The 132,893-nt window shown below is 37.2% G+C and overlaps 4 protein-coding genes and 1 long non-coding RNA gene across 5 annotated transcripts; all 5 read left to right on the top strand.

The window, feature by feature from the left end:
• Positions 1-12,826: 12,826 nt before the first annotated feature.
• LOC140154691 (low-density lipoprotein receptor-related protein 12-like) lies at positions 12,827-28,565 on the top strand. The gene is made up of 3 exons (XM_072177258.1): positions 12,827-13,232; positions 27,371-27,730; positions 28,426-28,565. The coding sequence occupies exons 1-3, from the start codon at positions 12,905-12,907 to the stop codon at positions 28,563-28,565; spliced, it is 828 nt and encodes a 275-aa protein (XP_072033359.1). The 5' UTR covers positions 12,827-12,904.
• Positions 28,566-29,304: 739 nt separating this feature from the next.
• On the top strand, positions 29,305-50,362 carry LOC140155777 (uncharacterized). The gene is made up of 24 exons (XM_072178738.1): positions 29,305-29,506; positions 29,971-30,084; positions 30,571-30,681; positions 31,364-31,720; positions 32,706-32,822; positions 33,073-33,183; positions 33,885-34,259; positions 34,730-34,843; positions 36,160-36,519; positions 37,785-37,895; positions 38,087-38,197; positions 38,663-38,834; positions 39,097-39,296; positions 40,244-40,366; positions 41,047-41,421; positions 42,120-42,230; positions 42,357-42,488; positions 43,445-43,565; positions 44,433-44,504; positions 44,701-44,772; positions 44,969-45,040; positions 45,653-45,724; positions 46,039-46,125; positions 47,128-50,362. The coding sequence occupies exons 1-24, from the start codon at positions 29,425-29,427 to the stop codon at positions 48,305-48,307; spliced, it is 4,752 nt and encodes a 1,583-aa protein (XP_072034839.1). The 5' UTR covers positions 29,305-29,424; the 3' UTR covers positions 48,308-50,362.
• A 10,003-nt stretch (positions 50,363-60,365) lies between these two features.
• Positions 60,366-62,300, top strand: LOC140154690 (craniofacial development protein 2-like). The gene has a single exon (XM_072177257.1). The coding sequence runs from the start codon at positions 60,366-60,368 to the stop codon at positions 62,298-62,300; it is 1,935 nt and encodes a 644-aa protein (XP_072033358.1).
• Positions 62,301-66,804: 4,504 nt separating this feature from the next.
• Positions 66,805-100,864, top strand: LOC140154689 (uncharacterized). The gene is made up of 13 exons (XM_072177256.1): positions 66,805-67,087; positions 75,452-75,604; positions 92,303-92,473; positions 93,504-93,656; positions 93,985-94,119; positions 95,146-95,298; positions 95,629-95,799; positions 96,773-96,961; positions 97,294-97,464; positions 98,475-98,627; positions 98,959-99,075; positions 100,104-100,256; positions 100,588-100,864. The coding sequence occupies exons 1-13, from the start codon at positions 66,933-66,935 to the stop codon at positions 100,760-100,762; spliced, it is 2,049 nt and encodes a 682-aa protein (XP_072033357.1). The 5' UTR covers positions 66,805-66,932; the 3' UTR covers positions 100,763-100,864.
• Positions 100,865-101,737: 873 nt separating this feature from the next.
• Positions 101,738-103,451, top strand: LOC140155776 (uncharacterized). The gene is made up of 3 exons (XR_011859426.1): positions 101,738-101,922; positions 102,253-102,423; positions 103,317-103,451. It is a non-coding gene; the product is annotated as an uncharacterized lncRNA (long non-coding RNA).
• Positions 103,452-132,893: the final 29,442 nt, after the last annotated feature.

Below are 132,893 nucleotides of genomic sequence, written 5' to 3'. Positions count from 1 at the left end.
AATAATTCATTAAAGAAAAGTTTAAAACTAATCAACCACACGTTTTTGTCAAAATAATTTCAGAGTAATAGGTCTGTCACACTACGACGGACTGGATTAACGTACATCACCGAATACAAAAATATTTTATTCGGTGGAAAAATCACCAGTCCGGCAGAAGATTCGGTGGGATTTTGGGTCCGATTCCCGTTCGTCTCTCTATGTGTTGTGGCCGCTAATAACCCTGCAGGCGTCTTATATCCGATCGTTCAACGTCCGACAAATGACCGGATTTGGGGGTCCGATTCCCGTTCGTTTCTCTATGCGTTGTGGCCGCTAATAATCCTGCAGGCGTCTTATATTCGATCGTTCAACGTCCGACAAATGACCGGATTTGGGGGTCAACGTCCGACAAATGTACGGATTTTGGGATCCGATTCCCGTTCGTCTCTCTATGCGTTGTGGCCGCTAATAATCCTGCAGGCGTTTTATATTCAATCGTTCAACGTCCGACAAATAACCGGCGAATCCAGTTTCAGTTTCAGTTTCAGTTTATTTCACCTTTAAATAATTATTACAGAGTAAAGCAAAATCATATGGTAGGAAACCAAACAGAGCAGAGCTCGACAATTTTTGGCCACCCTTTACAATATTAAGTTAAACATTCAGGACGAAACACAATCAAAGACGTATGAGGACATAATTATGTGTAGACAAAGACCGGACAGGACACGTGAGACAGACAATGTTGGCTATGGTTTAAGATTACCTATTATACATAATAGTAATAATAATTTTAAAATTACATGATGAAACATTACACAAACTAACAAGATTATTTATAACGAGATAATAACTCAGATTTGTACTTATTTTTGAAGCTTGTCAGAGTAAGTGAATTTTTGGTATTTAAACTAATATTGTTCCATAGTATAGGCCCTTGTCGTCTAACAGTGTTACAGGCTAAATCATTTTTAAAATGATGAGCTCTATACATTTCCGATGACCTAGTATTATATGCATGAATCGTACTAGCTTTAATAAAATAATTTGAAAAAATATCTGGTAAAAGATCATTATAAAATTTATACATGAAAATTGCTTTCTGCAGTTTGTGGATATCATAGACTGTGAGACTATTGAATGAAGCAAAAAGGGGCGGAGTGTGGGCAAGAAAGTGAGAATTTGAACACAATCGAATTATTCGCTTTTGCTTAATGTGAATTTTGTTTAAGTTACAGTTATTTTGATCAGCCCAAATAATATTACAATAATTAATGTGTGGCAAAACCAAACTTATATATAATGTAAACAATGTTTTTAAAGGTAGGACATGTCTGAGCCGAAATAAAATACCAGAATATTTGGACACAATATTAGCTATATATGTTGTGTGGTGGTTCCAAGTAAGGGACTCATCCAGTGTGATTCCAAGGAATTTAATAGAAGAAACCTTTGAAATTGATACATTGTCAACATATATGGCTGAGTTGTGATATCTTCGATTGCTAAATCTGTTTTTAAAAATAAGGTATTTTGTTTTATTTATGTTGAGTGATAATTTATTTGCCTTAAGCCAGTTGGAAATGTTACATAATTCTTGATTTATTGTGTTGATAAGATAGGTAAAGTCTTTATGGGAAGCCAAGAGATTAGTGTCATCTGCGAAAATTATAAATTTGAAAAACTTTGAGGCGTAAACAATATCGTTCAAATATAGGATAAAAAGTAAAGGACCTAAAATTGAGCCTTGAGGAACGCCGCAAGTTGAATGAATTAATGATGATTTAACGTTATTAAATGAAACATATTGTGGCCTATTCATGAGGTAGTTCCTGAACCACTCGAAGGCAACGCCGCGTACACCGTAATGAGTTAGTTTGGATAGAAGAATGTCATGGTTTAGCGTGTCAAATGCCTTCGAGAGGTCCAGGAAGATACCAACACTGTGCTGGTTGTTATCTAAGTCAGTGACAATTTTGTTGTATGCATCCATAATAGCCATAAAAGAAGAATGTTTTGGGCGAAAACCAAATTGGGATTGATGCAAAATATTTAAACTTGAAATAAAACCATATAATCTATTGTGCACAACTCGCTCAAGAATTTTCGAAAAAACAGGGAGGACGGATATTGGCCTATAATTGCAAAATTTGTGCCGGTCATCGTTCTTGAAAATAGGAATGACTTTGGCCATTTTTAACTGATTTGGGACAATGCCGGTGGTTAATGACAAATTAATTATATGAGAAAGAGGAGAAGCTATGATTGTGCGTACGTATTTAACAATATCGGGTTGTATTTCATCAAAGCCACTACTTTTACCCGATTTGAATGAACGGCAGATATCTATTATTTCCTCAGGGTCAGTTGGAGTAAAAAACAGAGAATTATTTGGGGAATTAATATTGTGCAGAAAAGTATGAAAATTTGCACCAGGAGTCTGGATTTTGCGAGCTAGGTTAGGACCAACATTAGCAAAATAAGAATTGAATTTATTTGCTATTATGTTTTGATCTATTATTTGCTCCTGGTGAGCATTATCATCATAGAAAAATGACGGTAGGGGGTGTTTATTATTGCGACCGAGAATATCATTTAGGGTATTCCAAATAAGTTTAGTGTTATGTTTGCAATTTTCGAGTTTGTTCGCATAATGATTCTTTTTGCGGTTCGTATAAGGGTAGTAAGTTTGTTGCGGTAAGAAATATAAGCATCCGTGGCATGTGGCACCAACAGGGACGTCCACACTATCAGAAAAGTGGGGGAGGAGAAGGTGTTTGAGAGGGTTTTTGACCCCTTAGAGGCAGTGACGTAGCAAGCACTTTTTCAGAGGGTGAACAAAGTGGGGAAAGACAACTTTTAAGGGGAAAACTTTGACGAAAATGGTCAAATATTGGCTAATAAGTACAAAAGGGCTACAAATCTGATATATCAGGGCAACCAGAGTCCGGGGGCAATAGAGGTGAGAAACCTTTGGACAATGAAGGCCCAATTGAAGCCATTTGTCATTTTTAGATCAATTTTAGCACTATTATTGGGTACTATTTTAGTTTGAAACAGCCGCAAATTGGTGAAACGAAAGCCTAATTAAAGCCATTGAAAAGTTTTCACAATTATTGTATAATATAAACAATTGTTTTAAAAATAACACGTGGATGTCCATAGCAGAAGCAAAAAGGAAGACTTGTCCATTTTTCAAAATGAAGGTCCAATTGAAGCCATTTGCATGGGGACTGTAGGGCCTATTAGGCCTGGGCCTATTGTGTAAAAATTTAGTTTTAAAAATGGAAAATTTGGACACTTGTTTTTGGTGCATCATTTTTACACTATTATTGCCTTAAACAAAAAACAAAGAAGGCCCGAACTGAATTTGCAAAATTTAAAATGTTACACTGATCCACTGACACTTTAAGATATAAGACTTCAGACTCGTAATTTCAGGTAAAGCATGCATGGATTGATATGTTAAAGTCAGTAATAGACCTAAGTCCGTCTTAAATACTGATTTTGGTGACAAAATGGGAGTACAAAATGTCACGGGCCCTACATATCGACGGGCCGGCAGTAATTTTCACAGGCTTTTGGGCCAAGGAACGACATTTAAAGCACTGCCTATAATAATCACAGGCCTATACTTAGGCTTACTATATACTATCCTGGGCCTACTCAATAACATACAATTTAACATTTTCCATGTTTTCTCTTCTTTTTCTTTCTTGTCAATCACTAAAACTGGTAGGAATTTGATATTGCGTCCTCTACCCTTCAGAAAGTGCCCCTCCCTCAACATGCTCAATACTACTTACATGCATAGGCCTACTAAATTACGTGCAATTTAACTTTTTCTCTTCTCTTGTCTCTTCAATTTTTCTCACTTTCTTTTCTTTTTTCTCTCCTTTCCCCTTTTTTCTACTTGTCAGTCACTAAAGTACTGGGGAAATATGATATTGCGTCACACACCCTTCAGAACCCCCCCCATGATTGATGCACATGTTCGCCATAGGCCTACATCCGGCACAAGCGCCTGCGAAACCTTGCAAACACCTGCGGTATATAAACGAAAGAATAACGAACAAACCCAGGGTATTATACAGAACTGTACGAACACACATCGGACAACTTCCGAACATGTGTATTCGAGCACACTCCGTTTCAAGTTTTGTGCATGCACAAAACTTGAAACGTATTGTCGACGGACTAAACAATCATCACCTAACACGAAACGCATTTGGCGGATAATAGCAGGACATATGAAGAACATAAAACGAACATTGACGAACACTAACGGATTTGCTAAAATACCATCCGTTTCTTATACGGAAGACCGATCCGGTGTAGTGTGACACTAACACGGTCTGGGTCAACGTACATCACCGAATGCATAAATATGCTATCCGGTGGTGAAGGCCTCACAGCAGAGGATGATTTAAGCACTTCCCAGCAAGTCTTGCGGTTAGCACAGCTGTGTGAGTGAACATGACACCACTGCCCGCCCACTGCATACACACGTGCATGGTTAAATTTGAATTTGGACAGATATATTTACAATAAAACACCTTCAAAAAGTTGGTCGATTTCACATTTTATGTTATCTACAGAAGGTGTGAATTATCCTTCATGCATACATCACTTTAGATCTGAAATCGACCAAGTAATAATGACACACGGGCAATTCTAAAACAACATCTTTTGCACAGAGTTCAATGGGATTTGAAAAGTAAAGTGGCAGTTGAAACTCTAGTGATAACACTTTTACAGTGCATGATGGGGCTTCCTTAAATCATCCTCTGGCCTCACAGGAACGTATTTGCAACGAACACGGGCCGAGTGCAACGAACAAAGAACGAACATGAACGAAAGGAGAGCGAACAAACTCCGGCAATATTCAGCACCATACGAACACACATCGGATAAATACCGAACATGTGTATTCGGTACACTCCGTTTCAAGTTTTGTGCATGCCGATGGACTTAACGAACATCACCTAACACGAAACGCATTTGGCGGATGATAGCAGGACATAAAAAGAACATAAAACGATCATTGACGAACAACAACGGATTTACTAAAATACCATCCGTTTCTTGTACGGAAGACCTATTCGGTGTAGTGTGACAGAAGCATAATACTCCGACATCAGCGGTGTGATACTAGTGAATGACTGATGCATGACCTTTACTTCCTGTTGACAATGTCCTTTCTTGACCTTTTGTCAGGTGTTTCTAGAAGCAAAGTGTCATAGATTTTGGAAAGTTCTCGACCCGTCCCTATTGAGGGTAGGGATTAACACCCTAATCTTTCCGAAACGAGCTACATGTATGTCTCTCTGTACACGGGACTGACGGTTTAAAGTCCCCTCCGAAGGACGGAGTATACGCTCATCTTTTATGGCCATTCAATTCTTTATGTACCATGGGGAGAATTGAAGTTGCCAGATGTTGCCATTAAATTTGTAATAAAGTTTGTTTCAAAGTTGCCACCATCGTGAATTGAACCCGGGACATTATCGCCAAAGGCGAGTACCCTAACCATTAGGCCATCATGATATCCTGACAATAAAGATACTGTCACTCTTTGTAAATTTTCCATTTTAAGTTTCATTCGTTTCAAAATAATATTGTGTACATAAAGGCGTTTATCGACCACAAGTTCAGCATCACAATAGCGTTGCTATCAAATCAAAGTATATTCATTAGTTTAGTTCGACACCATACGTTCGTTCTTTTAAATTATGATAATTTATAATAAATGGAGCTAAAAGCTTTTTCTTCAGAGTTTAATTACATCGTACAAAAAGCACTGATGGTCAATTACTCAGTTAAAACTTCTTGGTTTCTCTGCCGTTAATTTTTTGTTTTATAAGTCCTAATAGTAACTAGCCTGCAGCGTGTATCTGGACAGGTAAAATCATTGATTTTTTAATGTGCGTTTATAAGTGGTTTCGTAAAATGATGCGTAAATTTACTAATTATCTATTTGCTAACTCATCACGCATTCTTTAACGATACATCTTGATGTAGAACACAAAATATCGTTGCTGTTGTTTAAAATAATTGTAAAACAGCCAAGTATAACTGTTTATTTCTGTAGAATATACCGACATTCAAGGAGGTTTTTAAGCCGATAACCCCATAGATCTGCAATCATTATTATGGCCGAGGTAAAGGTACAAAGGAAAAATAACACAGAACTTAGAAGCAAATAATTATGATTGCAACGAGGAACAAGTATTGGAGGGGGAGAATAAACATGAGAGGGAGGGTATAGAGAGTGAGAAATGGGGACGAGAGAAAATGGAGAGGGCCGGTACGTACGCAGGTGGTAGTGGGGGTGTGTGGGGGGGGGGGGGGCAAAAAGCAAGTCCCTCTGGAAAATAATAAGGGTAAAAACAGGGTAAAATTTCGAATTAGACGGGAAAATTAACAAAGGGACCACTTTAAAAAGTATAAAGGAATATATCGTCAAAGTAAATAAAAAGTAAATATTTTTAGTAAATAATCGTAAACAAGGGACGGTCTAGATTGTTATAGTGGGAATTCCAATTGAATGAACGCAGCTTTCAATAGCGTGACGAAATTTTGCGTACACTGCGCGATGTACGCCAGCGTGTGCGACTGTGCGTGAGTAACGCGGAAGTGAATCCAACCATGCCAACGCACTCGTGATTGGTTAGCATTGTATCCAAGGTCGTGCGTTCGCGTTGTAGTTTGAAATACGCAATATACGATCGCGATGGGATTGAGTGCAGCTGTTGAAAGCTGTGTTCATTCAATTGGAATTCTTACTATAGGTAAGGATACATAAGAGTGTACACCCCTACATCATTCGTTTCTATTGTTCTAAAGGACTTTACATACTCCTGATATTATTTCTCAAACGAGAAAGTAACAAATGCGAGTGCATTTACCTTTTGTGTATTATTATTACCAAAATGTCCAGATAAGTTGGAAGTTAATAAAATGATTGTGATCAATAAATTTGACATCAGTCATGGCCAGGACTGGTATGATGAGCGCAATTTTAGAAGTGATGGTAACTGCAACTCTATTACCGATAATTCACCAAGCGTGCTTTTTTAATCATACGGCTAAAATAATATAACCTCGCACGAGAGTACATTTTTAAACTTATCAAGTATATACTGGTGTGGTCTTGCAGTGCATTATCTGATTATTGTCGTGAATACCTCGAAAACTGCCTGTCCTTATTTATAACGTGTAAATTTAGAGTTAATTTTAATTTTAGTTTCTTGTGAAGGATGCACATAGCAGGGTGTTTCCATTGTTGATCTTTCTTTGTGATTTTATTGCCATATATGTTTCTTAAATTGTATACTCAATAGGTGAGAAATTGTACCTTTCCAGCGTATTGTCGTATGTTATGCATAATGTCGAATAACAGATTACTATTCGCCGTAGAGGTGACGTAATACTAATCACTTGTGCATGTCTGCAAACATAGATTGAATACAATACCGCTCTTTTCAAAGATACTAATCTTAACAGGTGCGAGTAATCAGCCTTTCTTTGACATCTATGGTTCAATTTATAGGTACCGTGTGAACGATGTAGTACAAGGCGATCTATTTAAAATTGTATTCATCTATTGCTATGGTAGTTAATCCTCTTATTTACGTCACTTCTACGGCGAATACACTATACCCCTATCTGACACGTGAAGTGATTTACGCGATTCGTCGAACGCGAGTGTAACTACAAAGGCATTTTCACCAATTAAATTTAATAGTTTGAATTCTCGATATTAATAAGGAAAAGCTATAGTGTTTTAACTATCTGATGGCTCATGTTTTGGTCATGACCTTGAAAATCGTGCACATTGATAAATATTAATAAGGCTATAAATGATATATTGATTTGTAGTGTCGTTGTCTAAAGTGAATGTCCATGTTGAAGGTCACTATGTACTATTCAATATTCCGATCGAATATTTAATCAAAATTGTTACTGCAGTTCGGAACAAATCGTTTTCGACTGAATATTTACTCAAATTATTTGAATTTTTTAACATTTTGATCAATCAAAAGGATTGATTCTCAATCTTCACCCGATTGAAGTCTCATTGCAACTATGTGCAACGAGCGTGCCATTTAAGAGTAACACTTTTGATGGTAAATCATTGTATGTGCTATATAAATTTAGAACAATGAAACATCATAACTTGGCTATTATATTAAGTGTGTGCATTATACTTCTTATACTTATAGGCTTGTTCCGCGCAACGAGGTTTTTGATTTTATTGTGCATAATCAACGTTCATGTCGATCGTCAGAAATGTGTCAATTTTGTAGAAATACTGAAAATGGGCGGGGTTTCTTTTATTTTTTATTTTAGCCAAGAAATTTTTTTTTAAACAGGTTTGTTTGAGCTTTTTTGCTTGTGTTGTGATTATTGTTGTTGTTGCTCTATTGTTGTGTTTGCTGATGTTGCTGCTGTTGTTAATGTTTCGATAATGCTAATATTGTCGTTGTTTTAGATAACATTGTCGCTATGTGAACTTCCAGACCGTTGTTAGTAGAGAGATTGCGATGTTACATACATGGTGCGTGGCACGTACGTTGGCCCGTGCGTTTATACACTCATAGAAATGACTTGTTCGCCTTGTTGGCACAATTTTAGTTATCCGAACTTAAAAAATGCTGAAAAAGCTCAAAAGTTCCGTCAACTAATCAACTTTGTTGGCATTGCTTAAAAAGTTGATGTAAGTCGTTGCGTCAACTTTTTAAGTAATGCCAACTTCTGAATTCAAGTTCAGCGGAACTGAGAAAAATAAACAAGGTTCAAAGAGCCGATTAGTTGAGTTATTGTAACTCAACATGTAAGTTGATGTAACTCGTTCATATTAAGTTACTGGTACTTATTGTTTTGAGTTATTCCAATTTGGTACTTTGTTACTTAATTCACGTAATTGGATCATTTTCTGCACAATTAGCAGTATTCAAATATTTATTTTTGTAATCAGTGCAAAATTGTGTATACTATAGCACACCTCTAGAAACTTATGCTAACCTAGGCTAGTTTCATTTTCTGAGTTGTAACAACTCAATAAAGTAAGTGCAAATGAGTGCGACCAACATAATGATATCGAGTCAGCGTTACTCAAAATTGTACGCGTTGGCATTACTCGGAAAGTTGACGCAACGACTTACATCAACTTACTGAGTAATGCCAACGAACAATTTCTATGTATGAGTGTAGGGGGGGGGGCCTACGACGTTGAAAACGGTGTTAAATATTGCTAGTCTTGGTTCCAAACAGGAACAAGGCGGCTGGAACAAAGACTAATTTACTGAGCTTATCTGGTCGATAGAGGGCAATGTGATTGAAAATTTAATGGTTACCGAGTCTCTGCCTAATTCAATAGAGCATGCTTTTGATTCTGACTAAAATCCAAGGTTAACATGCTGTTAAACTTAATTGTATTTTTGTGCCCCAAAACATATATTTTGGTAGATTAAGGACCACTACATCCATATATCATGACTTACAAAATGAGACTTTTTCGTGCTGAAAATTAGGCGCGTTGTATGAACTTCGACATGTCGTAAAATCATCATATTTCCACGTAACACGTTTTTATAGGACGTATGTGTCCAAAATGTGATATCGCAATGTCATTATTTATACGGAAACTATCACACACATTTCAATGGACAATTTCTGCGTGTGAACATCGCGTATAAATGAAGTCAATTTTTAACACATCGCTGTAGCTTTATTATAATGATTTACTAGAAACAAAAAGGATCATAATAATGACTTTTTTTATGTTCATTATCCTTGGCTGTCTTTAATATATGTGATGCGATCAAGCACAATCAGTCGGAACTCGGAAATATTGATTTTGAGATATAGCCAAGCAAAGGAAATATTTCCTTTTGTTTCTTATTGTTTTGGAAACTCTTTAATAGCTCATATCTTTGGAACTGGTTGTTCAATATTAATGGGGTTTTCTGCAAAATGCAGCTTTGCAAATGCTCTTTACTGTTCTATAAGAAACTGAAAATTCATATTTCCGAGTTCCGACTGATTTTGCTTTATCGCATCACATATTTGGAAATAGACAAATTCTTTGCATTTTCAACGATGTATCTACGTGCAAATTCTTCAAAACTGGCTAAATACGCGACCTCACTTCGATACAGGCGAGTGGTTTTGAATAGATCGACGTGCGTCCGATCACTGCGTTTGGAAATCGCAATCTCTCTGGTATCTTGTACTTCCGTGATTTTTAATATAATGAAATATAATGAGTTGCCATGCTATGCTTTCATTTCCCATTAGTCCTAACTGCTTGTGACACCATATCTTCTTCGTTATCACAAAATGTGCTTGATTACCAGCAAAAGTGACATAGCATACCGCCTGAAATATAAATGTCATTTTTGAAAGAAATGAGGTTAAACGAGAAAGCACTAACAAAACACATTTTGATGTAATCTAATTTGAGCTTTCCTTAAGTGTCCATCAAAATGTTCATTTGCGCCAAATAATTGATTTCTTAATGCGAAGCAATTAAAGATACATTACGCCATGGCAAATTACTGATTAAATTAACTTCTTGATAGCATGGGATCAATGCTTCCATTATAATTTCATTGTACTTGGTCTTGATATGACATCATTTATATTACGTTGTCGTTTTTACAGTCTTTTATATGCAGTGAACATTTGCGTTGTTTTTGTGGTGCATTTTTGCGTTTACAATTATAATCATTGAATGATATTGTTGAAAGCAGCATTATTCAGCAGCGGCAATACAAGAATGACCAGAGCTCCGACACCAGGTACAAAACTAAACACTAAATGTGACCGTACAGCACGAATGAGCCGTAAATGTCCTCAATTGTATTCTGAGTTACAGTGTAAAATGGGCATGAAGGTCATATTCATAGGTATTTCAATTTGGTGCTATGTGTAACTCATTAAATGAGGTACACGTAGCACCAAATTGAGGTACCTATGAATACGACCTTCATGCCCATTTTACACTGTAACTCAGAATACAATTGAGGACATTTACGGCTCATTCGTGCTGTACGGTCACAAATTATAAACAAAAACAAAGGCAAACACTGTGAAATTGCAATAGTCTTTTACTGCTATGATTGATTTCTGTTTCATCATAGAATGTAGCTCTTTGCTACTATGTATTGATTCTGTTTCAATAATCGGATGCATCACATCTAACCAAAGAGAAAATAAGGTTTAAAGAAAATGTCCTTTATCGTAAAGTTGCGTTGGGTTTAAGGGTATCAATACATGATTTACAGACAAGTGACTCATTTCGGAATGCAATCATGCATTATGAAAAGGAACATTTTTCCGCAGCTTCAATCGGATTCAAACCAGTGATCTGTTACTTCGATGTTTACATGGTTTATGAATGTGTAATATATAAAACATAAATCGCATAATGCGGTGTCTAGCCTTTTTGTAAAACCGGAATGATCGTTTTACGTATTTAGAACAAACGTTTGGAGACGCTCTCAAACACATAGTAACCACCCAAGTAACCATCCAAGATAATAAGCAATAATAGCACATCTATTAAAGTCATGTGTGATTTGCTCCACAGCAACGCCCTCAATTTGTGTGAATTTCTACTTTTTGCACCATTGTAATGGCCATTGGTGTACATAAATACCCTGTGAAAGACTAAGCCTGAAGTGCTTTAATTACAGTAAAATTTAACATTTATAATAAAACCGGGTACATTACCTCCGATGCCTGGTTGAAGAGTTACGGACACAAAGATGTCATAGGTCAATAATCTCAGTAGGATCAAGTGGCAACTTAGGATGTTTTAAACGTATCTCCTATGTGTTAGTAACTTACTTCACACCTTATTTACTGATTCACACATGGTTTGTGTTGAAATTTATTCAAATACAGGCAAAGGTGCAGTTTAAACTTTAATGCAGAGGTTGTTATGGGTTATTATTTATTCTATCAGTTAATCTGTCAAACCCAGTTGAAGCCGTATTAATCTCTGTTCGTCTTCCTGTCCACAGGCTTATCAAAAATACAATTTATTTGTTGAATTCGAATGTGTATGAACATGGAGTGCCAGTTATTTTTACAACTTTGGATCTTGATCGATCCGAGAACAAAAGCTATACAATAAGGTACAGCGTAGCGGTCAAGGCGCCTAATTGAGCCTAGTTCAGTGTATAACATAAGATCTGACTGGAACATAAGATCGGCGTGGACTGGAAGGTCGATTGTTGATTCGCCACGCCTTTGTGCGTTCACCGCATATATTAGGCATAAGCAACACTAACTGAGATCGAGATGAGTTCAAATAAGGTTTTCTTGCGAGGTCAAACAGATGTGAGGGGCATAGTCCGGTGGCAGACCAAGGTAGGTTGGGTTTTCCAGTAAAATTGTTTTTGTTTTTGTATGGGGATTATTGTTCTACAGTGGATACAAAATCAGGGGGGTGGGGTGTAAAATTGTCACCCTTGGGCAATTCGAGATATCCAAAATTTATACAGGAGTCAAAATTAAAAGCTTGTCCCATTTTGTCCAAACAAACATAGGGAATGAATTTACAGATATCTAAGCTTTAAATGGTACAACATGTATTTGCAATACGTGTATTAGAAATGTTTGACTTTCTGCGCCACATGCCAATGGATGTACATCCTCAAGGTCTATGTAATTGATAATAATGGTTCTAGTGTGAGTAGCCTATACCAGTCACGATAACACACTTACTCTATTTATGTCAGACCGACCAATCAATTTCCTTGATGCATGCCATCATATAATCAGCGTTGATAAGGTTGCTGTTTCCCTGGCGTGTCATATTATAGCAATGCATTGCGTCAATGTAAGTTCGTTTCTCTTGAACGAAACCAACGGATATTTTGTGATTGCCAAAATATAAACTTCATAAAACATGATCCAATTCACGTCAGTTTTGTTTCTGTCACTGGAACTAATATCGGTTATTTCGGGGACTACGACGGAGGAGCCATATATTACAACATGGGGAGATTACGGGGACGAAATGACTACTAATACTGGTCCAATAGATAAGATGTCAACCGCTTCCACGTCCACCCCAGTAACAGATGTACCAATGACGACAAGTACAAGCAAAGAAGTAACTCCAGAATCAGTAACTGAAATTGTATTTGAGGAGAACACCTTTACAGGCATATCATTTGCGACGGATACTGTGCTTGAAAATTTTACTGAAACTGTTACGGAAGCTCAAAAACAAGGTATGATGCAACGTTATTTAAAGGCACAATCATTGATCCCAGCTAAAAAGTAAAAAAATATAATAGGAATTACTAAAAAGTGACTTATAAGTCAATAAGGTATATTTTAACATAGAACACCCGGTTGTTTGCATGTTGGCAGATACAAAGTGTCCATACGGAAGAACTCCCCAACATTGACCAAACAGTGATATTTCACCCTTTGTAGGTTGTTTTCAGTTTTACCGCTTGCATCATTATTAGCCCACCCATAAATGCACAAATCTATCTAATTTTTGATTGATTTTTAGATTTAGCGCTTCTTGAGCAATATTTGTGGTATAAAGTGTACTTAATAATGAACATCATTTAAAGGGCATTTCGTGATCCACAGCCTCATCCCCCACTTTTCTCAAAAAAAGTTGAGATTTTTATACCACTGGAAACCTCTGGCTACATAATGTTTATGTACAAAATATTTCTTGCAGATTAATTAGTTTAGCAAAGATATCGTGAAATTTGAATTTCGTTCTGGTGCACCAGAACGAAATATACAACTCGCAAACGCAATATGAAATTTTGGTAATATGCTTTTTTCGTTGATATGTACTGAAAAATGTCATAAAAAGAGGATGCTAGGATCACGAAATACTCCTTTAATCCAATCACCAAACAGATTAATCGTAAGATTTCTTGAGACACTCAGTGATTTATTTATTCAGCAATGTGAAATATTGATTTGAACTGGTTGATTCGACCATTACCTCTTGCTCTCCTTAAATGACTAAGAGACTAACCACAACCACATTTTAAGGCAATTTTGCAATTTGATTCATTATCCATGTCTAGGCCTCGTATATGAGAATTGAGTTTCGCCATAATCATACTTGTTGTTTTATATAAACTCCTTGTTTTTGTCCAGATCTCATAAATATTTCAGAAATTTAAAAAGAGTGGGGGTGGGAGAGATGCGGTAAAAACAGCAGATATTATTTTAGTGATTCCTTTATGCACACCTTTTTAAAACAACGGAAGAAGAACAATAAGACTTTAAACAAATTTATTTTAATATCTTCAGTCAAGAGTTACGGTAATAATGCCTCAAATATTTATTTATCACGTAATACGGTAATAATGCCTCAAATATTTATTGTCAAATCAGTGCAGAGTTGGTTTGATATGAATATAATATAAGTTTTGATATAATTATATATTGAGTTTTATAAGATTTATAAATTTCATATTGATCATGCTGCATGTAAACAAAATGAATGAAAACACAAACCAAAAAATGGTTTAATTATAAATTTCTTTTTTTGCTTGAAACTATACTTTTTCTGGAGTTGTCAAGAAAATCAAACTCCAAAATGCGGTCAAATTGTTCCCAATGGAAAAGAACATACATATAGGTCGTAAAGAGCAACTGATGTGGTTTGATATACGTGATAAATTGTTGTATCGTTCATGTCATAAGTAACATTCCGAGATTTACAAGTGTAGTGCAGTACCGTTGTTTCACGTGTGCTATTAAATCAAGTAGAGTACTTTAAAACGGTTCCTTGACAATGTTTCTCATTGTCACATTTTGTAAGTAACTTGTAACTCATAAAATGTAGTATGGTACGACACACTACGAAAATGATAAATGTCAAATTCCTCCACTGGCGTTTTAAAAGAGCTTATAAATTAACACAAAAGATGTAACAAAAACCTAATAAATAGTTGTATTTCATTCATTTACTTATTTCGAGTCCAGAACTACTTGCCACGTGACTGATTGGTAACACTGATGCGATCTTGCTCATTTCGATGGCTTTCTAGAACCACTTCCCTCTTGTCCTGCATCACAGTTCCCAGGCAGATGTACATCTATTATTTAAGGGTATCAGGGTTTCTTGCTCCATACTTGGGTGTCCAATTGATCCGTTTTGAGACAGTTTGCTCTTAGTCCTGAAGCAATTTCTACTTGTGTATGAAAAGAATTCACTCTGTCGTTAACTCCTGTATCTTGTGACTGATTTCTGCAATCGGTGAAATGCAATTATCATTCAAACAAAAAACGTACACTTGGTCGTTTCGAGTCTTTTATTCACAAATTGCAACTCGCAGTACCGGGGAACCGTCTTAAAAGCGACTTCACGTTAGATTTCTAGGATTGTGTTTTCAGGTGAGGTTTATGATTTCATTTCTTACGTTTAGCTGAAGAGATATCTAATACTGCAAGACAATATTGCAAAGATACGATCTTAACAGTTTACCTATGTCAACGTCAAAGACGTTACAGCTGTACGGGTTTTTTTTGTGTGCAAAAATAAGGTCCCGAGGTCCCGATCATTTGCCTTAAAAGGGTTTTGAGTTCAACTATTCATGAGCAACAGAACAAAAATGTTCGGTTTGAAATACTTATTATGTAAGTTTACAAAGCTGGAAATGTGTCAAAAAATGGTCATATAAAAACAAAAAGAATTTGCAAATAATAAATAAAATTGTTGTTCAAATGTTTGACTTTGTTTGATTTCGTTTTAGATATGTCTTTGTAATTCCATTCTCTGGATGTTAAAAATGCTTTTGCATTGCATAACAATAATTGTTTCAGTTCACTGTCTGTTTTTCGATTTGCAATTGTAACTTACAGTATTAGTTTAACAGTCCCCATTGATTAGCCCGAGAAAGTGTAAACATGGTAAAACACTGTTTTGGTGCTATTATAACATACCCAACCCTGTTGCAGGAATTCCTTTTGACCCTGGGGTGGAATTCACAAAGACTTACGACGCATTGTAATTCTAACTCATCGTAACGCTAACACCCCTGTATGGAGGAGTTACGATAGAGTTTGGGAATTACGATGGGTTCTGGATTTGCGATACATCATATCTCTTTTGTGAGTTGACTTGGTGTTACTATAATTGCATTGTTTTTGATAAAAGATTTACAACGGATTACCAATCAGAATGTAAATGTAAAGTGTTTTCTTTGTCTATGAATAAACCAGACATTTGAGCCGAGGCAATCTACAATTTATTGCAAGTATTAATTTGAGGGTTTTTTTACTTCTTTTTAGAATACAAATCGAAACCAGGCGGATGGAAAAATTAATTTTCATTGTAGAAAATGATGTAGTTACGAATTTGGTTATGTTGATTTCAACACAATATTGTTATGAACATGTTGAGAAGTATAGCACCTAATTAAATCGATGGTAGAGAGCCAGAGTCGGTATTTGGTAGAAGACGTCATTGATTTTTACAACGCGCCTTTCTTCCATCACAGAAGCTTAAAATGCTTTGCAAGTTAACATTATTTAGACAAAGATGCCAAGCTTTAAAAGCATGTTTGGTCACTTTGAGCTTTTAAATCAACGAAATCTACAAATATTTTTTGTAACAACATTGTATGTTTACAATGTTTGCATAACGTTATGTAAGTATAGAACCTCATAATAGTTAAGTAAAATTTACCTCAAAACTATGTACTGGTGCTATTCCAAATTTGTAAAATTGTAATAAATCTTACCCAAATTAAGTTACAATTTTTAGTAAATATTACGTAGTTCTGAGGTAAATTTTACTTAATTGTAAGGATCTATACATACATAACGTTATGTAAATATTTCTCTGTGTGTATCAATACACAGCTAGATGTTTTATGAATGTCATTAAATAATTACTATAACGTACAGTACAGACATATTATGTGCTGACCTTTTAATCATGTTAATTGGTAATTTTAAGGTGAAGCTCGAGTAATATGAATATTCTTTTGAAAGAAGAATGTCGTTTAATATTAAAGCGTGACCTGTTTATAATGGCACCCATTCAAATATTAATGTTTTCATAGAAACACGTAGTAATGAATTATGCCTTGCTGTCAAATGTTAGACTGACAGTGATCATTAATTTGTATGTCAAAAATCCAGTTCCTGGGTAAATTATTTGTTGTCCTTATCGTGTACCAATTTTCCCGTAGATTATTGTGTGATTTCCATTTGAAAAAAATCAAAGAAAATATCGTTACACTTTTATATCATATTCAAACACAAGTAGGTCTCCTATGTACTATATGCCACTGTTCAATGTTAACATGCGTAGACTGAAGTTTGACAAATTTGGCGTATCTTGTCAACATACTGCGCCATTATCACAATTTGGTTTCCATTAATATTATATATTAACTATAACTCGTATAATATAGCCTATATTATACGAGTTATAGTTAGGTACATAGGTACATGTATATACATACATCATTATATTAATATTTCATTATTATATTTTCCGGCTTTATGAAATAGAAAAGTAATAACCATCCAATCTATTGTGTGACCCGTAAATACCTTCGTGTGTTTGTCCTGAGCCTTGTATTCAAATACATATGATAGATCGGTATATCGGAGGATGATTATTAGTATTGCATCAAGTATACTATAGATTTGGTTCAATGAAATCTTGCAGAATTAGGAAGTTTCTGTATTATAAGTTTGTCGAGTACTAAATTTCTCCTTTTTGTATTACTATTAAGCTGAATTTATACTTGATCGCTGAGCAATTACGATGCACCGCTTTTGGAAAGCGGTAGACAATCGCTGAATTTTACTAATACGGCGATCGCGATTGCATACGACAATTAAAATCAAATTCCAAGCATACAAATTATTACAATTATTACAATTATTATAAAATAGCCTTTAAGTGAAAATGATGAGGATGCCGCTGAAACGCAGAGTGTGTTAACGCAGAGTGTGTTATTGTGGCACCCGGTCTGTCATACAGCCAATGGAAATAATGACCCATGGAACCTTGAGCAGTCCAGCTTTCCAGAGAGTGACCTTCGCCTCAGGCAATTGGTCTAGGTTATAGTATGGATGAATGAGTTTTTGCAACTAAAATGTTGGTAAAATAAGAGCAATTTTTTAAGGAGTCTATAGGGATATCCCTTTTGATCACCCTTTTCGCCAGCGCATAGGGCGCTGGTACCTAATTCTGAGATGGGGTTTGTGTACACTAAAGATTAGCTAAGATTATAGCCTTCTTCTATTGGTATGAAATATTTTTTTTACTTCTCGTGGTGGAAATGTTTTTGATGTCTGCTAATTCGATTTGCAAGGAAAAGAAAGTATGTTTTGCCGTTTCAACGAACGAAAACGATTGAGTATTGCCAAAGTTATGTTTGAATTAATTATGACTTAAAAAGTTATCATAGGTTAGGCCTACACATATAAACATAAACTTGTTCAGCAATCAGCATATCAAAAAAATGACATGGTCAAAGCATGGTCAAAGCGGGGGAATGATCACGAGGTCATATCAGTGGACTACTGCATGAGCATAGCATGATGTTTGGTTGCCTGTGAGTCAGGGCTGTCACTCTCACGCATTGGCCGTGAGTCTCACGCATTGGGTCACTTTCTCACGGTCACACGCCAAGGTAGTATAATCTCACGCCAAGGTAGTAAAGCTCACGCAAAAAACTGGAAAATGAGTAAAATCTCACGCATCGTCATGAATAATTTGTTGCTCCTACCCCCCCCCCCCGCCGTGGCTCAAATAATCATGGTACAAAATGAACATTGGAGTCGGCAAATCCCGGTACGTCTCTGTCTCACGCCAAGCAATTCCAAAAAGTTGACAGCCCTGTGTGAGTGCATAATTGATATGTTGATAACAGATCTAATAATGTTGTGGAATCAAAATCTTCATTATATGGAGCACATTGAAGTCAAAGTAATTATCTATCCTATCCTGTATCGTTTTATGGATAAAATGGACTCAAAATGTTATTGATGATATTATTGCTATCTTTAACATCAGTTTTGTCTTTTCAACGGGAAAAATCCGATTGAAAATAAAGTTTTTAGGGGCTAGCTATAATATTGAACAATATATCCCATATTTTGACATGCACTAATAGAAAATAAATAAATTATTGTCTTACTTTATAAATGATAAATACTGTAAAATGACACATAACTAAAGTGAGGCCAATTTCTATCTTTTTTATTTGATTCATAAAATTACATTCAACAAAATGATTGAAGACTGAGAAAACACACAATGCAGACTACAGAATGGAGTAGGTAAGATTCCATGTCCATAGCTTTGCAGGAGTTTCGGACTAACAATCAACACATTCAAAAAATACAGTTTAAAAGTGAAGATTGTAGTGAATGATCAGTCCTTTATCATGTGCTTGCCACTATCTACTTTATAGTAAACTATACATTGCGAAATAATATAAAATTATTTTAAAATAAAATGTGCATGTAAGTTGAGTTAACATAGCGAATTAACTAACAACTGCAGTGTATTTCTTGATTTTTATAATAAGCATGGGTAAAAAGCAGTAAAGACAAAAATACAGAACAATTTGGAGTAATGAATTACAGAGTTGACAGGAGTTATTGGAGTTAATGTGTTTTGCTGTTTCAGTGTGCATGTTTTCACCATTGATGGTTTGGTGAACTGTCATGTAACATGGATGTAAGCGTGATCCTAAAAATGCCTTTCACGGTGACCCAAACTATTTACAAGACCTCTTCTGCATTGACGCTGGCCTTCCCTTTTAAAGGGAATTTTTATTGTGCTTACATACCGACGCGACGTACCAGGCATGACCTTATGCGGCATTAAAATGATTGGTATCCATCTAGTTGGATGCTCCCAACTTTTTCCAATTAAGAATATATGTTTACGTAAAAATTGTGATCATGTGAGATGTGAAAGACGAGAATATCTTGAGTAAGTTGGCACATTAGTGTGGTTAACCTATTAATAAAGTAGTTTGCACTCAAAATGTTTACTTAAGGCTTGAGCGTTGATATCTTAACAGTGTAAAAACGATTATTTTCCTAGGACTGTATAAAACTGGGTCGCAACTGTGAACCAGGCCTGCTGTGAACCTGCACTCAACAGCAAACATACTGTTTACTAGTACAAAGATTCTTTTTGCTATGGTTACTTAACTATTATGACCGGGATATAAATGAATCAAATGGGGAATCAGATGTAAAGTTGTAGTAGTAATATTTAGTATCTATGTAACCATAATAAATTTACGATGTTAACTCGACAGATCTCCAATCATTACTCTTTACTGCCGATCTCCAATCTTAACTAACTACTGGTTGATACAACATAATTAATATACAATTAGAAAGTGTGTGGGAGTAGGAGATGAACTAACTCTGATTGGCCCAAAGTTATGGTATGTGAGCAGGAACATAATAGCTTCCTGTCTATAAGACAAAGGACACCAAACATGGGCTAAGAATGTGTGATGTCACTGATGCAACGTTATGCATTGTCTTGATGTTTCAGGGAAATCACTTATGTCTTGGAATCAAACAATAATGCAATTGTAACAATATTCAATTAACCTAATCTTAATAAGGATGTGGAGGACAACATTAATAAAAGCTTGAACAATATTATAATAAATCATTGCCGTCATCAGAGTAAGTCATACACCTACTAAATTAGTATAATGACCCTAGTTATATCTGCTCCTCCTCCAAAGAAGAATACTCCGTATTCTGTGAACCGAAGTATAAACAGTTCATATTAAGAAATATAAATAGCGATGTAAAACATGCTATTTTCATATGAAATTTATCAAAAGTATCAATTCAAAGTTTATTGCAGGTCATGCGAATTCCATCAGTTCATCATGTTCATCAGTTCACCATAGTGCATCTCAAGTTCCTTGAGATGCACTATGGTCGTACTGAAGGAAGACATCAAAAACACATAATAATGATAATAGATACAATTAGTCAGGACAATACTGTCAAAGAAAATTGACAGTACTATAAGTTTAGTATGCTTTGCTTTGCTTTCTTTCTAAATCTACTTTACAATATTCTACTTAATATGTTTGGTTAAGATTTGAGTGACCTTATGTTAACTGGAAATTCTGACGCAAAATGATCAATTCCTTAAAAGTACATAACAGGTATAACAATATAATACAAGGTAAAATGCTCAATGGAGCGGACAGACTTATCCTTTAGTCATGTCAATAATAATCTTCTTAACAATCATGAATTTTAAGCTATAGCATTTATCCGAATGTTTACACATTTCTTACTCATAAAATAATTGGGTGTATCCTATAGATAACATCATAATTCACATTCTTCTTCATAATACATAATATTTCATTGTAAAAAAAACAATGTCACATTATTTTTCTCAAATTTGCATCATAGCAAAATAATTGTACATCACTGAAAAATACACTATTGGCAGCCGAAAGAGAAAGTTATACAGAATGGTACATGATGCAAATTAAGAACCTTATATCCAAGGAATGTGTACGCGCGCTTCACTATTCCAACATACTAGATACAGCAACTAGTTAAAATCAGCATAAACAGTATGGGAAAAAATCTTGGAACTTGCATCATGCACGTAAATCTAAATAAACAAAACAAAAAATGGCATCAACTATAACAAGTATTTGCTTTTCAAGTCTTCATCTTTCTGCCCTTTCTTATGAATTTATCAGGAACATTCTCTTTTGGTTCCCATGTACATTTCTTGTAATTTCTCCACTTAATTTTGAAATGCAGCTTTTTGTTAATTACAGATGATTTCATAATCTTTTCCACAATGGACCAATCGCCTTTGCTGGGTTCAGTGGGTTGTTGGATGGAATCATCTATTTCATTTTTCTTTGTTTTATCTTTTTGTCCCAAATCTGATTTGTCCTGTTTGGATTCGTCTACCTTTATCTTTCCTGGGGTTAACTGGGGAGGGGATAAAGGCAAGCTCGGTTTACCTATTACAATCGGGGGAACTACATCACTGACTTTAGTTTTGGGTACATCTGATTTTTTGTGTACAACACTATCTTTTGTGAGTGGTTCACCTGTCTTGGCATGACCCTGAGTACCACTTGCATTACCAGAAGGTTTTGATTCTGGTATTTCCTCAGAGTTTAGATCAGATTCGGATTCAAATTCTGTAGGTTCATGTATTGGTCGGTCAAAGTAAATTTTGAGCCTATTTGCATGAACCACAGATTTTACAAGTTTGTTTGTTACACAGTGCCTCAATTGATATGTAGATGTAAAATTGTCATATGCCTCACAAATATAGTATGGTCCTAACCATTTCTTGCATAATTTAGGTGATAAGCCGACAGGGGGTTTGCTTACAATATAACCATACTCGTCCACCAACTTTAAAAGTGGGCAATTTTGAACGTTTGTCAAATTGTTGTTTGTATTTTGACTTGGCATTTGCTATGTTCTCTCGAACAATTGACTTGGTTAGTTCAAATTTGTCCATGATGTTAGCTAACGATTGTTGCTCTTGTTTTCCTAGAATTTACTTATCAGGCAAGATGGCTGTATCTATCGGTAGTGTACATTCTTTGCCAAACAAAATAAAGTAAGGACTGAAGCCTGTAGATTGTGTTGCTGGTGTTGTGCGATATGCCAACATGATACTTGGTAATAATGCAGGCCAATTTGACTGATCAGCTTTGCAATAAGATCGTAATCCTTGCAAAATGACACTGTTCATTCGTTCACATGATGCATTTGTTTCAGGGTGATAGCTGCTCGTTGAAATCTTTGTAATTTGGAATATCTTACAAAGTTCCTTGAGTAATTTGGAAAGAAAGTTTGTACCTCTGTCTGTTAGAATGGATTTTGGTGCTCCATATCTACAAATTATCTCGTTATACAAAATTCTTGCAATTTCTGAGGCTTCCATTGTTTTCAAAGGAAAAGCTTCACACCATTTCGAAAATGCATCAACAACAAGCAGAACATATTGGTTGCCATCAGGCGCCTTTTTCAACGGACCAAGTATGTCTAAATGTAATCTACTGAACGTGTCTCCTGTTGGAAGTGTTATAGTTGTGGGAATCAGGGTCATTTAAGCAAGATGTGTCGTTCTGCTAATCAAAATTGACAATTAGGCCCCAAATCTGGAAAGTCCGCACGGAAAATTCGAAAACGCCAAAAGTATCCAAGCATTTATGATATTAAAACTACACGATTGCACGGTCGTCCCCATTCACGACGTTGTTCTTGTCGTCTAGTAGTAAACTTGGCCTGCTGCCGAAACCTTGGTTGATCATAGAAAGAAGCTCGCTGAGGTCCTTGGGCCGTCGCAATGGATGAGACTTGATGTGATAATTCAGTCATGCTCTGCACCAACTTATCAATTCGGTCATCTTTCGTGTCTGTGAGTTGGAATAGGGACTGTGCAACACGAGCTGCGTTAATGCCTTCATGTAGAGTGCCGGGCCGGGCCTTGATCAGTACAGCTTTTATTGTAGGCCGAAGTCCACGAATGAAAGCTTCCAGTGACCCATCCTCATCAAGTTCTAGCTGGGCCGACAGTTTTTCGATGTCCCCTGCGTACTTTTCAACTGTTTCTGTTGGGGACTGGCGTCTCTCAGACAGCTGGGATCTTAGGGCCCAGATCAGGCCATCGTGTTGTCGGTATTTCTCATTGAAAGCGGCAGTTAACTGTTGTAGATTTCGTCGTGTTGCTTGTGGCAGTTGACGATACCACAAGTATGGCCCTTCGCCTAAATAAAGTCCGACATTGGTCAGAGATTGGGCTGGTGTCCATCCTTTACTTGTTGCAAAGATTGTATATTTTTCCAGCCAAACAGTGGGTGACACGTCGCTGTATCCCTCAAACTTGGGCATTTTCGTAGAAGCCATTGTAATAATAAGATCACAACCGGATTCTCCACCAAATATGACCGGGATATAAATGAATCAAATGGGGAATCAGATGTAAAGTTGTAGTAGTAATATTTAATATCTATGTAACCATAATACGATGTTAACTCGACAGATCTCCAATCATTACTCTTTACTGCCGATCTCCAATCTTAACTAACTACTGGTTGATACAACATAATTAATATACAATAAGAAAGTGTGTGGGAGTAGGAGATGAACTAACTCTGATTGGCCCAAAGTTATGGTATGTGAGCAGGAACATAATAGCTTCCTGTCTATAAGACAAAGGACACCAAACATGGCCTAAGAATGTGTGATGTCACTGATGCAAGGTTATGCATTGTCTTGATGTTTCAGGGAAATCACTCATGTCTTGGAATCAAACAATAATGCAATTGTAGCAACATTCAATTAACCTAATCTTAATAAGGATGTGGAGGACAACATTAATAAAAGCTTTAACAATATTATAATAAATCATTGCCGTCATCAGACTAAGTCATACACCTACTAAATTAGTATAATGACCCTTGTTATACTATTAAAACCTGGAGATCTTGATTGGCCGACTTTCTGATGAGATTCCTTTGATGGTCTCAGTTCTTGATCCAAGATTCGGCAATGTCCAAGATCCTGTCTACCCAAGGGAGATCCCTCGTCTACCACAGTCTCAGTCCAAGTCATGAAGACCATGTTTTCCAATATCCTAGCTGTTATGCTAGTGTTTTCTAAATGATCTTCTATGTTGACCGTAAGCTCCTCTGTTGGAGATCACTCGAGCAAGCTAGCTGCTCCTCCTGTTTAATTACTCTCCAGGCCTTATATACTACAACACATTATATCATTCATAGTATAACCACCACTAGCCAATCAGAATCAGTAATCTGTATAGATTATTACTTTAATAGCACCACCACTTCATCCCGTAACAATCATGATCATTTTAGTAGTTTCTATTCTTTTTGATTGTTTAGTACAAACCAATAGGGATATATATCATAAAAAGTGAAAACTAATGTCTGATGACAGAATATATAAATATTATGGAATATTTTGGGTGCACATAACACCATGGGTATCGTTTCTGCTGTGTTTCTAAATGGCGTTAACCCCATCTTCATTCCTGAATAATTGAGTTCTTGTCAAAACCCTCATTAGATTTTAGTTTAGATAAAAAAACAGTACATGTGTTACGAGCCGCAATGAATCAAGGCCAAAATCACCTTTTACCCAAATTCACACGAATGCATAACAACAATACACTATTTGATTAACTTAACAAAGTAAAATATGATTGGTACAAACAACAATTGCACATACAATACAATCACACACTCACAGTTTCAATGCTTCAATACAGAGAATGTTCTGGAATAGTGAATTCCCAAATATCTAATGATTAAATTTGTTTTGATCAAATTAATGAATGACAGGGATTTCCCCAAATGTCTCATGGAATATCTCTTAATTTTGTAAACAGAGATAATAATCAACTTAAATTACTCAGGGCACATCACACATGTTACTAACATAATGACAAGTGTGAAGCATTTTTTTTTATTGAAATAAAATAATATTGTGGCTAAAACGGTTAAAAGAGTCAGAGTTATAGAGACAGCGAGAACGAGAGCGAGAGAGAAGAAGAGAGCAATGTTTTATGTTTGTAATCGATCGGTATAGCAAGTAATGTCTCTTCATTTGACGTTATTGATGAGCAGACTTGAATTTGTAATTAAAAGCATTGTTGACGGCATTTGAAATCGGTAAATTAACACGATCCATCATCTGTTATAGCAAAGGCACCGAATTACACGAACAGCCTTTTTTGACAGAGCTCAGATATTCTACTGACATTTGATATGATTGCATACATTTGCGATCAATTTTATAACCATAATAACGTACTATCCACTGAGAATATTTAGACCTCACTGTCCGGCTTTGCAATGCAATTAACAAGGAGGTAATGTTTTGGATGAAATGGGGTTAGTATGTGTATCAGTGAAGATGATATATATTACAGTTCATATGATCATCAATTATTATAAATGGTGTGTAAATCAAATAAGAAACTTGTACGCACATTTTCAACTGGTTAGTGATACACATTCAACACAATAAACGTGGTAGCAATTCATGAAACATTATCTTATAGCCATAGTCATTTAGATCTTGATTGTGACTGTAAATTTAGGTTTGACTAATATTTTTAGTGTTAAAAATAACAACATCCAAAATTTAGGTTGAAAAGACAAAACAACCTAACATTTTTACTTTATTTCTATGTTGATGTCCAAGGTGAATAAGAATGCTACAGGTGGCCAGTGAGCATCCATGATCATTCTGAGATATCCAGGGTGAAAGTTTACACAGTGATCAAAATTCAAAATTATACCCAATTTTACACTTAGCACACACACCGTTAGTCACTCGCTTACTCAGTCATTTAATATTGGGCACTGCACTGGTCGAATTCTGTGTTGAAATTAGCAAAATTGTGAGTTACACCTTTTTACTTTCAAACATTTTTTCTTTCTCGTTTTAGCTTTTCAAAGTAATATAATTGAAAGATTTTCCCTAACTTTCTAAAGTATTGTGTTAAACATCACCTCCTCACGTTATCCACTACAATACCGAACTTACTTGACTTGTTACTGGCATATCTCTGCTACTGACGCATGATTGGTCAAACTCCTCTGGACGTGGAAACGGAACTTAATTATGATTTCCTTACAGGTGTTGAAACGCAATAATATCTCCGAATTGGGATTAATTAAGGAAAGCAAACTTACATACTTGAACTAGTTTTGAAGACAAAATGTGCTGATGTTAAAAAAATGAAGAATGTTTAAGCCTACCAAAACCCATCTCAAATTATACACTTCTGACCACCATTTCGAATAATGCTACACACCATGGATTCCATGGTGTTGCACTGCACACCTATTGCTCAGTAAAGATAACCTTTGAGTTGGAGCCAATTTCTAAAAATAAGTAGTGATTAATGTTACCAAACTTATGTCATGATGAAATAATAATTTTTGAAGATAAAATGTGCTGATCTTAAAAGATTGAACAATGTTTAAGACTATCACTATTCATTTAAAATTATGCACTATTTTTCAGATGTGAGCTGTTTTCGCCATGCAATGATGGCTACCAGTTATTGATCAACCAATTCTCAAAATATGACTAAATGTCTGGTGGAAAAAAGTGTCTGACATAATGTCGATTTTATGTGTTTTGTCAGTCAATTGAGACGTGTCTGTTGTGAACTTTTTTCCAAAATCGACCGTCACTTTGGCTATAAGCTTCATCATTCATTGAACTGCTACCTTACGTATTGTGCTGACTGCATGTAGGTTAGTTGAGTATGGTAAGTTGAAAATTAGTCAAATAAACCATTTGAGCTCTTTAGTTATAAATTTATAATTTTTTATAATTTTATTAGATACCGGTGAATGCCCTGAGCCGATAAGGATATACGTACGACCTGGAGATGTGTTCAACATCACCTCCCCTCGTTATCCGCTACAATACATAAATTACTTGACTTGTTACTGGCATATCTCTGCTACTGACGCAGGAGTGGTCAAACTCACTCCTCTTGACGTGGAAACGGAACTTAATTATGATTTCCTTACTTATGGCAGTGGTTATAACGATACTGATGGAGTTAAAATGTACAGATTAACTGGCACGGAAACACCCGAGTCGATCTTTGGATATCACCTGTGGCTGCTACTAGAGTCAGATAACACTGTTGGGAGAAAAGGATTCCTAATGCAACTAGAGTGGAGCAGTCCTGTTGGTAAGGTTCGCACCGATAGACACACAAGCACAGACTTAAATGCGTTATTTCTATCCACCCTGTATTCAAAATGAAGTACACTCACATTCTACAGCAATTTTCTCAAATGTTCCCAAATTGATTTCTATCTTGTATTGTATGTTATGATTAACGTATGCCTAATTGATGAAAAATCTAAGATAAGTTCTTCTGATTTGAATAGAAATGACAAATCCGTCCTGACGAGGTGTAACGCTATGTAAATCAGAAGTTATTTTAAAATTCACAATGAAGCGAAACTTCCAATATTGAAGATTTCTTTACACCACTGCTATTCCTTTTAATTTAGTCTATATATTTTGTATGTTATAATAATTATGTGTAGATATAAATAAATCAGGAGAAAAAATACCAGTGCCCATTGTTGAGCTACAGACATTCAAAAAGAGCACATTTCAAATGATCTGTGTAGGTGCCTTTGGCAAAATTACAAATTTGCTTAAATTAGACCATCTTTCACATTGTGGAAAATTGGCTCTTCAAAATTCTGTATGTTCGTAAATATAATGAGCTCTGTATGAATATCTAGGGATACCTTCCCTATTTCCGTCTACAAACCAATTTGAACTTTGCCATTTAAATCTTAATCTTTTATAACCATTATTTGATACGGGTCTTATAATCTTGTTAATAAAATATTGATATCTCTATTCTAGATGAATTGTGTGTGGACGGTGATTTTATGTGTTACCACGACAACAACAATAGCCGCTCGTGTTGGCATCCAGGAATAGTGTGTGACAGTCATCATCATTGTCCTGACAAGGCAGATGAAGAAGGGTGCGGGAAGTCATGATAAATAAATAAATAAATAAATAAATAAATAAATAAATAAATAAATAAATAAATAAATAAATAAATAAATAAATAAATAAATAAATAAATAAATAAATAAATATATAAATATATAAATAAATAAATAAATAAAGGCAACCGGTACTCGTTTCACTGCATACCTTCACCTTCGATTATTGGGTACCCGATCATCATCCGTTACCTTGCGTTCGCTTTATAATTGTTCACCCAACTGAAACTATAATACCAGCTCATTGCTCATTGCACAGGTAAAACTGAAACATGTGTAGTGTGGATTTAACCAGAGAAGATCTGATTTAATCAGTTGAGCTGTTTTCAATGAGTGTTATCTTGGTTTAATAGCTTTTAATGGGGTTTAAGTCCTGCAAAGGTCGTGGTGAATTCTACTGTAGACATGACTGCATCATGCACCACAACTTGGAGGACGACCACAACTTATAATTGGACTGTGCTTTATTTGTCCATTTACCGTGGCAGAATACAAGTGTATCTGCAGGCCATTTAGCCTGGCTCCGGTTAACATAGCCGTAGTCTTTAATATACCGTTTTCTTTTTTAGGTTACTGCGGGGAATCACACTTTGACGTTTCCAATGGAGAAATAGCTAATATATCATCACCACATTATCCAAAAATATTTCGATCACGTATTACATGTGAATACACGATAACGGCTAATTATGGCGCAAGAGTGATCGTTGAAATCTTGAGGTTTGCATTCCTTGGATCTGGTGATATCTTTGTAGTTGGTAATGGTCACGATCATAAGAACGACACATCCATACTATTATCACATAAGTATAATGTGGTGCCTCCTCTAGTAACGTCTACTGCGCATCATATGTGGATATCATTTACAACGGATGGTAATCTAGCCAGAAACACGTGGTTCTTTGCTCAAGTGAAGCAGTTGAACGAAACAGGTATGTACAATGCAAAAATATACAAACTAACATGGCTTTTGCTCAAAAAGGTGACAATATTTCAACCAGAGAGAAAGTCATATATCCTATATGGAGATCAAACGACCAGCAATAGGATTTCAATGTGTGTCGTATGTAGGAGTCTTTTTGATTGTTATAGAACGCTACTTTTTGGTAAATATGCAATAGCTTTTTGAAGTCCATTTCTCGCATTATTTTCTACAATCTACACAATAAATAAGGCTATGAATTATACCTTTATCAATGATTGTAAATAAAACAAAATGTTGGCATTTATATAGCGGCTTAGAGATTATCCGTAATTAAAGGGATGGTGGAGAAATCACCAAGTTATGAAACGCAATGTAAAAGAATTTAAATATTTAAAAGTTGCAATTTTAGCTTCTGTCCCTATCTTCCGTGAATACTACATCATAGATATTGTTCTTGATTCCCTGCTGCAGTGGTTTGCAATGCGGATGAATTCGCGTGTGAATCTGGTGCTACATGTATCTCAGCTGATTTAGTTTGTGATGGGGAGCCACATTGTTTGGACTACTCCGATGAGCTTTCTTGTGGTAAGAGATATTTTTCCATAGAGCCCTATAGCGCTAGAGCTATATCTTTCACATACCTACATTGGTACTATATTGTAGCAGCAACATTACCCGCTACTAGCGAGTGAGCAGCAGTGGCGTCGCACGTGCCCCCTCCCAATCGACTGTAAAATTGAGAAAATCCCATAGGAAAATGGCCAAAAAATGGCTTGTACCCCCAATCAGACCCGGTGCCCCCCAATCATGGTCGGTGCCCCCAACCAATCGGATGACACACGCTACACCACTGGTGAGCAGACGTTAAAGTACAGCCCTGTCAAAATGCGAAAGAAAAAACGAGGAAAAGCACGGAACAGGTTCCGGGAACCGATACCAGTCAAAGCCCCGAACGCTGTCAGTAAGGTGGGAACAACATTTGTGTTTTGATACAATCTTAATTACGCAGCTTCATACAGTTCCGCCAACCATTGTAATAATAATAATGATACTTTTTATTTAACATTCCAGATTTATGCACAGAAGACGAGTTCCTTTGCAGTGACAGCACTTGTATAGAAAAGACTGCTATTTGTGACGGATCTAAATCCTGTCCGGATTTTATGGATGAACTGAATTGTGGTAACTCAACTACCCTCATTTGCTCATAAACCATGTAAATTGCACTTTTGCAAACCACTTCGCTTCGTCTGAGTTCTACTCATGATGACGTTGGGAAGCACGGTGGCCTAATGGTTAGGGCCCATCGAAAGGTTGCGAGTTCGAGCCCCACCATGGCCAGTGTGTTGCGTCCTTGGGCAAAACGGCTTAATTCCCAATTGCTTCACCCCACCCAGGTGTAAAATGGGGAAGCTGCTGGGGGTAATCATAATCTAAGTCGGCTGAGAGTACCTGCGCATCAGTTGCGGACTTGTGGAAGCGGAAATGATTCTGATATATCCTAATGACAGTGGAATAATTGTTGAAGTGTGCTGGTACTTAGATGTAGCGCACGTTAAATCACCGCCATTCATTTATTTATTTATTTCACATCGCTTTTATAATGTTTATAACATTAGCTACAAAAATTATTAATTTGTTCTGCAATAAAATTATTCAAGTAATTTAATGAAACATTTAGATACTACTGGTCGTGTGCACCATTGTGCGAGCTACAAATTTAAGTATGTCTGTATGGAATTGCATTCAGTCGTTTAAATTTTGACAATTTTGAACTGTTTATTTGAGGTAATAACTGACAGTAAGCACACATTGATTTCGTCTTTTGTTTGAACATATATTTATTCTATTTGCTTACCTATAGTGCCATGTGGTAGTGCCTACATTGATCTATCGGATGGTTTGGTCCACACATTCTCATCACCTTTATTTCCTGAACACTTTCCAATCGCTATGGCGTGTATTTGGCTATTTACTGCTGATGAAGACCATAGAATACTAGTAAATACATCTCATTTTGAGATGCACCAAGATTACGTTACCATTGGAGAGGAACATGATGCTAGCAACGCATCATCGGTTATTTCTCGGCGACACGGTGGCACCTTGCGCCATACCATCACTACCAAAGGACATCGAATGTGGGTTACCTTCGAAGCCCAACCATCATGGACGGTGTATACAGGCTTTTCTATGGAAATATACCAGTATCAGCAATTGAGTAAGGAGGTTTAAAAAAAAATGTAAAATGAAGATTTTTTTATCTGTTTGCGTGACACCTCATTGTCTTGTGTAGGGTGGTATTGATCGAATGAAGGGGCATTTGTTCCTTTTGATTGTTAATACAGCGCTATAGCGAGTTGTATTGATTCGTAAATTTGGCAAAATTTAGACATAATCAGATCTCTATGGGTTTTATTATGTTGGTATGCTTGAAACCAAAGCTTCTAATACGTATTGCAAAACCGAACAGTGAATGATATTGCTCCAATTGGAAACTATTAAATATAGACTTGGCATGAAAATTTGGGCAATTATTAGTCCGGCTGCCAGTGGGTATTACGTTATTTAGGTGTCCATACTTTTCAACAGCGTTTGAACAATTTGAATTTTGACCTCTGTGTGAACTTTGACCCGCCATATCTCAAAATGTTCAATGCTGACAGAGTTCCAGTAAACTTATTTTTGAAGTTGGTGGTCTTGAGAAGCAATATCAATCAAAAACAAAAACTATGGAACCAAAATAAGCTTCTGTGGAAAAATTGAGTTTGGCAGCCGGACTATATCTAAAGTAACTGAAAAAGGTATAGCAGTTCATGTCACTGGTAAACTCATTGCTTGAACCACTGCAGTCTGGCAACAGGCAGCTACATAGCATTGAGATGGCACTACTCATGGTACATCATGGTATTCTCAACGCCCTGGATTCTAGACAATATAAAGAGTTCAGATGCAAAAAGCAAAGTATATATTTTTCGATTTGAGATATAGGCAAATATAACTCGTCAAATATAAAAACATAATTAGAAAATATGTGGTGTACTGAGCATAGTTTTAAAAATATACCTTGGATTATATGGCAAGATGTTGGAATGGCGTATATTTTTGCTATATAATTTGTTTTGAATACTGAACGTTGAATTTTATTTTTGAGCATTAAACCGTAGTGTTTCCTTATAAATGCAATATACATTTCCGTTTTCCAGGTGAATGCAATGATGGCGATGCATTTTTATGTAGTTATGGATTGCTCTGTATAACTGGAGACCAAGTTTGCGACGGCCAAATCGATTGTCCAGATTTCTCAGATGAAAGTGGATGTGGTGAATGCTTTTCTTGTATATCATTGTTTTCCTTTTGATTGTTAAACGTAATATTTCTCGTTGCAAATCCATGCATGTATAACACTAGATGATGAACTAGCTGAATAGGGCTATCTAATATAATTATATATTGCATCAGGTTCATTTTGTTTTCAAAAGATTCAGAAAGTTAATACTTGATTATGATATTATAATGATTAAATTTGACATGCATATTTCGACAACACTTTTTGATATGTTACTGCTTCAGATTGTGATAATGGAGATGATTTTACGTGCCCTGATAAAACGTGTATTACGCAAGATCAAATCTGCGATGGTTCAGCGCAATGTAATGATTTCACTGATGAAAGACACTGTAGTAAGTTAAAATTGAATATGGAAACAAATATATTGCATATCACTACCAGGATTTGTTAAGAGACATGAAAATACAAGTTCGTCAAGTCCAAAATACATTACGTGGTCTTTTGCCATTTCTGCCACAATGTTTCTCTGTCTCCCTATGTCTTTGCCCCTGTCTCTATCTGTTCTCTCTGTGTCGCTTTCTGTTTTTCTATTATGTGCTTCTTTTGAACTCTTTGTCCCCCTCTGTCTTTTTCTGTTTCTTCGTCTTTCTCTTTCTCTCTTCTACTACTGTCTCTGTCTCCACCTTTACCGTATTATGGTTTTCTCAAGGTCTAAGTCCGTCTCGTGTCTACTTGCAAATTTACTTAGTTTCAAGCAGTCCTGCTGAAGTCGGAGACATACCTGACATGCTGGACTAAAGCTTGACACCTATTTCTATATATACCCGTCAAATCTTGTAATGGATTCCCGACGTGAATCAGGGTAACAAGCCTGACTGTTGGCTACACTTGACTGTCCTGTAAAAATTGGCCCGACCAGCTATCTACGGCGACCCCCTTCGTTCACCAGGTCACTTGTGCCTGGCCGAAGATTCGTCAGCGTTATCGCCTAGATTTCAGCTGTTAATGCCTAGATATGCTCGACATAAAAAAGGAAACCCTGGCGTACTGTGAAAACCTCTTTACTCATTCAATTCATATTCCTTCAATATAGGGGATGTTTGTGGCTGGCATTTTCGTAATCTCACAAATGCAACCGAAGAGATCTTTCTCCAATCAGCAAGATGGCCTTCTTCCTATTTCTGTAATACAGCTTGCTTGTGGCAAATTAGTGGTATAGCAGGGTCTAGAATGCAACTCGAAATCGTGTATTTCATCGTCAATCCAAGAGGCGATGTTGTCACCTTTGGAAATGGTCTTGATCCTTCCGATGAAGACTCCATTATAGCTGCGCTTGTATACAGAGTGACACCAGGGACTGTTTACTTGGCAGATAGCAACGAAATGTGGTTAACTCACACGACACTTTGTACTGGATGGTATTATGGTGGAAGATTCCAAATCATGATTCGCCAAAGGAACAGTACAGGTGAATGGCTCTGTTAACGTGTTAATAATAATTAATATTTGAATTTTCACGAATCCCTTGGGCGAAGTGAAAAGTGCCTTTCACGGTAAGCCAATACTCTAGTGTCCCAGAATTCAATTCTCATTTATGAGGATAGGATAGGATTTATGAGGATTTCTTGCAATTTCATATTTAAGAGAGGGATAAATTTATCTAGTCATTTTAACTTCAAAATTAACTGGTCAAAATTACACGGATATTCTGATCAAAATTACTAAAAATTACATTAGTAACATTAGTAAAACAGTTGAACATGTAAATGTTCTTCCGCTTATGCATAACCACTTTTAAATAGAAGTTCAAATTGACGCATTATGTGCTTTACTTGACGTAACAAGTAAAGGAAATAAAATGTTTAACAGTTTTGAAATTTCTCAAGGTAGATTCAATTCACACATTAGTTCTATATTTCTTTTCTTGTTGGTTTTCAGAGGGCTGCGGCGAAGGATTGACTGAATGTAAATCAGGTGGTATATGTTTGGATGACGCAGCTATTTGTGACGGGTTATCTAACTGTCCTGGGTATTCCGATGAATCCGATTGCGGTTTGTTAACCCCCTCTATTGTTTTAAAATATTTAAATTTCTTGTTATAGGGTTCTATAGAATTATTGCAAGATGATTAATTTCTGTGGCTGCCATGGCAATAATAAGGCAGTAGATTTAATCGGCCTTGAATATAATTATTAACTATTACTGTGGTACAAGATTCAGTTGCCTTCTTTGTCAAGATTATCTTAATGCTTCAGTACAAATTATTTAGAACAAGTACTGTCTTTATAAAAAACAACGCCATGGATAAAAATCATGTTTCATAATTTTCCATTGACAAGTGCTTGGAATGCTAGTAATTTTTTGTGGCACAACCAATCGGCTGGGAAATATCGGTATTTATTGGTAAGTACCACAAATGACATACTAGGAAATACTCAAGAATTTGTATGTTGCAAGCTGAATTAAAAAACGTGTTCTAAACATTTCTACATTTGGAAATCACATTCACCGCAATTCACGGCAATTCAACAATCTATATTCAGACGACCTTAAGAAATAAGAATATTTGCTGCTCAAGGGTTATCATATAAACGCAGAATTGTGATCGACAATCTGACCAATCTCAGTATACTCAATTCACCTCGGATGACCTTATGCCTCTTTGCCTTTTCTGTCTTTAATCTTTTACCAATATTAAAACTGACAAAATGTAGCTCCTCCAATCCCTTAAAAGCATGGCATTTTACTTAAAATATATTTATTCGCATGTTATAGTTTACACATTATAAGCACATTATAATCAAACAGATTGATCACTCAATCCAATCACGTATTTTCTGTATTTTGTTTTACAAAAGTAGATTTTAATGACAAATATTATAGGTCCTAAAAACTTTATTTGTGAACGGATTTTCATCGTTGACAAAACAACAAAAATCCATGTTTAATATGTAATTATTTTCATTGATAGCATTGTTTACATTGTTATAGTCAAAAACAGTACACTAATCACAGTCCGGCCCACAGTCCGGCCCAGTCTGCATGTGGCTCGATCGAAAACATCACGACAGAAACCGATTGCGAAGGAGAATACGTGCACTAGATAACTTTCATATAATAAAATCCGTTTCTGAGTATACCAGGCATGGGTGTATGTGGTATAACTGATACATTTCTGAACTTTGGCTACTAGGATTTTATTGCCATTCGATTGATACATGGGAAAAACAAAAACAAACCTATTTTCGTCAAGATTTAACCGATTTGAATGTGTTAGGTATCAATCTGAGCTGAAAATTAGTCATTCACCATAGTAACTAGACCGTAAATATTGAACGTGAATATTTTTTTATCCTTATACCATTTAGAAATGTGTGGTGATCAACAAATTGACTTATCCACCTACAGTGAAAGCTACAACCTGTCGTACCCTACTCCAACATCACGAAATGGCATAGACTGTGTCTGGTTTTTCACAGCTGCAACATACTACAGGATCTCCATAACGTTTAAACTTTTTGTCTTGTATAAAGAATGGCAGAGTTATGTCTCCATAGGAAATGGTCATGATGTCATAAATTCTACATCAGTTATTTTTACTCGTGTTGGAGGTGTGACACCGACCGTTGTGTCGTCTATCGGAAACAGGATGTGGATCGTCATGCAGAGCAATTCTCAGGTCAATGATGACTCCTTTCGGTTGGAGTTTGAGCAATATCAGGACAAAGGTTAGTCTTTGTCAATGATCCTTACAATCCATGATCGAGGGGTGGGAGCGGCAAAGCCGCAACGAGAGCGCCGATATTGAGCGGCTTGTTGCGAAGACCTTAGCAATCCATGACCAAGGGGAGGGGGGAGTAGCGGTAAAGTCGCAATGAGAGCACAGAAGGTGCTACAAAGGCGAGCAGCGCCAATTTTGTCATGCAGAGCAATTCCCATGTCAATGATGACTCCTTTCGGTTGCAATATCAAGACAAAGATTAGTATTTGTCAATGACCCTCGCGATCCATGATCGAGGGGAGGGGGGGGGGGCGTTGCACGGTCTGTAGCACAGACTAGACAAAGGTGTATTAAATTATAACGCGGTTCACGAGCCACATAGTGTTACTTTTGCGATTACTTTGGTCTATGCAAGTTTAGTGGTCCGTAAACATTTCCTGAAAACTGAAAACGTTGCTTTTATACTTATCGTATCTTCGTGTAGATTATTTATCCAATCAGGAACAAAATAAGATAAAATACTGGAACTTACATGTTTCGTTAACATGACATTGCTCATCATCAGGTGACTGACTCAAGTCTGTTAGTGATTTAGTCACGTGAGAGATGGCGATCATTTCGTTGTAACGCGTACGAGAGGTGAAAGCGTAATCCTCCTTTTCCTACTCAGCCTCCGGACTTCTGGCTCTCTCCCAGACAGCTTCGACGTACATAACCATGCCTTACATCGTTGGCTTTTCCAAAAGAATCATTTTTCAAGGCCACTGACGTATATACCACCGCGGCAACTTAGTTAAGGTCAAAGACAAGCCCCAAATGGTACGCCCGTGGGGGAAATATTAATGTAAAGACTCTTATAAACAAACGATTTCATAAGTCAGGATTAATTTACATCGCAGGACTAGACTAGCTCGAGGTTCTGAAAAAACTTTAGGGTCGATATGTTATAACGAAGCCCAGAACTTAACAGTTTCCATGATCACCCACAGTCAAGTCACGGGACACACTTTTAACACAGAAGACGTCAACATTTTTGACAAGGTGGAACACTAACTTTAAAGAGGTGTGCGCGCAGCCGTCTGAAAGGAATCGATCGACGTCTCTCACTAATCGACATGAATCAATCACCTGACGATGTCTCATGGTATCGGACACAATTTTGTACTTTTTTGTACATAGTGCTGAGAATTTCTTTCAGGTTCCATGAAAATATAAAACAATCATTACTTGTTGTTTCCTGAGTGGTGTACCCTTGCTCACTTTTCTATACAGTTTGCGAGACAGACACATTCTCCTGTCCATCGGGTCTAGAGTGTGTGAATACTACAACTCTATGTGACGGCGTTCCTAACTGTCCGGAATACGGAGATGAAATTGGCTGCGGTAAGTATCAACACTAATAAAGTCTTCTCATTTTTAATTTACGTTTATACTGTCTTGGCGAAATTAACGTCAATTTCAGATAAATCGTGTATTTCATGTTAATGTACCAAATAAAACAAAGGATGATTGAAACTTTGCCTTACATTGATCTTGCCATATTATATTCTCCTGTTCTTTGCTTATGTCACTAGGTGCTTGCAGCCCAACTGAGTTGCAATGCAGTTCAGGAGAATGCATAGATTCGAGTATGATATGTGACGGTAAAGCAGACTGTATCTCGTTTACGGACGAACGTAATTGTGGTAAGAAATCACTCATGCCTTTCCGTAGCGTAAATAAATGCTTTGAAATCTCCTAAACACTGAAAATATTATTTAATCAAGTAATAGGTCTAGTATGACAAATTTGAAACCAATAATGCTAAGAACGTGTGATGTTGAAATAATAATTTGTGACACTTCAAATTGAATTCCATAATTGCAAATGTTTTCACGGCTTGCATTTTTCAAGATTGGTAATGACAAAATAATGAATGACAAACTTTGATTTTAATTTGTCATTTTAAGTGTATGGCAAATTAAATGACGAACTTATTGACTTGTCATTAATTTGTCATTACATTTTTCATTCATTAAGTTGTCATTACAAATCGCAATTTTTACAAGCCTTGAAAATATTTTCCAATTACAAACATTAGTATAACATATTGCATAACTATTTGGCAGAAGTGAATCTCCCATTTATATTGTTCTTGCTTACCTATACAGCCCCATGTGGTGAGACCCGACTATTTCTGCAACAGCTAGGCGGTGTATATATGCTTCAATCCCCTGGTTATCCAGTGCAGTACCCTCATCTTACTACTTGTGTGTGGTTTGTAACAGCACACCCAGATTATCGGATTGTTCTCACTTTCCTTGACTTCCGAACCGAAGAGGGGTAACGTATTCGTATTTAATGAATGTTTTGAACTCTAGAAACTCTACGTCACCCTGTCAACCCTTCTACTTTCCTTTATATTGTGGTCTTTTGAAGAAGAACAAGCTGTTACAAAAATCGGCGTAAAATTTATAGATGCATGTAATATAGATAAACTAACACCAAAGTGGATCTACATGGTGTATCTGAAAGCACTGTACCGTTAAAATTAGTATTTTAATTCCTGAAGATTAAAAAGTTTTTGTTTATCACATTGATAAAGATTCGACTTCTTCTCCATGGGTTATGGACACGATCCTGATAACTCGTCGTACCTATGGTTTGATGACATGTCTGGTACTAACGCTCCAGCTACTGCAGCATCACCAGGCAATGAAATGTGGCTAAGACTGTTCACTGATCCGTATGCTAACGATAAAGGATTTGAAATATTAATCGAAGAACGTCATAAAGACAGTAATTGTAAGTTTTAGAAAGCTATTGTTAATGAAACTATAATTTTGCTTCAAGCGAATTAGGTTTGCTTCAAGTGAAATAGGAGCAGTTAACTCTATGGTCCGTAATGCACATAACAAGTTAGATCAGGTCTAACTAGGAGGTTAGACTTTTCCACCTTTATTCCTAGCAAAGTCTAAAAGCTAAACTGCAGTCATCTAATATTAAGCTACATGTATTTGCCCGTAACAGGATCTACAACTATGTACATGTAGAATAAGGTATGTAAATATCAAAGAGTTCCTTCTCCTTGTAAGACTAATAATCTCTATAGTTAGACCAGGTCTAAAGTTAGACCTTTTCTAATTTTGTGTTGTGCATACGGACCTATAATAGGTTTAACGATGTTTTTCATTATTGCAGGTTAATGTTCAGTATAGGTCCATTGCAATGTGCCGCTTTGAAAATATATATTAAAGTAATGGTCATACTGGTCTCAATTTGAGGCAAAGATCCAGGAATGCCAGAGTGAACCATGAAAGAGAAAGGTGCCCCTGACAAAAAAATGAAAGAGAAAATTGGGAAGGCAAAAGTTCTTTTATGGAACCTCGAAGACTTTACACATAGTCTCTATTATGCCCATCTGACCAAGAAATCTGGCTACGCCCTTCAACTGTTCAAGTATTTAACTCGTTAATACACACAAATCTGTTGAGCATTTGCGTATTGAAAGTACTGCACATGGGTAAAAGTGCCACTGTTACCAATATTATTCGAATTGATCGATCGTATATTATATACATTAAGTCAGAGTTGTATGGTCTGTAAGATTCATCAGTAATGGCAGTTTGCATCCATAGTCGTTGTACGTAGCGCACTAAGAGGAAGAATCCGATTCGGTCGCATTTGCTTCATTCATGTCATTTGCTACAGTAGTTGGGATTTCAAAATTAATTTTTCTTTTTTCTTTTTAGTTACATGTGAGATCCAGGAGTTTACTTGCACTGGGGTGATTGGTCTAATTTGCCTGCATCAAACTATGAAATGCGATGGCGTAAGATTCTGTCCTGATGGTGGGTCGGACGAGGAAGATTGTGGTAGGTGGCTCTAATATATCGTGGTGAAGCTTTCTGTCAGTGATTCATAATATATGTCTGCACAGAAGTTGTCCTCAACAAGGAGTCACCAATCTCTTATTTTGTACTGTATGTTCATACCTCTAATAATAATTGACGGATATTACTGCTGAAATACTTTTCACATGGTTCTACCAGTTTTGCTTCCCCATTTCACTCGTTTTGTTGTTTATTGATGTTGTGATTTTAAAATTAATGTGTATTCAGAAGACTATTTTTGTATCATAGTACAAATATTTATTAAACTTGTCATTGTAAATTAATCTCTGTTATAAACAATTGTAAAAGATTACTGGATTTAACAAACATTTTTTTGTGTGCAAAACATGACGGAATACGAGTAATTAAACAACACACACTACTTTAGACCCTTCGTAACCATGGTAACATGGTATTACATCGTCATGATTTCTGTATAATGACGAATACCAAATGATTACAAACCGTTCTTGATTCGCCGAGCGTGGGAGGCGATAATGGCAAAAACATCTTAGCACCGTAGTAAATGTCGATAATGTTTGCCATCTATAGTCATTATAATACAAAAGGACCGGTATGGTTATTTTGCATTCGTCAGTATAATGGTGATCACGATGTTTTGACCAATTAATGCTATTGAAACACCACTGTTTTTTTGTCAGGTCAATGTGGCGCTAAACAAATCTATCTGTTCGGCAATAATGCACGTAATCTGACCTCCCCCGGGTATCCCGCCAAATACGGAGATGATATAGACTGTGAATGGCAAATTACGGCTCTCGAGTCGCCTTCGCCTAATATCCTCGTTTCTATCCTGGACTTTGATGTCGAACGTGGCTACGATTTTTTCATGATTGGGGACTCCCATGACGTGACCAATGCTAGTACTACAATAGCCTCGTTCACAGGGCTGGTTAAGTTGCGAACTGTGACGTCCAAAGGATCGGAGATGTGGATGAGATTTCAATCCGATAGATCCGGTAGAAGACAAGGATTTTTCTTGCAGCTACGAGAACTTCCACATTTCAACGGAACAGGTTATCACATCATTTTGAAACCTAAAGTATACTGTACTTTTAACTTTTAAATATATACGAGGCTCGTAGCATAGGCTAGAAACATAGGATATTGCACCTGGATTTTCTTAGGTTGTTCCCTCAACATGACCCGCCCTACAGCTTCCATTGCTTATCCTTACAGTGACGAGTATGACGGGGATAGGGTGGAGTTGGGTGGCTGGGGTGTAGTAATTCCTTGTTTTTAATTCTGTATAAATACTCAAGCAATCGGTAAACACCTTGTTTTCTTGAGGTTACTCTAGGTTACTGAAAGAATTATGAAGAAAAACAGTTTGTAATCAAAAAGGTCAGATTTGTTTAATCTCAGCATACATAGGCTATGTGACTACTATCACGAAATGAGCGTAAAGTCGCAAGTTGGAAGTTTTGAAACATCCTGGCTGACTGAGTTGATGTTCTTTATTTGCTGCGCACTATGTCCTTCGCGAATGGCCCATTGTGTCGCCATTCACAAAAGACATACTACTGGCTCGAACAGATGCGTATGAAACAAAGAACACCAACGCAGCAGCCAGGGCGTCTCGAAACTACCAACTACCAATCAAAATATCGATAAGCTGGTTTTATGTTTTGGGTGTCAAAATGAAATATCCCTTAATGTCGTTCAGAATAATTATAATAAGTATCCGTTTGTATCCTCCTTTACCCTCTTGCAGGACTTTGTGAGCATAAAGATATTGATTGTGGCCGAGGATTTTGTGCAAGTGAAGACTCACCTTGCAACGGCTACAATGATTGCCTTAATTTAGCTGATGAATTGGGTTGTGGTAAGTGCATTGATTTGTCTGTTGAGTATTGATGAAGGTATTATTAAAATTCTGTTTTGTCAAGTGTATACTATATATCACAAATATTGTAATTTCTCCCTTTATCTCTACTTTCTACTCTCTAAGTGAACATCAGCTGTCCCGAATCGTACAAGTGTAACTTGGATCTATCCACAGGATTACAGCAGTGCGTACCATTAGATGTTGTATGTGATGGGACCAAGGACTGTCCCCTGGGGGATGATGAACTACGATGCGGTAATCTATACTTCTAAATTTAATAACATTTTGTTTATTTATTCATGGCACACTTATGTAATAGCTTCCAGAAACTGACATTTTAGTAGTCCATTAACATTTTCCCCGTCTGCTCATGTTGACATTACGAGTTTATAATCACATTTGCCAGCTACGAAAGACGCAGCGACAATAACATTGCCGCGGGAAAACGTTGGGGTTTATTTGTCTAATATTGCAGTCGCTAAATAATTAACTTTGACTTATGAGTTAGATCGTTAATGTTGCTTCAACAAGAACATATCATATTTAAATACAAATGAAATATCAATAATTTGTCGTTAGAGCATATAATCATATACAACCATTGAAGCCATGAATCATTTAAGGGATGAAATCAGAACTCGACTGCCGGTTGACCGGCGGTTGAATGCATTCCATTGTTTAGAACAATAGAAACCGGCTCCAACCGGACGGAACCGGCGCGCGGTCGACCGCCGTTCGAGTTTTGATTTATAGAGTGGCACTGACTTCTTCAATCTCTGTGTTATTATAATAATATTATGAAGGGGATGGCGTATGTGGAGAGGGGTGTGTGGGGAGGGGGGTATGGGGTGGGGGTGTGTGTGTGGTGTTATGTGGGGATATTTTGGTCGTGAGTTTGACCATTTATAGGTGCTTTTGCTGTAACAACTTTATATTTGTTTTTGAATATCAAAGCACATCCAGGCATTAAAACCTCAAATCTAATTACATGGAGAAACTTCTGACAAGTAAGCGTCCAATCAGTTTTATCAGAGCTTTGGTTTTCTGCAAATTATAGCTAAAAGACGTGGCTTTCACATTATTTGAATACTAAATGATGGTTGATAATACATTTTAAAATATCACCACATTCGTTGGTACCCATCCTCCCTTTACAGGACACACTCTGAGCAAAGAAAGTTACAATCTTTTTTATACAATTATTTGCATAGATACTAAGCGATGTCCACGTGGCTGTGAATGTTTTTATGAAGATGATCGTCTGTTTACTCGCTGCCTGGATGGTTGGGATGATTTGACCATACAAAATGTTGCAAGAACCACATTTTCATTGTACGTAAATCTTGTGAACTTAAACCCCCTGAGTGAAAAGATTGCACTATCAGAATAATTTAATTTTCTTGGGTTTAATTATCATAAAAACTAGAATACCTACTCCATTTATCAATTAGCCATAGTCTGCACATCGTTCTTTAACCCTAACACCACTGCACATACACCACGAAGCGACTGCAAGCGCCAGCGTCCCACGTGATGCTATTTGCGCAATCATACAGGCACACGTACACACGAAAACGCTTGTGGTGTCAGGTCAACACGCATGGTTTGCTATCACCTGTCTTGAAGGGGGCACCAGAGTAGTCCGTGGTTCGAGACCGGTATGCACGTTTTCTCTTCACCTTCGTTTTTCCTTTCTTTCCGCCAAAAAACAGGGGCAATGTTAGGGTTAGAAGTTCAAAAGAATAAATAAAGTGGTAGGCACAATTCTTAAAGAATTGAACGTTGAACTGCCATCTTAAAGCCATAATGTACGATCTTATAATATGAAATAGGTTATTTATAATGTTTACACACAGGTCTCAACTTACACCTAAATTGAATCTGCCAAATTCGTTGAGTTTGTAGGACAATAGAGTAGTTGTGACATAAAGTCATGAACTCCACGTTAAACGGCCAAAATAGCCAGTACAGCTTCTTTCACGTTACCTTACCATTTCTGTTTCAAATGGGCAGCCCCAGACAGTTATGACTAATATTACTATAGCATTTTAGGTTAAGAATAACAAAATAAAAATTTGACGAAAATCGTACATTGTGGCTTTAAAGTATTTTAGTGTTTTAGTAGCACTTAAAAAACGTTTCAATGAAAAAACAAGATGAATGCAAATTAACTGTCATAATGAAATTTGTTTTCTCTAGGGAACTGTCAGGAAGTAATATTTCAACATTGGACCGTGGTGCTTTCAAAGGACTTGCAGGTCTTATAACTTTGTAAGGAATTTTTGAACAAATCAGATTGTATATCATTGTATGTTTCATAAGATTTAAAAATTTCAAATGTCTGCACTGATGGTTTTTTTTGAGTGGAAATGGTTATTCTTTTTACATATTGTACTACAATACTTTAAAAAATAGCATTTCCTATTTTGATCATGTTGATTCTGATGTCATTGGTATTCCAATACAGATCCCTGAGCAGGAACAACATAACGCGCATTGAACCCAGGACCTTCGATGGCTTGTATAATTTAACATGGCTGTAAGTTTTGATTGGGAACGATAACAAAAAGTACTTAAACATGATAAATAAAAACGAACAGAGAACAGAACAAACTGTAGAAGACCGTGCAGAATCTCCCTTTACGTCACGTTAACAGTACAGCTAAAAATCAATTTGTTGCCCATTTTGATAATACTACGAAGTCAATTATATGTCACTCAATGTTTGTTTTCAGAGATTTGTCATCAACATTAATAACTGTTTTGGAAAGTCAATCTTTTGAAGAACTTGTATTTTTGAAGGGCTTGTGAGTATTAACCATTTAGATTCAAAGAACTTCAAAATAACGCCATACTTCGTGCAGCTTAAACCACACTGAGCAATGATGACTGTAAATGGTGCTAATTCTAAATTTACCATGTAAAATACATAAGAAGAATCACGCATCGCACACTAGTACAATTAAACATGAAATTACAATGGAAACATAACATGCATATGCTGATAAACGAAAGAAAAACCCCTGACATACCTGCATGTGCGGGGAATTTACCCTTAGACCTCTCGCTTACGGGGCAAGCGCTCTAACCACTGAGCTACACAGATTGTCTTTGATAAACAGGACTCAAGTCGCGTACTTATGGATATGAGCAGTCAGGGTACACAGTACAAACAACACATAACACACCAATGTAAGGGATCAATTAATGATGCTTACCCGCCAGCCTAATGTAATCACACAAGCAAGGGAAGAGGCTTGTAACGCATCATACACCTGTAAACACGATTTTGCTTATACTGTAATATCAAAACCACTAGTGTAACTTAACTTAAAACTTGAGATTAGTACGGCTTCAATGTGATGTACAAAACATATTTTAAAAAACTCTGACCTGTTCAAACTGTTAAATACTTGCAGCTTTTTATTCGGAGTTCCTATTGAAGAAATTAAGAAGGGTGCGTTTGATGGTTTGTCAAGACTTCAAACACTGTAAGTAAATAAAGATCTTCAACTTTACTTTTTACACGTTTCGATTTTAATCAGAAACCGCATCAAATTCCAACAACAGAATTACGAGAACATTATTAATGCCTTTTCCCAGATGTGATATGTGATACATTTATTCGAACAGTATTGTTACTGCAAAAGTTGTAAGAGAAAGAAAGCTTTGATTTTTGCTTTATAAGCTATAATATTTTTATATTTTGGACATAAAACTGTTTGTTTTTGAAGTATATGAACTAAATAGTTCATGTTTTCAAATGAAGACTTAAGTTATCATTGTGACCATTTTGAACATTCAGAGTTTTGGTGAAAGGAGAAATGAATGAAGGTCATATTCTTGTTGAGGACGGCGGTTTTCGTGATGTATCCAACGCAATTCAGACGCTGTAAGTAAAGATGTTAAGACATAATAGTCAATAAAGAAAACAACCAACAACGTGTAGGTACAAGTGTTATTCAACAGTTCAAATGATGAAGTAGTGCCTTGTGAAATTAACTTTTTTTTTATGTCGGGCATACCTAGGCATTAACAGCTGAAATCTAAGAGATAACGCTGACGAAACTTCGGCCAGGCACAAGTGACCTGGTGAACGAAAGGGGTCGCCGTAGATAGCTGGTCGGGGTATTTTTACAGGACAGGCAAGTGTAGCCGACAATCGGGCGTTACCCTGATCGGAACCGCCTGTAAACGAGTTCTTTACCATGGATCATCTGCCCTGCCATTACCAGATGAACCACGGGGAGAGCGGAGATTTTGTTTTTGGTCCTGCGGGGAATTTAACCCGGGACCTCTCGCACCAAAGGCAAAGACCTTAACCAGTGTGCCACGCTGCTCCCTGTGTTGTTATTTTGGCATGTAAATAAAATATACATCTATCAGCTATTAGAAAGTAAAAGAAGCAAGAAAACAATAACAATCATCGGGCAATATTTATTGTGAATAGATTTTCCGATTGACATATCCAAAATTAAAATTGATGGTTTGCTTAGAATGACCACTAGGATCCACCGGTCTCGCGGGATTTGACCGTTACTTCCGATACCTTTCGCATAAAAACCAAGCAACCGAGCGATGCAAAACGTGCCAGAAGTTCTGAAGAACCCTTTAGCCAAAATGGCGAATGTCTAAAAAACAGTGAGTAATTTTGGATTTGTCAGTCGGAAAATCTATTTACTTATCTACAATCCTACAAATGCATCTATTTCATTAATATTTATGATGTTTTAGTATTTTGACCAAATGAAATTTTTAAATTATGATTTGGTACACCCTAACATTAATATTACTTTAACAAAATTGGACGTTCCCAACGAGACGAACCCTTAAATAAGGGGGATTTCACAACCTCATAAGCACGTAACCATTGTGATCTTAATATCTGTTCCAGGTATGTAGATGACCATCGACTGTGCTGCTTTTTTGATGGTTTAGACGAATGTATAACATTGGAGCCACAGCCACCTCTATTCATGTGCGGCAGTCTTATGCAGAATACCTTTCTACGTATCTCCATGTGGATCCTCGGTCTTAGCGCATGTCTTGGCAACCTGCTCGTAATCGTACTGCGCCTTAGGGAGAAAAATAAGCATTCCAGTAAAGCCGTGCACTCTTTCTTAGTGTTCAATCTAGCGGTATCTGATTTCTTCATGGGAAGTTACATGCTTATACTCGCAAGCGTAGACGTATACTATGGAGATCGTTATTTTGAATACTCCGATGCGTGGCGTGCTAGTACGGTTTGTAAACTAGCTGGATTTGTATCATTACTCTCAAGTGAAGGCTCTGTATTTTTCATAACTGTAATAACAATAGATCGATTTCTGTGCATTGTTTTTCCGTTCAGTCAAATGCATTTACGCTATACTTCAGTTCGCGTAGTTATCGGAACACTGTGGGTCATAGCCATAACAATCACTATAATACCAACAATATATGCGGACCCCGAATCAGATCTTTATGATCTCTCGGATGTATGTATTGGCTTGCCCTTAATCACCCGTCCAACAGATTTCACAACATTGAAATCTGACGTGGGGGGCCCCGACTCTGGGGGTAAATCTTTTGACTTGCCTGTTGCGACTGGCTCAAAACCAGCTTGGTACTTTTCTATTGCCTTATTTCTGGGCGTAAACGTTTTCTGTTTCATTATTATAGCAGCATGCTATACAATAATATTTATTAAGGTGAAACTATCATTGAAAGATGTTAAACGAAAAATGGGCATGGCAGAAGAAATTAAGATGGCGATGAAGATGGCGATTATAGTGGGAACGGATTTTTTGTGCTGGATGCCCATTGTCATAATGGGGATCTTGTCTCAAACAGGTCTGGCTGTCATTCCATTGGAAATGTATACGTGGTCCGTGGTGTTCATACTTCCAATCAATTCATCACTAAATCCGTACCTCTATACCATATCATCCGCCTATGCGGAGCATAAAAAGAACAAAGTCAGTCTATGCGTATGCAATCAATGGGGAATTCGAGAGCAACACGGTTTGCATCTGAGAATACCATGCACAGTCAAATGGACAGCACCATGCAGCCAGATTAATTCACTTCCATAGAATCTCTAAATAATATCATCAATTGATTTTAATGCAATAATTACAAACCAGTGTTTTTTAAACAGGGTTATTATCTATTTCAGATCCAGTGATACCTCAATAATTTCCCAGAATTTCGGATGTATTGTAATAGGTATTAGCATAATTATTACTTCAAAAAAAAATCAATAATTATAACAAGTGCTATTTTTTTTGGGAATATTGCACTCGTCTGCGACTTGTTCCACATTTTTCTACCCCGTGCAATACACTCTTGTATCTATTCAAAGGCACTCAATATTATATATATGTGCATTGACTTATTGGTAGGCTTTTACGGCGGAAGTTTATACAATAATAGTAAGTTTTTTTAGCGGGTTCGCCGTCGGACAAGTTTTGAACTATCGTCAGGAGTAGCTCTGACTTCTTCAGGACAAGAATGATACGTGTATGCCGCCCCTTGCTTACTAATGGCTGATGGCTCTGAAAAGAGCCGTTCACTGAAGACTGCCCCTTGTCAACAGAGAACAAGCAGACCACACTTATCTGTTACAAGTGCGTTGACTTGTTGGTTGGATTCAGTGAGCTCCATCTTCATCTGTTTCAGAAATCGGATATGTCCATTTCATGTTTGTTGAGATTATACTTTAAATATGTCCCTTTTCTGTAGATATACGGTGGAGTATATAAGTTCCATTCTGTAACATTTATCCCAATCTGTAGTTTGCACATTTACATTGGAAATAACTAATTGTATACGTGGATCCTGGGTGTCTCTACTGAAAGTCAGTCTGTATCAAATTGAAGACTGAATTAAAAAGACTAGTTTGCGTATGTCGTCCTGTTAACCAGACCAAAAATGCCGTACTGCGCAGGCCAGCAACCAATCACGCCGCGCCTTTGCCCTGACGTCAGACGCGAACTAGTCTTTTAATTCGGTCTTCAATTATTAGCGGCGTAAATTCATCTCCAGCTCGAGAGTTAATTCATCTCCTTTGTTATTGCAATACGCATAGTGTATTGTGGGAAGGAATTTCGATCAATAGTATACAAAGCTACAGAAATGAAATTGCGGATACTGGGAGATATTTTTTGGTGAAGTGTAATACAAATTCTGCAAAATAGATTATAATTAACCCGTTTTCCAGGACAACTGGCATTTGTAGCCATTAGCACATTAATTGCATTTCATGAGAAAGAAAAGTTTACAAATCCAACGCGTTACAATTAAACAATAAATAAAAACAAATCATGACCAGCAAACAACTCAACTAAACAAAAAAGCAACTGACTGGGATTCGAACCCACTACCTTCCGATCTTTAGATGGACGATCTTTCCATTAGGCTACCAGCTCCCACTGATAAACTGGATCTAATGTAAGCAGTCGAAGTAAGCAATACACAAAAACAAATGTTGTGCAAGTACACAAATACAGGAGAGCATTGATGCTTAATCGTTTCCCCAGCATAATACAAGTAAAGTTTCACGTCATGCTATTAAGAGCACTTTAAAGAATCCCTTTAGTTAGCTGTTCAATACTATTGGATTCACATAAGAGTCACATGTATAGAAAATTGATCAAATAAGTTTTTTAATAATTTTTATGACCGAGGTTTAATAGTACCACAGTTTACTTATTATAAGGTGGGTCGGAGAGGAGCATAATCTAGCGGTGTTTGCATCCAAATATTGAGATTAATAAAGCTGACACAAAGGACGAATGGTATGGTTCTATAAAGAAAATCCCAATGCTTGTCATTTCCGCCCAATGTGCTCAAAAATCTCTTTTTTATATATATACATTAACAGTAAGAATGGACTAAAGCTGTAAAATGTGGCTTCAACCATCCCACCCGCCTTAATAGTAAATAATAAACATAAATTGTTTTAATACAGTAAATGCAACTATCAATATTTCCAAGTGCAAAATAAAGCAATAATCAATGATAATGTACATAGTTTCTTACGATCTTGTCAAATGTTTAATGATATCAGAATGCCAATAAATACCGGATTTATATTGTCCGCGTGTTTAACCCCACCCACTCCAACCGTGTAACTTATTTCTAATTCCAAATCAGTGTTTCACAAAATTTACCCACCTTTTTCTTTTCTTTTTGTCAATTTGTTAGCCTTCTAAATTTGGGCCCCTGGATCTCGGACCTAGGTGCATCTGGTCCTGTGGTGAATCCGGCCCTGTTTACGGAAATACAGTAAGCCAAAAAATTAAGGTACCAGTTATGTTAATCCCCTGTATATCCGAAACAAAGACAGATATGTCATAACTCATCGGCAGCCAATAGCTGCATCTTTTAGCTCGAATTTAAGACATCATTCGTTGAAATTATTCAAGAAATAAAGACATGACTATCCAAAAACACAAGGAAGATGCTAGATGCTAATTTAAAAGTTGCAGTTTGCTCCATCGCATGCCCTATTGATTTGTACACAATGGCGCCGTGCTTCCATTGATTAGTAGAGCGTCGTGCTTTCATTGATTAGAACACAAAAGTGCAACTTTTTATTCGTGTCTTCATTCGATATTAGATCATTGTTTCTTTAATTCTCAACAAATTTCAACAAGTAAGGTCTTAAATTAGAGCTAAAGAGTATACAGGCATTGGCTGCTTGTTTTAATTTTGACATATTTGTCTTTATTTAGGATATACAGGGGTGAACGTGAACACAACTGGTACCTTAATTGTTTCGCTTACTGTATCCTTGAATCTTGGTTAGGAGTCCACACTTGTTTGAAAGGTGCTAAAAGTAACAAAATGACCCTGTTTGCGGGAGACAACGAAGACATAGTTAAAGAGCATAATATCTACATTTTTGGGACCCCTTGAATGAATATGATCTGTACCCAACTTCACTATACCGCTCTGGAATTCGATCACCTGGATCAGCCCAGAACCCTCAATAAACGATTCAGACTCCTGAAAGAATAGATCCGACTCCTTTAGTCTGACTTATTAGTGTGACCAGGTAAGAATATAGTTAGGGGAAAAAGTTCACTTTGGTGACCACTCTCTGGCTAGTAAGGTTTGACGATTGATTCGTCTTCTATGGACCATTTAGAAAAAAATTAGCCACCATGTCCCTCGCGAAAATCCCGGCATTTTTTTGCTAGAGGCCAAAATCCAAAATGGCCGCCGCCACCATTTTGAAAATTTAAGTTTTGAACCAGAGCACCTATAATCATGCACAAAGACACTTTTTCGGATATGTCGAGAACACGGATTCCGATTCTGACATTAGTTTGACATTACGGCATCATTTTCACCCAGAAATCCAAGATGGTGGCCGGCACCATCTTGAAAAATTTAGTTTTGAACAAGAGGACCTAAAATCGTGTACAAAGACACTTTTTTGGACAAGTCGACCACAAGGATTTCAAATTTGACATTACTTTGACATTACGAACTCATATTTACCCAGAATTCCAAGATGGTGGCAGCCGGCGCCATCTTGAAAAAAATAAGTTTTGAACCAGGTTACCGTAAAATCGTGTACAAAGACACTTTTTCCGGTAAGTCGACCCCAAGAAATCCGAATCTGACATTAATTTGACGTTACAACATAATTTTTGCCCAGAAATCCAAGATGGCCCCCATTTGGTAGAGCGTAAATGTGATTTTTGAATGAGAGCAGAAGCACAAGTGTGTCATTTCCGCCTTATCTGGGGTTCATGTCTCTTATATGGGGTTTTATCTTGGGTTTACATCCCTTATCTAGGGATAAGGCGCCTTATCTGTGGTTTAGAGGGCCTTATCCTGGGTTTACGTTCCTTACCTGTGGATAAAATGCCTTAACCTTAGCATATCGCAGTCTAAACCCAGATAATGCATATAAACCCCAGATAATGCGCCGTAACCCCAGATAAGCGATATAGACCCCAGATAAAGCAGTCTAAACCCCAAATAAGGTGCCTTAACCCTTAATAAGGAACATAACCACGGAAAAGGCATCCAAACCCCACATAAGGTAGATAAGGGTTGTTAACACCAGATAAGGGTCGTAAACCTCAGATAAGGCATCTAAACCTAAGATAAGGCGCCTTAACCCCAGATAAGAGACGTAAACTCAGATATGGCAGTCTAAACCCCAGATAAGGCGCCGTCAAGGGTTTACTTCTCTTATCTTAGGTTTATGTTCCTTATTTAGGGTTAAGGCGCCTTATTTGGGGTTGGGACTGGTTTATCTGAGGTGTACGTCCCTTATCTGGGGTTACGGCGCCTTATCGGGGGTTTAGACTGCCGTATCTGAGTTTACGTCTCTTATCTGGGGTTAAGGCGCCTTATCTTGGGTTTAGATGTCTTATCTGAGGTTTACGACCCTTATCTGGGGTTAACGACCCTTATCTAGAGTTAAGGCACATTATGTGGGGTTTAGATGCCTTATCTTAGGTTTATGTTCCCCATTTAGGGTTAAAGCGCCTCATTTGGGGTTTAGACTGCTTTATCGGCGGTCTACGTCCCTTTTCTGGGGTTACGGCGCATTATCTGGGGTTTAGATGCCTTATCTGGGTTTAGACTGCGATATGCTAAGGTTAAGGCATCTTAGCCACAGGTAAGGAACGTAAACCCAGGATAAGACCGTCTAAACCACAGATAAGGCGCCTTATCCCTAGATAAGGGATGTAAACCCAAGATAAGGGAGTTTAAACCCCATATAAGAGACATGAACCCCAGATAAGGCGGAAATGACACACTTGTGCTTCTGCTCTCATTCAAAAATCACATTTACGCTCTACCAAATGGGGCCATCTTGGATTTCTGGGCAAAATTAAGTTATTACGTCAAATCAATGTCAGATTCGGATTTCTTGGGGTCGACTTACCGGAAAAAGTGTCTTTGTACACGATTTTAGGTAATCTGGTTCAAAACTTATTTTTTTCAAGATAGCGCCGGCGGCCACCATCTTGAATTTCTGGGTAAATATGAGTTCGTAATGTCAAAGTAATGTCAAATTTGAAATCCTTGTGGTCGACTTGTCCAAAAAAGTGTCTTTGTACACGATTTTAGGTCCTCTTGTTCAAAACTAAATTTTTCAAGATGGTGCCGGCCACCATCTTGGATTTCTGGGTGAAAATGATGCCGTAATGTCAAACTAATGTCAGAATCGGAATCCTTGTACTCGACATATCCGAAAAAGTGTCTTTGTGCATGATTATAGGTGCTCTGGTTCAAAACTTAAATTTTCAAAATGGTGGCGGCGGCCATTTTGATTTTGGCCTCTAGCGAAAAATGCCGGGATTTTCGCGAGGGACATGGTGGCTAATTTTTTTCTAAATGGTCCATAGAAGACGAATCAATCGTCAAACCTTACTAGCCAGAGAGTGGCCACCAAAGTGAACTTTTTCCCCTAACTAAATAAGACGGCGCGGATTGGCCGCACGCCAACGCCACATCACCAAGTTGACGCTCACTACCAGATACATTCCGCAACATTAGTGAGCAGCGGTGGGATTGTAAGTCTTAACAGAGCATGGCAGCAAGAAGAACTAACACAATAAATATAACGGGAGAGAAAGATATAGCTTGTCGGATGCGTCATGAATTTCTGCATACCGGAAGTGTAGGTACTATCCTATGGGGCATTGTTATACAAATTATTGTTCTCGTATCAAAACCGATGGAAACATAATTTTTATTATTGTTTTAATGGTAGCCTTAAGGGGTGGGGTATGAACGTTTGGACAGTATTTATTGTGGGACATTAGAGCACATCAGATATATCGAATTGCATTCTGAATACGAAGAATGTCATTCTGATATCAAATAATTTTGATTTTTTTGAAATTCGCAATGTATACACATTTTATGGCAAATCATTAAAAATTGATATTTTTGATATTTAACAGTACTTGAAGTAAACTTTATAAATCTGATGATTTATACTTAAAGTGTATGTAGGTGGGATGAAAAACCGACGATCAATTGAAAATTTTGACCTTTCGTTTTTAAGATATGGATTTTTGTTCCCAAAACACCAAAACAAATTAGGTCTTTTTGGGAAAAAATTCCATATCTTGAATATGAAAGGTCCAAATTTTCAATTGATCGTCGGCTTTTCCTCCCAGCTACATACACTTTAAGAATATGACATTAGATTTATAAAATTTACTTCGAGGACTGTTATATATAAAAAATGTGAAAAATATCATTTTTTTTATAATTTGTCATAAAATTTGTATTATATCGTGAATTTCAAAAAATGAAAATTATTTGATATCAGAAAGACATTCTTCGTATTCAGAATACAATTCGATATGTCTAATGTGCTCTCATGTCCCACAAAAAATACTGTCGAAACGCTCAAAACGCTCATTCCAGATCCCTTAAGATATTTATAAAACAGAACATGAGAAATCGGACCATACCTCTTTAGGGCTGTAAAGAAAATTTTGGTGGTTTGGAATCCAGAGGGAGGGTGTCTGTAAGAGACACAGCTATCAGTTTTGAAGAAAAAAATGGCAGAGCTAGCATTGCAACGCCTTAGACCGCTCGCACAGTGTCATCGACCCTATATCTTCATGGCAGAAATCGCCATGGTAGGTTGAATCCACAGCCACGATTGGCCATTTGGTTTTGAGACGAATAATTAGTCGAGGGACATGACTAAGGCTACTCACAATAGCCGGGTAATTGATCTTGGTTGTGCGTGAATAAGCTTGTATACCCCATTGAGGTCAATGGTCATCGACTTTTATACTGCCTAGTAGTGAGTGCAGCTGAGTTTTGGACCGATTTTGAGTTCAAAGCGCACGGCCAATTTTCAAAGCGCATTCTAGCGACCATCATATCTGTTCAACACGTATTTTCAGGTGTATGAGACCACATCTGGTTTCTTGAGAAAAATTCATTTACGGGAGATATTCATCATTTTCTAACCCGGTATCCGAAGATTTTCGTCTGATATCAAAACCGTGCATAGCAATTCACGTGTATCGATCCCGTGTATTCATTTTAGTGTCTCTGCTGCACCAAATAATTATTAGCCAGGCGGTGTCGGTGTGGCTCGGCCTCGCAACCAGACAGACTTCCTTGGTTGACAGAGATATCATCGTTACGAGTCGTACTGGACTCAAGGCCAAAATCACCTTTTACCCGAACTAACACGAATGCACAACACAAATACGCTGTTTGATTAAGCTAACAAATCTAAGTCTTTAATTGAAAGCAAAATATGATTGGTACGATATATGACAACAAATGCACATACAAAAGTAGTCACACAATCACAACAGAGTTCCTGCAATGTTCTGGACGGCTGATGTAAATATCCTCAATCACTTGTCCTGCGAAAATCAGCTAAGTCCTTTGTACACTTGCACTTATAAATATCCTTGCACATAAAATCCCACACAAAAATGGTGCTGCTTACTCCAAACAATGATCTCCTTGCGCTGCTTTCTCCAAACGCTTATCTCCTTGCGCTGCTTTCTCCAAACATTTATCTCCTTGCGCTGCTTTCTCCAAAATGGTGTTTCTTTCACCAATCACTCTTTCCCCAGGGAACAGGCGTCTTTAACACTGCTCCGCTGTATTTGACGGATGTGTTGTTTTTATAAACTCAGCAAACTCCAGCAATTCGATGAGGAAGAGCAAATTTGTGTACTCGAAATCTCCTTCGTTGCTGTATTAAAAATAGCTCAATTATTGGCTATGTAAACTGGTTAAAAGGTACTTCTTTTTGAAGCACGAAGACCAACACACACATGTAGAGTTTTACAATCTCCCATGACATTCTGTAGAGTTCAAACTTAAGCCTCCAGCTTTTATACCAGTACTCATGCAAAAACCCATCATCTATTAATAAACCATTACTTCATTCACATCTTCACAGATGATGCAAGCTTGGGATTTCCCAAGATTAATTTTACACATTAAGCTTTCTTATTACATCACTTCCTGGTTTTTTTTCCTATGGTGCAATACACTGAACTGGGGATTTCCAACTTCCAAACATAGATCTGACTTTGTTGGAGGGGGGGGGGGTGTCCTAAAATGACTTAAAACACCAACTCTTGCAAGTGCAAGGGGGTTTCCATCTCATGAAATACTTTCAGGCTGTAAACAAAGCTAAATAATTAATTAAATTACTCAGGGCACATCACAACGGTAAGCTTAAAACGTCATTGAAAACGTCAAAATGAAAATGCAGTCACAAAATGTATATATTAGTAAATCATCAAAATGAATGGTAACGTAGGTATGCAGAAAAGATTTGTCTTTGACATGACACTTCACGAGCCTTCCAAAATAGATACACATTCGCACTTGGTGGCCTTGCCATTACCCCGGTGCTGTGATTTGGGGTAGGTAGTGTCTTCCCCTCTCCATGTACCAGCACTTTTAGTTTGTCCCTATCAGAGCCCTTAATTTAAACCCAAAATTAGTCTCAAACGTTTATTTTACATTCTACAATGATTAATATACGCATTAAATCTATTGCTTGCCACTCACTATTATAAATATGATAATCTACATGACATCATCTGTGACATTAGCGTGCAACATTACAATCACCACCACCGCATGTATTCCTCTTTAATTTAAAATTTAAAGAGGAAAACACGCGGTGGTGGTAATTGTATTTTAATTTTAATTTGAATAGATACATTAGAGCATAATACGGGTATTTTGACGATACACCAATTTAGTACTATAGTATCTTAATTTCCATTTTGTGATAAATGTGATAAGGTACTTTTCAAATTTAAAATTACATAGATTACTGTAGGCCAGACCACAGGCAGCCAATCAGAGTAAGTACCATCGACAATAACTCGTTGACATATGCCTGTCAGGTAAGCTCCAACCCAACAAATTAGATCGGAATTGAAACCAAAAGAACTGAGTTTGTGAACTAGGAGCTCATGAGAAACGCTGTCAAAAGTTTTGGAAAAATCCAAATACACCATGCCGACTTGCCCAGAGTTGTCAAGAACAGAGTTAATATCATGAAATACCTCAATAATAAATTGTTGGAGATGATAAATCTGGTCTTTGACAACAGAAAAAATAATATCAAATATGGCACGCTCCATAACCTTACCACAAATACAGGTCTGTAGTTGGCTTGCTGTTTGTCAGATTTTTTAAAAACAGGGACAATGTTAGCATCACTGGCTCAGGAGTTTGAAATATATTAAAGATATAACATAAAGGAGATGCGATTTGATGGCTACATTCTTTAAGCACTCTAGGTGACAATCCATCCGGATCAATAGCCTTGGAAACATCAAGCTTTTAAAGGACTTTAAACACTTCATCTACCTGAATTACTGTAGTACCCAAAAGACCATGGTGATGGATGGAAACTGTAGGAAGACTAGCACGGTTAGTTATTGAAAAGTGTTGCTTTCTCACTGGGAGTTGAAGCTGACGTGCCATTGTGACTCACAAACTGAGGCAAGGATTTAGTTTTCGCTTTGGGTTGTCAGAAAGCGTTGAACTGAACCCGGCAATGTAATCATCATACTTGAGATCAGGTCTTTGAGGCAATTGCATAATTTTCTAAATTTGGCCCAGTGGTTAGCCGAATCACTTTCCTTCGCACGTTTCAACGCAGTGTATTTCTTTTTCTGTAGATGCCGAACCTCTGAATCGATCCAGGTAGGCCTTGTGCTGTCTTTTACTATGACCTTAGGTATATTTCTGTCAATGATGGAAACAAAAATATGAATAAAATATGACCATGCGGAATTGACGTCAATGGCATTATAAACCTCAGAAAATTCAACATAATTCAGCTCAGCTCTTATTTTATCAAAATTTGCCTTCTTGAAATTGTAAACATGCCTGCTAATTGGTTTTAAGTGATCATTTTTGGTTTTTATAGTAAATTCTAAAAGCTTGTGATCAGTTTGAAAAAAATCACAGGTTACAACATCAGACAGTTTATCAGGCGTGTTTGAAAAGATAAGATCCAGAATGTTATCACAGTCAACCCGGTATGGAATAAAATTGACTTCGGTGAGACAATAAGAATTAACAGCATCAAGAAATAATGTGTCTGAAAGAAGTGAACTCTTAAAATTTCTACAACTATCAATTTTGATAGAGGGAGCTGAGTCAAAGTTGTGAGTAAAAATTTCAAGTTTAAAATCCTGTGAACGGTAACTTAAAACTAAGGCAATTTTTTTGCACTTGTTCGGGCATATTTCAATAACCATGTTTCACCTTCCGGTGGTTCTAAGTCTTCTCGACGGAGGGTCATGACAGATTTTTTAATGTTGCATAAAATATCTCCACCACGACACTTTTTGTTATCTGACATTTGCGGATGACAAACTTCAGCATGGAGAATTGCATTGTGCAACCAAGATTCTGAGACAATGACAAAAATCTTTTTACACATAATGACACTAAAGTTTCCTAATTTATCTGCTTTCTTAGTTACTGATTTCACACTTCTGGCATTTAGATATAGAGTTTTGAGTTCATGATTGTTGCCCGGGTTGTTGTCTGATGAAGGTCTCGGTTTCGGTACAACATCTCCGTAGACAGTTAAGTTTACTTGGAATGTTGCACTGCAGTTATTATAATAGACGAGTGGAGCTGACATCTTACGTTTCAATTGATACGCTTGAAATTGTGAATTATCAATACAGACGTCACGGTAGTGTCATCAGTGGCAGAGCATCCATTCACATTCTTGTCCCAAGGAGAAATATGGTGATTAAGATCCATGGCAAAAACATCTTGACAGAAAAAAAGGAAAGGTCTCACCTTATGGATCTGTTGAGATCGTGCTTAGCTCATAAGGATGCTAGCCTTTATGAAGACTGACAGTAGTGACTGCTGGTAAAGCTGCGAAATTTATTTATTTATTTATTTATTTATTTCTTATTTAAAGCCATATTATAACATTTGCTGAGGAGAACGCCCTCAAAAAAATTTTAAATTCAGGTTTTTACACGATTGTAATGTACTTTAGTAAACAAAGATTCTCGGCAAAAATCAAGACTTTAGGTGATGTAGTTTAGTCAAAATCCGAGATTTTGAATAAACCGCCTGAATCAGCGTTTTATTATTACGATAGAAATATTAGTCGAACGCGTATGCGATGTCAACACAGTACTACGTACACGGCGTGCGGGACAAACACACACACGCCAGAGGGTCGTACCAAATTACAACCGCCGGAGTAACATGCATTGGCGCTAGTTGTAAATTCCTATTTTCTTTTTGTTTTACCTCATTTGTTCGGCACCTGTACCATTAGGTACAAAAGCTGGATTTTTCCCTCATAGATTCATCTATGTGGGGTGCTCCCAACCTACTCATCTATACCTTTCACCTTTCACTCTTTCTATAATCTTTTCTTGCTATAATTTTTTTCATTTCGCAATCCAGTTAGCAAGGATAGGTGAGTCAAACTAGTTGGCTTGGTAGGATGTTTAACATCAGGTTTTGTCTAGGACAATGGGTTTTGTCCTTAGTATAGGGTAGAGCGCCGAATCCCAGGGGCGATTACCGACTGTAATATCACTCTGGGGTACAGGATACAGATCCCCAGTTTGATGGTGAAGGCGAGCGCCACATGGGCACCTTCTTATGTGCCATCCCCTGTACACCGTGTTCAGTTATACTGTCTACAGGAGCAGGCAGTGTGGATGCTAACTGGTATTGTGTCTATCTCTTTCATCTTTCTTTCTTTCTTTCTTTCTTTCTTTCTCCCAATCATAAGTATAAGTAGGTTGTTTTTAACATCTTGGGATGCAAATAACATCTTGCCACCACTGAGCCCCGGGCGGTGGTAAACAATCCCGGCCAACTCAGGCAGCTTGAGTGGGGTAGTGGGACCCCTGATGAAGGAAATGTCAGCTAGAGCCAAATGAGCTTTTCTTGGGAATAGCCAACGGCATCCACAACTGGATCTGGGCAGCAGCAGATTTCAGTAGGAGATACTAGGCAGAAGATGAAGTCAATGACTGGTCTTACTGGCAGGTTTTTCTAGAGATTGGAGAGCTACTAGCTGGAGTCTAGGGAATGGTCTCCTTTCTACTGCGCAATGGTGGAAGGCAACGGCAAACCACCACCGACTAATTGCCAAGTAAACCTATGATGATGAGTACAACTAACGTAAAGAGAGATATGACACTGGATAGTGAGACCCCCAGGCGTGAAGGTGTCTCAAAAGCTACTGGGGAAGAGAGAACAGATGGCATCTGCCTGGGCATCAATGACGCTGTCACGTTAAAGCCGCAAGGAGGCGTGAAAGCTGATAATCCCAAGGAGAATGCCAGACGTAACCTCTGGAAATCAACATTGAAGATTGCGACTTGGAATGTCAGGACGATGAATCTGGGAAAGCTAGACATTCTAACAAATGAATTAGAGAGAAATGATGTGCACCTAACAGGAATTTCAGAGATGAGATGGACAGGAAAAGGACATTTCACCACACTAAGTAAACACGTTGTTTACTATTCTGGTACAGAAAGTAAAAGAGAGCATGGAGTTGCTTTTGTAGTCAATGAAGAAGTCGCCAAATGTGTTCTAGGTTATAACCCGATAAATGAAAGAATCATTACCATTCGTATCCAAGGCAAACCAATGAATATGTCAGTAATCCAGGCATACGCACCCACCTCTGCATCAAGTGATGAAGAAATCCAACAATTCTATGACCAGCTACAACAGGCCATAGACAGCATTCACAAGAGAGACATTCTTGTCGTCACAGGTGACTTCAATGCTAAAGTTGGAGCAAGGAGTACCAATAAATATGTGATGGGCAGTAATGGCTTAGGAGAACAAAATGAGAGGGGAGAGATGCTTGTTGACTTTTGCCAAGAGAACAAATTTGCAATCATCAACACCTACTTCAAACAACACCCAAGACGACTATATACCTGGTCATCACCAGATCAAAGCACCAGAAATCAGATTGATTACATCTTGGTACAAAGAAGATGGAAATCTAGTTTCATATCTGCGAAGACCCTCCCAGGAGCGGACTGTGGATCTGATCACCAACTTCTGATATCTACCATGAAAATGAAACTAAGGAGGATCAAGCGACAGCGAAAACCAGCCAGATTTGATGTAAGCAAGATCAATGACCAATACAGAGTGGAAGTTAAGAACCAGTTCCAGAGTCTAATGGAGACTGACTCCGAAGAATCTACTCCAGAAGAACTGTGGCAAAACATCAAGAAAGCAGTGACAGAAACAGCTCAAGTGACTCTTCCTAGGTGTAAGAGCAAGAAAAAACCCTGGCTCACAGAAGAGGTCTTCAAATTGGCTGATCAAAGAAAAAAGGTTAAAGCAAATGGTTTGAAGAACAAAGATCAACGTGGAGAGTATCATGAGTTGAACAGGAAAATCCAGCAACAAATCAGAAGAGATAAAACTTCTTTCATCACCAAGAAATGTGCTGAAGTGGAAAAGGATAGTGTATCAGGCAACACCAAAGATATGTATAAAAATATCAAAGCACTGACTTCCAAACCTGTTCCAAGACTCAACGTACTGAAGGATGAAAATGGAACCATCCTAACGGAGGTTGAAGAAATTAAATCAAGATGGAAACAATACTGTGAAAAATTATATGCATCTCAAGAAGACAATGCAGAGGAGGAAGATGGGGTTGAAAGCGAAGACACTGACAGTGAACCAGAGATCCTGTTGAGTGAGGTTAACCAAGCAATGAAGAGGCTCAAGAATGGTAAATCACCAGGAATTGACAACATTCAGGCAGAACTGTTGAAAGAGAGTGAAGGGGAAGGTGTTGCAATAATTCACAGACTATGTAACAAGATTTGGCACAGTAAAGAATGGCCAGAGGACTGGAAAAAGGCTGTATTCCTACCTTTACCAAAGAAGGGAGACACAAGGGAATGTGCTAACAACCGCACCATCGCCTTAATTTCACATGCTAGTAAAGTCCTCCTCCATATCATTGCTGAGAGAATTAGAAATCATCTTGAGAATGAATTACCACCAGAGCAGGCTGGCTTTAGAAGGGAAGAGGGACAAGAAACCAAATTGGCAATTTGAGGAATTTAATGGAGAAAAATAGGGAATTCCAGCAACCATTATACCTTTGCTTCATTGACTACTCAAAGGCATTTGATTGTGTGCGGCATAGGCAGCTGTGGAGAATAATGAAAGAAATGGGGTTCTCCGAGCATGTGACTGACCTGATTTGCTCATTATATCACAACCAAGAAGCCACCGTTAGAACAGAGAGTGGAGACAGTGAGTGGTTCACTATTGGCCAAGGCGTTCGTCAAGGATGCATTCTGTCACCGTACCTTTTCAACATATATGCAGAGTACATCATGAGGAGAGCATTTGTTGGTGTTACAGGTCAGGTGTCAGTCGGAGGACGAAAGATTAACAACCTCAGATACGCTGACGACACCACCCTTATTGCAAAGTCATCAGATGAGCTTCAGGACCTTATAGACAGAGTAAAAGCAAGTAGTGAGGAATTTGGGCTGCATCTCAATGTCAAGAAAACAAAGATAATGATCTGTGGAGGAGATACAAATCAGCAAGTGAAGGTGAATGGAGAAGATGTGGAACAAGTTGACACTTTCAACTTTCTGGGATCACTAATAGACAATGCAGGGGGCAGTTCACAGGAAATCAGAAGACGCCTAGCCATGGCAAGATCATCGGCAATTGCGTTGACAGATATATGGAAAGACAGAGGTATTTCTAAAGCTACCAAGATTCATATTATGGATGCTCTGGTTTTCCCGATTGCCTTGTATGGCTGTGAAACGTGGGCGGTTGGAATGACAGATAAGAAAAAGATCATGGCGTTTGAAATGTGGTGCTGGCGGAAGATGCTGAGAATATCGTGGAAAGAACATAAGACCAACGAATTTGTAAGAAACCAAATTGGAGACCATGCTTCCGTGTCCCAAAAAATAGATCGTTTTAAACTGGCGTATTTTGGCCACATTTCTAGAAGAGATGGTGACAGCATTGAGAAGATAATTATGCAAAGTCACATAGAAGGCAGTCGTAGAAGAGGTAGACAGAAGCTTAGATGGACTGATGGAATTAAACAATTAACAGGCCTTTCTCTCGTCGCAGCCCACCGTCTGGCTCAAGACAGAAGCTGCTGGAATACCATCATCAACAGGGTCACAAAGGGTCAGTCATGACCCATAGGACCACGACGACGATTTGTTCGGCTCAAAATTAAAAGGGGACATATCTGACAGTAAATGCTAATATTTTATTGAAAATGAATACTAATCTATTTTTAAAGAAATGTTATAATATGGCTTTAACCTGGGGCGACCAATCAATGCACTGGCACTGTTCTCCCTTGGTTCCCAGGTGGCACAAGGCCATACATATAATACACAGTAAAAACGGCATATAAAACATTATATCATACGATTGCACATATTACAACAAATTACATCAAGAGCAATACAATAAAAACATCAATTAAGGCATAGGTCATATGATTACACATTACATCAAAAGCATCAAGGAAATATACATAACAGTAGAGAAAAAGTTTTTTTTTAATTATTTTTTTATGACAAAACACAATGGATTAAGGTATCTGGGGCCAAAGCTGGAGCAGCGTCAGATCTGACCCAGCATATCCAAGAAAAGAAACAGAAGCGCAGGGACATAACTGAATGGAAAAGCTACCTAAACCAGTGTAAAGACCTGGATGAAGCCCTGACCACAACCACCGCCCACTCCATCCACCGGAGCACCCCCATGGGTCCCAAACCACCACCCGCGAGCCAGCAGCCCCAGCATGCGTCCCAGGAGCCAACATCCCAAGGCAAAAACGAGCACACAGTCGACTCCCAGGTCCACATGCCGCCACTACTAACCCACAGGCAGCCGGGATTAGGCCCATGGCCATGCCCCAGGGGTCAGAGCTAGAAGTGCAAAAGTCAGTGGTTTACATTTAAATAGTTCAAAAGAAATTAAAGATATAAAAATGCACCAATTAAGATGAAACTAGATATAGAGAGGAAATAATATATTATTCATAACCTGCATTGGATGAAGCCCCGACCCCCACCACCGCCCACTCCACCCACCGAAGCACCCCCATGGGGCCCGAAACACTACCCACGAGCCGGCAGCACAACAAACGTCCCAGGAGCCAACATCCCATAGCAAAAGCGAGCACACAGTCAGGCTCCCAGACCCACATGCCGCCACTACCAACCCACAGGCAGCCGGGATTAGGCCCATGCCCATGCCCCAGGGGGCAGAGCTAGTGGTGCAAAAGTCAGGGGTTCACCCAGTCAGAAAAAATTGCACACAAACATTTAAACATTTCAAGATAAAAAAAAGATATAAAAAATGCACCAATTGAGATGAAACATGATTTAAAGAGAAAATTACATTTTTTTCATAACCTGCTTGAAGTTTTTAGTATTAGGTGGAAGGGGATTTTTACAGACAACTGGGAGTCTATTCCAGGAAATTGCTCCTCTGTATCTAAAAGCTCTTTTACCAGTGGAAATCCTTATTTTGGGTGGAACTAAGTTACCATGCTCACTACCTCTTGTTTGATAGGGGGAATTGTCACTGACTTTATGAAAAATATTGCACAAATACCTTTTCAGTGATAGATTTAAAAACCATAATATTGAGATGAAGTAATCTTCTAGTGTCAAGATCCTTCCACCCAAGACACTCAAGCATGGATTTGGTGGGGAAACGCCTGTTTACTTTGAGAATAGTTTTGCCAGCTCTATTTTGTAACCTGGTCAACTTGCACATATATTTATTGGCAGCGTTTCCCCACACTACATCACAGTAATCGAGTGATGGGAGGATTAAAGACTGATACATGGTATTTAATGTGTCATCTTTTAGAAAAGTCCTAGTTCTATTAAGAACTCCAATTTTTCTACTTACTGAGTTCTTAACATGATTTATGTGAGCCCCCCAAGAAAGTGATTGGTCTAGATAAACGCCCAGGTATTTGAAAGAGTGTACCTCATCTAAGACTTCATTTTGTATCTTCACGGTAAAAGCTTCAGAATTTCTTGCCATTGGCATTTGTTCCAAACAGCATAACTTTAGTTTTTTTGACATTCAATGAAAGTTTATTTTTATACAACCATTTAGCCACTTTATCCATTTCATGAGTTAGGATTTTAGCAATCTGAGATGCACCCTGTCCCCTGGCAAAGATGGCTGTATCATCTGCATAGAGACATACTTTAGCTTGTTTCTTGTCAACAAGACAAGGTAGATCATTAACATATAAGCTAAAAAGCAAAGGCCCCAAGATGGAACCTTGGGGCACGCCAAAAAGGACAGGGAGCATATCAGATTGGGCATCATTAATTTTGCAAACTTGGAGACGTTCACTTAGGTTCACGTTCACTTAAATTCTGCACCTCTTAAGCTTAACTGCAGATTGGTGGTAGAAAATGCAGAGTTAGATCTTCTCACGTCTTCAGATTTTCACAGTGTAGTATATAAAGACATAAAAATTGATATGTTAAAGAAGAAACTGCAAAAATACTTGTCCAAAAAGATAAATTTTGGCCCTAAAATCAGACCGGCAGCACAATAAGTGTTTCTAGAAAAAAATATACATTAAATCTTATAATTTAATATAATTATATTAAAGAAGTGTACAGCACTTAGTTTCTGGATTTCAATTTTAATCCATTTTGCATAAAGCTTACCGACCGAAAGCCTTATTTAACACTTAACTAGATATTTAATAGTGGAAATTCACCACAAAAGTAATTTTAGTGCAGGGAAAGAGGGCATCAAACTTTTAATACGTTTGGTATTGTAGCCTATGTTGTATATCATATCATACACCATGATAATATAATTTTATATCAATATTATTTTAAAAAACCAAATCGATATCTGCTACGATAAATGCCGATAAAAAAAATCATATTTTTGTAATTTTTAAAAGAAATACAAACAATGGTTCAAGCATGCATTTAAAAGCTTTTAAACAAATTTTAGTCACCAATCTTTGTAATAATGATAAAGAGACAAATTAAAAGGAATAATAAAAAAATGAATAGGTTGTTTACATATTGATGCATGCTTGGACGATATGCAACAACCATAATATTACAAATGGACAGATGTTAAGTACACAAATATTTTGTGTCGATCAACGTCATTCAGTTCTCATTAAGGGCATTTTTGTTTATTATTAATATGTGATGCGATCAAGCAAAATATTGGAAATATTGATTTTGAGATATAGCCAAAGAAAGGACATATTTCCTTTTGTTTCCTGTTGTTTTGGAAACTCTTTAATTGCTCATATCTTTGGATCTGGTTGTTCAATTTCAACGGGATTTTCTGCAAAATCCAGATTTGTAAATGCTTTTTACTATCCTATAAGAAACTGAAAATTTAATATTTCCGAGTTCCGACTGATTTTGCCTGATCGCATCACTTATCATTATTTTAATTGTCTCAAAAACGATTATGGATCACAAGTGCTAGCAATTTCAACAAATATTTAAAAAAGCATATTCCCCTTCATGTAATGTTCTTAATTATCAACCTTGAAGTACAAATGTCTATTTCGCTTATTTCTAGTTATTTCCGTAGGCTATATATTAAATACACCTGACTGTGCCACGACACAACTTTCGTTCAGAGTGTACCAGATCATCACCCAACTGAAGCAACGTAATCGTCATGTCTCGACTTATCCTGTTGTGTTTTTTGTCATGTCTTGCTATTCTTATGCTGTGTCAAAACGGCAATGCAGCAGCAATTCAAAAACGGTGCGGTGGTGGTGGAAATGGCATTCAAAAACGGTGCGGTGAAAATGATGAAGAAATTAAAAAACGGTAAGGCAATTATTTTTTGTGTGAAATAAACTGGGGTACCTAAAAAGGTGGAAATATTTTCATACTATATGGCACCATGCGTAATATGTCAAGTATTGTCACACAAGATGACTTAAAGTTGCCATTAAATGAAAACCTGCTTTGTCGGTTCTCATCTGCAAATTAGATGTCCAACCAGTTTGTAGACCATTTTGTTCTGATGAATTAATTAAAATTATAAAATTATATACCGGCTAGAGGAGGATTTGGAGCAGGACAATTTACAACTGTTTAATATTTGCGCTTGTATCGGTATTAATGACAGATTTAATCGGTCTCTAATTTCCAATTATTAATTTGTATTCTTTTAGTGCTTTTAATCTTGTTTTGCAATAAGTAGTTTTATTTATGTTAAGTACGACATTTTGATCTTACCAAAAGTGCTTAATAAATGTGCGTACACTTTCATACCGCCTAAATTATAAAAGTCAGTTTTTGTCTTATCATATTGTTTTCACGTTTTCCAATTTGCACCTCGGAATAGGTATAGATATATGACGCAGTATAAATTCCTGTAAATACGTCGTAGTAATACTTGTAATCACTTACTTGCGAAAGCCAGAGCAGGTCAATAAGTAAACTTTCAGTGAAAAAAATAGTCATGTAACTTATTTGCTTTACAAAGTGAAGAAGTGACCAAACCTGTTCAACTATTACCATTATTATGTTTTGATGAATCAAAGTATGTTAAAATATTGGATCCGACACATAATAATGAAATTGGATGCTTTACGCCCAATATTTATTGGTCTCACGATGATTGGACTCGTCCAATATTTTAGAACTCATAGCTCGACTAATAAATATGGGCTCAATCTATCCAATTTTGTATTATAATTTGTGGCTAAAATATGAAAACTAGGAGCATATTTTGATAAAATGTTAGATATGTGTCTGCCTTTTAATATGTTTAAAGGATTGGTTCATATATCAGTTGCTTGTCATAAAGAAGTGAGCGAACTCTGCCATATTTTTGTTACATTTTTGGCAACCGTGAGTTAATAATTGTGATCTAAGCTTCACTCTCATTATCCTCATCTCCATCTGACATATCTACTGGTTCCATGGTCTCAGAAAGCAAAGTTGGTATCTGATTGCCGGTAAACCAAAGTGGTAGGTAAACCTCCAGCCATGATCTGTGAGTTCAATGTTTTCTAGAGATATGCCATATAGTTGCACCGTAACATTTTTACAGGGTGGAAACATGCCTGCATCAAAAACCCTGATTCGCTCCTGCGTCTGTCTAATATATAGATCCACTAGAAAATATTTGAACCCACAGATCATGACCGGAATGAGGTTATTATTATGAGGCAATTATGCTTTCTGAGACTAAAATTTCTCAAGTAGGGTGTTTAAAACAACATTTTTTGGCATATGCGCCACCTTTGTTACATAGAATATGCTTTTCTAAACATTTGCATCACAAAATCTGACAAAAACTTTTTTTTTTCACCGAAAAGTACCAAAATAGTAATTTTTGGCAACAAAAAAAGAAGCTAAATAGTAAAATTGCCTTGAATGGGATAAGTAAGACAACTTTTTTGGGAAACAACACACTTTAAACATAGAATAGGCTTGTTTAAACATCGTCTCCAAAAATTCTGATTGTTTGACAATACATGGCTAAAATGGCCATTTTTGGCCAAAAAGTGTCCAAAATGTCTCAAGTAGGGTGTTTAAAACAACATTTTGGGCTTATACGCCTCCTTTGTTAAATCCATTTCGATTTGGATTTGGAAGATACCTTTTCTTAAATAACAGTATTGCGAACCACCAGCATCCATAGTTCGATGTAGAGAGTCTTTCCGATTCAGAGGAAATATTGCAATTACACACCTTATTGCCTTTTAACAATAACCAATGACACTAGCACATATCAGAGAAGATGTAAGAAAAGGAGGGAGAACAGAATTATATCCTTGAGATAATCCCTTAGGTAATCCTGTTGCACCGATTCATAGTCCTTTATTCTCAAGTGGTGGGTTAACCAACAATTAACAATGAGAGGACATTCCTGAACCTCGTTCAGTTGGGGATGATTTGAAGTGACCGCCAATTATGACCATTTGATATTTAATACCAGCAATGTGAAAAAAAAAATGTACCCTTTTACGGAAGGAGCAAAGTTTGACAAGTTATAACTCCGCTTCTGCAGTACGAATGGCAGCGGCTAATGTCAGGTTATTATTTCCCAGTCTTTAAAAAAATTGCAGGCAGAGGTGGGAATCGATCTCGGTACCTCCCGGTTAAACAGCACTGTGCAAGCCCACTAAGCCAACTAAATATCTGTTGTGAGATGTGTGACATTAATCTTTGATATAAATGGAACAAATCGCGGAATTAAATCAGTAATAAAAGAAGTAGATTCTTATATAGCGGTCAAATTGGATAAAAGGGGAAATATTTGTCCCTGCTCTAAAGAAAATATAGGTTAGAAAATTATCAAATAAATTTAAATTAAAAATTAAGATTTAATATTTCTTTCTTTCATGAGGCGGCATTATCACAGACAAACACTGTATAAGCTCAAAACTCGACCCACATCTCTAGATGCTCTCATAGCTCAATGGTAGAGCATGCTCAATCAAAATAATACTTACAAATAGATCACAGTTTACTAATCTAATCCTGTAATATAGACCTGTAATATCACCTGTAATATAGGTGATCATTGTTTACATGGTTTGTTATGGTTGGGATTAGTGTCCGATCTCTGTAATGTAATGTAAATGAAGCATATTGATATGCAGGAAGAATCGATCAGGGCGCTAGCTTTATTGTCCTATGAGATGTAGGGCCTAGTGCGAACTGCCCAAGCTGATTGTTCATTTAGTATCATAATCTATTAGGGAAAGATAAACACTATTCAAAATATCAATAGATAAGAAGAAAGGGATTTAGAGATTTGTAATTGAGTCATGCATGATTTAACAGAAGGTTCTTCCCAAAAACCAATCGTAACTGATTGTTCATTTAGTATCATAATCTATTAGGGAAAGATAAACACTATTCAAAATATCAATAGATAAGAAGAAAGGGATTTAGAGATTTGTAATTGAGTCATGCATGATTTAACAGAAGGTTCTTCCCAAAACCCAATCGTAATGTCCACCACTTGTTGCCAGGTCAGATGTTTTTAGTCAAGTGTCCTGCATATGTAAGTTATGGTCTGTCGAGGTTTCTTACTCCATGCTTGAGTATCCAGTTGATCAAATTAGTGACAGGTTCAATCTTACTCCCGAAGCAGTGTTCAGCGAAGCGTGTTCTTTTTATAATCTTCTCGCAGAGTCTTGGAAGGTTTCCGTACAGTTCTTTTCTACTTATAAGCTGTAAACTGTATTCGCGTGTAACAGCAATCCAAATCTTTAGACAGTCTAGTTGAAAATGTCATTTGCATATGGAGCTATGTGTAGACAATATATACATGTTCAGATTTTTGTAGGTGACCTAAAACCCACAGTAAGATATGGTACATCGGAAACGGTGACGCATCTTTGGATATTGCACTTGAAAACATGCGTGCAGCAAATGTACGAACTTCCCTCTTTATACAAAAAATTCCTATTAGTAACAATATAAATTTTGAATGAATATACACCTTACTGTCCTAAACATCATCTGTGACTGAAAAAGTAAAATTTTGATGGACAGAAATTACCCAGAATTCCAATTTTTGGAGGGATATCTTGTAATATCTCAGGTATTGATAATCAGCATAGTGTCCATCCCTAGAGCGTGACTTTTCTAGCTGCGCTTTTAGATATAATAAAAAACAAAAGTTAAAGCTACTTTGACACATTTTTCAGTTAAAAAGTAAATTTAATTCCTTTTGTGATCTATTTTGGTATTTTATTCCAAAGAAAGCGGCATAATGCCACCATTTTACACCATGTTTTATTACACCGTGTTTGTGGTCATCTATACTAATTTTATTACACTGTTCTATTAGTTTTGTGCATATTAATGTCCATCATTGTCAGTTTGTGGCAACCTTTTAACCAGTACATATACTTTTATGATCATTCTTGTGTCTTATACAGCTTTTACTGTATAACATGACCAAATGGAATTATGGGATCTTCAACATGTTCAACACACTGTACTTGAGAAGCTTGTGTAAATATTGTACATATTTTAACCGTTTCCGGTGAACCATATCTTACTGTGGTTTTCAGGTCACCAACAAAAATCAGAAAATGGTCTTGACATGATTTTTTCACCACCTAAATAGGTGACATTACGAACTATATGTATGCAAAAAGTAGCTACCTATAACCATGATAACAAAACAAAAGTTATGACCCAACAGGTAGAACATTTTGAATGACCCTCGTATATTTCTACTAGATATTCTACGTAACATAATTATTATCGATTTTACGTCATCAAACATTAGTTAGAACATAAACATTACTGGAAATAGAATGGGACTAGATTAAATAACGTAGATATCTTACATCAACTATTCTACGTTAAATACCCGGAGTCTGTAGCGGCCTTAACAGAATATCCAATGCAGATCTATAAGAAACAATCAAAGAAACCAATTTTAGCAAGAAAATAAAGAAACGACGGCTATCATGGCTAGGACATCTACTTAGACTGCCACAAGACACACCTGCCAGAAAAGCCATGACAGAATACGAGTATATGCGCAAAATAAAAAAAAGCCTCTTTTTGGATGTCCCGTCCCTTGCTTTTTTCAGTTGGTTTGTGTGCCGGTCGGGATTTGTGTATATTTGTTGTCTTGTTTAATTGTAACACTTTAGGTTAGGTAAACTGTTCTTTCTTCCTTACTAATTATTGCTCTTGACGGGTGACGTCAGACGGCGAAGACGTCTGACGTCACAACATCCGACGTCACAACATCATCAATCAGATGTCTGATGAAGTCCGATGCTTTCGGACGCAACGTAGCAAAGTCAGTTGCAAATTTTAGTTCCTGTATTAGATTTAATTTATAGAATAAAACATTTATGCTTAATTAAGAAATGTAAAAACTGTAAAAAATCCGTCCCTTTAATGCATAATGTACGACTCATTAGTTGGTTTCAAATACCAGGTGATGATCATTATGGTTTGCAAATAGTATTTTAATCACATTTTCGTTTAATATCCCATAGCAAAATATAGCTGGTAAGCCGGAGATCTCTAGAAAGGTCTCCGAAAGGTCTCTGACTTTATTCACATGCGAATTAGGTATCCCAAAAATCATGTTCTGGGATACTTAATAAGCATTTCTGGGAGGTCTCCCGGAGACCGCGCTTCCGGCACATGCCAAATTCAGGTTAAAAACAATACTGCTATATGTAGCTACATGCATATACCTTCTACGTGCGGCTTGTAGAAAACTGCTATTTATCAATTTAATAGGCCTTCAATGCGAGAGCAGATTATGAATATAAACATCTCAAAAAAGTAAATAACCCCCCTTAAATAATAGCCATTATTCAAAAACGGGCTATTGTATTACAAATCTGTAAAATGCGTTGGAAGCAGAATTTATTTTTGCGCATTTTGACACCTCATTTGATACGACAGCCCAGAAAACAATAAAACACCGGTAAATTTAATGGAGTGAAGTCCAGATTTGAAAGTTGTACTTACAACAATACAAAAACACCCAGATATCGTTACACAGATATCCTTCCATTATACTGAATACAAATCAATAGAATTTACTGCAACTTTTAAATCCTGGGTTACATTGATTTAAATACACACCGTGACTTGAATATTTAGTCAATGTTACGCATTTTACAGATTTGAAATACAATTGCCTGTTTTTGAATAATGGCCATTATTTAAGGGGGTTTAGTTACTTTTTTGAGATGTTTATATACATATCCCAGCTATAAGTATAACCAACAACATACATGTATGCTAGATAAACTGGTTGGTGACTACAGTGTTAAACTTCTAAATATAAACCTGAATTACCCGCTGAATTACACCTAAATATAGCAATATGCTATAGCAAACAGATCTGAAACATACCTCAAACAAATTGCAAGCAATTTGGATGAATTAATATGCAGGTGTAATGGCACATTTCCCCACAACAAGTTCACAATATAATGATATCCTCCTTCAATGCATATATGGCATATGCTAGCTATTAGTGGTTGTTGTTTATAAACTGTTAATTTCAAATCTGTGGAAGTTTTGTCATGTGACCCCATGATCATTTGCCTATTACATGGGCTTCCTGGAGCCCTCTCGGATACTTTCTCTAGGATTCAAAGTCTCTCAGTCCCCCTGGAGACTTTCTTTCCAGGATACATTGTCTCCAATAATCTATTGTTGGAGACTTCTGGGATACTGTTTTTTGGAATACTCAGTCTCGATTAAGACATTTTGTGGGAGACCAACTGGAGGTCTCCTGGAGACCTCCCGGTAATTGGGCATAGTAACCCAAAAGTATCCTGTTAGTGGGAGACTTCGGGATACTTCACAAGATATGGTAAAAAGGTTTCCGGAGGTCTCCCGAAGACCTCCGAGATATCTCCGGAAACCTTTTCTTTTTGCTATGGGATGTGACATTTGAGGTTAGGCAGGGTTTCGATGAGAATTTTGGTCGTAATGTATGTGGGTAGTTGTCTTTAACGTAAAGTTTTTAAACAATAAGGATTGAGATTGAAAACCATGGTCGGATTCAAAAAACACGTGCCCCCTAGAAACTTACGTCAAGGGATTGCTTTCTTCTTGTTTGCATTATGCTATTAACTAATCAAAAATAATGTCGCCATTTATCAGAACCAAACATTTTGCCATAAATAACATGACAGAATGACGTAATTTGCACACATGCATTGACATTAGCAAGTATCTACTGGGGTGTACACATAATTTGGGTCAAGGGTCATTAAAGAATCACTTCCGGTCCACCAAGAAATACATTTAAGATACCTCTTCTGCCACAGAAGACATTTTTTCCGTGAAAATTTGTGACCCGTTCTGACAAGTTTCTTACAAGGATTGAATAGGGATTATCATAGTTCAACTGTTATTTATTGATCCTTTCAAGGATTTGAAAGTCCACTTAGTCCCACAGTCAAATACAATTTTGATTTGTTTTATGGGAATGTCATCTTTAAAGGCCTATAACTAAAAAAACATGTCTGGCGACTTGTTTCGTTGTTTTGTTGGAGCTGGTCACATGTGGCCAGTTGAAAAATCCGTATAAAATCTGTGTTAGGTACACTCATAGAAATTTTTCGTTGGCATTACTCAGTAAGTTGATGTTAGTCGTTGCGTCAACTTTCCGAGTAATGCCAACGCGTACAATTTTGAGTAACGCTGACTCGATATCATTATGTTGGTCGCACTCATTTGCACTTACTTTATTGAGTTGTTACAACTCAGAAAATGAAACTAGCCTAGGTTAGCATAATTTTCTAGAGGTGTGCTATAGTATACAAAATTTTGCACTGATTACAAAAATAAATATTTGAATACTGCTAATTGTGCAGAAAATGATCCAATTACGTGAATTAAGTAACAAAGTACCAAATTGGGATAACTCAAAACAATAAGTACCAGTAACTTAATATGAACGAGTTACATCAACTTACATGTTGCGTTACAATAACTCAACTAATTGGTTCTTTGAACCTTGTTTATTTTTCTAAGTTCCCTGAACTTGAATTCAGAAGTTGGCATTACTTAAAAAGTTGACGCAACGACTTACATCAACTTTTTAAGTAATGCCAACAAAGTTGATTAGTTGACGGAACTTTTGAGCTTTTTCAGCATTTGTTAAGTTCGGATAACTAAAATGAATTTTGTTTTGGCAACTTTTACACTATTTTTGAGTTGTCCAAACTTACTCCTTTTGAATTACGCCAACAAGGCGAACAAGTCATTTCTATGAGTGTAACAGCTGTTTTCGTGGTTTTAGAACACAGCTATGTCCAGTTTTCCATGACTCTACTTGTGCTCTGCGTAGATACGGATGGTTTATTATAGTAAAACCAATAGCTAGAAACCGGCGCAAGTGGTAAGCGACATAATTCGTTGTGATCAACGCATAATGCAATAAACTATCACCCGTCTACTTCCACATGCCTGTGTATTATTTTGGTGGCAGTGGGGAGGTTACCGTTTTTACAGTGAAAGCAGTTTTTTACACAGGCAATCGTGGTATTTTACAGCGTAATTTAAAAATTGCAACAGTTTTCTAAGACACATCTCTTTATATGTAGTTATTGCTCTTTTCATTATTTGTGGCAATTTTGATCAGAAGAGTTTTTGTTGCAGGACATTCAGAATCATATTGGCTTGAAATAAATTATAATAGCAACATGCATCTTTCTTTTTAAGGAACGAAGGAAGTGTCAAGAGCGAAGAAAGTTCCGAGAGCGAAGAAAGTTCCGAGAGCGAAGAAAGTCCAGAGAGCGAAGAAAGTCCAGAGAGCGAAGAAAGTCCAGAGAGCGGTGACGTTGTAGAACCAATAGCTAGAAACCGGCGCAAGAGGTAAGCGACATAATTTGTTGTGATCAACGCATAATGCCGAATAGCAATAAACTATCACCCGTCTACTTCCACATGCCTGTGTATTATTTTGGTGGCAGTGGGGAGGTTACCGTTTTTACAGTGAAAGCAGTTTTTTACACAGGCAATCGTGTTATTTTACAGCGTAATTCAAAAAATGTAACATTTTTCTAAGACACGCCTCTTTATATGTAGGTATTGCTATTTTCACCAGTATTGACAATTTTGATCAGAAACGTTTTTATTGCAGGTCATTCAGCATCATTATGGCTTGAAATAAATCATAATAGCAACATTCATTCATTTTTTTTTCATTCATCTTTATTTCATTCCAATATAAAATATAACAGCACAACAATTAAACACATACATTGAATGAGGAGGTTCTTGGAAGGCCGGATGGCCTGTATTAAGAACCCCCTGTCCTAACAAAAAAAAGTTTCAAAATAACAACAACAACAAAATATACCTCTTTATATGTAGGTATTGCTATTTTCACCAGTATTGACAATTTTGATCAGAAACGTTTTTATTGCAGGTCATTCAGCATCATTATGGCTTGAAATAAATCATAATAGCAACATTCATTCATTTTTTTTTATTTATCTTTATTTCATTCCAATATAAAATATAACAGCACAACAATTAAACACATACATTGAATGAGGAGGTTCTTGGAAGGCCGGATTGCCTGTATTAAGAACACCCTGTCCTAACAAAAAAGTTTCAAAATAACAACAACAACAAAATATACCGCAAAATGTCAATTCACCCCCCCCCTCATTTACCCTATTAACAAAAACCAAAAAAGCCTGTTTTGTGATCAAGAATATGCAAGAAATTACCGAGATAAATTCAATACTACATTAACTATATTACAGATAATACGATACACAATTAAATTTAAGGAAATTAGATAAAATACTAAATGTAATTAAGAATAATATTATCTTTCACTTTGGTTTTGAAATGCTTTATCGTCTTTATAGTCTTTATATGTTTCTCAAGTGAATTCCACTTAATTGGGCCCGCTGTTTTTAAGGTTTTATGAGCGAAATTCGTTTTAACTTTAGGAACCTGGTAATCTTCATTATTTCTTGTGTGGTACTTGTGCAGAGTACTCTGCCTTACAAAATACTTTTGAAATGCTTCTGGAAGTTGATTGGTAAAATGTTTATACATAAAAGTACTTAATTCAAGATCATAGGTATCGTAGACATTAAGTACTTTATAGTTCTGAAAGAGAGGAGCTGAATGACTTAGGTAATGACTATTTGATACAATTCGAAGTGCCCTCTTTTGCAGCTTGAAAAGTTTATCTAAGCATGTTTAACAAGTGCTGCCCCATGCTATAATACCGTAATTAACATATGGAAGTATCGGTGTACAATATAATGAATATAGAATATGCTCAGGTACGAAATGTTTAATTTTGTTAATGATTCCTATACCCTTAGACATGTTTTTTGCGATGTTATCGATATGATTTTTCCATCTCAGGTTCTCGTCAATTGTTACTCCAAGAAATTTGGGGGGGTGCATTGACATTTTGCGGTATATTTTGTTGTTGTTGTTATTTTGAAACTTTTTTTTTTGTTAGGACAGGGGGTTCTTAATACAGGCCATCCGGCCTTCCAAGAACCTCGTCATTCAATGTATGTGTTCCAAATTCGTGTTATCCAATACAATGTTAACACTATCATTATAAATACATGTTTTACGACTTGTACCGAGTAGCATGTAATTTGTCTTGCTTGCATTTACAGACAGCTTATTTGCTTTAAACCAATTATTGACCTCTTCCAGTTCCTTGTTAATTAGATCAAATTTAGATATAATATCTGGGTGTGAATAGGTAATAGTAGTGTCGTCTGCAACAAAACAAATTCTAGAACAGAGGTAGTATTTATAATATCATTAACATACAGTATGAATAGTAATGGGCCTAAAATCGACCCCTGAGGTACACCACATGAAATGCTCATATAGCTGGATTTACATGAATTGTAATATACATAGTGTTTCCTATTGTACAAATAATCTGTAAACCAATTTAATACATTTCCCTGAACCCATAATACTCTAACTTGCATAACAAAATGCTGTGATCAATTGTGTCGAAGGCTTTAGACAAATCTAAAAATATTCCTGCTGTAGTTTCATTATTTTCAACTGAAGTACTGATTTTATCAACTAATTCCAAAATTGCCATATACATAGAATGATTAGACCTAAAACCAAATTGTTTTTCATTTAAAATATTGTATCTATTAATGTAATTCATGCATCTGTTGAACACTAGTCTTTCAAGAATCTTTGAAAAACATGGAAGAACAGAGACAGGTCGATAGTTGGAGAACACGTCATAACTATCCTTCTTATACTAGATAGGGATTACTTTTGCAATCTTCAATTCATCAGGGACTTTTCCAGTAGTAATGGAAATATTAAAAATTACAGTGAGAGGTATTGATATTTCGTTTGCTATCCTTTTGACAACAAAATTGCCTATATCATCATGATCGGCACTTTTATTTTGGTTGAACTTATGAATAATCTTTACAATTTCCTCTTTTACAACTGGTTTCATATACATGCTACTATTTGATGGTGTTTTCAAGTAATCATAATAGTTCTTCCCCTCTGTAACTATTGTGGATGCTAATTTTGGCCCAATGCTTGTAAAAAAAGTCATTAAATTCGTCGGAAATCATTTGAGGATCAGAGATCACATGACCTTGTGTACTTGTGAATTGAGTTTGAATGTTACTTTTCTTATTACGGCCAATGATATTATTGATTGTTTTCGTAAATTATATTTTACTGTTTCAAATTTCCTTTTGTAATCCTCCCTTTTAGATTTTCGTATTAAACTGTTTAATTTGTTTCTGTATTTCTTGAATGTATTAAGCCTTTCATTACATGGCTTCTGTACATACCTCTTATACAACTTATTTTTAGTATTTATGCTTTTGAGTAAGCCTCTGCTTATCCAGAGAAGCATTGGTTCTCTTTTGTTATTGCTTACATTCATCATATATTTTGGTGAAAACATTCACAAACTTATTGTAACAATCGTTAGCATCATTATTATCTAGCTCTTCATTACAGTTTACAGAAGAAAGTTTTTGTTTCAAGTGTTTGTGAATTCCATATTATAATCATCTAAATTATAATAATCAGATGGCTTTTCCTTTAAGTGAGTTTCAGAAAGGCCGATTATTGTAAATGTGTGCTCTAATATTTTTAAACATTGTTTTAGTTTTTCGAAATTTTTGTTGATACTTCTTATATTAGAATTTAATAATGAAAATTTTTCCTCCTTACCTTTGTACTTCAAATTCTTCAGGTGTCAGGTAGTTACACTCTGGTATATGATTCGTTTCATTTATTTCATCATCTTTGCTGTTATTTTGAAATCGAATGGGATTTAGACGGGGGAATATACGGTTTGACCCAAAAAATTGCAACAAAAGGTTTTTTAACTGATTTTGGTTCTATGGGACCTCAGGAATAACAGAAAAAAAGTCCTAAAAAATCGGGCTACAGGAAAGTGGTTTTCCAAGATGGCGTCCAAAATGGCCGCCAAAAAATCTTAAAATTACTACAATTCATTAACGTTCACCACAGAGTTGCAATTTTGGTGTCTAAACCCATGTTTTGGGGTCAAGAATTCTACTATTATCATCAAAAATATTGTAGAGTAATCAAATAACCTACAAATCCAAGATGGCGTCCAAAATGGCCGCCAAAAATCTTAAAATTGCTACAAATAATTTATTTTTCACCACAGAGTTGCAATTTTGGTATCTAAAAACATGTTTTGGGGTCAAGCATTCTACAATGATCAACAAAAATATCGCAGAGTAATCAGGTAACCTACAAATCCAAGATGGCGTCCAAAATGACCGCCACAATACCTATAATTTACTCATTTTTTACACATGAATTGCAATTTTGGTGCCTACACCTAGGTTTTTTGGGTCAAGAAAAATATTTCAGATTAATCACATAAGCTACAGATCCAAAATGGTTGCCTAAATCCTACTATTCAGGTGATAGTTTTCAACTCAATAATGATCTATTGAAGAGTTTAGGGTCCAAAAATTCAATATAGCGTTCAACATGGTCTCCAAAATTGTATTACGCTGTATACATACGGGTCGTTTTCAGGTTGGTAGTGATGTGTCTCACTATGATTGGTTGGTAAATGAGTGAAACATTTGTGCCTGTATTGTTATATACATCATTGCTGACCTGAAAATGACCTGAAATGTATTTGTATTATTTTACATGTACTTCCGAGTTGCAAAAAATGCGATGGATGGTTGGTTGGTTGGCTGGTTGGTTGATATACCTACTTTCCTTAGGAGCACTGAGACAAGTCTTGTAGTTAAGGGGGTACTACACCCCTGGCCAATTTTGTACCTATTTTTGCATTTTTCTCACAAATTATAGCACATAGGTGACAAGTAAGATATGTATATTATAGGGCAAGGACTACAACTACTGTACTGAAAATTCAGCAACTCAAAGCAAGTAGTTATTGATTTATTGATCAAATATTGGTTTTCCCTCATTTTTGACTGTAACTCCACAACTATTGTCTGTGCTGAAATAAAATTTCCAGTGCAGTAGTTGTAGTCCTTGCCCCTATAATAAACATATCTTACTTGTCCCCAATGCGCTATAACTTTTAGAAAAGTGCAAAAATAGGCAAAAATTGGCAGGGTGTAGTACCCCTTGCTGAAATAGGTTGCCCAATTTAAGCAATTATAACAGAAAAGTCAATATTGGCACGACAAAATTGGCAAGACACAATCATGATCAGACAATAGGTAGGTCAAATGTTGGCTGACATAAATTGGCTAATCAAAAATAGGTAGAGGCGTAGTCCCGCTGGCTTGTAAAGAGTCTAATTTGAAAAAGAGTTCATACAATGTAGACTCGGACATAATTGGTATAGAGAGTTCGTACAATATATGACGACTGAGACATAATTGGCATAAAGAGTTCATCATACTGTATGCTCAGACATAATAACAGCAACCTGAGGAAAGAACTCTCAGATGACAGCCTCTGTAGCAAGGACTGGTAGAACACTGTTAACCCCTTAGCTGGTAAGTCCACCAGAGTTGATATACCAGTGATTAAGGATGACCGTCAAGACTACAATACATCAAAAGACAAAGCTGAAACATTCTGTCAAACCTTTGCCGCTAAATGTCAGCTTGCCAGCGCAGAAGAATCTACTCCTGAAGTTCAGCATTCAACAACGTCCTCAATGGAAAAGATAGTCTTCAAAGTCAAAGATGTTAGGAAGCTTCTCGGGAATCTGCAACCAGATAAAGCTACTGTATTGACGAAATCCCTGCAAGAGTCCTGAAGGAGTGCAGTGCAGAACTTGCTAGACCACTCAGCCTGCTGTTTGAGCTTTGCTTCTCCAAGGGAGTTTTCCAATGGAAGACTGCATTTGGTCATTCCTGGTTAATAAAGTTCTTTGTATATGATACAAACAACTTTGTTAACCAGTTTACTATACCGATCCTGATGAATCTGTTCACTCATCTGTCATTCATGTGTACAAGAGAGATTCAAAATCTAATCCATCTATGTACTACCCCATCTCTCTGCTCTGCATCATCAGCAAGGTCATGGGGGCTGTTGTACATAACCAACTTCAGGAGTACCTCCTTGGAAACCAACTGATTTCAGATAAAAGTTTAAGGATTTATGCGGCAACACAGCACGGCTGACATCCTCGCCATTCTGACTCAAGGGTGGTCCAACTTCTTGGACAGAGGCAACGAAGTGCACCTGATTGCCCTGGACATCAAAGGAGCATTTGACAAGGTCTGGCATAATGGTCTTTGCTCGAAACTCATGGCAAAATGAGTATCCTGGATTAGGAGCTAGTCCAAGCTACCTGACAGATCGTTCCATCAAAGTTGTCCTATCTGGCCAGTCATCAAGTACTTCCTTCATCAATGCATCAGTTAAATTCCCCAAGGGGTCAATATTGGGCCCACTTTTGTTTTCATTGATGACCTGGGTGATGGGTGTGAAAACCATCTATACCTCTATACAGATGATTCCACCTTGTTTTGCAAGATTACATCTAGAGACAACCCTGAAGCTGTTACTGCTAGCCTGAACAGAGACCTGGAGAAAATGAGGATCTGGGCAGACAGATAGAAGGTGACATTCGAGCCATCAAAATGTAAGGCAATGACAATATCAAGAAAGAGGAATCTTTTTCTAGATCTTCTGATTGGTACTATACCACCAAACTGGCTGAGAAAGAGTCCTGAGAGTCACAGTTGACAGCAAGCTGACCTGGGCATATCTCTAACGTCTCATCCAGAGCTGGGCGCTCTGAGGAGAGTTGCAAACAAACTTGATGTGAGAGGCAGAGCAACCGTTTACAAGGCCCAAGTTCGCAGTGTGTGACGGAATACGCCTCACTGTCTTGGATGAGTGCCACCAATCTATGATTATTAGACTCTATCCAGAGGAAGGCCCTTCGAATCATAAGTGTGAACGAAGAGGAAGCGATTACAGAACTGAACATCACATCTCTCCAACAAAATGTCAGTCAAGTTGCCGCAGCAACAGTCCTCTACAAAATGCACATCAGTTTGTGCCCACCAGATCTGAAGGCACTGCTACCAAAGCCATTTGTAGTCAGAAGAGCTAGCCTCTCCATGCTTTGCCATGCTCTCACAGTAGCAGTTTCTAGAACTGGCAAGAAGCTTCATCCACACTGCAGTTCATGTTTGGAATAGCCTACCAGATGGAGTAGTCGGAAATGTAACTGATACGGCGCACCATCCTTCAAGAGCAGAGTGCATAAGCATCTTATTCCATGTGTCTGATGCTTAAGTTACGGTACCCCCACTCTTGTTGTACCTAAGCTGCTGTGAACCATTGATTGGCCCATGTGGTTGTCTTTTATAGTGCTTAGGTGCCTATATAAGTTCTTGACTTGTGTCACTCCTCATGGGCTATTGTTTACTATAGCATTTTATAAAAAAAAAAAATCCATGTAGGCACATAGCGAAGATGACGTTTTCGCTACAAGCCTTCATTGGATTGAATTGAGGTAATTAGCTAGAGTACATCATTATTTTCACTCTCCCTCTCATCTTCCATTATTTGATTGCTGTATGGGTTGACACATGGGTCAGTTTTGCAGGATCCACATCCAGCATGACATGCAGAAATGGTAGTCTGTATCTTCGTCAGCTGCAGCGAGGTGGGCAGTTTTTGCAATTACAGTGGATCATTTTGAGTAGGTTATCTGGGGCAGCCTTTATGTCAGACGTACAAGATCGGAACAATCTGGTCGCTGTCTATTTTCCTACTCAGTCCATGACATCCATACCATTGTCAGGCCACTCCAGGCCATAATCTGGCCCAGTAAACTCTGAGAATATGGTGGAGGATACAGTAGGCGGCAAACGTTCAGGAGTGACAAACGATTTTGCAGATGTTAATTTCTTGACAAATATGTTGTAGTGCAGGGTTGCAAGTGAACTCTCCCCATTGCTGCCAAACATAACAGCCATAGCTTTGCTACCAAAATCCTCAATGATCAATGAGTGATTTGCATCGAGAATGAAAGATATTTGCATCTGGTGCGATTTGGCATGATCAGAGCTTTAACCACCCTGAACATCTTCTGGTAATTAAGACACAGTTTAATGGTCCTTAACCTAGCTTGTAGTTCCGGGGATGGGGGCACTCAACTTTAGAAGTGACGGGTATGTGCCTACCGGCGTCGCGAAGTAGGGGCCTATCGGGTACAAAGCATTATTTTAAAAAAGGGGGTCATTGGGTACAAACAAAATAAAAGAGGGGGTCATTGGGTATAATTTTTTGAAAAAAGGGGGTCAATGAGTATAAGATTTCAAAAAAGGGTCATCGGGTAAAAAAAATTGAAAAAATGGAGCAAATTTTGAAAGTTTCGGCATAATTTTGAAAAAATTGAGCAAAATTTGAAAGTTTCGGCATCATATTTTGGCATTTTAATGACGCTATTCTAAGAACATTTAGAAAAATAGGGGGTCATTGGGTAGCCGCAACCAAAAAAAGGGGGTCATTGGGTAGCCGCAACTAAAAAAAGGGGTCATCGGGTATAGTCGACTTCAAAAGTGGGGGCACATACCGTTACTTCCAAAGTTGAGTGCCCCCCGCCCCCCGGGTTGTAGTTCAGACTTTCTTTTGTCAACCAAAATTATAGCTCTATCATGATAAGAAATAAGTAATTTATAGCAATTTTAAGGGTATTGGCGGCCATTTTGGGCGCCATCTTGAAAAAACCACTTTCCGAGAGCCCGATTTTTTAGGACTTTTTTCTGTTGTTTTAGAGGTCCAGTAGGACTAAAATCCGTTGGAAAACCTTTTGTTGCAATTTTTTTGACGTAACCCCCCTTATTTTCATATATTCCCCGTCTAATTAAAAACCATACTATCATATTTATCCATAATAATATCTGATACATTTATATTTCCTTCGGGGTCGTCAATTTCATCATTAATTCCAATATCACAATTTTCACTATTACTTATATTTGCATTTCTTTTAGAACAATTTATACACACATACACATCTGGCTTAAGTGACAAGATAGCTTTGCGGCTCATTTTCATACATTTCTTATGTACGTACTGTTTACAATATTTACATGAAAATACCTTGTGTTTATTTTGCATATTCTTGTGACAGGCAATACATTTAACTTGATTTGACATTTAAACAATCATACAATAAACAAAATAATAAATATATACATATATAATATTATCAGTGAAAGAACCTTTTATGTCGTGAAGTTCTTTGCACGAGCAACTCAAATTGAGTCTACAGTACCTTTTACGTATATAATGTAGGCGCATGCCCTTTTTTACGAGAATAAATTATTAATATTGAAGGCCTACAGATACTTTTCTTTTAAAAATGATTTCATTGTCATCAAAGAACAATACACACTATTATAAGTTAAGGGAGGTGTAATGAGCGAACCGTGGTTTGGATTCCAGAGGGAGGGTGTCTGTAAGAGGCACAGCCATCAGAAAATGAATAACTGAGATCGCGCGCCAAATAAACTTACTGCAGTAATTTTCCAAGTCTTTAAAAAAATAGGCATAGGTGTGAATCGAACCCGGCACCTTCCGGTTCTGAATCAACGGATAGTATCACTAAGCCAACTTCCTATCTGCACTAAAACCTGTGATATTAATTCTTGATAATGCTTAACGGAAAAAATCAATACTAATGTACGATGTCAATCAAAATCAAATAGAAGTCCCACAACTAAAGTAGCAATCGATAAACCTGCTCACTCAATCATCAAATAATCAATCGAAAAGTAAATAAATAAATAAATAAATAAATAAATAAATAAATAAATAAATAAATAAATAAATAAATAAATAAATAAATAAATAAATAAATAAATAAATAAATAAATAAATAAATAAATAAATAAATAAATAAATAAATAAATGTGTTCGTTCTCTCGAGCCCCAAAACGTCATTAAATAAATAAATAAATAAGCGCTCCAAAACCCCACGTTTGTCCTTTTTTATTTTATACACGTAACTAATTAGCACAAGTGCCTTTGCTGGTCTGTGTCTTTGTAGCTTTTGTTTACTGTATTTGAGTGATGAAATTATATTATTATTTTATATTAATATTTTATGTTATGTGCCAAACTTTTTTTTTGAATGCATTTCAAGATACCATCTTAAGATTATGTACCCTGAGAAATATTGTACTTTGCTTGAATCTGAATGCCTGTGTAATGTTGGATAGTAATTTTGCCTTTCAAAATCTTGGGCTCGCTTTTCCAATTCAGAATTGTCCACGTGTATATCTCCATCATTTGCATACTTATTGGGAAACAGGTGCATGCATCAATTGTAGCCCGTGCCAACCACATGATAATTGCTTTGAGTATAAGATTGACACGTGTAAAAATGTCTTTGTGGTCACTACTTCAGGTATTTTCACTTTGCATATGAATGACAATATCCTTGGTAGCCCAACCCACATGTGGGTTAATAAGTCGTGCGTGTTTTGTAGGTGTGTGGTTGACACGAACAATTGGGTCATTCACCTAAGTGTACATCATTTTATTATGAGATATTCATGGTTTAGGCTAACACAAACAGGTGATACTAACTTTCTTACGGGTGCTAAAAATAATTCTAGTGGTAGAATCTCAATGGGTATTTCCTATCCGAATACAAATGTGGCTTTTTTTAATTGTCATTCATCTTGTATTTATCATGAGCTCAAAATGCATATGTTTTTATTTTGTAATTTTGTTACGTGTATGTGTCATGAAGAAACGTTAAATACCCGCTTTTTAGGGGAACGCCAGACTTTAAGAACGCGTTTGGCTACAGTTGATTTTACTTTTGGCTTTAAAGTCAATCAGATGTACTATAAAAATGATCTTGTGTTATACTATGTTAAATACTTCGCCACAAAAACTAATAATATTATTATGAAATGTTACAACTGGTTAATTAGCAATGATCCGCAAGATCATGCTATTTCTATCAAATATTTGCATGTTTATAGTGAAGAGTTGATAGCGCACCCTCGGTGCCTAGTGGCTGTGTATTGTGTTCCAAGTACCTACATTTGCATAATCCTTGTAGAGTTGATGTCATTATTGTCATATAAAATACACCGGTTTGTTTATGTATCTTCAGATAATGCATACTTCGTGGAATTTTAGTCTTGGCTTCAGAGAACATGTATGTCTTAATTATTTGCATTTGAATGGATAAGTCGGGCGTTAGCATTTATTCAATGAACGCACGCGGCTTGGGGGATCAAAATAAGCGCAACCAGGTGTTTGCCTGGCTCAGAAACAGGGATGCTGATATTTTTTTTATTCAGGAAACTCATTCAACATCAGACATTGAACAAAAATGGATTGATGATTGGGGTAACAATAATGTTTATTTTTCGCATGGGACATCCAACAGTAGAGGTGTTTGCATTTTATTTAAAAATTCGTGCAATTTCCAAATTAATAAAATTTTTAACGACGATGAGGGCCGTGTCATTATTTTGGATCTTATTTTAAATGATAATAAAGTTACTCTTATTAATGTCTATGGGCCAAATAAGGATGACCCAAGTTTTTTTTTTTTTTTATTCATAGAAAATTGTCTGACTTTGACTGTGAATCAATTATCTGGGGAGGAGATTTCAATTGTGTCCTGGATGTTGTGTGGGACAAAAGAGGTGGTCGTGCTCATACCCATTTCAATTCTCAAAACAGAATTCATGATGTTATGAAAGATTACGATCTAATTGATATCTGGAGAAAGAGGAATCCTAATGTTTTCAGATATACTTGGCACTCCAACTCAAAGCCTCCTGTTCAATGTCGTTTGGACTTTTTTCTTGTTTCCTTCAATTTATTTTCTCAGATTGAAGACTGTCAAATTAACCCTGGGTTTAAAACAGATCACTCCTCCATCAGCCTTAATGTTGTAACAACAAGCGAGGCTAGAGGGCGCGGATTTTGGAAATTTAACACATCCTTGTTGCATGATAATGAATATGTTAATGTTGTGAAACAATGTATTAATGATATTGTTAATGATGATAGTAATAAGGAGTTGAATCCTAATATTTTATGGGATTTTGTGAAATGTCAAATAAGATCGAAGACAATAGAATATTCAGCCAAAATTTCCAGGAAACGCAAGATTCAGGAGGGCAATTTAATTACAAATCTAAATAATCTTGAAAAAAAATATAGTGATGAGCCTTCTGATGGTATTTTGAATGAGATTAAAGAATGTAAATCCCAACTTGATTCTTTTTATAAGATCAAAACAGAAGGCTGTATTGTTAGGTCCAGAGCCAATTGGGTTGAGCATGGTGAACGAAACTCCAAATATTTTATCAATTTGGAAAAAAGAAATCAAAAGCAGAAGGTCATCACTAAATTGGAATCAGATAACGGCCAAATCCACACTAAAGGTGCCGATATTCTTAATGAGGAAAAACAGTTTTATCAAAATTTGTATACCTCTTGTAATGCTCCGAATTTTGAACTCAATGACATTTTGGCAACGGATACTACTTTTTCAAAATTAGATGAGGATTCCCAAAAAGTGTGTGAGGGACTGGTCACTGTAAATGAATGTAAGGAAGCTTTAGTGTTAATGCCTAATAATAAGACTCCTGGCACAGACGGTTTCCCTACTGAATTTTATAAGTTTTTTTCAACGATATTGTTCACTTTCTTATCAACAGTTATAATTATTCTTTTGACAATGGAAGCCTTTCAATTGATCAACGTAGGGGAATAATTAACCTGATCCCGAAAAAAGATAAAGATCCGATCTACCTGAAAAATTGGAGGCCTATTTCATTACTCAATACTGATTATAAAATTATTACAAAATGTATTGCCCTTCGTTTAAAAAAGGTTTTGCCTAATATTATTCATAATGACCAGACAGGTTTCCTGAAAGGACGTTACATTGGTGAAAACATCAGGCTTGCCCTTGATGTTATTAATTATGTAAATGAAAATAATCTTGTTGGTATTATGTTTTTAATTGATTTTGAAAAGGCATTCGACAAACTTGAATGGTCCTTTGTGTTTAAGGCATTAAAATTGTTTAATTTTGGTGATGATTTGATTAATTGGGTGAAAGTTTTCTATACAGATATTACCTCGTGTGTTATGAACAATGGACATGCTTCAGATTTTTTTTAATTGTTTTGTGGACTTCGTCAAGGTTGTCCACTTAGTCCGCTGCTTTATATAATTAGTAGTGAGATTTTGAATTTGGCCATCAGAAATGATAATAGTGTTAAAGGTATCATGGTTGAGAATACTGAAATTATTATTAGTGCTTATGCGGATGATACCACTATTTACTTAAAGGATGTTGGCTCCTTCACAGAGTTGTTCACATTCTTGAGACTTTCCAAATTTACTCTGGCTTGAAAATTAACTTGGATAAATCTGAGTTACTCCCTTTAGGTTTGTTTAAGGATAATCCTCCTGATTTAAACAATGATGATTTACATTTTACTGCCAATCCTGTTCGTCTTTTGGGTGTAGTTTTTAGTTCTGATCTGAGCAATATTTTTGAATTAAATTTCGTTCCAAAACTTAAAAAACTCAAGGAAATCTTGCGAATTTGGTCGATGAGAGATTTAAGTCCAATTGGTAAAATTACAATTGTTAAATCCTTGGGTCTTTCTCAATTAATATTTCTGTTTTCTGTTTTACCTAAACCACCTGATAATTTTTTGAAGGAGGTTGACTCGATAATATTTAAATTTATTTGGTCAGGAAAACCAGATAAGCTCAGCAGAAAGTCCATCATTGGTGACTATGAGAAAGGGGGCCTCAAGATGGTTCACATTCCCTCAGTTATTAATGGGCTTAAAGTGGCTTGGGTTAAACGTCTCTTGGAAGTGAACAACAATGGTAAATGGAAATGTTTTTATATGTTTTATATGAAACAGATTGGTGGTAATCTTTTTTGGGAATGTAACACTAAACCAGAGGAGAAATGTATTAAGCTTATTAAGAATGTGTTTATTGGTGAAATTCTCAACGCTTGGTGTACAATTACTTATGATTCTCCTTCAAGTCATTTTAGACATCAAATATTATGGAATAATTCATCTATTGTTATCGCCCAAAACACTGTTTACAAAAAAGTCTGGCATGAGAAAGGTATTAAATTTATTTCTGATATTTTAAATGAAGATGATAGTTTTCTTCCCCTTGATATCTTGAAGACCAAGTATAATTTACAATGTAACTTTTTGGAATATTTTGCTCTAATCTATGCCATTCCAAATGTATGGATCAGAAGTGTCGAGAGGGGGAAGACTTGGGAACTGTTCAGAATGATCATGATGATATGCTTGCTCTTATCTGTTCCTCTAAGAAGGTCTGCAAATTGGTTCACAAAATTTGCGTTGACAAGTTGTTTAAGACGCCCAAAGCCGAGGCCAAATGGGCTGTCTTTTTTGATGATATGAATTTAAATTGGAACGATATTTACAGGATTCCCTTGTCTTCCTCCCTATCAACCAAACTTAGGTATTTTCAATTCAAAATTCTGCATAGAATTATAGGTATAAATGAAAATCTATTTAAATATGGTTATGTTGATTCAAATCTCTGTACTTTTTGTAATCAGGAGTTAGAAAATATCCCACATTTATTTTGGCAATGTGGTACTTCTGCTCAATTTTGGAAGAAGGTTCAAGATAATATCTTTAAAAAAAGAGTTACTCTTACCATGAAGGATGTTCTGATGGGCATATTAGATGTTGATTATTGTCATTATAATTGTGTTGTTCTCCAGGGGAAAAAGTTTATTTATAATGCAAGATGTAATAAAAATAAGCTGGACATACAAGGTTTTAAAGGTATGCTTAATAGTGTCGCCGAGACTGAAAAACACATTGCAAACAATAAAGGTAAAATGTATGAATGGAAAAAAAGATGGAACTCTATAAATATGTAATAACAGTTACTTTCATCAATGTAATATTATTGTAATTATTCTGTATAATTGTGGCTTTTATAACTATGTATAACTGAGATCATGTTTGATAAATAAATACACAGGGCACCTTGTGTGCTCTGTGGAAAGATAAAAAAAAATAAAAAAGAAAGAAAGAAAGAAAGAAAGAAAGAAAGAAAGAAAGAAAGAAAGAAAGAGAAAGAAAGAAAGAAAGAAAGAAAGAAAGAAAGAAAGAAAGAAAGAAAGAAAGAAAGAAAGAAAGAAAGAAAGAAAGAAAGAAAGAAAGAAAGAATACAAAAAGAAATAAATTAGTTTTTCTAGGCCCTACGCTGGAAAAATAAAGCAGCATAAGAAAAGTGACAGACGCACGGTTTCGAACAAGCGACGCTCAGAACAGCAACTAAGAAACCACAACGCCTTAGACCGCTCGGCCATAGAATCACACAGTCTATTCAATGTCAAAGAAATATATTAACCTTTAACGTTACGCAATATTGGCACATGACACGGGCACATGTCTGCGGGTAAAGATACTGCATGATAGAAAGGCGCATAAAGGGTCTATCCCTGAAGTTATACTAACCAAATGGTCAACCAATTCTTTGTATACCAGCTACAGTCAACATATAGAAAGAAGTATATTGTTTAGGCGTAGACGCAATCATCAATGCGGGAAGTATAAAACCATAGTGGCCACTCGTGCACTTGTTTGAGTCCACGGGTATTCCGAAACAGCCTTCAACCCTGAATTCAGAGGTCGATTTTGGGTTGTTACATGCAAACACAAACTAATTATATCATGAAAAAACCCACCAAGAGGACTACGATACTTATTCAGAGCCAATCTACATTCTGTTATTTACAAAAGCCAACGATCAAAGTAAAATGATAAAAGGAGCAAGACCAGATATCAACGTTAAATCACAGTAAGCCTAAAATCGCATCGAAAACGCCAAAATGCAGTCAAAAAATGTATAATATTACTAAATCACCAAAACGAATTGTAACGTAGGTATGCAGAAAAGAGTTGTATTAGCAATAACAAAGTATGTGCAAAAAGATTTGTCTTTGGCATGTCGCTTTTTTGAAATATCACCAAAAATATCAAATTTTGGAAAAACGCCCCAAAATTTAAAACAAACACGAACCTTCCAAAATAAATATATATTAGCACTCGGCGGCCCAGGCACTACCTGTCGCTGTGATTTGGGGTAACTCGTTGCTTCCCTTCTCCAGATACCTGTACTTCAAGGTCGCTCATACCCCATGCCTTAATACAATAGCTAGAATTCTTATAATAACTTGTCATAAAAAAAAGAAACTTTGTTAAACGAGTTTTCGATTTCATTCAAACATGCATGTTTCTTTTTAAGGAACGAAGGAAGTGTCAAGAGCGATGAAAGTGTCAAGAGCGAAGAAAGTGTCGAGAGCGAAGAAAGTGTCGAGAGCGAAGAAAGTGTCAAGAGCGATGAAAGTGTCAAGAGCGAAGAAAGTGTCGAGAGCAAAGAAAGTGTCGAGAGCGAAGAAAGTGTCAAGAGCGAAGAAAGTGTCGAGAGCGAAGAAAGTGTCGAGAGCGAAGAAAGTGTCGAGAGCGAAGAAAGTGTCAAGAGCGAAGAAAGTGTCGAGAGCGAAGAAAGTGTCAAGAGCGAAGAAAGTGTCAAGAGCGATGAAAGTGTCAAGAGCGAAGAAAGTGTCAAGAGCGATGAAAGTGTCAAGAGCGAAGAAAGTGTCGAGAGCGAACAAAGTTCCGAGAGCGAAGAAAGTCCAGAGAGTAGTGACGTTGTAGAACCAATAGCTAGAAGTCGGCGCAAGAGGTAAGCCACATAATTCGTTGTGATCAACGCATAATGCCGAATAGCAATAAACTATCAACCGTCTACTTCCACATGCCTGTGTATTATTTTGGTGGCAGTGGGGAGGGTGCCGTTTTTACAGTGAAAGCAGTTTTTTACACAGGCAATCGTGGTATTTTACAGCGTAATTTAAAAATGCAACAGTTTTCTAAGACACATCTCTTTATATGTAGTTATTGCTATTTTCATCATTTGTGGCAATTTTGATCAGAAGAGTTTTTGTTGCAGGACATTCAGAATCATTATGGTTTGAAATAAATCATAATAGCAACATGCATCTTTCTTTTTAAGGAACGAAGGAAGTGTCAAGCGCGATGAAAGTGTCGAGAGCGAAGAAGGTTCCGAGAGCGAAGAAAGTCCAGAGAGCGAAGAAAGTCCAGAGAGCGAAGAAAGTCCAGAGAGCGAAGAAAGTCCAGAGAGCGGTGACGTTGTAGAACCAATAGCTAGAAACCGGCGCAAGAGGTAAGCGACAAAATTCGTTGTGATCAACGCATAATGCCGAATAGCAATAAACTATCACCCGTCTACTTCCACATGCCTGTGTATTATTTTGGTGGCAGTGGGGAGGGTACCGTTTTTACAGTCAAAGCCGTTTTTTTACACAGGCTATCGTGGTATTTTACAACGTGATTTAAAAATGCAACATTTGTCTAAGACACATCTCTTTATATGTAGGTATTGCTCTTTTCACCAGTTGTGACAATTCTGATCAGAAGAGTTTTTGTTGCAGGGCATTCAGAATAATTATGGCTTGAAATAAATTATAATAGCAACATGCAACTTTCTTATTTAAGGAGTGAAGGAAGTATCAAGAGCGATAAAAGTTCCGAGAGCGAAGAAAGTGTCGAGAGCGAAGAAAGTGTCGAGAGCGAAAAAAGTGTCAAGAGCGATGAAAGTGTCAAGAGCGAAGAAAGTGTCGAGAGCGAAGAAAGTGTCGAGAGCGAAGAAAGTGTCAAGAGCGAAGAAAGTGTCGAGAGCGAAGAAAGTGTCAAGAGCGAAGAAAGTGTCAAGAGCGATGAAAGTGTCAAGAGCGAAGAAAGTGTCAAGAGCGATGAAAGTGTCAAGAGCGAAGAAAGTGTCGAGAGCGAACAAAGTTCCGAGAGCGAAGAAAGTCCAGAGAGTAGTGACGTTGTAGAACCAATAGCTAGAAGTCGGCGCAAGAGGTAAGCCACATAATTCGTTGTGATCAACGCATAATGCCGAATAGCAATAAACTATCAACCGTCTACTTCCACATGCCTGTGTATTATTTTGGTGACAGTGAGGAGGTTACCGTTTTTACAGTGAAAGCAGTTTTTACACAGGCAATCGTGGTATTTTACAGCGTAATTTAAAAATGCAACAGTTTTCTAAGACACATCTCTTTATATGTAGTTATTGCTCTTTTCATCATTTGTGGCAATTTTGATCAGAAGAGTTTTTGTTGCAGGACATTCAGAATCATTATGGTTTGAAATAAATCATAATAGCAACATGCATCTTTCTTTTTAAGGAACGAAGGAAGTGTCAAGCGCGATGAAAGTATCGAGAGCGAAGAAAGTCCAGAGAGCGAAGAAAGTCCAGAGAGCGAAGAAAGTCCAGAGAGCGAAGAAAGTCCAGAGAGCGGTGACGTTGTAGAACCAATAGCTAGAAACCGGCGCAAGAAGTAAGCGACATAATTCGTTGTGATCAACGCATAATGCCGAATAGCAATAAACTATCACCCATCTACTTCCACATGCCTGTGTATTATTTTGGTGGCAGTGGGGAGGGTACCGTTTTACAGTGAAAGCAGTTTTTACACAGGCAATCGTGGTATTTTACAGCGTAATTTAAAAATGCAACAGTTTTCTAAGACACATCTCTTTATATGTAGTTATTGCTCTTTTCATCATTTGTGGCAATTTTGATCAGAAGAGTTTTTGTTGCAGGACATTCAGAATCATTATGGTTTGAAATAAATCATAATAGCAACATGCATCTTTCTTTTCAAGGAACGAAGGAAGTGTCAAGCGCGATGAAAGTGTCGAGAGCGAAGAAAGTCCAGAGAGCGAAGAAAGTCCAGAGAGCGAAGAAAGTCCAGAGAGCGGTGACGTTGTAGAACCAATAGCTAGAAACCGGCGCAAGAGGTAAGCGACATAATTCGTTGTGATCAACGCATAATGCCGAATAGCAATAAACTATCACCCGTCTACTTCCACATGCCTGTGTATTATTTTGGTGGCAGTGGGGAGGGTACCGTTTTTACAGTCAAAGCCGTTTTTTACACAGGCTATCGTGGTATTTTACAACGTGATTTAAAAATGCAACATTTGTCTAAGACACATCTCTTTATATGTAGGTATTGCTCTTTTCACCAGTTGTGACAATTCTGATCAGAAGAGTTTTTGTTGCAGGGCATTCAGAATAATTATGGCTTGAAATAAATTATAATAGCAACATGCAACTTTCTTATTTAAGGAGTGAAGGAAGTATCAAGAGCGATAAAAGTTCCGAGAGCGAAGAAAGTGTCGAGAGCGAAGAAAGTGTCGAGAGCGAAAAAAGTGTCAAGAGCGATGAAAGTGTCAAGAGCGAAGAAAGTGTCGAGAGCGAAGAAAGTGTCGAGAGCGAAGAAAGTGTCAAGAGCGAAGAAAGTGTCGAGAGCGAAGAAAGTGTCAAGAGCGAAGAAAGTGTCAAGAGCGATGAAAGTGTCAAGAGCGAAGAAAGTGTCAAGAGCGATGAAAGTGTCAAGAGCGAAGAAAGTGTCGAGAGCGAACAAAGTTCCGAGAGCGAAGAAAGTCCAGAGAGTAGTGACGTTGTAGAACCAATAGCTAGAAGTCGGCGCAAGAGGTAAGCCACATAATTCGTTGTGATCAACGCATAATGCCGAATAGCAATAAACTATCAACCGTCTACTTCCACATGCCTGTGTATTATTTTGGTGACAGTGAGGAGGTTACCGTTTTTACAGTGAAAGCAGTTTACACAGGCAATCGTGGTATTTTACAGCGTAATTTAAAAATGCAACAGTTTTCTAAGACACATCTCTTTATATGTAGTTATTGCTCTTTTCATCATTTGTGGCAATTTTGATCAGAAGAGTTTTTGTTGCAGGACATTCAGAATCATTATGGTTTGAAATAAATCATAATAGCAACATGCATCTTTCTTTTAAGGAACGAAGGAAGTGTCAAGCGCGATGAAAGTATCGAGAGCGAAGAAAGTTCCGAGAGCGAAGAAAGTCCAGAGAGCGAAGAAAGTCCAGAGAGCGAAGAAAGTCCAGAGAGCGGTGACGTTGTAGAACCAATAGCTAGAAACCGGCGCAAGAAGTAAGCGACATAATTCGTTGTGATCAACGCATAATGCCGAATAGCAATAAACTATCACCCATCTACTTCCACATGCCTGTGTATTATTTTGGTGGCAGTGGGGGAGGGTACCGTTTTTACAGTGAAAGCAGTTTTTTACACAGGTAATCGTGGTATTTTACAGCGTAGTTTAAAAATGCAACAGTTTTCTAAGACACATCTCTTTATATGTAGTTATTGCTCTTTTCATCATTTGTGGCAATTTTGATCAGAAGAGTTTTTGTTGCAGGACATTCAGAATCATTATGGTTTGAAATAAATCATAATAGCAACATGCATCTTTCTTTTAAGGAACGAAGGAAGTGTCAAGCGCGATGAAAGTGTCGAGAGCGAAGAAAGTTCCGAGAGCGAAGAAAGTCCAGAGAGCGAAGAAAGTCCAGAGAGCGAAGAAAGTCCAGAGAGCGAAGAAAGTCCAGAGAGCGGTGACGTTGTAGAACCAATAGCTAGAAACCGGCGCAAGAGGTAAGCGACATAATTCGTTGTGATCAACGCATAATGCCGAATAGCAATAAACTATCACCCGTCTACTTCCACATGCCTGTGTATTATTTTGGTGGCAGTGGGGAGGGTACCGTTTTACAGTCAAAGCCGTTTTTTACAGGCTATCGTGGTATTTTACAACGTGATTTAAAAATGCAACATTTGTCTAAGACACATCTCTTTATATGTAGGTATTGCTCTTTTCACCAGTTGTGACAATTCTGATCAGAAGAGTTTTTGTTGCAGGGCATTCAGAATAATTATGGCTTGAAATAAATTATAATAGCAACATGCAACTTTCTTATTTAAGGAGTAAAGGAAGTATCAAGAGCGATAAAAGTTCCGAGAGCGAAGAAAGTGTCGAGAGCGAAGAAAGTGTCGAGAGCGAAGAAAGTGTCGAGAGCGAAGAAAGTGTCAAGAGCGAAGAAAGTGTCGAGAGCGAAGAAAGTGTCAAGAGCGAAGAAAGTGTCAAGAGCGATGAAAGTGTCAAGAGCGAAGAAAGTGTCAAGAGCGATGAAAGTGTCAAGAGCGAAGAAAGTGTCGAGAGCGAACAAAGTTCCGAGAGCGAAGAAAGTCCAGAGAGTAGTGACGTTGTAGAACCAATAGCTAGAAGTCGGCGCAAGAGGTAAGCCACATAATTCGTTGTGATCAACGCATAATGCCGAATAGCAATAAACTATCAACCGTCTACTTCCACATGCCTGTGTATTATTTTGGTGACAGTGAGGAGGTTACCGTTTTTACAGTGAAAGCAGTTTTTACACAGGCAATCGTGGTATTTTACAGCGTAATTTAAAAATGCAACAGTTTTCTAAGACACATCTCTTTATATGTAGTTATTGCTCTTTTCATCATTTGTGGCAATTTTGATCAGAAGAGTTTTTTGTTGCAGGACATTCAGAATCATTATGGTTTGAAATAAATCATAATAGCAACATGCATCTTTCTTTTTAAGGAACGAAGGAAGTGTCAAGCGCGATGAAAGTGTCGAGAGCGAAGAAAGTTCCGAGAACGAAGAAAGTCCAGAGAGCGAAGAAAGTCCAGAGAGCGAAGAAAGTCCAGAGAGCGAAGAAAGTCCAGAGAGCGAAGAAAGTCCAGAGAGCGGTGACGTTGTAGAACCAATAGCTAGAAACCGGCGCAAGAGGTAAGCGACATAATTCGTTGTGATCAACGCATAATGCCGAATAGCAATAAACTATCACCCGACTACTTCCACATGCCTGTGTATTATTTTGGTGGCAGTGGGGGAGGGTACCGTTTTTTACAGTGAAAGCAGTTTTTTACACAGGCAATCGTGGTATTTTACAGCGTAATTTAAAAATGCAACAGTTTTCTAAGACACATCTCTTTATATGTAGTTATTGCTCTTTTCATCATTTGTGGCAATTTTGTTCAGAAGAGTTTTTGTTGCAGGACATTCAGAATCATTATGGTTTGAAATAAATCATAATAGCAACATGCATCTTTCTTTTTAAGGAACGAAGGAAGTGTCAAGCGCGATGAAAGTGTCGAGAGCGAAGAAGGTTCCGAGAGCGAAGAAAGTCCAGAGAGCGAAGAAAGTCCAGAGAGCGAAGAAAGTCCAGAGAGCGAAGAAAGTCCAGAGAGCGGTGACGTTGTAGAACCAATAGCTAGAAACCGGCGCAAGAGGTAAGCGACAAAATTCGTTGTGATCAACGCATAATGCCGAATAGCAATAAACTATCACCCGTCTACTTCCACATGCCTGTGTATTATTTTGGTGGCAGTGGGGAGGGTACCGTTTTTACAGTCAAAGCCGTTTTTTACACAGGCTATCGTGGTATTTTACAACGTGATTTAAAATGCAACATTTGTCTAAGACACATCTCTTTATATGTAGGTATTGCTCTTTTCACCAGTTGGGACAATTCTGATCAGAAGAGTTTTTGTTGCAGGGCATTCAGAATAATTATGGCTTGAAATAAATTATAATAGCAACATGCAACTTTCTTATTTAAGGAGTGAAGGAAGTATCAAGAGGGATAAAAGTTCCGAGAGCGAAGAAAGTGTCGAGAGCGAAGAAAGTGTCAAGAGCGATGAAAGTGTCAAGAGCGAAGAAAGTGTCGAGAGCGAAGAAAGTGTCGAGAGCAAAGAAAGTGTCAAGAGCGAAGAAAGTGTCGAGAGCGAAGAAAGTGTCAAGAGCGAAGAAAGTGTCAAGAGCGATGAAAGTGTCAAGAGCGAAGAAAGTGTCAAGAGCGATGAAAGTGTCAAGAGCGAAGAAAGTGTCGAGAGCGAACAAAGTTCCGAGAGCGAAGAAAGTCCAGAGAGTAGTGATGTTGTAGAACCAATAGCTAGAAGTCGGCGCAAGAGGTAAGCCACATAATTCGTTGTGATCAACGCATAATGCCGAATAGCAATAAACTATCAACCGTCTACTTCCACATGCCTGTGTATTATTTTGGTGACAGTGAGGAGGTTACCGTTTTTACAGTGAAAGCAGTTTTTACACAGGCAATCGTGGTATTTTACAGCGTAATTTAAAAATGCAACAGTTTTCTAAGACACATCTCTTTATATGTAGTTATTGCTCTTTTCATCATTTGTGGCAATTTTGATCAGAAGAGTTTTTGTTGCAGGACATTCAGAATCATTATGGTTTGAAATAAATCATAATAGCAACATGCATCTTTCTTTTTAAGGAACGAAGGAAGTGTCAAGCGCGATGAAAGTATCGAGAGCGAAGAAAGTCCAGAGAGCGAAGAAAGTCCAGAGAGCGAAGAAAGTCCAGAGAGCGAAGAAAGTCCAGAGAGCGGTGACGTTGTAGAACCAATAGCTAGAAACCGGCGCAAGAAGTAAGCGACATAATTCGTTGTGATCAACGCATAATGCCGAATAGCAATAAACTATCACCCATCTACTTCCACATGCCTGTGTATTATTTTGGTGGCAGTGGGGGAGGGTACCGTTTTCACAGTGAAAGCAGTTTTTTACACAGGCAATCGTGGTATTTTACAGCGTAATTTAAAAATGCAACAGTTTTCTAAGACACATCTCTTTATATGTAGTTATTGCTCTTTTCATCATTTGTGGCAATTTTGATCAGAAGAGTTTTTGTTGCAGGACATTCAGAATCATTATGGTTTGAAATAAATCATAATAGCAACATGCATCTTTCTTTTTAAGGAACGAAGGAAGTGTCAAGCGCGATGAAAGTGTCGAGAGCGAAGAAAGTCCAGAGAGCGAAGAAAGTCCAGAGAGCGGTGACGTTGTAGAACCAATAGCTAGAAACCGGCGCAAGAGGTAAGCGACATAATTCGTTGTGATCAACGCATAATGCCGAATAGCAATAAACTATCACCCGTCTACTTCCACATGCCTGTGTATTATTTTGGTGGCAGTGGGGAGGGTACCGTTTTTACAGTCAAAGCCGTTTTTTACACAGGCTATCGTGGTATTTTACAACGTGATTTAAAAATGCAACATTTGTCTAAGACACATCTCTATTATGTAGGTATTGCTCTTTTCACCAGTTGTGACAATTCTGATCAGAAGAGTTTTTGTTGTAGGGCATTCAGAATAATTATGGCTTGAAATAAATTATAATAGCAACATGCAACTTTCTTATTTAAGGAGTGAAGGAAGTATCAAGAGCGATAAAAGTTCCGAGAGCGAAGAAAGTGTCGAGAGCGAAGAAAGTGTCGAGAGCGAAAAAAGTGTCAAGAGCGATGAAAGTGTCAAGAGCGAAGAAAGTGTCGAGAGCGAAGAAAGTGTCGAGAGCGAAGAAAGTGTCAAGAGCGAAGAAAGTGTCGAGAGCGAAGAAAGTGTCAAGAGCGAAGAAAGTGTCAAGAGCGATGAAAGTGTCAAGAGCGAAGAAAGTGTCAAGAGCGATGAAAGTGTCAAGAGCGAAGAAAGTGTCGAGAGCGAACAAAGTTCCGAGAGCGAAGAAAGTCCAGAGAGTAGTGACGTTGTAGAACCAATAGCTAGAAGTCGGCGCAAGAGGTAAGCCACATAATTCGTTGTGATCAACGCATAATGCCGAATAGCAATAAACTATCAACCGTCTACTTCCACATGCCTGTGTATTATTTTGGTGACAGTGAGGAGGTTACCGTTTTTACAGTGAAAGCAGTTTTTACACAGGCAATCGTGGTATTTTACAGCGTAATTTAAAAATGCAACAGTTTTCTAAGACACATCTCTTTATATGTAGTTATTGCTCTTTTCATCATTTGTGGCAATTTTGATCAGAAGAGTTTTTGTTGCAGGACATTCAGAATCATTATGGTTTGAAATAAATCATAATAGCAACATGCATCTTTCTTTTTTAGGAACGAAGGAAGTGTCAAGCGCGATGAAAGTATCGAGAGCGAAGAAAGTTCCGAGAGCGAAGAAAGTCCAGAGAGCGAAGAAAGTCCAGAGAGCGAAGAAAGTCCAGAGAGCGGTGACGTTGTAGAACCAATAGCTAGAAACCGGCGCAAGAAGTAAGCGACATAATTCGTTGTGATCAACGCATAATGCCGAATAGCAATAAACTATCACCCATCTACTTCCACATGCCTGTGTATTATTTTGGTGGCAGTGGGGGAGGGTACCGTTTTTACAGTGAAAGCAGTTTTTTACACAGGCAATCGTGGTATTTTACAGCGTAGTTTAAAAATGCAACAGTTTTCTAAGACACATCTCTTTATATGTAGTTATTGCTCTTTTCATCATTTGTGGCAATTTTGATCAGAAGAGTTTTTGTTGCAGGACATTCAGAATCATTATGGTTTGAAATAAATCATAATAGCAACATGCATCTTTCTTTTTAAGGAACGAAGGAAGTGTCAAGCGCGATGAAAGTGTCGAGAGCGAAGAAAGTTCCGAGAGCGAAGAAAGTCCAGAGAGCGAAGAAAGTCCAGAGAGCGAAGAAAGTCCAGAGAGCGAAGAAAGTCCAGAGAGCGGTGACGTTGTAGAACCAATAGCTAGAAACCGGCGCAAGAGGTAAGCGACATAATTCGTTGTGATCAACGCATAATGCCGAATAGCAATAAACTATCACCCGTCTACTTCCACATGCCTGTGTATTATTTTGGTGGCAGTGGGGAGGGTACCGTTTTTACAGTCAAAGCCGTTTTTTACACAGGTTATCTTGGTATTTTACAACGTGATTTAAAAATGCAACATTTGTCTAAGACACATCTCTTTATATGTAGGTATTGCTCTTTTCACCAGTTGTGACAATTCTGATCAGAAGAGTTTTTGTTGCAGGGCATTCAGAATAATTATGGCTTGAAATAAATTATAATAGCAACATGCAACTTTCTTATTTAAGGAGTAAAGGAAGTATCAAGAGCGATAAAAGTTCCGAGAGCGAAGAAAGTGTCGAGAGCGAAGAAAGTGTCGAGAGCGAAGAAAGTGTCGAGAGCGAAGAAAGTGTCAAGAGCGAAGAAAGTGTCGAGAGCGAAGAAAGTGTCAAGAGCGAAGAAAGTGTCAAGAGCGATGAAAGTGTCAAGAGCGAAGAAAGTGTCAAGAGCGATGAAAGTGTCAAGAGCGAAGAAAGTGTCGAGAGCGAACAAAGTTCCGAGAGCGAAGAAAGTCCAGAGAGTAGTGACGTTGTAGAACCAATAGCTAGAAGTCGGCGCAAGAGGTAAGCCACATAATTCGTTGTGATCAACGCATAATGCCGAATAGCAATAAACTATCAACCGTCTACTTCCACATGCCTGTGTATTATTTTGGTGACAGTGAGGAGGTTACCGTTTTTACAGTGAAAGCAGTTTTTACACAGGCAATCGTGGTATTTTACAGCGTAATTTAAAAATGCAACAGTTTTCTAAGACACATCTCTTTATATGTAGTTATTGCTCTTTTCATCATTTGTGGCAATTTTGATCAGAAGAGTTTTTGTTGCAGGACATTCAGAATCATTATGGTTTGAAATAAATCATAATAGCAACATGCATCTTTCATTTTAAGGAACGAAGGAAGTGTCAAGCGCGATGAAAGTGTCGAGAGCGAAGAAAGTTCCGAGAGCGAAGAAAGTCCAGAGAGCGAAGAAAGTCCAGAGAGCGAAGAAAGTCCAGAGAGCGAAGAAAGTCCAGAGAGCGAAGAAAGTCCAGAGAGCGGTGACGTTGTAGAACCAATAGCTAGAAACCGGCGCAAGAGGTAAGCGACATAATTCGTTGTGATCAACGCATAATGCCGAATAGCAATAAACTATCACCCGACTACTTCCACATGCCTGTGTATTATTTTGGTGGCAGTGGGGAGGGTGCCGTTTTTACAGTGAAAGCAGTTTTTTACACAGGCAATCGTGGTATTTTACAGCGTAATTTAAAAATGCAACAGTTTTCTAAGACACATCTCTTTATATGTAGTTATTGCTCTTTTCATCATTTGTGGCAATTTTGTTCAGAAGAGTTTTTGTTGCAGGACATTCAGAATCATTATGGTTTGAAATAAATCATAATAGCAACATGCATCTTTCTTTTTAAGGAACGAAGGAAGTGTCAAGCGCGATGAAAGTGTCGAGAGCGAAGAAAGTTCCGAGAGCGAAGAAAGTCCAGAGAGCGAAGAAAGTCCAGAGAGCGAAGAAAGTCCAGAGAGCGAAGAAAGTCCAGAGAGCGGTGACGTTGTAGAACCAATAGCTAGAAACCGGCGCAAGAGGTAAGCGACATAATTCGTTGTGATCAACGCATAATGCCGAATAGCAATTAACTATCACCCGTCTACTTCCACATGCCTGTGTATTATTTTGGTGGCAGTGGGGAGGGTACTGTTTTTACAGTCAAAGCCGTTTTTTACACAGGCTATCGTGGTATTTTACAACGTGATTTAAAAATGCAACATTTGTCTAAGACACATCTCTTTATATGTAGGTATTGCTCTTTTCACCAGTTGTGACAATTCTGATCAGAAGAGTTTTTGTTGCAGGGCATTCAGAATAATTATGGCTTGAAATAAATTATAATAGCAACATGCAACTTTCTTATTTAAGGAGTGAAGGAAGTATCAAGAGCGATAAAAGTTCCGAGAGCGAAGAAAGTGTCGAGAGCGAAGAAAGTGTCGCACCATGCTACAGGCCGATCTACGGTTCAGGGCCGCCATGTATCTTTTAAATAAAAGAATCAAAGATGCTCCGATTTCGATCAAGGTGTTCTGTTCTCAAATTATTCCATAATATATATAAGTAGAACAATGTTTCTGATTGTTTAGACATATAACAACAGTTCGCACAAACCATGTTTTGGAATTTTCAGATTTGTTCACATGGCAACCAGGGTGCAGCCAATTGTGGTATTTCACAGCGTCGTTTAAAAACGCAACATTTATTGCTATTTCACAAGCTGTGCCAATTTTGATCAGAGGAGTTTTTGTTGACAAAAGCTCGTGCATGAATCATCACGACTTGAAATAAATAACAACATACAACTTTCTTTTTTTAAGGAGGGACAGGAGTTGTCCGACATACGAGATAGTTAATGCATTCAATACGTTGAAGTGTAACGCTAAATGACAACACCTGTCGACTTTGATATTGTTTATTGCCTCTTTTTCAGAGATAATAACAAAGCAAAAAATAACAGTTCCAAGAGTAACGAAAGTTCCGAGAGCGAAGAAAGTTCTGAGAGCGGCGACAGTCCAGAGAGCGAAGGAAGTGACGTCGTAGAACCAATAGCTTGAAACCTGCGAAAGAGGTTAGTGACATAATTCGTTGTGATCATCGCACATCGCATATCAATCAACTATCAATCGTCTATTTCCACATCCCTGTATATTATTTTGAGGGGGCGGGGTGGGGGAGGGGGCGTTTTTACAGGTAAAAGCCGTTTTACGCAGCCGTAGCCAGTCACGTTTGACCTGTTTGACCTGTTCTTCTATTTGACCTTTACATTTAAATTGCTCTAACCTTAGATTATTAATACACAGATTGGTATTTTCCATGCCTGTGCCCTCTAAGCGTACTCGAATTCAGCTGACGCCGGTACAGCGTACAGACCTGGCGACATCGCTTATCTTACGCGCGAAGTTTCTTTTGTGTACGCTCGCGCTGTTTGCGCTATTTTTGAGTTTGCTCACGCGGTACCTGACTTAGCGTCGATCCCCTGAGGCAGCATGCCATGTTTCCGCGGTATGGCTCTAACACTCACATGCTTTACCATTGTCTCACATGTCTCGTGAAATTGATGGGGTCAAAGGTCACACAGAGCTCAAAAACACGATTTCAACTAAAATGCTATTTCTCAAACGCGACTCTCCATTAGTAAATAACCCGGTAAAAATTAAGTCACTTAGCTTAATTCATGTAGTTTCAGTACCAGTGTTTAATAGGCAAATCGACAATAATACATTAATGTTTTTCTTACTGTTACTTTATTAAACCTGAACTGAATGGCTGTTACATTTCTTTCTTTTTTGTAGGGAAATTCATCCTCTGCTGGAGTAAATCGAAGAAGAAGACACGATTAGATCAAGATTGATAATCAATATTATATTTAGTTCTTTTATTTCTTGCGATTATGATCATAACAAATTAATACGAAAAGAATGTTTCTAGGCGTTTCCTTTTACAATTCGAACAAGATTCTTTTGATAAGAGGAACTATATAAAGCCATAATGTACCCTCTTTTAATGCGAAATTGATGAGTATTTTTCAAACCTCATTTTTGGCAAGTTTGTAATGTTAACACATATTCCAAATTACATCTGCGCGTATGGAATCTATAGATGGCGGATACCTTCAAAATACGTCTAAGATAATACACCTAACCTTAGACGTGGCGTCTAAGATGCAATCTTAGACGTCTAAGAATTTTGCGGTAGACTTAAATCAACGAATCACAGGACCAGGAATGTCAAACAGCCAATCATCTTAAGCGTATTCAATTATTGACCAATAAAATCTTAGACGCCTAAGATTTTACACGCCTAAGATGGACGGTATCACCAATGTGATATCTCGCAAAAGCACATTGGAAGACTGGCATTACAGATACCATGCGCATAGTCGATCATATAAAAGTACAGTGGGATAATCAGTTCAGTTCAGTTGCCGCCCCATTTTGTATCAGGTACATGTAGTAGAACAAGTTGACAAAATTACACGACCGCCAACCATGCCAACACAGCCTGCAACATCAGCTACACCTGGGTCTGGCTAACAACCGGGTCAACAACAACAGGCGCCAGTGACAAGTGACACCGGCCTAAACAGCGTCCGTCGTACGTTTTGATCGAATTTGCGATAACGTCCATCACGGTAAATGGTCAATCTTGGACGTGTAAGAAAAATCTTAGACGTGTAAAATCTTAGGCGTCTAAGATTTCATTGACCAATAATTTAATACGCCTAAGATGATTGGTTGTATGGGATTTTATCTTAAAAGACGTCTAAGATGCATCTTAGACGCCAAAGGTTAGGCGTATTATCTTAGGCGTATTTAGAATGTTTCCGCCATCCATAAATGTTAGACGTGTAAGGTTAGGCGACAAGATTCTGCGAAGTCCCTTCTGACAAGACAAACTACATTTATTCAAATTTGATTTTTGGGGGTCATGTTTCACAAGAATACAATTATTACTTTTTTAAATGCCAAGTCAGTCTTATCACATTTGATGAGAATATCCGATTCATTTTGAAAAGAAATCTGTTATATCCTCATCTGAAAATTATCTATTTAAAATGAGTAGATCGTTTTAAGAGTGCACACGGTTTTAATTGTTTGACAAATTCTATTGTTCTTGAAAATGTCCTGGAAAAAAATATTTGTACATAACAGTGAAGAGGTTTTTTGTTTATATAAATTGACCAAAATTGCATATATTTTGATAATACTTATTCAAGTTTAGAAAGGAATCTAGTCATAGATAATGTAGATGTTTCTTTCATATCTTAAAAACATGACCGTATTGTCAAATAAACAATAACAACTATGATGTGTCTGAGTTCATTTTGTAATAGTCTTCATACTTTTTTTTTTTATCTTTTGACATAGTATGTCAGGCAAAATGCCTTTTATTCACATTAAATACACTATAAATATTATAACAACAAAAGTTATTGCACTGCACATAATCCATAAATAATAGTAGATGTTATAAAACAAATTTACATACATGTATATAATAAGAAAATCAAAGAAATAATTTAAGCAAAATGACAGAGCCAAGAACAGACACGGAAGTCATCCAAGTAACTGTTCATCTGCGATCAACTAGCTAAAGTCATCGCAGACCAAACCTCTCATACGAAGTTCCTGCCTAAAGAGGAACAGAAGACAAGGATGATCCCCGTATCTGTATTTGCCAATGCACATTTTGCCAACACATATAACATAATTGATATATTTTGACCGATCACTGGTAATGTCATTATGATAATTAAATAAAACATTTTCAACAGAAAGCCTAAAGTTTTTACCAAGCCTTTGTGTAATAACCCTGTTAGCAAATTCCCAAATAGGAATGGTCTTATTACAATGAAAAAAGAAGTGCTCTGGATGATCAACAGCATTACAGGAATTGCACAAATTGGTATCTTCTTTCCCCATTTTACATAATAAAACTTTTGTAGGATAAATGTTATGAATAATTTTCCAATTAAGTGAAATAAGTCTGGCCTCACTGGTACAACATGGTATTGAACCCCAAATCTTTTCCCAATCAAAATTATAATTGGGGAATCTTCTACACCAATAGTTCATACAAATTGGTGGAACATAAATCTTATCAACCATGGCATGTCTAAAAAACTTTGAAGAACAGGCTTCTATAGGGACTGCATTAAAGACAATTGATTCAGTCCTAATTTGGTCTAGAATTGGTGCATTCTTCCAATCATTCGGCAGAGCATTGCAAAGAGCGAAGTACTGAAAAGAATGTTGCCAGTGCGTGGAATGCGGTGCCTAAAATACTCAAGTGAGTAGATTGAACCATCATCATCAAAAAGATCTTTTATAAAAATAAAGCCAGCTTCAATCCAGTCTCTATAGAAAAGTGTTTTCTTGTTAACAGTTACAGCATCATTATTCCAAATGATTTGATTGTAGTAATCAGATATGTCAGCTTTATTTGAAGTACATTTAGTATTGAACCAGACTTTAAACATGTTGTTATAAAAAACAGGAAAGGTGTCAATAACATTCTTGCATACAGTGTTGATTTGGTTGAAGCTACAATTACAATTAAACACATTCATACCCAAACCAAACTTGTTGACATAGTAAAGTGGAATGTTCTTCCAGCAAGCAGGACTAGAATTGTTTAGTTTTTTGATCCAAGACATCTTTAAAGCATTGAAAAACATCTCAACCTGAAATATGTTTATACCACCTCTTTCATAATCTGCAATAATGGTGTTCCGCTTCACCGCTTCCACTCTATTCCAAATAAATTTAAAAACATAGTGTTTAATTTCTTTACAACTCTCTCAGGAAGGTCTACAACTGGAGCAATGTATGAAAGTTGTGAAGCCAACAATGTTTTCACGATCAAGTTTCTACCAACCATTGATAGGCCTCGCATCTTCCATGCACGGATTGAACACTCGATCTTATTCATTTTATCCTCCCAATTACAAGACAAATGATTTATTGAGATACTTGGGGAGAAATACACACCAAGGATTTTAACAGTGTTATTTGGCGCTAATTTCCAGTTAACATTTCCGATGCCGAAATTATTATTTTTCAAGGACCCAATCCATACGGCATCACTTTTGGCATGATTTACTGAAAGACCAGATAATCTTGAAAAGTTATCAAATACATCCATAACCGTTTTAACACATTCAGGGTCTTTTACAAAAATGGTAGTATCATCTGCAAAAGTAGAGATGCGGATTTCTTTACGCTCATAGTTCTCAAATGGTAAAGTAATACCCTGGATTTGCTTGGATTGACGAATTTTACAAGCGAGCAACTCCACACTAAGGACGAAGATCAAAGGCGAAATCGGACAACCCTGACGTACGCCACAATTTACATCAAAGGAACTTGAGATGTGACCATTATTAATAATACAATTAGTGGTATTGGAAAAAATAACTGAAATCCATTTTCTGAACATTGAACCAAAATTCAATTTTCTGAGCGCATAAAATATAAAGTCACGTTCTATACTGTCGAATGCTTTTTAAAATCAATACACATCATAACACCAGGTAAATTATTATTATCAACATATCTTAAAACATCTTCAATAAGACGGATATTTTCGTGTATACTTCTACCCTTAACAAAACCATTCTGATCAGTATTCACAACAGACTGAAGAATGTTTTTAATACGAGCAGCCAATGCTTTAGTGGCTATCTTATAATCAATATTCAACAAAGCAATTGGACGCCAGTTATTAAGGGAATCCCGGGGAAGCCCTTTACCTTTATGAATGAGGGAAATTATGCCACGATTCTGACAGGTGGTAAGTGACCCAGAAAGATACGCATCATTAAGCGCCGTAACAACAATGGGACCAATCTTTGGCCAAAAGTGCTGATAGAACTCTACCGTGAGACCATCATAGCCAGGGCTTTTATTTTTGCCATAGAATTGAGCGCGCCTACACATTCTTCTGCTGTCAAGATACCCTCACAGCTTTCACTCTGTTCATTAGTCAGAGTAGGAAAAATTGTATCTCGAAAAACTCATCCAATTCTATTTCAGACACATCAACTTTGCTTTTAAACAAATCAGAAAAATAGACAACCTCTTCATTTAAAATAACAGATTGATCAGTTGTCATCACACCATTACTACACTGAAGTTTGTTGATTGACTTCTTAGAAGCATTTTTTTTCTCCAAATTCAGAAAATATTTAGTACATTTCTCACCTTCTTCAATCCATTTCTCTTTAGATCTTATTTGTAAACCTTTCATATAATGACTGTACATAACTTCATACTCCAGTTTACAAGCATTATACTGCAATTTCAGGTTCTCATCATCCGTCTGATTGATGCAATTTTCATAAAGCTTTTGTAGTTTACATTCAATTTGCTTTAGCGCACTCATCCTCTGCTTTTGTGAGCCTTTTGCAAAATCAATTGTAAAACACCGGATTTTAGTTTTACATAAGTCCCAGAAATGTTTAGGGACAATACATCACCATAATCAACAACACATTCATCAATAAGTTTGTTAATGCCATGGTCGTAATCAGAATTTTGTAACCATGTATTGTTCAGTTTCCAATAACCATTACCTTTCACAATATCATTGTGACAAATAGTTAAAAATACAGCTAAATGGTCTGATCTAGGTGCAGATATGATATCAATTTTTCTCACTGTGTGCTCAATAGCATTAGGAATAAACCAATAGTCAAGTGTGCACTTAACTGGAGGAGATTTTTGTGCCCAGGTGAATCTTTTTTATCACCATTTCTTAGCCTCCAAATATCATTTAACTCATAATCATCCAACATTGTTTTAATAATATCAGAACAAGCACGATTTGGAATATTACCACCTATTTTGTCTAACAGTGGGTTCAGGACAGTGTTGAAATCACCACCCAAAATTGTGTGACCCCTACACTGTATTTATCAATAATATTGCGCACATGCTCAAAGAATAATTTTCTATCTGGAATATCATTAGGTGCATACACATTCCACAAATTGTAATTGACATCATTAATAGAAAGTTTTATACCAAGTATTCTACCTTCATTATCAGCATAGATTTTTTCAACATCAGTTGGTAAATCAAATTTATTAGAAATACCAATCAAAATACCTTTACTATGATTTGTACCTGTACTACTATAAAAGGTACCATTGTATTCTTTTTCCCAGGTATCAATATCATTTTGACAGCAATAGACTTCCTGTAGAAAACAGACATCACATTGTTTGGTGTTCAACCAGTGAAAAATGGTCTTGCGTTTTTTCTGGTTTCGCAAACCACGAACATTAAATGTAACAAGATTAAACATGATAAATGCATAAAAATATTGAGTTCATCAGTAAAAAACAAACATACAAACATAATATTGTGAAAAACTACTGTACAGAGGAGTTTCCTGGTTCTGTGCAGGCACTTTCCTGAATTTTACTTGAACTAGGAACCCCCTTATCCTCCTGCGATAACCGTTCGCGCCTGTCTCTTTTATCCGGTTGTTTAGAGTCTGCTGATGCCGGAGACAGGTTTTTACGTTTATTTGAGGCAAGCGTTTGCGAGGCCGTAGGCCTACCGTAGTCTTTCATTGAGGATTGCCTCGTTTTATTTGATATACCGGCTGTGGTATTAGGAGGAGGGTTCTTTTTATTTAATAGTCTTCATACTTAATAATTATAGATTATAAGTGGGGATCATAACCACGAACATGCAATAGGTCCAATTTGCAAAATGCCTTTTATTTTAAAGTTAAAGTCCCATTCTGTAATCCCAGCGGAAGGGTAAAAAAATCGAAATTGGTTATAAAATGCTTAAAAGTGAAGGATAAGTCATTCAAATTGTCATTTGGTATTTTTGAAATGAAACATTTGGCAAAAAACGAAGAAAAAACCCCAGTATTTTGATGAAGTTGAAGCCCCATTTAAATACATGTAGCTAATTTATATACTGTATAATACAAATTACAGATTCATCTTTTGTCTTAAATACACAGCTTTCGGCTTAGCATGCTATGTTAGCATATCTATAACAATGACAAAGGTACCAAATTCGGAATTTTGATGATCTTTCCGATTGTCCGGATAAGCAAATCACAGAATGGGCCTTTAACATACCCTTCGTTTCAGAGGCAATGGTTTTTTGCCGAACTCTTGTACGACTTTAGGTTGCTGTTAGGTTAGGGTATTGCGTTTTGCGTGTTTTCCATAGTGACGTATAGTTGTGTACCATTTGTTTTCAATTTACCAGTAATAATGTGTCTTTATTTCACATTAATTATGTTGAAACTCTTCATTGCCGCTCTGAGCATTTAATGCCATTAGTATAACCATGTTTGATGAGATGTTCAAATTTTCCCCATTTCCCCTTTCCTCCCCAATTCCCCCTCAACCAATGTTGGGGAGACTGGAGAGCACAATGGGAAAAGTACCCTCATCAGCATTGAACTGGGGCAGAGAGGTGCAGATGGCGATTTGCATTTAGCTGTTTAGTATGCCAGAGTGTGCCAACATTTCCTTGATTAAAGCTGTTCAATACTATAAGTTTTTTGAGTATGGCGGGCACAAAGGAAGAGGGCGTACTTTGATTTGGGTAATCTTTTGTATGCTTTCTCATCTGACAAATGACTACCCAAATGAAAGTACGCCCTCTCCATTTGTGCCCGCCATACTTCAAAAAGGCTTATTGGATTAATTCACATAAAAGTCACACAGGTCATATATATATACGTAGAAAAGTGTTCAAATAAGTATTGTATTTAACCACAGTAATTACAAATAAGTCAGAGCCTATTTTTATGACCGAGGTTTAAGAGTACAATACAATACAATACAATATACGGAATTTATATAGCGCCTTAGCATAAGTATGAACAAAGCGCTTTACAATGATCTTAAAAGTACAACTTACACTACATCTTAGGCTACACTTAATGTACAACTTAATTAAAAATAAAAAAACTTAGTTTGGAAACAAATAGGTTTTCAGGTTAGATTTAAAAGTGGCCAGACTATGTGAAGTACGAAGTTTTAAAGGTAATTTGTTCCAGAGAGCTGTTTACTCGAGCGGTGTTTGCAACCCAAATATTTAGTTTTAAAAAGCTGACACTGACACAAAGGAGGAATGGTATGGGTAACAAATATTGCCTTCAAATTAAAGGTACGGCAATTGGTTCACCAACAGCGCCCTCATATGCCAATACATTCATGGGTAAACTAGAGACTGACATGCTCATGACTTCTCCCATTCAACCATTCTGTTGGAAAAGATTTATTGATGACGTTTTTTTCATATGGACTGGCACTGAACAACAATTTGAAGACTTCAAAATTCATATCAATTCTTTCCACAATAGTATTAAATTCACCTTTGATTCGTCATTGGACAAAGTCCACTTCCTTGACGTCTCTATTCAATGCAGTGACTCTAGGCTTAAAACAAGTCTCTATAGAGGTTATCCACTTTACTCATGAGTGACTTCTAGCAAAAGGCGCTGGTTCCCGTAGTATTCCTCATTCAAACCAATTCAATGTATGACATCGGAGCTACCTGCATGACTTTGGCGGGCTATTTTGAAACAGTTATGAAACAGCACATGCAGGTACTTCTTTTGAAAGTCCTAAACAAGGTATAGTAGTCGCTGATAGAATATGCAGCTTATAGAAAACGGATAACCTCTATTGTAAACCCATCTGATGCTCATGCGTATCTCCTCCCATCCTCATCACATCCCAGACATACATTCCAAAGCATTCCCTACAGGCAATGCCTTCGCATCAGAAGAATTTGCTCTGATAACAACGATGCTGAAAAACATATCACAGACATTGAGAATCACCTCGCGAAATGTGATTATAACTCGACCCTTGTCAAAGAAGCAATATTCAAAAGGGGAAACTGTTAGATCGTGCTTCTCTTCTTACATATAAAGAAAAGGTGCACAATAACAGGGTTCCTCTTGTTCTTACCTATGATAAGAAATTGACAAAAGCTTTCTACATAACTAGAGATCACATGAAAGTCATTGATGAAGATGGAAGGCTCTCAAAATGTTTCCAGAACCTCCTCTCATCTCATTTCGTCGTAAACGGAATATCAAGGACCTCCTGGTGATCAGTAGTGTCACTCATCAAAGCTTTCCTATCACCGATCACCTACATTGTAAGATGAAATGGTTGATCCATGAGCACTAGGAAAACCTGTATTGTCCGATAATTTTTCTCCAATTTGTAGAACCAAATACTAATAATTATAATATCTGTAAAACACCAATTATTTTAAATACAGTCATCGCCAATGACTCAATAAATCTTATTTCTTTGATTAATATTAGTGAAGCTGATCTTTCACCCCCTGTCGTGAATTACTCTACATAGCGCCCTCTGTCGCCAAATTCCAGCCTCTGAGTTTTGAGACCAGAATCTTAATGCCGATGAAATCAAGGAATAATTACGATGACGTCATCAATTTCTATCGGGGTTTACTGCTAAATACGAATTAAAGTATTATAAAGCAAGATGGTGCTGACGTCAGAGTAACTCGTGAAAAATCGCTTCGCAAATTTGGCACGGAAGAGTGTCGAGTCGCCATAATACCCGGGCATAATACACTCTCTGATCTGTCTCGCAGACGTCATTGTCGCCGAAGTCGCCAACAGAGGGCAGTATTTAATTATTAATAATAGAATAATACTGCCCTCTGTTTATCATTTTAGCGATCGACAGAGGGGGCAAATAGGCAATTTTTACCGACAGTGGGGGTATAACAGTAATTCAACATAATTCGGAGAAATTGACGGATAATACAGGTTTATAGGGCGGACATTTTAAAAATGAATTTAGAAGAGCAGCAACGACATCACTTGCATTACATTCCAGATGTTAAATCTACATCATATGCAAAATTTGAGGAAATTCGCACGAGTCCGTTTTATTTTAGGGCCATTTATCTATAACTGGTCTTTACATGTAGCCCTATGGAGAGAGTGCCCGTTGAGGGCGCTATAACCCCCATTTTAGGAACAAAAATGTGATTTTAAAAAAACGGACTCGTGCGAATTTTCTAAAATTTTCAGAGTATGTAGTATGAACATGTAGAAATATAATCAAGTAGTTGCCCTACCTGCTCTTCTCCGAAAAAATAAAAAGTCCGATACCTCAATGATAATGAAACCTAGGTGTTTACCTAAAGCTGCAACCAAGTTGCTCTACAGATGACAGGATGAGATCAATGATATTCTCGTGTTTGTAGATTATTTCAATCCACATCAAAGAGATATCGGAGATGGAATGGTCAAGGGAGTTAAAATGATCGACAATAGGGAGTTTCTTTTTGGCATTTTTGATGTCTGATTTTGTGTTGGTGAAACGAGTATAAAGTTGCGTGGTAGCTTTGCCGACGTATTGAAGTTTACATTTTTTGCATGTGAGAAGATATATAACCCAAGTAGATTTGCAGTTAATTTGAGCTGTTATTGGGAATGACTCGCCGGTAGAAGAGCTGGGGAATTTCGTTGACTCAATGATGAAAGGGCAAACCGAGCACTTTTGGCGGTGCATTTGGTACTACCGGGGTTTTCATTGTTGGGTAGGCCTAGGGGGCGTAATTTGGCTATATGAGGCTCCGAAGGTTGCGAGGACGACGAAAAGCAAGAATTGGAGGATCGGGAAAAATCTGTTTCAACCTGTCATCGGAATCTAAAATGTTGATGTGGCGAGAAACGATATGCCGGATGTTATTGAAGGCTGGGTTGTATGTGGCGACTAAAGGAACACGGTCCATTTTCTTCTTGGGCTTGTATTTGAGGAGGGACTTGGCTCTGTTGATTTGTTTGTCGATGATTTTATTGTCATAATTACGTTTCAAGAGGTGACTTTTTAGATTGTTAAAGGGCAGGTCTATTGCAAAAACAACATCATATCATTGGCAAGCTAATATTATGAGGACAATGAAAATTACTCCTTTTTTGAGAAAATAAGACGTTTAAAATTGATATTCCGCAAAAACCAACTTAAGAGGTGAGTTCCTTCGAACGAGACAGATTTGGCCTTGAAAAACGGTGACGTCATGAAATGAGATGTGCCCGCTGTGAGAAAAGGGACTATAAACGCTCTCAATGGACAGAACGTATAATGTTGTTGTTCACAGAAAAAAATTCCAAATTAAGTATTACAAATTTAATGGGTTTTAAACATGTGGATAAAATCAGCCGCTCCTTTTATTTATATATATTAGACAATTGTGATATTACAATTCATATGTATATCAATATCATGAGAAATATTAGGCCTAAAAAATAAATACATAATTTGAGCTTAGAATTTCATCTGAGACTAGCATATAAACCGTGTTAAGTCCACAAACTCATGTATCTGATTTCCCTGTATATTGCAATGCTATAGTTTCAGTTGGATGAAATATTACAAAGCAAACGCATAGTAACAATACTGTGTGGCTTTGTTCCCGAAATGAGAACAATAGTGTGCATATTGTTATGCAGCATTTTTCCTTTTTCAGGAGAAATACGCACAAACAAATTGCAACAAGTGTCAACTTGCAATGTAATAATTATTCTCTTCGAATAGAGATAAACTTGTTTTTGCAATAGACCTGCCCTTTAAGATGACGCTCTATACGCCGTACTCTTAATGCTTGGCTGAAGGGTATTCCTCTAAATGTATGTGGGGGATGACAGGATGAGGGAAGTAGGTATGTGTGTTTGTCTGTAGGTTTGCTGTAGAGGGTAGTTTCGATACGACCATTTTTGAGCTGAGTAAGAGTATCAAGAAACGGGACCTGGTTAGGAGAAATTTTTTTCCCAAGCCACCAAGCTGAGAGGACATTTCACTAGTTGCTCTCCAGATTTTCATGATTTTTTCATGATTTTTAAAAGATGCTTTTTTTGTGTTACATCAACGACATGCCTAACTGTACCCGAAACAGCACAACTGCGTTATTTGCTGATGATTCCAAATGCTTTAGATCAATCCATAGTACACATGTCTGCTTGCTCCTTCAGGATGACATCAATTCTCTTTATAAATGGGGCAAAACATGGGACATGCATTACCATCCATCCAAATGCCAAATAATTTCAGTCACCAGAAAAATAAATATGGTGAAATTTGACTATCGTATGAATCTGAGACGAATATACCTAATAGGCATACTAATATTCGTCTCAGGTATGAATGACAATATTTTATCCAGAACTGATTCTATCAAGGATCTTGGTATTGATATTTCATCTAGTCTTGTATGGAATGACCATGTTAGACGTGTTGTCAATAAGTGCAATAAAAAGTTGGGTAATATAAAACGTGCAGTAGGATTTAACACTCCCGAAAGGGTTACAAGGACACTTTTTACTGCACTGGTCAGGAGTGATATGGAGTATTCCAGCTCTCTCTGGAGTGGTATATCAAAACGTAATCTTCGATTAATTGAAGGCATCCAGGGGAGAGCAACAAACTATACTCTACATTACCCTGATTTAGACTATCGTGAGAGGTTAACTAAATTAAACCTCCTTCCTTTGTCTTTTTAGACGTGAAATCCTTTATCTCACATTCTTTTTTAGATGCAAAATGGAACTTTATGACCTTAATCTTGACCATTTTGTTGTTTTTAACTGCCCCCTCAAGGACCGTCCCACCACCAGATCATCTGATGACCCCCTATTGTGGATTCCCAAACGATGGAAAACCGAATCTCACAGGGCATCGTTTTTCAACCGTATCGTTCCCCTGTGGAATCAACTTTCACAATTAGATCCACTGTCAACATATCCTCTTTTAAGAGCCAGCTCTCTGAGTGGTACAAGAACAAACTATATAGAAGAGAGTTTTGATCCTTACAACCCATGCTCTTGGGTTACATGTTGCCAGTGTTCTGGTTGTAGGCTTGTGGTGATATCTGATTTAGGCGATTACGTTTGGCAACTGACTCACGTCGTTCGGGCATAAGACATGGTACCAGCAAGTGGTGTAGCAAGTGGTGTAGCAATTACAGGGAAAGCCACAGCCTTATCGGGAGCCGTGTTTTGCAGAAAACAGCCGATGAAGATATCATTCCTGTGAGCCTGTGTGGCAGCGAATGACTGCAGAATTTGACACACGAGTGCCGGTAAACAGGGTACCCATCAAACACAAAACGTTTTCGACATCATTCGCAAAAGGTTATAAAAGGTTGCCAGAAAACGTTTAAATGTCGGGTTATATAAAGGGTATATTAAGAGTATAAAACGTTTTCATAACCTTAAAAAAATTTTTTTTGATAATCTACTGCTCAGCAAACAAAAATGTTTTACAGAAAACGTTTAAATGTCGGGTTATATAAATGGTATAAAACGTTTTAATAACATTCCAAAAACATTCTTGAAAACTTGATACAAAACTTTCTAAACATAATCTTATTTTTAGTTGAAAAATATTTTGCGAAAAATGTTTGCCCAAAATATTTTCAATAATGTTTTAAAAACGTTTTCATGACCTTTATATAACCCGACATTTAAATGTTATTAAAAGGTTTTGAAAAAAACATTTTAAGAACATTTCTGTGTTTGCTAAAATAGTTTACAATAACATTTTTTGAAAACATTTCAAAATATTGTTGTAGTGTGTTTTCATACAAAACGTTTTAAAACGTTATCATGACCTTTCTATAACCCGACATTTTAATGTTATTAAAACGCTTTTACCTAAACCAAAAGCCAAAATATAACTTATTTAAAACGTTTTTAAAACGTTTTTGTGTTTGCTGGGTATACATGTACAGTAACAATAAAACAAAAGTAAAAACAGATTCAATGTATACTGAATTTAGTTTTATGGTGCATGATAAGCACGAATTATAAGCTTTACAACTTACTTACTTTAGCAAGTGAAGTGGCAGTTACAGCCTAGCTAGTCACAGTCTCCAGATCTAGTAGTACTAGTAAGTGTATACGTACGAACATGATCAGCAGCATGACATGTTCAGTCTTAATTTAAAGTGAAATCATGGTGGCAGCAAATTACCTCCATGGTGAAATCAAGAATTTCGGCAAATCAAGTCAGTGTGTATTATATTGCAAGGTTATTTAAATATCTGCATAGCACGACACAAATTTGCGCGTAAAAAGGCATACATACATGCAGTTACATACAATTTCTTTGCCAACATATATACATGCATAACAGACGCTTTCTTGATTTTGAGCATAAATCAAGGCTTTTTGGACAATAAAACGTGCTTCGCGATAATAATAGCGTATCCGTCAATTAATCTTGAGGTTCAACGAACTCAAGGCGCTACAGCGATACTAACACTTAAAAGCGATTTCGGCAATTAATCTTGAGGTTCAACGAACTCAAGGCGCTTCGGCGATACTAATTACTATTAAATAGCGTATTCGGCAATTATCTTGAGGTTCAACGAACTCAAGGCGCTTCGGCGACAAGTGCAAATAAATCATGGCTGAGTTCCAGTTGCCATGTCCGCCGCATATGATATGCAAAGGCAACACGGAGGAAAACTGGAAAACATTTAAGGGGGTACTACACCCCTCGATAAATTTGCGTCTATTTTTGCATTTTTCTCAAAAACTAATAACAAAGTGGTAACAAAAGTTATGTATATTATAGGGGCAAGGAATCCAATTACTACACTGGAATTTCAGTGACCCAAGACAAGCGGTTTGTTATTTATGATAAGAAATAAGGTACCGCTAGGATGTATCTCGTTACCTATCATATATACTGAACCGCTTGTCTTGATTCACTGAAATTTCAGTGTAATAATTGGAGTCCTTGCCCCAATAATATACATACTAGGGCGGGTCATAAATAGGGAAGGTTTTTATTTCAAATCGGCCATGGCCAAAAGGTGTTCCACTTGACCCCACTTGAACAAATATGCACTTTAAAAAATAATTGAAGTGGGTCTTCAGACCCCACCACCACCCTTATTCCCATATATACTGAAATATGCACATTTTGTCAGATATTCAAAGAACAGATACATAATGAGAGGACATGTTGCTTTAAAACGTACATTTTATCCACCCAGAAGCAATTTTCAAACACAAATTAATCATCTACTATAGAAAATAGTCTATATACAATACTTTTCTTTGAATTTCATAACAGGTCGCATGTCATAAGTTGGGTACAATTTCCATTACATGGTCAAAAATGACAAAAAATGAATTTTTTGATATGTTGTATATATTGACAACCTCTAACAATTAACACCACTTTTAACCTTAGCACATGCTTAATTTTTGAGATAATGCTTAATTACTAATTAATTAATACACAGGCGTCTATGTAAATCTCAATTTTCAAATGCATTTTTCTCAAATCAGACCTCAATTACAAAAATGACTGTAAAATTTTTATTTTATGCAAGAATGTCATCAGATTTGGAGGATATGTTCTCAATACATTAATGCTTGAAATGAACTATTTAAAATAATTGTACGTATGTTAATTACATTGTGGAGGTCAATGACCTTTTTACGAGTAATTAGCGAGATGGTTATTCTATTGTTGAGGAAATGAATATCAAGAAGAGAAATGTACATTAGCATATTGCTAAAATACTGAAATTCAACTAGGGTTTCATTAAAAATGAAAAAAGGAACATATAACCCTTTAAGGTGGTACTACACCCCCCTGATAAATTTTGTGACTATTTTGCATTTTTCTCAAAAATAACTACACACTGGTAACAAAAGTTTATGTATATTATAGGGGTAAGGAATCCAGTTACTACACTGGAATGTCAGTGACTCAAGACAAGCGGTACGTTATTTATGATAAGAAAAGAGGTACCGCTAGAATGTACCTCATTTCTTAACATAATAATGAACCCCTTGTCTTGAATCACTGAAATTTCAGTGAAGTAATTGGATTCCATGCCCCTATAATATACATATAACTTTTGTTACCAGTGTGTAGTTACTTATTTGAGAAAAATGCAAAATTAGTCACACAATTTATCACAGGGTGTAGTACCACCTTAAATAGTTAGTAATTGTTTTAGGTGTACAAATTCAACATTCAAAGCTTTCAATACATCATACCCTCACTAGATTTGAAAAAAGTAACCAGTAGTTTTGACATGCTGACATGTGAATTTTCACATAGGCCCTATTGCACACTCCCGCATCCGCCTGCTCCACATCCGCCTGCTCCTCCACCCTTGGCATTTTTCATTTCAACTGATGTGATTTTTTTACTGAATAATATATAATTATATGCTTCAGTAGACTGAAAGAGTATAAAATTAGGCTTAAAATGAGGTATCAACCACTGCTGTAGGATATGGGGTTACGGAAAGCCAATCAAATTTGTATCGCAATTTTCAGAAAAGTGTAATCCCTCCACCCTTTTTGCATACCCAACTTATGACATGCGACCAACACCTTTTATGCTAAGATGTCCAATGTTCACCAATATCGCATAAATATTACACATACAAAACTGGGTAACTTCTAATAACATAGCCATGACAAAATTAGGTTGATGTATTATTACCGGACTCGCTTAAAAAAGAATTAAATGAATCTGTAGCTTTTTATATGTGACCCATCATGACAAAACCCGTCATACGTCGCCACTTTTGAAGATACATCCCAATTAAAATTACATTAAAAAAAAGGAATTTTGACGGGAAAATTTTATATTTTCATGGACAAAAAATTTAGCAAATATGACAAATGATATTCCACTCATATTAGCGGTGTACTGTTTACCTTCAGGAAATCAAAAGTCTTTTCAACCATTTGTGTGTATACTGGACCTTAAATCATCCTTGTATATATTTACCTTTCAACACATTTAATGTCACTGGTGATGCAAATTATTGTCACCTGACACTACACTTGAAAGTCTTTCTTTGGTTCAAATACTGGCATTAAGGCACGTGATCGGCAGATTTGACGAATGTAACCATCCCATGCCTTCTGCCCATATACTTTCTCACTGGCTTCATACACCAATTTTATCGCTCTTTCCACTGATTGTGTGTGGCATGGATATTTGTCAGTCCAAGAGAAGGCTCAGGTGTTCTGATATACAAGCATAGAATTCGTTCTGCAGTTGTTAGCCAACGTGAATGATTGAGACCACCTGGTTCATAGAGTAGATCTTCTGGCCAGTTACCTGAGAACACAGCCATACAAAACTTATACAAGAGTTTTTGATCCCACCTTAGATCTTCAACTACTATCAGAAAGAATGGGGAAGTCTAGATTGCGGATTGGTTTGAAATCAACAATGTCCCTTGAAGATAGGTGCTCTTTGAGTTGACTACCGATTTTTCCACCAAATGAGGTTGGGCCTGTGGTGGGCCCATCATAGTGAGTAAACAAAGCTCTGAATGGTAACTCATTGTCATGCAAAAGACAAATTTGCCATTGGAGTGGTCTACAAAGGAACATCTCTAAGTAGCGGATTGCACCAGCTCGCCAACCAACATTAACGTTTGTCCCATTAGCTCCAACAACCTTGATTTGCTCACTTAAATCTTGTTCTTTTATGAACTTGTAGATGGCTTTGGCAACATTTATCCCATGGCCTGAAAGTTTGGATCAAAAACTCTTGTACAAGTTTTGTATGGCTGTGATCTCAGGTAACTGGCCAGAAGATCTACTCAATAAACCAGGTGGTCTCAATCATTCACGTTGGCTAACAACTGCAGAACGAATTTTATGCTTGTATATCAGAACATCTGAGCCTTCTGTTGGACTGATAAGATTGGCAAATACTGTTGTCAAATTCTACGCCCCTATGTGGTTCACAATCAAAAGCAATCCTTCTATCACAGATGCACCTAGAAGCTTCTTCCAGATGATAAAACTTTTGTCACACTTGACAACCACTGAGAAGAACATAGCCCAGAGGTCAATGCAAAGAAATGCCTTTTCTGCTCACCCAGAAAACCTCCTCCTTGCAATGGCAGCTGACAGCACTCAAATCATTAGTGAAGAGGCTGTTAGATGGATACTTTCTGCACGGAAACACGCGGTCAATGTTGCAGAGCATTTTGACGGCACCGGTGAAGAAGTACAAGACGAACGTCCCTCAGATCAAGTTTGGAGCATCGGCTTACAGCAAAATGATACATTGGCACAAAGAGCCTGTCACTGAGCCACCTCTGACAAAGCACCTAACTGATGATCAGTTACCTTAATTACTTAATTCCAGTATTTGAACCAAAGAAAGACTTTCAAGTGTAGTGTCAGGTGACAATAATTTGCATCACCAGTGACATTAAATGTGTTGAAAGGTAAATATACAAGGATTATTTATAAGGTCCAGTATATATACACAAAAATGGTTGAAAAGACTTTTGATTTCCTGAAGGTAAACAGTAAACCGCTAATATGAGTGGAATATCATTTGTCATATTTGTTAAATTATTTGTCCATGAAAATACATAATTTTCCCGTCAAAATTCGTTTTTTTTTAATGTAATGTTTATTGGGATGTATCTTCAAAAGTGGCGACGTATGACGGGTTTTGTCATGATGGGTCACATATAAACAGCTACAGATTCATTTAATTCCTTTTTAAGCAAGTCCGGTAATAATACATCAACCTAATTTTGTCATGGCTATGTTATTAGAAGTTACCCAGTTTTGTATGTGTAATAGTTATGCGATATTGCTGAATATTGGACATCTTAGCATAAAAGGTGTTATGAAATTCAGAGAAAAGTATTGTATATAGACTATTTTCTAGAGTAGATGATTAATTTGTGTTTGAAAAGTGCTTCTGGGTGGATAAAATGTATGTTTTGAAGCAACATATCGTCTCATTATGTATCTGTTCTTTGAATATCTGACAAAATGTGCATATTTCAGTATATAGGGGAATAAGGGTGGTGGTGGGGTCTGAAGACCCACTTCAATTATTTTTTAAAGTGCATATTTGTTCGAGTGGGGGCAAGTTGAACACCTTTTGGCCATGGCCGATTTGAAATAAAAACCTTCCCTATTTATGACCCGCCCTAATACATACTATCAGTGTGTTATTATTTTTTGAGAAAAATGCAAAAATAGTCACAAATTTACCACAGGGGTGTAGTACCCCCTTAAAGATGCCTATAATGATTATGCTATTGCTACAGAATTAGACAAAAAGAATACAACCGTACAAGCAGCCACACTAAAAACGCTGATGGGACCGGCTTGTAAGAGAATCCTTCTTGGGCTGAAGTTGTCCGATGACAAGATGGCAGATGCCAAAGAAATCTTGAAAGCTTTGGGAGATAATTTTGTTGTCAAACACAATGTACTTTATGATAGATACTGTTTTTAAAGAGCAGTACAGCAACAGCATGAAAATACAGAGCAATTTGTGGATCGGCTACGACATCTGGCCATTAACTGTAAGTTTAAAGATGAAGAGGATATGATCAGAGACATTCTGATACTGGAATGTAAAGATGATTCAGCCAGAGCCAGACTGTTCCGAAAAGAAGAAGAGTGCTCACTTAAGATAGCCATAGATGCAAGATAAGTGAGGCAACAACCCAGCAGTTAAAAAGCATGGCGAGCAGTAGTGAATAGCAAATACATTATGCAAGAAGGAGTAACAAGGCCAGATATACAAAACAGGACCAGCAGAATCCTAGATACCACAAAGACAAAAGGCAAGAGCATCAGAATTGCATGTACTGTGGAAAAGAGCACAAAGCAAGTAAAGAAGCATGTCCAGCTTATGGAAAAACCTGTACCAAATGCAAGAAGAAGCACCATTTCAGTAATGTGTGTTTATCACAGAAAACAGTTAACAGGATCAACCAAGGTGAAGACATAGATGAGTCTACCACAAGTTATGACGAAGTTAACAAGATAACAGTTATGGAAGTAAATAAGTTGGAAAAGAGCATCATAGCAACAATGATGATAGAGAAGCAGAAAGAAATTCAGTTTGAAATAGACACTGGAGCTTCATGCAATGTTCTCAGCAAGAGTCATTTGAAGAACATTAAATACAAATTGGAGAAGACAGAAACCATCCTGAGGATGTATGATGGAAATCTTGTACGCCCGATTGGCAAAGCAAAACTGAAGGTGATAAACCCGAAGAACCAGAGAAAATATCTCGTAGTGTTTGAAATTGTGAGCTCTGACAAATATGTACCGATTTTGGGACGCAAAACTTCAGAAGCCATGGGCCTGATAGAAATTATATATGACAACATTGCACAAGTGCAGACTGCAGCAGCACAAATACGGCCTCTGACAATACAGCAACTAGAAGCAGAATATCCAGATGTATTTGATGGTACTGGAAAATTACCTGGCAAGTATCATATAGAGATTAATAAAACAGTCACACCAGTAGTCCATGCAGCACGGCGGGTACCAGTTGCAGTCAAAGAACAATTCAAGACAGATCTTGATGACATGGTACAGCGCAAGATAATCATTCAAGAAACTGAGCCTGCAGATTGGGTTTCAAGCATGATAGCAGTCAGGAAACCATCAGGAAAATTGCGCATCTGCATAGACCCGAAAGACTTGAATCAGGCCATAAAGAGAAGCCATCATCATATGACTACAATAGAAGAAATTCTTCCTGAACTCCATCAAGCAAAAGTATTCAGCGTACTTGACACAAGAAATGGGTTTTGGCATGTTGAACTAGATGAAGCTAGTTCAAAGTTAACATGTTTCAATACTCCTTATGGCAGATATCGCTGGCTGCGCATGCCATTTGGGCTGAAAAGCGCACCAGAAGAGTACACAAGACGCCAACAGCAAGCACTTGCAGGGCTGAAAGGAGTAGAGTCCATAGCAGATGATATGTTGATATTTGGAGTTGGAGAGACAAAAGAAGAAGCAGTACAAAATCACAATGAGAATCTCATGGAACTCATGAAGCGATGCCAAGAAGTTGGCTTGAAGATCAACAAAGATAAGGCCAAGCTTGGAATGGAAGAAGTGCCATTCATTGGCCATTATAATATCCAAAGATGGATTGAAACCTGATCCTGAGAAGATTAGAGCAGTTGGAGAGATGCCTCTACCAACTGATGTTAAAGGAATACAGCGTCTACTGGGATTTGTAAACTATCTCAGTAAGTTCCTGCCACACTTGAGTGATCTCTGTGAGCCATTAAGAAAACTCACTGTGAAGAATGTACTATGGGAGTGGAGAGATCACCACACCAAAGCTGTAGACCAGATCAAGAAAGCTGTGACAGCCCATCCAGTTCTACGCTACTTTGACAGTAAGAAAGACGTAACTTTGCAAGTTGACGCCTCGGAGACAGGTCTAGGTGCAGCCTTGCTTCAAGAAGGCCAGCCAATAGCATATGCTAGCAGAGCTCTGACTGACACTGAGACAAGATACGCTCAAATTGAAAAGGAGCTTCTAGCAGCATGGTATGGATTGAAAAGATTTCAATGTTACACCTATGGCAGAAAGGTATGGATCCAGAGTGACCACAAACCTCTCGAGATCATACAGAAGAAACTGCTTCAAAAAGCACCTAAACGTCAACAGTGTATGTTTTTGAAGATGGGAACCTATGACTATGAAATTCAATACACACCTGGAAGCAAACTAGTATTAGCAGACACCTTAAGCAGAGCATACCTTCCAGAGTATGATACCAATATACAGCAAGAACTAGAATTGGAAGCAGTTAATCTACTTGAAGAGGTAGACCTTGAAGAGAGTCTGATAGATGTTATCCAAAGAGAGACAATAGCAGACCAAATCATGCAGCAGTTACACAACATGATAGTTCGTGGGTGGCCAGAAGACAAGCAACATGTTCCACAGCAATTAAAGACTTACTGGGGCATCCGAGAAGAACTAACTGTGCAGAAAGATCTAATCTACAAGGGAGAAAGACTTGTAGTACCTCCAGCAGCACGCAGGAGCATGGTTGAGAATATTCATGCTTCCCATCAAGGCATACAAGCATGCCTGTCAAGAGCAAGCGAAAGCATGTATTGGCCTGGGATGACAGCACAGATCAAAGACTATGTTGAAAAATGTGATGTGTGTAGAAGATACTCTGATCAGCAACAGAAGGAAACACTACATCCACATGATGTCCCAGGCAGACCATGGGCAAAAGTCGGAATGGACATTTTCCACCTTGATGATCGCAACTATTTGATCACAGTAGACTATTTTTCCAACTACTGGGAGATAGATTATCTACCTGACATGAGATCAGAGACAGTACTTTCCAAGAGTCAAGATGCACTTCTCAAGACAAGGGATACCTGATACTGTAATATCTGATAATGTCACACAATCTACCAGTGAACAATTCCAAGAATTTGCCAGGAAATGGAAGTTTCAGCATACAACATCATCTCCAGGATATCCCCAGAGCAATGGGAAGTCAGAAAACGCAGTCAGAACAGCAAAAAGACTGTTGAAGAAAGCAAAAGCGGATAATAAAGATCCGTATCTAGCCATGTTGGACTTCAGAAACACACCAGGCCAAGATGGATTTAGTCCAGTGCAGAAACTAATGAGTAGGAGAACGAAGACTCGCCTACCAACTACTAAAAAGCTACTATCTCCAAGAGTGAGAAAAGGAGTCTCAAGAAAGATCAATGAAAACAAGCAGAAGCAAGCTGATTACTACAATCAAAACGCTAAAGATCTCAAACCACTTCAGTTAGGAGATCACGTTCTCATTTATGACTTTCAAAACAAGCAGTGGTCAACTAAGGGTATGATTGTCAAAAGATTACCTTACCGATCGTATGTGGTAAAGCTGTCAAATGGCAGAAATCTGAAAAGAAACAGAAAGCATTTGAAGAAGACTTACCAGCATGTTAATCCAATTGATGATGATGATGAACCACTAGGTCAACCACCAGCAGCAGCACCAGCACCAGTGAACCAACCAGTTCAACCAGCTACATGTCAACTAGACAGCACCAGAGCAGCAGCACCACCGGTGAGAACCAGATCTGGCAGGATCTTTGCAGGACTACCAACAATAATATGTGTTTCACATGTCTATACTTTGCACAGAGTCAAATTTAGTGAAAACAATTTGCCTGCTTAAACAGACTCATGTGATGTCTGAACTGACTTTATGATCTTTCACAAACTTTCAGTGAATTTATGTAAATATGTTTTCACAAGTTGCAAGTTTTGGAATTTGTGTTTTATTCAAAGAATCAACATCCAGGTTAACCTACATGCCATACAGTAACAAATCCTCATGTGTACAACATGTGTTCTCGGTTCTAGCGTTCCATGGAAGAAAGAAGAGGAACTCTTGATAATTGTTTCTAATGAAAGTGCCTTCAGTGTTGGAGTTCAAGCAATAGGGAAAAAATAACACCCTGTAACTCAGCACCGAGTTTTGGATAATCCATCCAGTTCTCTTTGTTTAAAATCTATTTTCTTTGTTGAAAGTTTAAAAAAAAGGCACTGACACTTGATTAGCTAAGAGAAAAAAGACTCTCATAGAATAACAAAAACTCTAATGAATGGACAGGACTCTTATGTTCATATTGCTGCAAATACAACCTGATCAATATTAGTTGCAGCAACAAGATTGTTCAATCTTCCCAAAAGGGGAAAGATGTGGTGATATCTGATTTAGGCGATTACGTTTGGCAACTGACTCACGTCGTTCGGGCTGGCAAGCCGTTCCAAGGCTTGTGTATTTTTTTTTCAAATTTTTTGGGATGGGGGATGGGGTGTCCTCATTGTTTTGATCTTTGGTGGGACTGTCCTAGAGGTGCTTTGCACCTGTTAGTCCTTGCCTTTCACTGGTGCAAAATTTTATCTATACTTCCTTTTTTTTGTATGTACTTTTGAATATTCATGTGCAATATATTTTGATGTTATATTATAATTATTGTATATACCAGTGATAAAGTGTAATAAATAAAAACAATTAACAAAAGTGAATTTAATGGTAGGATGAAATCCATTAAGGAATGTCTTGAAGTTCGCTAAAGAATCATAGTCCTTGACCCAAAGAAAGTTTGTGTTTCTACCTCGGCGAACCTCGAGGTACCCAGAGGTAAAGCTGGTTTATCTAGACTATACTGATGACATAGCCCTCCTAGAAGATTCTAGGAATACAGAGTTCAGCCACTGCTGTTTGCTGTGATCATTTTTGTTTAACAAAATTTGTTTAACAAAACATTATTTTAATGTTCTATTCTAGACCTGAATAATACCAACAGCTATCACACTAATAAATTGTATATGCGCATACATTTTGCAGCAATTTTTAACATACGTTTTCGTTTCTATATCAAATTATTCATCTTTTTCTGTTTTTTTATGGTAAATTTGATTCCATAAACTGTACATTTGTGTGCAAATTGAGGGCGCTTTTTAAATATATTTTAAATTTAAATTATCCAATTAATATGAGTTATACCTAACATTTCATGATAAAACGTTTTTTTGAAAATTCACTTGTCATTTGTCACTTGTCTGTTTGCTGCTGTTCTAATACCATTTTACAAGTGTCTTCCCACTTGTAAAGATGCAAAGAAGGTTATGGATAAATCACGGGGGGGGGGGGCACTCAACACAAATGACCATAATGACCGGAAAGACCCCCTTTTTGGGTTTCGCAGCTCCGAAAGACCCCCTATATTTGACCAAAATAACGCTCCGAAAGACCCTTGATTTTGATAATTTCAGCTCTAAAAGACCCCAAAATTGCTCATTCCTCATATTTCTTGTTTTTTCATGCGATTTTCAACCAAAAAGCCAAGAAAGACCCTTGATTTTGACTTTTCGCAGCTCCAAAAGACCCCATTTTACTGTTCACAGCCCGGTTCGCACCCTTCGCAGCTCCGAAAGACCCCCTTTTACCGGTACGCCGTCAGCTCCCAAAGACCCACCACCTCAAAATTCCGGGGAGCATACCCACCAAAATTTTTTGATGTGCCCCCCCCGGGGATAAATAGCGCCATCATTGTTCAAGATTTCTTTAAAATGACTCAGTTTTACATGCCATCAAACAACCATGCAGCACCTTCGGTGTCAATGGGAGATGAAAGACTCATCAAGGTTGTGGATCGTTTTAAGCATCTGGGAGCATACTGTAGTGCTGATGGCTCAAATGTTAAGTAGCTCAATCATGCGATTGTCAAAGTATCAGGTGCTTTTAAAGAGCTTGAAAAGGTGTGGAAGGACCGGTATATCAACTTACCAAGATAAAATTCTATAGTGCCTGCGTTCTATACCCTTCTATATGCTTCTGAATGCCGGACCCTCACTGACTGAGATGAGTCAAGATTAGATGCATTTGATTTGAGATGCCAAAGGAAAATTATCCGCATCAAATGGACCCAGCATATCACCAACGACTTCTTAAGATCCTTGACGAAATAACATAAGCTCACTACCATCATAAAATAGCGCCGCTTACAGTGGATTGGTCGTCTGTTCAGAATGAATGAGAGTCGCATCCCAAGAAAGCTCTACTTCTGGAATCCCATCCATGGAAAGAGGAGACCTGGACGCCCTAGGACAACTTGAAGAGTGTTATTCAGAGGGACTTGGTTAGACTTGTGGAAGAAGCTGAAATTGCTACCAAGGACCGGGCTATGTGGAAGTTCTGCCTACGTCAGGCAGCAGGGGCAGAAATGCAAGATGCTGACTGATAGGTAGGTAGGTATTTCCAAAATTCAACACTTAATGGTTTCATTACAATAGCTGAACTTTATATCATGTAGTTTGTAGATTCAAGGAATGTCATGGGAGACATGACAGGTCAGAAAGCGATTCTCCGAAGATCGCTGCCATGAAATATGAATATTTAATTCGTAATGTAAATGGTTTACATCACCCAAGTATAAGGCTTTTTAATTTCCAAGTCAAAATGTTAATATATAGCATTTTGGAAAATTCTAGCAGCCCTCTTGGCATTATTCTTCCCCCAAAGAATGCAAAAATAGGCACACATTGCTTTCTGGGAAATCCAGTTTACAGGTTCATACAAACAAATATCATAATTATTTACATCCTTGAAAATCAAAACATCAAATTGGTGTTATGAACTAAAGATATTTCTATGGAGTTATGCAAAATTAGGCACCTTTTGCCATACTTGACTATTGTGGAGCTGTTCATGATCCATTTGTGTAATAATTTTCTAACCTATCCCATTAAAGACCTCAAACATTGTATTAGGTCATTTAGAAGTGAAGATACATGTTAAAGTTGACATTTTCTGAATTTTGTCAGGCAGCCAATTTGGATTTATGCAAATGAGGTAATTTTTTAATACTTGGATACTTTGAGACTTTTAGTATGGTATCTAAGAGACCTCAAATTAATGTGTTGTGGTGCAAAAATATGTTGCAATATGTGTTACGTGTGTAGAAAGATACATAATTTACATTTTGGCGGCCATTTTGAAAATATAATGATGATCTGTTTATTTAATCAATTTTTAACCTATCCCATGATACTTTTTGTGTCCAAAACCCCTTCCTAGAAAGTTAAGCCATTGTAATTAGCAGTGAAGATATATCAAATTCTAGATTTTTCTGAAATTTTGGCGGCCATTTTGAATTTATGCACTCTGCCTTTGATAAAGACCCTGCTAGGATCAAAAGCTCAGGCCCCTAAAACTTTGAAATTTATGCAAATTAGGCACCTTTCCCATACTTGGGTATTTTGGGACGTTCAATCTGGTGCTTTGGAGACCACAAAGGAATGAATTGTGGTAAAAAAAAGTTCTGTTGCAAGTTGTTCCTTAGAAAATACCAGATTTACTGCCCTATTTGGCCGCATTATAGTGATAGGCGTAGTTTGCAAATGGAAGAATTTCTCTCTCATCCACTGGTGTGACAGATTACTCAGGAAGACAAACAAAGCTCTCTTACCCACAAATTTTGCATAAGAATGAAACAGTGCTTTCCAGAACCCTTTGCTTCTCTGGTGGATGGAATGAACCATAGGCGTAGATCCTGGGGGGGATGGGGGATAATCCCCCAATATTATGCCAGGGGGACGGTCCATACAATCACACCCCGCCCCAATGTTGACTGTATGTGGGTTTCTTCGCGCTCCGTGCGAATTTAATCCACTTTTGCACCATGATTCATCGGTTTAGCCTCAATACGGCAAAAGTTTTTGCGCGCTTCTCGCGCATTTCCACCATAAGATTATTATGTCGCCAAAAGGTGCTGGATTCACTCAATTTTTCCAACCCAACCCCTCAATGTCAAAAAGAAATCCACGCCACTGGAATGAACATAGGCCAAAGAGTATAGTGTGACCAAACAACTTTTGGAGATATATATCCACTACAACCTTGGCACTGATTGAAGGAAGTCGGAGTAGATTCTGTGTTTGATACATAATATAGGCCTACATATGGAGAGAACTCTATCAAGAACAGTGAAAGATTAGCATGAGGTGGAGAGACCGGGTACAAGTTGCAGAGTATCTCAATAGTTACTCTCAGATGATACCTAATCCAATGCAGTTAGTGCACTTGAAGTTTGACGTTTCTCTGTTTGATACATAATATAGGCCTACATATGGAGAGAACTCTATCAAGAACAGTGAAAGATTAGCATGAGGTGGAGAGACCGGGTACAAGTTGCAGAGTATCTCAATAGTTACTCTCAGATGATACCTAATCCAATGCAGTTAGTGCACTTGAAGTTTGACGTTTCTCTGCTCTTGCTGGGCTGAATATCACTGATGTAAAAATAATTGCCTGCCTGAGAATTTTGGTACAATATGGCTTCATTTCCAAGTCCTTAGTAGTATTCAAATTGGGTTACTGAATAGACGCGTCATGATACAATATGTACATGGCAATTTATTGGTAATTCCCGAAAGCCTATGCGAATTTAACGCAAAATACGCCATCGTTAAAAGACCGCTCTTTGCGAAACAAGGGATCAAATCCAAACTCGAGCGCTGGTTGAGTTTTGATTTCATCTCTAACGAAACATATAGGCCTACAAATGGCGGAAGATGACCGTTTTTAAGTACGAGGCAAAAAACAACGTTTCTAGGCATATTGACACGTCATCTTCGACAAAGAACGTTTCACATTGCTCTAACCCTAACGGCCTAAGGGCTTTTTGGCGACGGGAAGGGGAAGAAGGAAGGAATAAAGAGAGAAAACAAAGAAAGAAGTTGTTTGCTCTGGGTGTGAATCGAACCCGAGACCCCTCGCATCGGCGACATGTTGCCACGGGTCTTGGGCTTCGCTGGCCAGCGAAACCGTACCTATATCACGCACGAACGAACAGCGCATATATCAAGTAGTATTTTTTAGTACCTGGTACTGTTAGGGCAGGTAGGGTTAAACAACGTGTATCCTAACTTTTAATCCGGTTTGTGACCCGAAAGTGCAAAACTATAACTACCAGGAGCTACCAGGCACGCAGTTCATCGCTGCGGATGCCGGCACTCTGAGAAAAAAACGATCGTAAACAGATGTATTGAATCATAATCGCTAGTGCTTTCAAGATTAATTACACATTTGTAAGATGAATATCACTATGATCCGTGTATTCAGTACAACATGATCACAAAGACCGCATGGTGGTGATCAGTTGCACACGATCTACGAGTTTAATGTTCTACGTCATACCCTGGAAAAGTGCAACATGAATAACATTCAAAGTAAATTAACAAAACATATGTCATGATTTCAGCATACTTTGGAGGAGTACTATTTAATTCAACAATATTTGCTTCATATTTGCGCGCTAATTTCTATATGATTATCTTAACGAGACTCGTCTGTCTTTTAATATATTGATCATTCCATACGTATTTGTTCTATGTTTTTCATTTATGTCAAAAACTTGTGTTGACATTTGGAACTAAACATAATTGAATCTCTCAAATCATATCAACCTCTAATTGTACTTTTTCAATTATGCTCCTCAAAATACGCATCTATTGACTACATTATCTTGTAATTTAATTTTAGTGTGTTTAGGAAATGGTTTTTGTTTTAAGTGTTCGGATACTGTAAATTCGAGGGCGCTTAAAAATGAACTTATTTGAAAGAGCTTTATTTAAAATGAGAGATAGTGGGTTCTATTTGAAATTAGAGATAGCGAACCTTATTTAAAATTAGAGATAGTGGGTCTTATTTAAAATTAGAGATAGCAGGTCTCATTCAAAATTGGAGATAGCTGGCCTTATTTAAAATTAGAGATAGTTGACCTTATTTAAAATTAGACATAGTGAATCTTATTTAAAATTAGAGATAGTGGACCTTATTTGAAATTAGAGATAGCGAACCTGATTTAAAATTAGAGATAGTTTGTCTTATTTAAAATTAGTGATAATGAACCTTAGAGATAGCGAATCTTAATTAACAGAGGGGGCTGTCAAAATCTTGGAATATAGTGACTATTCGTGTCATTAAACCGTGTGGTTTGTGTAAAAGGACGCTGATTGGTCCATGCAGTCAGAACGTGTTTGTCAATATAATTTATATGAAAAGGATGTAGGATAAGTTCTTCTAATTACAAAAAGTACGCAAATAAAACCTTAATCCCACCATTTTTCTTACCGATTCCTAAAATTTGA

This window comes from Amphiura filiformis, chromosome 6 (genome assembly GCF_039555335.1).
Source record: "Amphiura filiformis chromosome 6, Afil_fr2py, whole genome shotgun sequence".
Classification (NCBI taxonomy): Eukaryota; Metazoa; Echinodermata; class Ophiuroidea; order Amphilepidida; family Amphiuridae; genus Amphiura; species Amphiura filiformis.
The sequence above is the reverse complement of the archived record's forward strand: the minus strand, read 5'-3'. Positions and strand labels throughout refer to the sequence as shown.

Excerpts from the sequence above, each read along its gene's own strand:
- LOC140154691 (XM_072177258.1), top strand. The coding sequence starts at position 12,905 with ATGATCCAATTCACGTCAGTTTTGTTTCTGTCACTGGAACTAATATCG. Across the intron at positions 13,233-27,370 it reads TACGGAAGCTCAAAAACAAG|ATACCGGTGAATGCCCTGAG; the intron begins GTATGATGCAAC and ends TAATTTTATTAG. Across the intron at positions 27,731-28,425 it reads AGAGTGGAGCAGTCCTGTTG|ATGAATTGTGTGTGGACGGT; the intron begins GTAAGGTTCGCA and ends TCTCTATTCTAG.
- LOC140155777 (XM_072178738.1), top strand. The coding sequence starts at position 29,425 with ATGTGGATATCATTTACAACGGATGGTAATCTAGCCAGAAACACGTGG. Across the intron at positions 31,721-32,705 it reads ATACCAGTATCAGCAATTGA|GTGAATGCAATGATGGCGAT; the intron begins GTAAGGAGGTTT and ends TCCGTTTTCCAG. Across the intron at positions 38,198-38,662 it reads TACGGACGAACGTAATTGTG|CCCCATGTGGTGAGACCCGA; the intron begins GTAAGAAATCAC and ends TTACCTATACAG.
- LOC140154690 (XM_072177257.1), top strand. The coding sequence starts at position 60,366 with ATGAGTACAACTAACGTAAAGAGAGATATGACACTGGATAGTGAGACC.
- LOC140154689 (XM_072177256.1), top strand. The coding sequence starts at position 66,933 with ATGTCTCGACTTATCCTGTTGTGTTTTTTGTCATGTCTTGCTATTCTT. Across the intron at positions 93,657-93,984 it reads GCTAGAAACCGGCGCAAGAA|GAACGAAGGAAGTGTCAAGC; the intron begins GTAAGCGACATA and ends TTTCTTTTCAAG. Across the intron at positions 97,465-98,474 it reads GCTAGAAACCGGCGCAAGAG|GAACGAAGGAAGTGTCAAGC; the intron begins GTAAGCGACAAA and ends TTTCTTTTTAAG.